This window comes from Lissotriton vulgaris, chromosome 5 (genome assembly GCF_964263255.1).
Source record: "Lissotriton vulgaris chromosome 5, aLisVul1.2, whole genome shotgun sequence".
In the NCBI taxonomy this organism is placed as follows: Eukaryota; Metazoa; Chordata; class Amphibia; order Caudata; family Salamandridae; genus Lissotriton; species Lissotriton vulgaris.
Window position 1 is genome coordinate 961746774 of NC_141693.1, and position 144179 is coordinate 961890952.

A 144179-nucleotide genomic window follows, 5' to 3' on the forward strand; every position below is an offset into this window, starting at 1 on the left:
CTTGACTTCATTTTGCACCACAAGTAGAATATACAGGTTAGCATGAAATCCAGCCAATATGATGACTGAGTATGACAGTCTACTAGTATGCAGACGCGCAGGAGATAAGTCGTTAGCATCTGCCACTTTTTCCTTTGATTGCATGCTGATTCATCATGGTGGCCTTTGGGACACAGATGCACTCACCGGTTCTGGTACTTTTTAGAGACTAGTGAAGATTGACCAGCTAGAACTTGTTGTGGGCCCCTTTACTGGTGTTTATTTGGTATATTTCTCTCTAATTCTTGTGAAATAAAGGATTATATCGCAGGAAGCTGGTTTTCCGGACATTGTAACATTTGTTTTGGTTGGTGCTTACCACATTGGCTATGCATGTACACGCACAAGTCTTACCCTGTAAAGGATGACGAGTTACGCATTTTGGTGGTATTGCCTTTGGTGGCATTGGACACAGTGTAAGTGATCATTGACCTTATCGATGGGCATCCATGTACACATAGAACAGTTAGCAAGTTAATTCTGTGGATTGTGGCACATCTATAAAATCTGAAGTCTTGCTGCAATATATTGCATGCAAATTGATAACTCCTAATGGAATATACAGTGTTGGACTTGGCCCTTTTGGCAGGTTCACCCCTATATGGCTGAGATACCCGCCACCCCCTCTCAACACAATCCCCAAGAATGGGAAACCGGAAACGGTTCTGAACTTTTGGAAGGCGGGAGGGAGTGACCCTCCCGGCCGTATTTATTAAAATATGAAACAAAATTAAAACATTAAAATAACAGTTTCATATTAATGTACAATTTCATTTCCACATTGCGATGTTTGGCTAACCTTAACATATTCTCTAATACAAAGGTTCTCCTAGCCGAACTAACATCCTACAAAACGTTTAACTTGAAATTGTACATCCTAACGTTTAAGGGCCAACGGCAAGGTCGTAACCGGTGTCAAGATCCCTAAACCAGACATATCCCCCTCACTTGTGAGGGGCGACCGCACAGAGGTGTACCTCAAGTGCATTTACCAATTTCCCTTTGACTTGACGGGGGCCCCAATAAACTCGATGCCATTTAAAGGTCGTCCGAGGACTCGTGTGAGGTATCTAGAAGGTAGCGTAGACCCCCTCCCAAACCCCACACAACTTACCACATCTGCCGTCGCAGACGTCCAGGCCCCGGGAAATTCCCCAGGAGGGGGCTGTAGCCCCTCCTACCCAGGAAGGGGCCTTGACCGCCTTTCCTTTCCTTTCGGCGGCCCATCCTTAGAAGGGACCGCCTCCCCGTTGAGGGGCCAATGGCCACCTCCCTCGAGCGCTCCCATCCGTAATGGGTGACGCCCACCCCTAGGGATCTTCCAATTACTGCTCACCGATCATGACCTTACCGCCCGACCAAAATAAATACGACAATTCTAACTAAATTACTAAATGACTAAATTACTAAAAGACAGTAACAATTTAAAACTTTATTAAAAGGCATGATTACTGATCAACACTAGTGCATAATTACTTTATTTGCAAAACATATTATAATTCGACCATTCCTTATTGCATATTCAAAGTTATCACAATAGTCATCACAACCTGCAAAAATTAGTGTTACCACATCAAACTTTATTCAAACCACTTGCTGTCCTCAGGGGCTGGTGGGTGGGTCAAAATTGGCTCTTCGTTCCGTCTCGAGCTCACGTGTAGCGAGGAGGTGCAGCTTCAGAGCACAGGAACAAGAGGATGCTTTCTTGGCTTGTTGCTCCTTTTATCCGTCTTCAGGGCGGGCGTCAACCCGCCCCTGCCTGCCTTAAAGGGCGTGGCCGGCCGCGTCAGTGTCTAGGCCAGCCCACTCCAGGGCGGGAAAAAGCGCGCCCCGGCTACGCTGCTTCGGGCATACCAGCCGAGACTCACCTCCCGCCCAAGATGGCTTCCCGGGGGGATCGTGGTACTCCGCCATACGTTCGGGGGGACCGAATGGTCGCCCCTTTCCAAACTTCTTGCTTTTAATTGTGACCTGATGTTAGTTATTTTTGGCTTCTGCGCACTTTAGCACTGTGTCCTAGTGTAAAGTGCATGCGCAATCTGAGTGCGTGTGGTGAGATTGGCCTGCCCGCCCATCGGAATGCATGCAGGATATGAGTGTCCATGGTAATTCCTGGTGTGAGAGGAGTGCAGGGGCGAGTTTGATATGTGTGAACTCGTGAGAATAAATGCTGCGCAATGGTGTGCTCAGATTTATTGTGTCTAGTGGACAAGTGACACTTTTAGAAGTTGGCCTTTCTGTGTGCTATGAGATGTGAATTGCCTGTCTGGCTTGTGAGTGACAGGGGCTGGCTGGTGTGGTTGGCTCCAGGAGCCAGGATGAGTCTGCCGGGTGGTAAATAGGGAGATCTGCATGAAGGTGGGAGGGAGGAGTTGCACCTGGGGCCTGAATAGGGCTGTGCCTTCCCTCCACAATGCTGGCTCCACCTCCTGTGGTGCGTCTGATGTCCCTGGCCTGTCCTGTGAATAGGGAGAGGGGCTGAGCAAAACAAAGCGGTAACTGGTTCTCCCTTTGCCCTACAGTTTTAGACAAAGGAAATCTGTGTTTAAGAAGGGGCTGTGACCCCATGTAAAATTTTCTCTTGTTCCTGACTTGAGGGGGCCTGCTGCTGCTGCTGCTGGGCGCCAGGAGGAACCACCACTGGGGACTGCCTCCCTGCTAGAGGGCCCTGTGAGCTGGCCTTTCCCCCCCTTCCTTCAGTCCAAGACTTTCTTTGGGACATTGCGCCAAGTGCCTGGGAGGCACTATATCTGGATTGCCTGAGGAGCGCGTTATTTTTGATTCCTGATGATCGCTTTGCTGTCCTGATGGGCAACACTTTTAATTCCCACAGCAGCACGAAGCTGCGATCATCTGGGTAAGGGAATACGCAGCGTGGAGATTCGCCCGCAATCCCCCTTATTTTCGGCGCGGGAGCCCACCCCGCATATCTGCAGTTTGTAGATACCCCTAGCGGGTGCCCACTCCGCCAGTGGATTTGTGTGCTTTTAACTACCCCTAGCCGGTGCCCACCCCACCAGGGACTTTGTGCTTTAAAGTGGGAGCCTACCCGCATTGCCCCGATCGAACACCAAGCTCCCCACCAATACCCAGAAGACACAGGAAGCCAGGCAACCTGTGTGGTGATGTGGGCGGGCCACAAGAGAAAAGGAAACCAGGAAGCGGACCGGAGCCTACCTCGCGCTCCTGCACCACCGAGAGTGAGGGAGAGCCCCGGACCACCTGCTTGCCAGGGCGAGATTGACCTGGAGCCTCGGAGGTCCACCGGAGAAGCGCCGCCATCCAGAGGAAGGGGAGGGGGCATGAGGCACATTGCTGGTGCCTGCCCCCTCCACGGCTAGACGAGACGAACCACAGCTGCCGCAGGAGAGCCCCGCAGTCAGCTGCAGAATAGCCTGGTAAGTCGAGAAGGGCTGTGGGGCTCAATGCGTGCTGGATTGCTGTTGGTCCCGGCAGAGGGACCCTGCCTATCCCTTGAGTGCGCCCGCCATTGCAGGCCACTCCAACGTGGGGGCAACTATTGATTTAATAAACCCCAGTGTGCGGTCCAGAGACAGAGCGGCCCGTCTGCCAGTGGGCCGCTTCTACAAAGCCATAATTGTGTAGAGGGCAAGAGGGGCCCATGTCCTCACCCCGGGTTGTGCCCCACAGTGCTTAGGGGCCCTAGTTATCTGCTGAACCCGGGTAGCTCCCACAGTTGGTACATTTGGTTTGAGGGCCACCGGGAACCCGGGCCTCCCTTAAGCATCTCCAGCTGCCCAGTAAGTAGGGGGCAGCTGCACCCTGTAGGCGCACCGTTCTTTGGGGGGCAAGATTGAAGGTAGGAGTGAGTCACACTCCTTCTCCCCATCCATCCCCAGCTGCCCAGCAATTAGTGGGAAGTTGCCACATTTAGGCCTAACACTCTTGCGCCCTCTTCTTTTGCTGCAGGCGCAGCCAGCCCTGACTTTTGGGACAAAGGGCATTTGAGCCCCATGGAAGGCCAGTTGGCCTGGGGTCAGTGCTTACTGTGATTCTTGTACAAGGTGATTGGTGATTTGTGATTATGATGGTAATTACATGATGCCTAATGCGATGTATGTGTAATGTATTTCTGCACCCTGTTTTATACCTCTACCAGTGTTTTATAATTAGGAGGTTGTTTTGCCTAGTATTTTTTATGCTAGTAAGTTTATGTTTCACTGCGATACATGCCTAAGGTGATTAGTATTGCGTAGTGTGTTCCTACCTTTTACCAGTAGTTACTGGTTGTGCCCTACAATTAGTATTTTGAGCTTCAGTTATTCTATGTCCTACATCTACTATTTCTACTAAGTGCTGATTCAGACAGTGGTCCATGTGGCCCTGTCATGTGTTTATAATCCACTGTAAATACTGCCCAGTGCCAGTTGGCACAGTGTATATGTGTGATTATATTCTAATGGGTTTATGGTAATACAAAGGATATTTTTATATATAACCTTGTGTGGAGTTCCTTTTGTGGTGTGCCTAGTGTGTTGCTGCCGTGTGTGTGTGTTGCGCAAACGCTTTACACATTGCCTCCGGGATAAGCCTGACTGCTCATGCCAAGCTACCAAGGGGGTGACCAGGGGTTATCTTGGCGTGTAACCCTCAAGCCCTGACTAGAGTGGCGGTCTCTGCCTGGCTTTGGCGCAAGCCTTAGCCAACCAGAGATCCCATTTCTAACATACAGATTTCACATGCCAGGTGGAGGATTTGGTAACACAGGACTGGAAATTAGTCACACAATCAGTTTTTTTAAGTATTATGGAGACTTATGGCTCATTTTACTTGGTGAAAGGAAATGGTACTGTTTGGTTACATATTGTAATGCTTGGTATCTCTATATAATTAAAGGCCAAGTATTGATTACTTAGCATGTGATGCAGACTATGGAACTCAAATCTATACTCACATATGGGTGAGTGGGCAGAATTAGTTGTGGTTCTCCTTCATGAGAAATAATTAACTAATATGAGAAGATTGATTTAAGCCTAAGTTCTTTTTTTCAGCACAGATTTTTTGCATGGTGCAGAGTCCCACAAGTGTAAACTGAGAGTATCAATCTTTAATTAGATTTTGAAAAAGAATTTAGAGTCCTTACAAATGCCCAGCAGATTAGTTCTTCTGCAATACATAGACAATCTCCTTGTACCATCTGAAAAAAGGGGCTTGTAAACAAGATTCTATTGCTGAGTTGAATCACTTGGCCAAAAGTGAACATAAAGTGTCACCAGGTGAACTGCAGTACTGTCAGAAAGAAGTTCAAAACCTGGGACACATAGCTGAGAAGGGAGCTAGAAAGGTGTCACCAAAGAGAGTGGAAGCAATTCTTCAGATGAATTCACCTCAGACATAAGAAGATTCAGAATGTATATGGGAATGGTTGGTGAATGTAAACACTGGATACCAAACTTTTGCCTAGTGGCAAAGCCTTCACTGAGGCTGATACACAAAGATGTGTCTGATCCGCTTCTTTGGGACAACAAGTGATTGAAGACTTCCTATAGCAGAAAGAAAAACTTTGTCATGCCCCAGCACTAGAAATGCCAGATTACAGTAAAGATTTGACCTTATATTTCAGTGAAATGAAGGCTGCACTCTCTTAGTGCTGCCTCAAATACTTGATGATGCCCGGAAGCCTGTGGCGTACTTCTTGACTACCCTTGACCCTGTTGCTGCAGGTCTGCCCAGCTGCCTTAAAACAATTGCTGTGGTGAGCACCAGTCAGCAAAAGAGTGAGAGCATAGTGATGCCATATCATTTAACTGTCATGGTCCCACACTCTGTGGAGCTTCTATTGGCACAAACGAAAATCTAATGCATGACACATAATAGGCTCACTATGCAATGTAGATTTGAAACATTGTCAAATTGTAACTCCCTCAACTTAATTGCCAAAACATTATACTGTTTTTGATGAAATTGAACATCATTGCCCAAATGTCACGGATTTATACACCAAGCTTCAACCTGATATTAAGGAATAACCCTTGATTGAACCTGACCATTTAACATTTGTTGATGGCTCATGTATGAGAAATAATGAAAGCACCTTAAGTGCAGCTTAAGCTGTGTGTACAATAAATGATGTTATTGAAGCTTTCTGGCTTCAAGGGGTTAACTCAGCAGAAGTTGCTGAATTTATTGCCCTTACAGAAGCATGCAGTTTGATTGCTCAAATGAGAGTGACTATACTTACAGATAGTTAGTACAGCTTTAGTGTTGTCCATAATTTTGGGCCTTTATGGTTACAAAGAGGTTTTGTTGCCTCTTCATGTAACCCTATTTGGATATTATACAAGTGAGGGCCTTATTGGAAACCTTACAGTTGCCTTTAGAAATTGCTATTGTTAAATGTGCAGTTCATCAACATGGGAATTATTAGATTGTCATGGAAAAAAGGTATGTAGATTTGGTAGCACAATATTGTGCTTTGTTGGCCTGTACACTTAATGGAAATTTCACATGTGAATCTGAGGGGAGCACTTTATTATCAATTTTGATGAAAGTGACCAATACTTGGGATGAACTAAAGAGATTACAAGAACATTTTTCTGAAGAGGAACTACAGAGTTGGATTAGAGCAGGTTGTGAGAAAAATGCCAATGACATATGGACGTCTGCTGGTGGGAGACCCATGCAGCCTGATAGTTTGTTAATTACAATGACACAATACTTTCACACATTTATGAAGAGATCCAATGGTGAAGCTCTTCTCGCAGAACTGGTTTAATTGCAGGTTCAGGATGCTTGCAAAATAAGTTTTTCATCGGTGTATGACATGTCAACAAATGAATGCAGAGAAATGAACACGTTACACCGAGTGACACAGTGAGACCAGGTGGTATGTGTCATCTTGAGATGGGTAGATACCTGTTCAACCAGAAGAAATTACAGTCTCACAGTAACAAAACTGTTATTAGGACAACTTATTCCCAGGAACAGAATGCCAGTTTCACTGGAATCAGATAGATGGACCCACTTTAACAATGAGGTCTTAAAGATGATTTGCACAGCATTGTGAACAGAGTAAAGACTAAATTGCAGCTATCAACCTGAGGCTTCAGGTATTTTAGAACAGATGAACGGGACTATCAAGTCTCAACTAGCAAATGTTTGTGCTTCAACATCACTGAAATTGTCAGATGCTCTACCTTTGGTGCTGATGAGTATTTGATGTACTCCTAATAGGAAGACTGGGTTATCACCCCATGAGATTCTGATGGGCCGTGCAATGAGGCTTCCTGCTGTACCTGCAAAGGCACTCTTGCATATCACAGATGATAATATATTTGATTACTGCAAAGGATTGGATGATGGCCCATTCTCTTTCTTACTAGGTTGAAGCTGCTACTAAATATCCGAGTCAAGTACAGTGCCACAACCTCAATCCGTGTGATTGGGTCGTGATCAAGAAGCACTTCCAGGCATGATCGGGGGCCGCGTTGTGGGTTGTGGTGCGGATTGGTCGTTTGTTGGGGTTTTCCTCGGTGGTCTGTGGTTCTGGAGGTGCCTCACGGTTGTTGTTTGAAGCCCTTTTTTTGGCTTTTTGCACGGTGTGTTTGGGGTGGTTTCTGGGGAGGAGTTTGTCGCTCGGGTCTTTGGCCTGCCCGTTGGGGTCTCTTTTTTCGGGGCTGTTCCGTCTGGGGCGCGGGGGTTGCCTGGGGGGTGGATTCTCCCTTGGTTGTCTCGGGTGGAGGCTTTCAAGTCTGGGGGGACGGTTCCTGGCTGTGGGTTTGGAGTGTGTGGCTCTGGTGGGTCTGCCTTCCTGTGCTTGTGTGTTGGGGTCTGGGGGCACCGGGTTGGATCTGCTCATTGGTAGTGTGGGTTTCGGGAGGGGGTCTTGTGGGTTGGGCCATTGTGGGGGCGTGGCTCCGTTCTCGTAGCCCTCCCGGATCGGTGGTGCATCGTCTGTGTGTCGTTTCCGTGGTTGGGCGTGGTTCGGGTGGGGGTTGTTGGAGTGTGGGATCTTATGTCTCTCTAGGTGGTAGACGTACAGTCCCGCTATGCTCAGCGCGAAAGTACTTTCCATGCTCGTCCCATGCTCCTGGCAGTACAGGCTGCTTTGAAATTGGAAAAGGGATTCTGTTGGTGCGGGGCGGTGACATTCGAGAGCCACATGTCTGGGGGTGTTGTATTCCCATGCTTCCTCAAAGAGGACTTCTTCCAAGATTTCTATTGTCTCTTTGTGCGGAGGACTCGTGTGGCTCTCGGGTGTTGTCGCCTTGCATTGACAGAGATTTTTTTTAGGACCTTGCATTCTGGCGGCCCCCGCCTGGGCCGTGTCCGGCTGTGGGGGCGATGCATGGATGGCGTGCTGTTGGTCTGGGGGGGGTGGTGGGGATGGGGTCGTGCTTTTCCTGCAGTGGCTGGATTAGCGGGACCCTTTATTGAGGTTCACGTCGTCGGTGGGCGGATCCGGCCTGGTGTTTTTGGACCTTGGTGTACAGGCGCGGGGGGGCGGACTTTGCACGGCCGCGCATTTTGGACCCGCGGCTGGGGGCTGTCTTCTCGGGTTCGGCGGTTTCCGCCCGGGACGGTTGGGGGGGAGTTTGCCCTTCAGGCGGTTCTTGCGTCTTGGATGGAGCTGTTCTGGGGGGGGGGATTTTGGTGCCCAGGCCGGGGACCTGGGCGGCGGGCTCCTCCTCGGGGTTGCCCCAGGCATGTTGTGCGGCAGGCTGGGGGGGGCTTCTGATGGTGGCCGTGGGCGCTTTTGGAGCCGGAGACCGTTGGGGAGGATGCTGGCGGGCGGCCAATCTGCATCGCGGCTTGCGGTTTGGCCTCTGGTCATGTGGAGAAGATGGTGGAGGAATGCTGGGGAGACCTTGGCAGTGGGGACTTGACTTTTGGGGGGCCGGTGTTCGGCCATCGTGGGGGCAAGGGTTTGAGAGGTTTTGTGGTCAGCACGTGGGCGGGGGGGCCACGGGGTTCTGTGGTTGCGGTGCGCCTTTTGCACCCCCTCCCTGCGGGCCGTTGCCCCTGCGCGGGCTGCGGTGTCTGCCGCCTGGTGGCGGCGGCGGGGTGGGTCCGCTGCGGTGGTGGCTTGGCGTGGGACCTTGGGTCTTTTCTGGTTGCGGCGCGGCGGGGGTGGTCTGCATGGTCGCCTGCACTTGCGGCTTGCACTGTGTGGGTGTGGCTGCTGGGGGGTCGGCGCGCACGTTGCGGGGCACCAGAGTGGTGTCGGGTGCGGAAGTGCTGGTGCCGGGGTGGCGACGCATTTCCTGGGGAGACTGCAAGCGCCAGGTGGTGTGGGGTGGGTGGTCTTGGGGGTCGTGCGGGGCCAGGCAAGTGTGGGTGGAGGGCTCCTTGAGGGGGAGCAGCGCTGGGTCTTTGGGCTGCACTCGGATGCACAAATAAAAAATAAAAAAAAGAAGCACTTCCAGAAGACTTGTCTGGTACCTAGATGGAAAGGCCCCTTCCAGGTTCTTTTAGTTACAAACCCTGCTACTAAATGCGCCGGAGTTCCTAATTGGATGCATGTATCCCAAAAAAAGGAGTTGAGAAATCCCAAAAAATAAATTGTTCTCTATCATCCCGCTGAGAGACTCCAAAGAGCAGTGTTACAGAAATCACAACAGGAACAAGGAGAAACAAGCATTAGAAATACAATCGGGCTCGGATTTATTTGAGTTTGAGCTAATGGCATTGTAAATGCCAATGTATTGTTGCTATGTGTTATGGAGTGTGTTCATGTGGTGTGTACTGCCAGTGATCTCCTTGTGAGTGTCCGAATATTGCACCACTTGCCTGTGATGTCCTTCTTGTGAGTGTGAGAAGATTGCACCTCAGCTGGCTGTGGTCTCCTTGTGAGTGTATGCACTGTCATCGCTAGCCTGTACATATGCACTGTCATCGCTAGCCTGTAGATATGCATTGGCTTCACTAGCCTGTAGATATGCACCGTCATCGCTAGCCTGTAGATATGCACTGTCATCGCTAGCCTGTATATATGCGCTGTCATTGCTATCCTGTAGATATGCGCTGTCGTCGCTAGCCTGTAGATATGCATTATCATCGCTAGCCTGTAGATATGCACTGTCATCGCTAGCCTGTAGATATGCTCTGTCATCGCTAGCCTGTAGATATGCACTGTCATCGCTAGCCTGTAGATATGCATTGGCTTCACTAGCCTGTAGATATGCACTGTCATCGCTAGCCTGTAGATATGCATTGGCTTCACTAGCCTGTAGATATGCGCTGTCATTGCTATCCTGTAGATATGCACTGTCATCGCTAGCCTGTAGATATGCTCTGTCATCGCTAGCCGGTAGATATGCACTGTCATCGCTAGCCTGTAGATATGCATTGGCTTCACTAGCCTGTAGATATGCACTGTCATCGCTAGCCTGTAGATATGCTCTGTCATCGCTAGCCTGTAGATATGCGCTGTCATTGCTATCCTGAAGATATGCGCTGTCGTCGCTAGCCTGTAGATATGCATTATCATCGCTAGCCTGTAGATATGCTCTGTCATCGCTAGCCTGTAGATATGCACTGTCATCGCTAGCCTGTAGATATGCATTGGCTTCACTAGACTGTAGATATGCACTGTCATTGCTAGCCTGTAGATATGCATTGTCATCGCAAGCCTGTAGATATGCACTGTCATCGCTAGCCTGTAGATATGCACTGTCATCGCTAGCCTGTAGATATGCTCTGTCATCACTAGCCTGTAGATATGCACTGTCATCGCTAGCCTGTAGATATGCATTGGCTTCACTAGCCTGTAGATATGCACTGTCATCTCTAGCCTGTAGATATGCTCTGTCATCGCTAGCCTGTAGATATGCGCTGTCATTGCTATCCTGTAGATATGCGCTGTCGTCGCTAGCCTGTAGATATGCATTATCATCGCTAGCCTGTAGATATGCACTGTCATCGCTAGCCTGTAGATATGCACTGTCATCGCTAGCCTGTAGATATGCATTGGCTTCACTAGCCTGTAGATATGCATTGGCTTCACTAGCCTGTAGATATGCATTGGCTTCACTAGCCTGTAGATATGCACCATCATCGCTAGCCTGTAGATATGCACTATTATCGCTAAACTGTAGATATGCACTGTCATTGCTATGGCTTCACTAGCCTGTAGATATGCATTGGCTTCACTAGCCTGTAGATATGCACTGTCATCGCTAGCCTGTAGATATGCTCTGTCATCGCTAGCCTGTAGATATGCACTGTCATCGCTAGCCTGTAGATATGCATTGGCTTCACTAGCCTGTAGATATGCACCGTCATCGCTAGCCTGTAGATATGCACTGTCATCGCTAGCCTGTAGATATGCGCTGTCATTGCTATCCTGTAGATATGCGCTGTCGTCGCTAGCCTGTAGATATGCATTATCATCGCTAGCCTGTAGATATGCACTGTCATCGCTAGCCTGTAGATATGCTCTGTCATCCCTAGCCTGTAGATATGCACTGTCATCGCTAGCCTGTAGATATGCATTGGCTTCACTAGCCTGTAGATATGCACTGTCATCGCTAGCCTGTAGATATGCATTGGCTTCACTAGCCTGTAGATATGCGCTGTCATTGCTATCCTGTAGATATGCACTGTCATCGCTAGCCTGTAGATATGCTCTGTCATCGCTAGCCTGTAGATATGCACTGTCATCGCTAGCCTGTAGATATGCATTGGCTTCACTAGCCTGTAGATATGCACTGTCATCGCTACCCTGTAGATATGCATTGGCTTCACTAGACTGTAGATATGCACTGTCATCGCTAGCCTGTAGATATGCATTGTCATTGCAAGCCTGTAGATATGCACTGTCATCGCTAGCCTGTAGATATGCTCTGTCATCACTAGCCTGTAGATATGCACTGTCATCGCTAGCCTGTAGATATGCATTGGCTTCACTAGCCTGTAGATATGCACTGTCATCGCTAGCCTGTAGATATGCTCTGTCATCGCTAGCCTGTAGATATGCACTGTCATCGCTAGCCTGTAGATATGCATTGGCTTCACTAGCCTGTAGATATGCACTGTCATCGCTAGCCTGTAGATATGCATTGGCTTCACTAGACTGTAGATATGCACTGTCATCGCTAGCCTGTAGATATGCATTGTCATTGCAAGCCTGTAGATATGCACTGTCATCGCTAGCCTGTAGATATGCACTGTCATCGCTAGCCTGTAGATATGCTCTGTCATCACTAGCCTGTAGATATGCACTGTCATCGCTAGCCTGTAGATATGCATTGGCTTCACTAGCCTGTAGATATGCACTGTCATCGCTAGCCTGTAGATATGCTCTGTCATCGCTAGCCTGTAGATATGCGCTGCCATTGCTATCCTGTGGATATGCGCTGTCGTCGCTAGCCTGTAGATATGCATTATCATCGCTAGCCTGTAGATATGCACTGTCATCGCTAGCCTGTAGATATGCACTGTCATCGCTAGCCTGTAGATATGCATTGGCTTCACTAGTCTAGATATGCATTGGCTTTACTAGCCTGTAGATATGCACTGTCATCGCTAGCCTGTAGATATGCATTGGCTTCACTAGACTGTAGATATGCACTGTCATCGCTAGCCTGTAGATATGCATTGTCATCGCAAGCCTGTAGATATGCACTGTCATCGCTAGCCTGTAGATATGCACTGTCATCGCTAGCCTGTAGATATGCACTGTCATTGCTATGGCTTCACTAGCCTGTAGATATGCATTGGCTTCACTAGCCTGTAGATATGCACTGTCATCGCTAGCCTGTAGATATGCTCTGTCATCCCTAGCCTGTAGATATGCACTGTCATCGCTAGCCTGTAGATATGCATTGGCTTCACTAGCCTGTAGATATGCACTGTCATCGCTAGCCTGTAGATATGCATTGGCTTCACTAGCCTGTAGATATGCGCTGTCATTGCTATCCTGTAGATATGCACTGTCATCGCTAGCCTGTAGATATGCTCTGTCATCGCTAGCCTGTAGATATGCACTGTCATCGCTAGCCTGTAGATATGCATTGGCTTCACTAGCCTGTAGATATGCACTGTCATCGCTAGCCTGTAGATATGCTCTGTCATCGCTAGCCTGTAGATATGCTCTGTCATTGCTATCCTGTAGATATACGCTGTCGTCGCTAGTCTGTAGATATGCATTAGCTGGTGGTAGTACTGGTAGTGGTGGTACTAGTGGTGGTGGTACTGGTAGTGGTAGTACTGGTGGTGGTACCGGTAGTGGTACTGCTAGTGGTGGTGGTACTGCTGCCCGTAGTACTGGTAGTGGTAGTACTGGTGGTGGTGGTACTGGTGATGGTAGTACTGGTGGTGGTAGTGGTACTGGTATTGGTAGTACTGGTAGTGGTAGTACTGGTGGCCGTGGTAGTGGTAGTACTGGTGGTGGTGGTAGTGGTAGTACTGGTGGCTGTAGTAGTGGTAGTACTGGTGGCTGTAGTAGTGGTAGTAATGGTAGTACTGATGGTGGTAGTATTGGAAGTACTGGTGGTGGTGGTGGTACTGGTAGTGGTAGTAGTGGTAGTACTGGAGGTGGTGGTACAGGTAGTGGTAGTACTGTTGGTGGTAGTACTGCTGGTGGTAGTACTGGTAGTGGTGGTACTGGAGGTGGTGGTACTGGTAGTGGTAGTACTGTTGGTGGTAGTACTGCTGGTGGTAGTACTGGTAGTGGTGGTACTGGTGGTGGTGGTACTGGTGGTGGTGGTGGTACTGGTAGTACTGCTGGTGGTGGTAGTGGTACTGGTATTGGTAGTACTGGTAGTGGTAGTACTGGTGGTCGTGGTACTGTTAGTACTGGTGGTGGTGGTAGTTGTAGTACTGGTGGCTGTAGTACTGGTAGTACTGGGGGTGGTGGTAGTACTGGTGGTGGTGGTACTGGTGGTGGTGGTAGTGGTAATGGTAATGGTAGTACTGGTAGTGGTAGTACTGGTGGTGGTGGTACTGGTAGTACTGGTGGTGGTGTTAGTGGTAGTACTGGTGGTCGTGGTACTGTTACTACTGGTGGTGGTGGTAGTGGTAGTACTGGTGGCTGTAGTACTGGTAGTACTGGGGGTGGTGGTAGTACTGGTGGTGGTGGTACTGGTGGTGGTGGTAGTGGTAATGGTAATGGTAGTACTGGTAGTGGTAGAACTGGTGGTGGTGGTACTGGTAGTACTGGTGGTGGTGTTAGTGGTAGTACTGGTGGTCGTGGTACTGTTAGTACTGGTGGTGGTGGTAGTGGTAGTACTGGTGGCTGTAGTACTGGTAGTACTGCTGGTGGTGGTGCATGTATCAATGAGTCTAATTTTTCCTAATGAAATAGCCATTGGCATTACGTGAGACACACAACACATTTGTGAATTCCCATTGTAACAGCGGGAAGGCTGTTTTCCATGATTATTGCGTATTCACGTTTTTTCCTCAAACTTTACAATAATGATGACTGCATGTTCACTCTGCGAGTCAGGCTCGACAGCACGTGTCACGAAGGTCACTTTTAACCCTCATCATTTATTCAACCAGTAGTCTGCATGTCAGCACTTATTAAAATTCGGAAAACAAAGCTTACAGAACCAGAATCCAAATGTTTTATAATAAAACGCCTTTAAACCCCGTTTTTTAAACCACATACAAAAAAAGTCCAGCGCAGCGTGTGAGGAAAAGAAGGAAATGGCGCCCTTTTGAAATGAGAGTATTCAGGAAACACAAGAACTACAGTGTGGACGAGCATGTATGAGTCATCTTCTGTGAGCCTCGCCTGCTGCCTCTCGTCATTTTAGATTGAACGCACTCACCGCTGTGAACGCGCTCGCATCATCTGGATTGCATTACACAGGCACTGTGACAGCTCCTAATTAAGATTAATCACTCTCTAAGCTCGTTCGCGCACAGAATATGCCATGAAACTAACATCAATGAGGGACGAAAAGTCAATATAGCCTATCACGTCAAGGCTACTAAATAGACAGCACAGCGAAGACGAATCACTAGGCAGATGCCATAAAACACTAAGGAATGTAAGGAATTTGTCTGGCCAGAGCCCTAGATATCCTTTTTTTTTCTTTAACATTAGGATCTCGGAAGCTCCGCCTCCACTTCGTGGACGCCGAGGCCCGAGCCCTAAAAAGGGGTGAAGATTTGCAGATTGCAATACAAATCTAAATACTGGTTGTTTCACAGAGTGGCATTGAAGTCCCTAATGAAGGAGAAACAGAGATGACGCTCAGCTTTGAAAGCTTACTGATACAACATCAGGATCGTTGGAAGAGCTGAGTGAAGGAACAAGTACTGAAACAAGTAGAATCACCCATAGAGTTGAATGGCCTCAGACTGTAGTCAAGGAAGACTGAAAAAGAGCATATCAGCTGACCGGATTCCAAAAACTGTTCCTGATGAGACAGAGTCAAGTGATGAAAGTGTGACAGAGGGAGATCAAAAAGAGCAAGCCTGCTGGGGGAGGTATTCAGCACCTGAGTGGTCTTACTACGAGGATCAAGTAATGAATGTCACAATAGATGATTTGTATGATGTGAGGTTCAAACTGTTTGAGCCTCCATGATTTCAATACAATAACCATTGTTCACTACAATTAGCGTGGTTTGGATGAACAGATACTTGACAAAGACAAATTGTACTATCATGAAGTCATCAAAACAAAAAAGCAAGTCTGAAAGTGATAAGGAGACTGACATCGATTAACTAATTTTTTATTTTTAAGAAGAGTACCTAGGTCCAAATCTGCTGTAGAAGAGTAGGGATAACAATTTAGAAAAACACAGAGTAGAGTTAATGATTGTTTATCAGAAGATTACTTTGCTGAAAGTTACTTACCTTAACAAAGCTACCTACAAATTTTGCATCAAACGTTTGAACGTGGCTGCATCTAGTCTTCTTTTAGTGAAACATGTGTAGTCTTGAAAATAAATGTAAATATTTTATTTGCTCAGTGTTCTTAATAACAGTAATAATGATTACAATAGTGCTAGTAGGATTTTACTTAACATCAGAAAAAAAGATTTAGAAATGCAAAGAAAACAAAAACACATACATACCTGAAGGACGAACAACAATTGAAAGCTTCATTTGATGCTTACAATAGAGTGGATTACTCCACTTATCTTTCATTTAGATTGGTACCTTTATACACACATGCCATAGGATCAAAAGACTGTTATGTGTGCATTAATTTACCGTCATTAACGTAAGAAGAAGTCACATTTTGTCAAATGCTGTGTAGTATACTGCGTACGCTTGGATATAGATTAACTTTTTTTTTACTATGATTTAGGGGCTAATTATGAGTCTAGTGGTCCGACTGCCAAATCACCATTGCAGCGGTCGGGAGAATGCCTCCCAGCCAAAAGCATCCCGGCTGCCGCATTATGAATTAACTTTCAGGCCAGCAGTGTACCGGCAGTGGTCTTGAGGTGGTGGCTTGCTTTGGCTTGCAGAATGAGCCTGAAGCCAATGCTGCTGCACTGCAATGCCTACACTGTTGTGCACACACTGTTGCCAGGCACCATGTCGTGCATGGCACATAGGGCGAGCACAACAGTGTAGACACAGAGGGCCACCAGCCACAAGGCCCAATGGGCAAAGTACCTGTGGACCCTGTTTGTGGCCCCTCTCCTGGCTTTCTGCATATTTCAACTTGTAAGTAGCACATTGGTGCCAGCATTGGCACCACCTCAAATCCCCCTACCTTCCCCACCACCATTGGCACAGGATCCAGGTTCCTGGCAATGGTCTTGTGGTGGTATGACTACCATGCTCATAATCAGGCGTTTGGATTGTCTACTCAGCGGTGGTATTCCGGCAGCTGTTGCCAAGGTGGTCCCCGGCCTGCTGAACTCATAATCAGCCCCTTAATTCTTTCTGGAGTGCCTTTGTAGCAAACATGAATTTACACCCGCAAGCAAAAGAAATGGACACATCTTGGTCGTATTTTAAACCGGACAAATCTATAGATAGTGTTAAGGCTCATCAAACCCATTTAATCTGCTTGATATACCTACTGCAGAAAATGTTCATTATGACTTTAGAGAAAAGAAATATTAACCTGACAAGTGGTAAAGATAAACACAATGATGTTTTGAAAAATATTTGGAAGAAAGAAGAAGGCGAGTTTAGAAACAAAATGGTTTACCCAAAATTAAGATTAGACAGTCAACATAAAGGGAAAATCTTCATTTATAGAAGAAGGACACCTAAACGAACAAGACGAAAGGATTGGTAGTTGTGAACACACATTTGAAATAATGGGAAGAACAGGGCAAATTTTACAGGGAGAGGAATCTGCAATTTCAGGAGCTTATTTTGTTTGTGTACATAATGCTTACTTTCATCTGCCTGCTGACTGGGAGGGTATATGCTACATAGCTGTGCTACTTCTTAAAATGTATCATGTAAGTAGTATAGATGCATTAGCAATGACTCCAGCACACAGACACATTCGTAGTATAGAGAGTGGAGTTGAATTAGTGGGAGATATATTTGGTGCAAACAATCCACCTGTGGGAGTCACAGTAAATGATGAAAAGATAAGAGAACTGTCAACTGTTGTCAACAAGCTGACAACAAGTACTTCTGGAACTTTATTAGTAGTAACCATTGAGCTTGTAGCAATATGATCAATGGTCCTGCAAGATTAGCTAGCATTAGATATTTTACTTACAGAGAAACACAGAATCTGCAAGATACTTACATTAACTGATTTGTTAGTCATACATACCTGATGAAAGTAAGGAAATAAAGGAAATTGCAAAGAACATTTCTAACTTACAACCTGAAATAGAAGATATGAAAACACCCAGTGTTTTAGAACATTTTGGAAAGGGATTATAACAGCAGGAGGAGGTATTTTGAAACCTATAATTAACCCAATACTAGTATTAAGCCTTTGCTTGTTATTCGTGTTTGCTATATTTCAAGACTGCTAACTTTACTTATTCGAGAGAAAGAACAAAGAAAGAAAGAAAAGATTGGAAAAAGATTTAGACCTAAGTGACCTTATCAATAATGGCCATGAAAAGTCATTAAAATTCCAAAGTTTGAAATGAAAATGAAAGGATTCAATGGATGATAAAATTGCCCTTTGAGCAGAACTCACATGTGAAAATAAATTAGTGTGATGGTTAAGTTAACTATCAGATGGGGGACTGATAGGATGGACAAATTAAAATACAAAAAAAAAGCTGAAATGACATGCATTTGAAATGTGCAAACTGCAGTAGGAAGTCATAGCTATGCATATGGGCCATAGAAATACTAAGAAACACACGCTTCATTTAACTAGAAGTGAACCTAATATTGCTGAATAATGCACATTGTGACATGCTGTGAAACATTCATCATAATTGCAGAATGTTCCATTTTTAATTAAATGCAATATTGTGCTCAGCAACATATTCTTTTTAGTGATTAAAACTTCAAATTCACACCCATTTCACATAATGCCTGAATAGAACAGTTGCACATTCAAAACAATATTTCTTGTTTGTAATAATGAAATGCATCTCTAAACAGTATTTTTTCAAAGATAGTGTTTTTTTTTCTTGTGCATAGTTCATTGTGTATGCAGCAAAATAATTATTTTAGAAGGCTAACTAGTGATCATTGCTTAGGGAAACTGAGGCTTATATTTCCAGGACTTAACTATGCAAGAATGTCTGTACACAACTTGTGACAAAACTTCACAATCTCCATGTATTTTCATGGGAAAGGAAGAACTGAACTTTCTCACCGATGAGTGGTGGCCATTGATTGATCCACAGAGCAGGAAGCCTGCCACAATGTCTGCCTTATGCATTCATGTCTTTTATATTAATGTGTGTTCTTAGTTAGTTGCAATGCTTCTCTGGATGCTTCCCCCACTCTGTTCCTTTGTAAAAGGCTTATTGTTGTGGCTACTGCTGCTTCTGTTCATCTACTTTACTTTTGAGTCTTCATTTTCATAGATTGCTACTGCGACTGTGGGATCACTTTCTTTCCTACTGAGACTCAGCTGAGTTTCATGAGCGGCCTACCTCTGGGCAGTGAACTCCGCTACGTTCGCGGAGTTTCCCTTACTCCGCGTTATGCAGAGTTCACGGAGTTCCGAAAAACTCAGCTTCGCACAGCAGAGCAGAGTTTTTTTCCTTGCTCGCGTTCACCAAGTCAATTTGGCAAGCGCAAGCGTGGAAAATCCACCTCCCGGCTAGATTTTTCCTCATTTGGGAGCGCTAGCATGGAAAATAAATCTCCTGGCAAGATTTCTCAACGCGGAGGTGTCAGGTTTCTGATTGCGAGGGGTCGCGTACGCTCACGACCGCTCATGTTGAGAAACTGCCTGTTCGCGTTGAGAAAGCTGCAGCTCAAGTAAAAATATACTAGAGTGGCAGAAAAGGTAACTTTGCGATATGCATGGTGCTGTTTGCAATGATTGCACAGTGCTGACAAGCATCCGGCACTGTGCAATTATCGCAAACAGCTTTTTTCTACTGTACTCCACCACTCGCGGAGCTCCGCATAGTGCGCCAGATTTTTTTTTGCACTTTGCTTAGCTAAGCGTAGTGCAACTCCGCGAACTCCGCCCAGGGTTAGATTTGCCCTTTATGGAATATACTGTTGCTTGAAATTGGCTTTGAGCTTTATGCTCTTTAATCTCACTCTTCTTCTTTGAACTTGAACTCTTCATGGGTTCTACTAACTCTTTAAATTCTGGTCTGAAAATTTAGAATAGGGTTTATGGAACATTCTTGATACATTATTTTGCCTATTTGATTCTAACCAAAACCTTTAATGAGAATTCTGTAAACTCACAAAAGATTTCTTGACTAATACGAATTAAGAAAAAGAATGAAAGACAATTTAAATGGTGAACCATATTTCATTTTGGCCCGACTCCGCACTTTCAAAAGCATACTTGTCTGCCCAACTATAATTGCCAGTTTTTTCCGGGTGCGGCAATATTGGACCAACATTTGATGACTGTGCCACTTTACTTTGGGGTTAGTTCTGCAAGCACAGTAAGGCCCTGATGCCCAGCCCACCATAGCCACTACATTCTCATCCTGTCAGGCCATGACATTCCCTTCTCATCTACTACCTTCCCATTACCACTTTGTTTCAATTCCGGTACTGCACCAGTCACAAGACTCTCTTTTAATACCTGCTTCATGCAGATCATAGTGATAATACCCACAGAACTGTGGATTCTGACACGAAAAAAATAAGTCCTAGTGGTTATTTCATTTTCCTTGGGTATTAATTTAAAATGGTGCAGCAATGGGAGCGTGTTACCTCGTGGCATTAGTGTTTATGGGCTTAGCATTTTTCCCTGCTAGCAACATGCAACTTGCATTTGGGTCTTATATGTATACACCATATTATTGTTTGTTTGTTTGTTCTAAAGAATTTTATTGGTTTTTGCAGAATGCTATATCTTTGTTTTCAAAATCAAATGTTTTTAGCTTACTTTCATTCTAAAAATAAATGACACCATGCTCCTATTCCTACTGCTGCAGGTGTATCCTCCTCCTTCTGCAAGTGTATCCTCCTCCTCCTGTGAAGGAGCTCAGCAAATTAGAAATGATCAATACTTAACTCACAGACATTCACAAAGTTCCAAGGACACTGTGGATTTTACACTGCCATTTGAGTCTTTATTGTGCTGTAAAAACAGCTAATGAAAATATTGAAACAAAAATACACCTTTTGAGAGTTTATAACTATTTGTGATTCTGTACGTTGCGAAGTGTTTACTGTTTGCCCTTAGGTCGGTCATGCAATTGGCGCTCAAACTGTCAATAGTGATTCTTAAATTCTTAACCAAAACTGGGAATAAGTAATATAAATACAACTGTAAAGTTGTCAACTATAAAACTCATTATTTAGGTACACTTACATAATGTGCAACTGAGAATGCTCTGTGGAGTGTAGGCATTCACTGTGCATCTATCTATGCAACATAATCAGGAGCATAGCTTCAGCGGACGTGTTTGGGGTGATACACCCCTCCCTATTAAATATATTTTGTGATAATTGGGATAAATAGTTGGATACAGGTGCTTCTATTCAGGTATGGTGAGATGTCTGTCGGATTTGACCAGGACTTTTTGACACACACTGGCTAAAACTGCACACACACAGTCATCCTCTCTCTGTTTAGAAAGATAATTAAAAAAAAGCTTATTTCAGAAAATAATGTGTTTTCTCACTTAGTACCCCTACCAGTTTGCATTACTCTTCCTTTCCACTGCCCATTAGGCCCCTCTCGTGCCTCCTGCTTGTCATATAATGCATTTTGACATAATGGGGAATGTTTACTAAGAGGTTCTACTATTTGTGATGCAAATTAAACACTTAGGGCCAGATGTAGCTCGCCAATTACTGGTCGATAACGGCCGAATTCGGCCGTTACCGACCGGTAATTGGATTTTGAGATGTAGGGCCCTTTATTTTACAGATTCGGTAAATTTACCGAATCGGTAAATTTACCGATTCTGTAAAATACCGAATCGGTAATTTGACCAATTCGGTAAATTCCAGATGTAGGTAGCACTGTTTACAGGTATTTACCGAATCAGTAAATACCGAATCATACAGATTGGGTAATTCTAAAATTAGAATTACCTACATCTGCCCCCTTCCGATTTACCGACTCTTAAATACCGAATCGGTATGATTCGGTATTTAAGAGTTGGTAAATCGGAAATTACCTACATCTGGCCCAAAATCCTTTTTTCCTTATTTACTTTCCAGTGCAAAACTTTTGCACTGGAATTCCTTTGAAAGAACACAAAGCAGCACCTTCTGTTACTTAGCGCCAAGCGGGCATTTCATGAGTGGTGCATGGGCGTTCCCATGCAACCATCCACAGTTTTTAATACAGAACCCTATTTACTAAAATGAATAGACAGAGTTTTGCATCAAAAAGTAGCACCCATTTCAAATAGGCACTATCACAGAGAAATGCTTTTATTTCTCCTTTCTTTTCTAACTTTGCATGTGTACTGCACTGCACAGTACACAAGCAAAGTGGAAAAAGTTTTAAAGTTAGTCTAAGCATTGTATTTAGTACCGGAAGGGCAAACCTATGCAAGACTTACGCACAATGGTGCAAATGTGTGCAAGTGGCACTCAGAAGCAAAATTCTGCTCTGGCGTTAGGGAGAGGGGATGCGAAAGCCATATCTCCGTAGCATTTTTGGCTGCTGCGCTGCATAAGAATGTGGTAAATAGAACCCAGTGTGTCAGTGTGCAAGCTAAGCCCCTGAGCATAATCTTTTAACAAACCGTGTGTGAACCCCAAATTAAGAATTTTCTGTAAATATAATTGTGCTATGTTCACATACTGAGCATAAATTATAGTCCATGTTAAAGCTACACAGAAATCAAAATCTTGCTCATAATTCATTTCACACCAAAAATATAGCTTCGCAAATTGCGCTATTAATAATTTGCCATACATGATACAGATGTTGCTTCACTGAAGGGAGCTTAGGGCATATCTTGACTTGGGGGCTTGTGAGATGGCTTGCGCGGCCCCAGATCTGTCTGCAGCCTGCCTGCCGCGTGAAAGAAATGAAAGCAGGTCGACACTCTCTTCAGCATCACACTCAGCTTGCAGAGTCAATATTTCTGACGTTTCCCTTTTCCTCTTCCTTGTTCCCTCACTTAGCCCTCATCTGGCTACAATGAAAAATGACGTGATGCGATTTTGTATTCAATACCTGACACACTTCTAGAGAGCAATGTGGCTTATTGATTCCAAGCGCTGCAGAGGTCACGGCACCAGAAACAAAGATATTTTGGAAGCAGCCCAGGAAAAATGTTATACTTGGACCGAGCACGGCCAGGAAAAACAAAACAGTTAATTGGTACTTCTTTTGCTCTTTCTCTTAAAATTCTTGTGTAAACTGAACATATGTTCCATAATCACGTAGGTTTATATTAAAGCATTGCTGAGACACGAGGTAAAACTAGTACCCACGGAACAGCTGAAAAGAGAACGTAGGTTTAAATTCTGACGGCAAACAGCTGTAGGATTCATAACAGGTAATTCTCATAATTAAAACCATACATTCTGATTTAGTTTTATGTTTTCTAAGCAAAAGGATAGGCAAAACAATAAGCTTATTTTTGCTGGCTCGATTTAACCATAATAGGCATTAGCCGCCGAGTCAGGCAAAACAAACTGTTTTGAGGCAGGCTCAGCAAACTAGAGTTTTAGCCGTAAAGAAAATTTTAAATCGAAATCACAACATGTTGACCTATAGTTTATCACTTAATTTCTTCATTTCTAAAAGTACAGACCCGATAACACAATGTAAAATACATTTAACGATGTTATCAGGATGTTCATTATCAGTGCACTTTGGCAATTTTCATGGCACTTTCCTTGTATTTGTAGCTCTGACACCCCCTCACAGGTGTTTATTTCCATCCCCGGTGTAGCAAGAGCGAAAGTGTTGCATGGCAAGTGACATTCACTTGGTAATTGCTAAGCTTAAGGGAGAAACATAGGAAAACCCCATTGACAGCTACCTTCTAAAAGAAAGAATCAGACCAACTTCACTAAAAGTTAGGCATTGATAGTTGTGTTACATCAAGAAATGGCCCTGCATTTTGCTCCTTTTTTCACGTGGTATACGGTCAATTTTCTATGCGTGGGGCAACAACGCAACTCTCTGTGTGGTAGTATCATGCAACTCGCCGTTGTATGACACTACGTCCTTGAATTGCATTATACTTGAAAAAGTGATGCAACTCCAATGCAAGCTTTCTGGAATGTTCCCATTAACAAGATAGCATGCTAGGGAGAGGCTAGCAGTCAGGAGAGGATGCAGCAATAAAGAGAGGGTTCTCAGGAGACTACCAGGAACATAATGTGTAACTTTGCCCAGGAGGAAGGATAACATGTCTGTCACCTACAAATTTCCACTAGCCAAGAAGGCAGGTTTATGGAGAGCAATAGTTGACAAATTCAATTCAGTTTGCACCAACATGCAGCACTGTTGAGAAATGCAAAAGAAGATAGTATGATTACAAATACTGAAGTAAGGAAAAGTTGGCAAGGAACCTGAAGGCTGCAATTGGCAACGAGTGGAGGCTCAGGATATATGGCAATGTTATGCCCATGGAGGAGTAGGGTGCAGCAGTCACAGGTCCTGAGATGGCTGTGGAATTGAGGGCACCAACACTGCCAACCTTAGGGTAAAACATGAAAAAAATCCTATATACCGTTGTTTCATAACAGAACGTTTATCCTTTACATTTAAAGTTTTATTTATAATACTCTTATTTCTTGTTTGTCATGCTGAGATTCTTGTTCATCTATATTAGAGTGGAAATGTCTCCTGCACTGTGTATAGTCATGCTCCTTACCCTGAGTACCCAACAGTGATTTATGCTATTTTCTTTTTTTTTTTGCTACAACCTCTTGCCTTAACATCATGTGTCCATTAAGTCCTAGGCCTGTTCCCTCATGTGAGTAATGTTTGGAAATTGCCCTGGAGGTGTGCCCAAATTGCACTCTCTCCTGCAGCAGTGTAGTACTGTCCCTAACATCAGTTGGTATGTAGAGTGACAGTAGCATCATATTCTGTATTTTTCAATCAGTACTCTTGAACACAATTTGTGATGTGTAATGGGAGTGAGAGCCTAATGGCTCCATTGAGTACGGCTCCACTGTTACTGTACAACCTGGATCCTAGTTGTAACATCCCCATGCAATACATACATCCCACACATTTATGCTTATGTGTATACATGTGTGAGCTGTGAATCATATACATGAAAATTGTGTCAGATAACCAGATTGAAGAAAGCCTGTATGTTCCATATTGAAATCCCTTGGCCTGTTTATATGCGAATGATAGAGGTGAGTTTGTTTCACATACATTGGAATCATATTACTGACATTCCTACGACTGAAGAGAGGGTACCTACATATTGAGTTGGTTAAAGGGGAGATAAGGCTGTCCATACTTAAATTTTTTGATAGATGTCTTTGGTAAAAGATGGGGTCTGCAGTCTCAGTTGTTCATAATGTTAATGGCCCTTTAAAGGAGGGCATCCTTCTGCTTCCTGATCACTGTCAGTGTGGCTGTTGATACCACATTAATATCATTTTTTATATATAGTTCAGTCAATGGACTTGAGGAAAAAGGCACTCCTTTCTAACAATCATAAACGTCTTAAATATAAACCTTATCTCTGTTATGTCATCTCAATGGAACTTTTCCAGGAATATTACTGCAGCCTTCAGTAGACTCATCGATGTCTTAGAGGGCAACGCCTACACCATCAACCTCCAGTGTCTCCTATAGGCAGACAGTACATCTGATCTGAAACATCAAAGCTCATCAATCTGCAATAGGACGCAACAGAGGAAAATGATGGTGAGGAAATCAATATTGTATGCCTTCACGTCCGAAAATTGAGGATATTTTGCTGAGATTCTCTCCACTCCTGTGCTTGCAATCTTGTTATTGTTTCCTTATCCAAAATCAGTCCTGTGATTGTGTTTTATTCTCTTATAAGCTCATCAATATATTGTTTACTGCCCTTTTGTGTAGCAGGAGCTTATTTTTTGGACTGATTATTTGTGCCATTAACATTGGCTTGAGAGAATAATCTCAGTCAAATAAAAATAATAAATACATTTATAAACGTTTCATGGAAACGGAAATATTATATATTGGAACTAACTTAAATAATTCACAGTTTTTTAAAGTTATGCATTAATATTAAATATACTTATTATTATTAAAGGGGCTTGTAAAGCGCCTGGTGACGCCTCCCGGCGTGTCCCCGCGCTGTGGAGAGAGAGTCTTAGGAGGGTGGAGACAGAAAACAGGCAACTAGAGAGTGAAGAGATAGGTTTTCAACAATTTTCTGAAGGAGGCCTCATTTTTATCTTGTCTGATGTTCATGGGGAGGGTATTCCACTTTTTAGCTGATAATGATATTTATAGTTTTTATACATAAAATAAAAAAACTAGAATTAATACCCAATATTACCATTTGAGCATATCATTTCCGATGTTGAACATATTAAAATAAGATATGTATTTTCAAAAAATAAATTATAAAAAACACATTTTTTCAACTTAAAGACTATTTACATAAAGGCCATTCTCAAACTGATGATTAACTATTGAGTGCTGAAATACATAATAATGTTGGGCACACTATGGACATTTTGCAATAATGTTGGTGAAACAGTAATTTGTCAAGTCAAAATACATTTATTCAATTTTTGAATCATAAAAGATCACCTTACATTATAAAAATACATTACACAAATATTACAACTTAAAAGCATTGATACGTACTTCATTTAAAACATAGTTCCATACATTATGGCCTGCTGCAATAATTAGCGTTAACTTAGTGATGAACGGCCACCACTGCCATTACCACTCTATCTATTTTCTACTTATTTCAGATATTTTTAGGAAACAGCAAACACTGGAACAGACATCATGACTGCCTAATATCTGAAGATAGGTTAAAGCATCCCTACATTTCTTGAGGGTAAGTGGTTTCGGAAAATGCTTAAACAGTAATGGAAAAAAAACAATGGAAAATTTGCAAAAATTATAAAATGCAGCAAGGATTCCTCAGACTACCCATCACAAGGACATGTGGTATACTACTGTCCCAAGCTTTTGCCCTATCAGAAGAGCACATAATACGCCACTCAGTGACCGCCTTAAATTTGAAGAGAAGAGAGCTCTGAGGGTTTCAAAATTAAATTAAATGCTAGCTCAAAACCTCCTCCAATCTTTGGGAGAGTCTGAACTCTTCATGGCGGGAAATACCAGTATCTTACTTATAGTGGCCGGGCGGTAAACATTTTGGGGAAGACAATATCAGTGAAAGACTTAATGACATATTTCATCCAGGGGATTAAGAGACCCTTAACTACACTAAACAGTCTAAAATAACTTGTCTGTTAAAACTTGCTACAGTATTAAACCACACACTCACCCAAAGCAGGAGCGGGCAACCTTAATTCTATCTGACTCATATTCCAGGTTAAGTTCAGAGTGTAAAATAAAGTGGGAGCTTGTTGGAGGAAGATTCAAAAGCTGTCTACAGATCCTGTTTTTGTCCACCTGAATGGGGGAAACATTATGGTACCCCAATACACCCGCTCCATATGTAGCTGTGGGAATGCACTGCAAGCTATAAATCTTAATATAAGGGGCAATAAGGCCCCTGCCTTCCCTCCAGATGAGTTTGAATAGGGACTTAGCTGCCCTACCTAGTTTCAAGCATGCTGTGTTAACCTGGAGTTGCCAAGAATTGCAGGAATCAAAGGTAACACGCAGGTACTACTACAATTCTGCACAGAGCTCAAAGGATGATCTTGCAACTTTAAGGTTGATAGATTTCCCCTGCCTGGCCCACAGATTCCCTATAGTTAGTTACCTAATCTAAACTACCCATCCGAGGAGCTTTTTCTCAGTAGAAAATGGGCGCTTAGTGGAGAGGAAGCACCTTAAATCCTAGTTTAATAAAGTCTGCAGGGACACCAAGTCCACTGTTTAGCCTTGTGATCAGGCATAGTAACAGACCGTTGATTAAGGCCACCAGATGGAGTTACAAGTTAGCGCTATCGAGGGCCATAAAAGAACGGAAGCAGGTACATGGGAGGCCCTCCTAGATGCTGCCAAATTGTAAGATCACATTTTTTTCTGGATATATTTTATTATATTGCAAAATTCATATTATACATTTTCAACTGTTTTTATGTTGTTTTTATCTTTTGTACTTTTATGGCTTAGAGACGAAATATTGTTTTATTGATTTATGGATTGAAAATACCCATAAATGAGACAAAGGACTATACAGGGTACGTAAGGCACTAGGCATCCTTGCCACTAAAATGGCACTGTCTGCATACAATAAAGCTGGGATGAGTTTGGTACTTTTCTGGTGGAAGTAGACAACTACTTAATTCATTAATATAGATGATGAATAGCAGAGGTGTCAGAATGTGCCCCTGAAGCATCCTACTAGCTAGAGGGAAACATCAGAGTTTTCTCCTGATTGGCCACATCGCACCTCGGCCCCTAAATTCTGATATCATGAGAACAAAAACTTTACCTGGGGAACTTCCCAAATCCTTGAAAATCCTCCATAGATTGGCCCTATTCACATGATCAAATGCAGAACATAAATCCATAAAGGGCAGGTAAAGCGGACAGTGCTTAGCAATGGTATATATGCCCACAATCAAGTGCAGGTTCAGGTACTCCTCCATTCTACCTAGCCTTGTGCGAAAGTTGTACTGACATGGGGCAAGAGGTTGTTGTAACTGGCCCAAATCTGTAGACAACTAAAAATTGTCCTGTCTAGGATCTTCTCTCCGCTGTCAATAAGGGATATGGGCCTGGAACATTTGTAGGACCCTTTTTGTAAAATAAGGGAAAATATTGAAAGTACCCAGAAAATGAGGACAATGCTACACAAATATTTATTAAACAGATTATTGAGCAGGTGACCCCAGACATATAAATTACGCTCAAGTAATGACATGGGGATCCCATTCAGCCCCGGGGCTCTATCGCTTGAGTTCTGTCTGATGGCTTCAGACAATTCCTGAAAGAAAACCTGGAAAGGGGAATAATTGTACCAATGGGCAAGTAATCTATCATAACACAGCTTGTCCACAGGCAATTGGGAAATAGAAGTTAAACTTTTAACCCACTCCGAACCAGATATGTTGCAGACTAGGAGTTGGTTGGGAGGAGCAGCCCGCTTTCAAAACCTGTTGACAATATCCCAGAAGAATGTACTGTTATTTTGGGCAGCTGCTAATTCCAAATGTTCCCTATCCCTTTTATTCAGGGAGTACTTCCTGTTCTTAAAAGATAATTTATAGTACCTTCTAGCCTCCCAAATCGCCCCAAAATATCTTGGTGCACCCGGACAAACCTTCCTCAAATAGCGGTTGGCCGATGAACAGTTCTTCCCAAACCAGCGTGAGTGGTCTAGGTCAGTACAGTGGGGTTTCAGCAAGTGATTCTTAATGCAAGAGCATAGGAGTTGGTAAAAAGTAGATTAGGCTTCCCCGGAATCCTCTGTTAAGCACCCCATAAACACCGACATGGGTTTTAAGAAGCAAACCAAGCATAGAGGTAGGATCTTTCAGAAACCAAACCATTCTACGCCCATCTCTTGAATGCTGGCACATTTAGCTACATGCTGTGAGGGGTTTGTCCCAGCCCAAGGAGAAAACCCCTTCCATTGACAATGAATTTTGATCTCCCCATTGGGTCTCAATTATGAAACTATTAAAGCACCACTGCAGCAAATGCCTGTGAGCAAATATGTAATTATAAACAGATGCTCCCCCTCATAAGTGGGTTTACTTGGCCCTTTGGTGGAAGAAACTGATTACATATACAAGATCATATGAGACTACAAATTTCCTCAGCTCTCTCCCTCTAATGTCCAATGGTACTGCTTCCACTACTGAACCCGTGAAACTCAACTCTTCAGACGGATCCCTGCATTTGGCACTAAAATCCCCACATAAGAGAAATCAAGGTCGGAGTGTAGTACCAGACCCGATAGGTTTCAGGTTCTTTATAAAACAAAACAACTCCTCAAATAATAGGTTATAAGAACCAGTGAAACCATTATATAAAAAGAACCCTGGCTGCCCTTGATAAGCAGAGCTGTCTAAGTCAATAATTGATACGTCTACCATAAGTTTTTATTTTACCCATATTAAGAGGCCTCTCGAGCTCTCTCAAGAGAAGAGGGTATAGCAGAGGAAGAGTAAGAGGAAAATCCCCTGCTTGAATTCAATGTATTAACTGGGAGCTCGTGTTCCCCTTAACAACTGGCTGTAATAGGCTCCTTTGGGGAAATGGGCTGTGTGTGGAAAACCCTGCACTCTACGGTGCCTGCCACACAATGCAGGGTTTTACAGGGGGGCCCTTAGGTACTCCTTCGGCCATCAACCTTACAAAGTCACTTTCTGACAGTCTTTTCGTGTCGGACAGGATGATGTAGAAAGGCTGTTGGAAATCGACATCATAATCCCGAGGGCGGAAACCCTGTCCATAGTGGTGTATGATGCAGTTCTGACCGACAGGAATACTCAGCGAATCGGTCGGAACCAATTTGGAATGTCTGCGCGGTTTCTGTTCCGACCACAAACATCGTAATCCAGCGGTTGGAATGTAAACAGACCGAGTCAGTTGAAAAGGCTCCAACATGGTCGAGGAGATTCCAAATGTCGGGAGGAGGCTTTCAGCCAACATCGTAATGAGCTCCCAAATTGTGTATCAACTATTCTCACTCCAATATAATCATTTTGGAGAAAGTATTGAATACTAGAAGGGTCACATTTATGATTTCCACTCTCATTTAAACCATTTTGAGCAGGGGCTGGGCACTAAAGTAAACACATTTACTATTTTCACTAAAATCTAAACCATTTTGGGATAGGTGTTGGACACTGAAGGGGTCAAGTGTACTATTCCCACTCCAATATAAACAATTTTGGAGAAGGTGTTGGACACTAAAGCAGTCGTATTTACTATTCCCACTACAATGCAAACCATTTCAGGGAAGTTATTGAAACCAGAGGGGTCCCATTTATTATTCCAACCCCATTCTAAACTAATTTAGGGAAGGTGTTGGACACTAAAGTGGGCACATTTACCATTCCCTCTACAATATATACCATTTTGTGGGATGTGTTGAACACTAAAAGGGCTGCATTTACTATTCATACCCCAGTGTAAATCAATTAGGGCAAGATCTTTGACACTAAGGGCCTTACTATGAGTTTGACGGCGGCAGCAGTGGTTGTACTCCGTATGCTGCAAGCTCGGTGATCCGACATTCATATTATGAGATATACGTTACGTATTTGGAAAGACTACGGGTGAACGGCCTGCACTGCGCAGACCATTGGGGTCAGGAAAAAGCAGCTGCCATAGGGCCCCTTCCTGTATTACAAGTTGGCTTTTCCATGTGCTGACCGCAGAAGGGAGACTACCAGCTTCAGGTCAATTGAAGCAAAGGATTTGGGGTGCATACTCACCTCTCTTATGTTCTTTCGGTCATAATTCAACATGGATCCCTTCACAGCAGCATTTTCACCCCAAGGATTATGACCCTGTTTGTGGCGATGTGCAGGTGAGTCATTTTTGTACCATGTATACATTGCATGGACTGCCCGCATATTGGTTTGACTCCAGCAATGGGTAGGTTGTAATTTTCCACATGTATCATTCATATGTGTGCATCTGACACTTATCCAGTCAACATGTTCCCACAGGCATCGATACATATGGAACAGTATTCACCACTGGTGCAAAATCTCCACAGGGACTCCACAGGGACACCAGGGGCACTGGGGTACAGCAGTCGGAAGGCCCCCAGCACTGTGGTCTCCTGACAGCCGCGGTGTTCAAGCTGTCAGACTGCCAAACTCGTAATCAGGCCTTACATATATAAAGATGTATATTTACCACAAATTGATAAAAAAATTCCATTCAATTATTAAAGAAATAAACATATTTATATTACTGGAAAATGCATATTTTATATAATAAAATATGAATACAATTAAACAACATCACTAACAAAAATACATTACTAATGTATAATATATTAATAATAAAGAAAAAATAATAAATCTAAATTAAAATCAATCATACTCACAACATTTAATACATTAAATATATAACAGTAAGACATAAATCATTATTTATTAAACTACAACCAACAAAGCCAAAAATAAAAGCACTTCTAAAGTAATAAAAACATAGTAACTTGCTCATTATTCAAAGCAAATAATATGAAATAACACCATCACAATTGATCAGTAAAAAATATATGTATTAATGTTTTTAATATTAAATAATACGTGACCAAAACAAATAAAAAAATACATACAAGTACACAAATACAACAATAAATATATTAATTAGAATACAAATTGTCATAACTTTACATAAACAAATGTAATAAATAATTACTAAATATTATTGAAAATATTAATCAGATCTAACACAATGCTAAAACAATTCATGTCATAATTAATCATTAGGTATTAATTCCCAGAATCTCAAACCTTACACCATATAAACACAGATATAAACCTTTCTATATAATTCTTTAACACAATTTACAATAACAATCTACCACATAAAACTAACTTTATATAGATTTTAGAAATCTACATTTATATAAAACATTGGAATGTATTTATAAACACATAACTGAATATATAACAACTAGAACAATTTCATTGAAACATTTTAATTACAAAAACAAAATTAGAACAAGTTAAAATCAATTTTTATACAATTTAATATAAGATAATACATGAAAAATGGCACAACTATAACATCACATTCATTTTTTACAATATTCACATAAAAACAAAATTGCTAAAAATATTTTTTAAACATATTTCACAACATCCTACACCAAACACTTTTAAACAGTTAAAATTAAAAAAAAATATTTTAACAAGTTTACAAAAAAATAAAACTGAATGGTTACATTTCTAAAACAAATAAAATAAAAAAATTACATTACAAATTGAGATAAAACACATGATAAATACAACACAACAACCACAGCAAGTTAAGCATAAAAACAATGTTATGTACAATAATATTTTTGCTAAGTTTCCAAGACATTTTAAAGCAAATGGATCATTCGGAAAGCCAAATCAAATGGCAAGTGATTGAACAAGTCTGCAGGGCTGAAAAAGTACTGAACATCTCTCAGACATTGACACTCTTGGATTGTAAATAGATGTTCATCTAAACTCTGCCAACACAGGTTTGAATATAAATGGCGAGAACACCTTATATTGAAAACTTACCAGGGTGTGACATTCAAAAGGTGCTGTAAATAAGTCTATTAACTGTTTAGTTGCTTGTATGATGTTGTGACCTCTCTTTTCCTTTATTCTTTTGAACTACATTAGCTGTTTATACCTTCTTAACCCCTTCGCAGCTGGGCAAATTCCCATGCTGTGCTGGGGGGCGGCGCGCACAGCGCCCCTGTGCTCATGACGAGGTCAGCTCATCATAAGCCACGGTGTTCGTGTGCTCAAGACGAGCTGAGCTCGTCATGACCACACCCGTTTCTTTAGAACGTTAGCACAGCAGGGGAATTAGTCCAGCGTGCGAGCGTTCTAAAGGTCATGACGAGCTCAGCTCGTCATAAGCACACGAGCACCGTGGCTCATGACGAGCTGAGCTCGTCATGAGATTCGAAGGGGTTAACTCTTTATCCGTTTTTTTGGGAGACCTGGGCTGCGTCTTTTCTGGCATGAGCCTATGGCTTTTATCATGGCTTATCCTATTTGTTTTTCTGTGTTGCCAAATGGTTTTGACTTCAACTTTCTTTCACAGCTTTTCTGTTGGATGCAGTACTCTTGAATCTGATGATTTTTTATGGCTCTGTGTTAGGTTGTACTGGTTCATTTGCTATGTGTGAGCAATATGAGACTGAGCTATTCGGAACAGTAATTTAGCCACTCTCCATTTTGCCTTCTCTGATTCCTGCAAGAGAAACTAGTTTCTCTCCTGACTTTGGCTCCTTTGTCTCTCCTTTCATTTTGACATTTTGGGACAACTTGTGAAGGCTTGTAGAGTAAACTTAATTCTAAGTTGACACCTCTGGGCCCTGTATTTGATTGATGTGTTTTAGTGCACTTCCTACCCTTGTTTCTTTCCTTTGTCTTGATTGTATGATATTGGTGAATGACATCGGATAACAGTAATAATGTAGACACATCATTCCTTCTGGTGTCTCTGATCCTCTGCCGAAGCGTAACCTAATCGAGTTATCTCAATTTAACTTTAAGGTGTGTCCTTTTCTCTGCCGTCTTTGATTATTTATATTGGGTCTTTTCATTTCTGTCTCCCTGACTTAGGAAGTGATTACAATGGTGGACGGACTTCAGTCCATTCGCCATCTTCTCTGGGATTGTGAATACCTGCCTACAAGGCGGTAGTCCCACAGGGGGTATTAGGATGTGTATCACTCAATCAAAGAGGGATGTAAGGGGGAAGAAAAGGCTATATAGGGCAGCCCCCCACTCAACGAATATGAAACAGAAAGCCCTATTCAGCCTGCATGGTTTGAATCTCAAACTCTGTAACCAATGGGGCCACACCTCATATTGGCTCACCAAGAAAAAGTTATATTTCACCAGTGCTGTGTTACAGGTCCGGACATGCCTTAAGATATAACAATATAGATGTGTACAGGATCACCCACATAAAGAAAATGAAAAAATGTGAGAAAGCAAGGAAAGTGCCTCACGGACGTAACACCCGAGGGAGTTCCCGGTTTGTTTAATCACCGGTATACCCACTTCTCATCATCGGTTACTTTACTTGCTGGGAGGATGAAACAAGTGCAGAAAGAATATGCACAGGAAAGAATAGAGAAAGAAACAGACAAGGAGTGTACAAATACACTGCCTGGTAGGACAGAGAAAAGTGCTCAAAATAATAGCATATACCTACACCCAACAACCAACAGATATAAAAATGTGAGGCTTGGCTGGCTGAATCGGTTTTATTCTGGTGCTGCCAAACTTCACCATTAAAAAATGGTTAAATTGTTACCATTTATTTCGTGACTGGACCGACATGTTTCATTGCCTTGTCATTGGCAATTTCGTCAGGGCAAATAGTTGGGTCTCTATTCATAATCCTCCATTTTTCATATGAGGACCTGTACACATACACACATTAAAAAACAGAGCACATCGAGGACGAGGAGGCATCAGACTGTCCCACTACATCTACTGGTAACCGGGTTAATTTTGTGACAGGTGGTAAACCTGAAGACGATCTCGGAACACTGCTGCGAGCTTTTTTAGGTCAGGGCTCGGGAGGCCAAAGAGGGGGAGGCGGTCAGGCTCAGAGAGGCCGAGGCAGGGGCAAAGCACCACCGACATGGCAGACCTTTTCACCCAGTGTGACACGGAGCAGGGGCCGCACATTTCAGAAGTGACAGAACCGGACACTTCCATTCTAGTCCCGGATAATGATATTGTAGTTAATCTTTCAAGCTACACGCTCACTACCACAGAGAAAGGAGTATTAAACAAAGAACTGGGATTTGTACCCACGCCCCAGCATGATTCCGTCCTTTGTAGAACTGAGTTGTCTGAGATGATGCGCAAAATCAGGCTGCACACATTTTTCCATGACAAGGAAAAGACTCCTCTATCACTGTTTGATACGAATCTACACTGTCCCTCCACATTTTGCCCCCCGGTATCAGTTTTGGGTCCGGAAGTTGCAGTCTTTGAGCAACGAGTATTACATGAAGTGGAGGTCCTTGAACAACAAACGCATTCCCATCAGGGACATAATATGACTAGAGAGGACTGGCAAACAGTTAAAGCATTGCAACAAAATTACGCAATCACCATCAAGCCGGCGGACAAGGGTGGGGCCGTGGTCGTGCTTAACACCACCGACTACGAGACGGAGGTGTTGAGACTTTTATCTGTGCGCACCAATTATAGCCCCATAATGCGTGACCCCACCCAGGTACTCGCCAACACCATCAAAAATCTAGTGGCAGATGCTGTATCGAAGAAATGGGTAACCACCAAGGAGGCTGATTTCATTATTAATGCGAACCCCCGCGCACCGGCATTTTACACCTTGCCTAAGATTCACAAGCCACAATGGCCGCCGCCAGGACGTCCAATCGTCTCCGGAATCCAATCAATCCTTGAACCCCTGTCCCAATTTTCCGACTTTTTTCTGAGAGAAGCAGTCATCACACAGAAATCGTATGTGCAGGACACCACAGATATTTTAAACATCTTGAAGGACATGGCGTTTGATCCAACCAACCAGTTACTGGTCACTATCGACATCGAATCATTATACACCAGCATCCCCCACAGCGCTACGCTGGTGGCAGCAGCTAGAGCCCTGGGTGCGATGCAGTGGTTCTATGACACACCTATGTCATTTGTCCTCCAATGTATTGAGCTGGCACTCACGAGAAATTTCTTTGAGTACAAAGGACAACTGCACTTACAGACGTCTGGGACATCTATGGGGGCTACATTTGCCCCCAGCCTGGCCTGCATTTATGTGGGCCAGTTTGAGGAGAATGTGATTTACCATCCCTCCAATCCTTTCCTGAGTAACATCCAGGAATGGAGACGTTACATAGATGACGTCCTCTGTATCTGGACAGGTACAGAGGACCGGTTACATCTATTTCTTGACTGGCTTAATCAAGCTGATGATAGTCTGCGCTTTACCTGGTCTATTAGCAATAGCAAGGCAGTCTATCTGGATGTGGACATATTAGTGGAGGAGAATAAGTTAGTCACCATGGTCCATCATAAAGATACTGATAGAAACTCCCTCCTACATTTTCACTCGTTCCATCCACGATCCCTTAGAGACAACCTGCCGGTAGGCCAGTTCCTTCGATATCGCAGGAACTGCTCTACAACTGAAGCATACGTGGATCAGTCCGTTGGACTGGTCACCAAATTAAAACAGAGACAGTACCCGACCAGAGTAATTAATCATGCACGCAAGAGGGCTCTCAATACCCCACGTGATGCTCTGCTTGAACGTAATGTGAAAACTAATCACCCGTGTCTACCGGTTGTGACCACTTTTGATCCATTGTCTACAAAAATAAGACAGATTATCTGCAAACACTGGACATTATTGGATACTCCAAATGACAAAATGCCAATTCCACGCTTTGCATTTAAGAGGGCAGCCAACTTGCGTGACAAGCTGGTACATACCAGGAATGCGGTAACCAGCTCTGAAGTCAACACTATCCCGGCAGGCCACTACCCTTGTGGCGGATGCTCTGTGTGCCCGCTAACCATTGCCACTAAAGAAATCACCTTACACAATGGCAAGACCTGGTACCTGACTAAATTTAGTAATTGCAATACTACACACGTCATCTACAGGATTACCTGCAGTTGCGGGTTACATTAAATAGGTCTTACCACACGTAAAGTGAAAGTCCGCATCCAGGAACATCTTAGTACGATTCGGGCTAAGAAACTTACCACGCGCTTGGTGCAGCACTTTAACGAAAAAAATCATGGCCAAGGCGATCTAAGGTGGACAGTACTGGAGAAAGTGGTGGGCAACACACACAACCTAGACACAATATTGGCTAGGAAAGAAGCCAGGTGGATTTATTCAGAGAAGGCAGAGAAAGAGGGTCTTAATGATTCCATTGAATGGAATAAAGTGAGCCGACGATAGGTCCTGTGGGTGTACCCTTTGAATCACTGATGCAACACAGATGTAGGCATTGATCCCGCTTCTGATAACGTTGCTACTTGTGATTGATCTGAGTATGTTCAATGTATTATACACCCTGGTTAGGTACTTTTCCCTGGGTTTGAGGATGCACCTGGACACCAGACATTTTTGATACCAACGCATAACTATCTTTCTAGGCTTTATCTCCACACTACACTTCTTCGCATACTGCCCCTCTGGATTTCTCTTTTCTGAACTAGGCAATCGAGAATCAGTGCCTGACTGTGTCGCGCTCTTGAAGTGTTTATATCTAATATTACAACGGGCCCCTTTATAAGTTTTATAACTTTGATTTTCATTACATTATGGATATGCCCTTATTACTTTTTATATATTGCTTAAAAAGTTCGGCGATTGCAATCGCCTTTAACGCGACCTCTTTACTTAACCGACATGGCCACCACGCTGCGTGATGGGCGGAGCCATGTCCGGCTTACTTCCGCGTCTCAATCCAGCCTTGGATTGCGAGACGTCGGAAGCGCCGGAGGAACTCGGCAGCGGTATGTGCAAGCTGGGAGCGGGGGCACTCGATCTTGGCCCGAACCCTTTCAAGCCATGTCAGCACCGGTAGGACCCCTCCGCTCTGGTGCACGTTACGAGCGGTGGGCGCATACTTATAATAATATTGCAGGTGAGCCGGCAGCCTACGAGGCGACATGGTTTGGTCCGGGCAACCATGCTATCGCTTTGAAGTTGCTGGCAAGTTAGCATCCTGCATTTTTTACGCTGCACATTTTGTAATATTGGCAGTCAGAATACTTTTCCGCCTTTAAAAAGCTGTGGCGGCTGTTGTCACCATTGTGCAAATCAGTGGCAGAGGGCACATATGGGTGACAGCAACATAGGGAGTATTCTTCCATCCCCCCACTTCACTAGCACACCCGGACAACACCAGAATTTACCTTGAATATATCATCATGTATGAAATGGCAATGTTGTATGTTTTCTGTACAGGTTACTCACACCTAGGAGTTTTTGTGACGGCTCGTGATCTTTGACACGCCGTCTTCTGATGCTCGACGGTACGATTACCATTCTCGAGCATAAGGTAACTAGAGTGACTTGCAGCCACCGGCGATGGGGTGGTTTGTTGTGTGCTAGAGCCTCTTTCATTGACTCACCAATTGACCATCGCTGTGCTCTGTTTTTTAATGTGTGTATGTGTACAGGTCCTCATATGAAAAATGGAGGATTATGAATAGAGACCCAACTATTTGCACTGACGAAATTGCCAATGACAAGGCAATGAAACATGTCGGTCCAGTCACGAAATAAATGGTAACAATTTAACCATTTTTTAATGGTGAAGTTTGGCAGCACCAGAATAAAACCGATTCAGCCAGCCAAACCTCACATTTTTATATCTGTTGGTTGTTGGGTGTAGGTATATGCTATTCTTTTGAGCACTTTTCTCTGTCCTACCAGGCAGTGTATTTGTACACTCCTTGTCTGTTTCTTTCTCTATTCTTCCCTGTGCATATTCTTTCTGCACTTGTTTCATCCTCCCAGCAAGGAAAGTAACAGATGATGAGAAGTGGGTATACCGGTGATTAAACAAACCGGGAACCCCCTCGGGTGTTACGTCCGTGAGGCACTTTCCTTGCTTTCTCACATTTTTTCTTTTTCTTTATGTTGGTGATCCTGTACACATCTATATTGTTATATCTTAAGGCATGTCCGGACCTGTAACACTACCGTTTGCAGCCCAGAACCCCAGAGGTTGGACAACAGACGGCGCGCTTTAACGCGTGCAAGAACTGAGAACAGCAGGACGTATGCCTGAAGAAACTTAACAATTCCTGTAAGGAACAGTTTCCAAATTCTCTAGGAGCACTACTCGGCCCATCCCTTGACGGCACAGATTTCTACAGTCTTCCGATGCTCTCATATCACACAGTCCTGATGAAGACCCCAACATGAGGCAGCAATTACCCTTTCAGCGTATTTCGGGGGTCGAAACGTAGACTACGCCACCCAAGCACATCATAGGATATAAAGAAATTGATTAATTTAAACCTATGTTAGATGCATTTCTGGAACCATGTACATACTGATTGTAAAGGCATCTTGATTTTAACGTGATGTTCCTAACCAGTCACACCACCTTTACCCGGTCCCTCACAACCTGCACACTTTCCCTTCCCTTTCTTCTGAGAGCACATTGAAATGTAATGATTATACAATTGCATTCTAATATTTATGTGTTATTCACTATATTTGATACAAGCTAAAAGCTCACAAAAATACTATTGCGTCAATATGGATTATGCATTAATAAATGCATAAAAAAACGTTTACTTGGTTTAATTTGTATATATTAATGTGATTTGACATATGGTAAATGACTTTGCGGTGAGTGCTAATTTGATGTGATAGACACTTGTCACAGCACATGAGTCATATTTGAACCAGGACCATTGTTTTGTGTATTGACATTTGGACCCCGGTCCTGTAGTTCTAAGGGTTTACCCCTTTACTACTCCTACGGACCTGTAACACAGCACTGGTTAAATTGAACTTTTTCTTGGTGAGCCAATATGAGGTGTGGCCCCATTGGTTACAGAGTTTGAGATTCAAACCATGCAGGCTGAATAGGTATTAGGATGTGACCACCACTGTGGCGATCGCACTCCCCATACTTTACATCGCGGCGGGTGCTGCTGGCTGCAACTCCCACTGTAATGCAAAAAAGGCACAGTTTTCATTTCCCTGCACTACTTGGCAGGCACCATGTGGTGCCTGCCACATGGTCACATGGTGCCGGGAAATGAAGGTGTCTATGGTGCCCCTCAAACCCAAAATCAAACTGCCTGGGGGAAAGGGGGGCCCGCTACAGGCCCCCAAAGCCCATCCCCACCAGCCTTTCCATGGCGGGTGAACCACCATGGAAAGGCTGGTGGGGAGGCAGATCATAACCCCAAGGCAGTGCCTGGTAGGCACTACCACTATTTATGGGATGGGAAGGCCTCCGCCACACCAGCGGGCTCAAGGAGCCCGTCAGATGCATGATGATTGTATTTTCCGACTGCCATGGACCCACCCGCCATTATATTATGGCGGGTGGGAAATGGCCTCATGATGGCAGTGGAACAGCCACCAACAGCATGTCAGTGGTGGGTTTACTGCCACCATATTGAACCCCTTGGTTCTTTGGGGGGTTTGATCCCCCAAGAACTGTTTCCTTGCTTTCAAATTCGGGCTTTGTGCAATACTCCTCCTGCTGTTTTCCTTTTTTTTAAATGGGGGGCTAAAATTTTCCACAATCAACTGGGTCTACAGGTAGGCTCTGCTGATTGGTTAAGCTGCCACCATTCTACATGCCTGCTTTTATTTAAATGCTGTACCTTTCTGGGCTTACTCTGTTTGAATGGCAACCTGCTCACTTGACATCAACCTCAGGGTATGCATTTTGTGCTCCCCTGATCAGATGCGCTACAAGTATGTGTCTGCTGTAGATTCCAGACTTCATACATGTTTAATTTCCCTCAGTCAGTAGCCCCTATACTTACACTATTAAACCATCCTGTTTCCAAATAGGATTCAAAAGGGTCTGAATACACTTGCCCGGAAGCTTTCCATTGTCGAAATCATCAAATGCCTTTTTGCATTCATACATTTTAATGTCATTTGGTCTCCTCGATTGTGGGACCAGTGTCTTTATGATTTGAAGAAAGTCAAAATTATATGTAAAGGAATATAGAGTGCTTTCTTTGTTCTGTAGTTTAATTTAATGCCACACATTTAGAATTGTTTACATGACCATTGTTCAATAGAGTATTTCAATGGTACATTTAAGATACAGTTTTGACTGCCTGACCCGAAGTACATTGGTCTGGCCTCATTCAGCGCTAAGTAAGCTTTTAGTATGCAGCTACTTGTTTTATGTGATCTCCATACATTCTAATGCATGTGTACCCAATCTGTGTTCTGTCTAATTGATTGCTGGTCACAGTTGCTTTACAACACGATTTGGAATGTCCACACATATCACGTGGGCTTTTGACCTACCTAAATTGTGACTTTGCACTAAGGCTCTCCTCCAAGTCATGGACATTATTTGTCTTTTGCCTTATCTAATTTGTTTCTGGGATCTCTCTTTTGGTTGAGACCATTATTTGATTCACTTTTTATGTGTTTCCTTTTAATCCCCACTTAGTAAGCCTACTCATTTGGTGGTGGTAATTCTCACATCACTTGATTGTTCTCACACAAGTGTGTATGTATGTACGATGCAACAATTATAATGAATTGCATTAATTGTTGTCTTTTCTCCCTTAGTTTGCTTAGGACCTCAATTGTTTTAATACTTCTTTTTTTGTGACACATTGTCCTGATGATGGCCCAGGTCAAGTTTACCTTTGGACAGAAACATTGACCTGTACTTACGTAATATGGACATCTGATTGTTTTTGTTTTATTGTTAGACTCAATGTATGGTGTTCCTTTGTTCATTTGTTGAATTAACAGCAGCCTATTACTCTGTATAGTCCATATCAGCAGTATTTTTGTTGTGTTAAATTGTTTGTTTGATAAAAATTATTTTTTTGACCACTTTAAATTATTCAAGGTGTTATGTTTCAATTTTTTAATGGTTATATTTAGTGACTAAGGGCCTCATTATGATGGTGGTTGGACTTTCGTCCAACCGCCATCCTTTCATCAATGGGACCACCCACTGGCTGTTGGCCGTCCCATCATAGGTATTAGGATGCAACTGCCACCATGGCAGTCACAATGCCTATAATTTGTATTGCCACAAAGAATGCCAGTACTGATATACAATCACTCATACTTTCATTCAAAAATCACATAACTAATTACTAGTTCTGAAAAACATGATTTAATTTCTTTATTTTGATTTTTTGTTTGTTTAGATTCAAGTCCTTTATGAAATGTTGTTATGGTACATACAAAGCTTTTTAAATGATTGAACATACACTAAAATCACAACAAATAATAATAGACATACATATTCCATAATAAATTTTCAATGCAGAAATACATCACATTGAAGAAATGACATACAACACATATATTGCTCAGGTTCTGTATAAATTTTACAACTACAATAGTAACACAAATACCTCTGACTAGTGTCTCACTCGGTTTTGATTCCAAATATTTTCAGAGGTAGTGGCCAAATAGTGACCCAACTATGCTCACTCTAATATTTCATAAAAAGAAAAAAAAATTGTGAGCGAAAGTGGTAGTACATCAATATGAATACCTATTCGGCCAATGCAAAAACTGTTGATGTGTTTCAACCCCAAATAAGTTTCTAGAAGGGTTCTCTTCAGGACACAGAACACTTGGAGAGTTTTACTACCACTGTCTTTAGTGGGTACTTCAATATCATTGTTTATGAAAGCCACAGTTCACAGTCTAGTAATAATTGGCACCAGTGGCACCACTTTTTATGAATAAATTCAACCACTTCACTCACATCCCTTCCGTTTTGGAAAATTAGCGATTTGATAAGATTTGGAAAATTTGGTGCGGTCCATCACAGCGGGGTGTCTATGTTGCCCAGGTTGCGAGTGCGAGAAATTAAATCATGTTTTTCAGATCATAGTAATGAGTTTATGTGATCTTTGAATGAAAGTATGAGTGATTGTATATCAGTACTGGCAATCTTTGTGGTGTTTTCTAGTATGAGGCCCGGCCTTACTGATTAATGGCCAAACCATTTTTTGATTAGTATATTTTGTATTGCAGAGGGTGCTGCGGACTGCAGCACACACAACAGTATACAAAGTGGTCATTACACGTATCCCTGCACTACGAGGCAGGCACCATGCAGTGCCTGCCACATGGTGCAGGGATATGTAGGGCCCATAGCTGAGGGCTGGGGGGAGGGTGGCCCGCTACATGCCCCCAATATCCCTTTCTGCCTGTCTTTTCATAGCGGGTTAATCGCCAATGAACGGCAGACAGGAAAGGACATTGTAATCCTACGGAGGTGTCAGGTAGGCACCTCCACTGTTGTAGGGAATACAAGTCCCTCTGGATCTGTGGCAGTCGGTCTCTCCAACGTCCACCCAGCTGCCTGCCATCCTAATGTGTTACAAAAGGGGGTGGTGATGGACGGAGCATCTGAACCAATCAAACACTCACACCCAAACAAAAGATCTGAGTTTAATCCATCACCGTTCTTTAGCCCACTCTGCCACCTCAGTTCAGACATGGCCATATGCAAATCAGTATGACACTGTGCATCATTGGAACAGTCCAGCCCGAACTGCCAAGCCATGCCATCCATGGACCGGATTCAAGCTTCCTAGGACCGGTTTCTGGCATTGAAGCTGTCTTCAGCCAGGCTTGCTTGAATCCAGAGACAAAGTGAGCAACGGACTCACGTCTGAGCATACCCTGCCAACTTATGGCGAACAAAGCGGTACAAAAGGGGGTGGTGATGGACGGAGCATCTGAACCAATCAAGCACTCACACCCAAACAACAGATCTGGGTTTAATCCATCACCGTTCTTTAGCCCACTCTGCCACCTCAGTTCAGACATTGCCATAAGCAAATCAGTTTGACCCTGTGCCTCATTGGAACAGTCCAGCCTGAACTGCCAAGCCATGCCTTCCCTGAACAGGATTCAAGCTTCCTAGGACCGGTTTCTGGCATTTCAGCCATCTTCAGCCAGGCTTGCTTGAATCCAGTGGCAAAGTGAGCAAGGGACTCACGTCTGAGTATACCCTGCCAACTTATGGTGAACAAAGCGTTACAAAAGGGGGTGGTGATGGACGGAGCATCTGAACCAAACAAACACTCACACCCAGTCAACAGATCTGGGTGAAATCCATCACCGTTCTTTATCCCACTCTGCCACCCAATTTCAGACATGGCCATATGCAAATCAGTCTGACCCTGCGCCTCATGGGAACAGTCCAGCCCAAACTGCCACGCCATGTCTTCCCTGGACGGGATTCAAGCTTCCTAGAACCGGATTCTGGCATTGCAGCCGTCTTCAGCTAGGCTTGCTTGAATCCAGTGGCAAAGTGAGCAAGGGACTCACGTCTGAGCATACCCTTCCAACTTACGGCGAACAAAGCGGTACAAAAGGGGGTGGTGATGGACGGAGCATCTGAACCAATCAAACACTCACACCCAGTCAACAGATTTGGGTTTAATCCATCACTGTTCTTTAGCCCACTCTGCCACCCCACTTCAGACATGGCCATAATCAAATCAGTTTGACCCTGTGCCTCATGGGAACAGGGCAGCCCGAACTGCCAAGCCATGCCTTCCCTGGACCGGATTCAAGCTTCCTAGGACCGGTTTCTGGCATTGCAGCCGTCTTCAGCCAGGCTTCCTTGAATCCAGTGGCAAAGTGAACAAGGGACTCACGTCTGAGCATTCCTGCCAACTTATGGCAAACAAAGCGGTACAAAAGTGGGTGGTGATGGATGGAGCATCTGAACCAATCAAACACTCACACCCAGTCGACAGATCTGGGTTTAAACCATCACCGTTTTTTAGCCCACTCTGCCACCCCAGTTCAGACATGGCCATATGCAAATCAGTCTGACCCTGTGCCTCATGGGAACAGTCTAGTCCGAACTGCCAAGCCATGCCTTCCCTGGACCGGATTCAAGCTTCCTAGGACCGGTTTCTGGCATTGCAGCCGTCTTCAGGCAGGCTTGCTTGAATCCAGTGGCAAAGTGAGCAAGGGACTCACGTCTGAGCATACCCTGCCAACCTATGGTGAACAAAGCGTTACAAAAGGGGGTGGTGATGGACAGAGCATCTGAACCAATCAAACACTCACACCCAGTCAACAGATCTGGGTTTAATCCATCACCATTCTTTAGCCCACTCTCCCACCCCAGTTCAGACATGGCCATATGCAAATCAGTCTGACCCTATGCCTCATGGGACCAGCCAGCCCGAACTGCCAAGCCATACCTTCCCTGGACCGGATTCAAGCTTCCTAGGACCGGTTTCTGGCATTGCAGCCGTCTTCAGCCAGGCTTGCTTGAATCCAGTGGCAAAGTGAGCAAGGGACTCAGGTCTGAGCATACCCTGCCAACTTAGGGCGAACAAAGCGGTACAAAAGGGGGTGGCAGGAATCTTCCTTACGATGGCGGTGGGACCGCCACAGACGGGCTGTCCATGGCAGTCCCAATGCCATCGTAATCAGGCCCTCAGGGAGTATTTAGGTATCTTCTCCCTTTCTTTGTTTAGTGTTCAGGCACATCATGTTTTTGGTTACTTGTATCTTTGGCTTACTCATCTTTTTTATCAATATGTTTTCACCCATGTTTATAGCCTCATTCTTTGTCAGTCTGTGAGAATATATACATTTAGGAGAGTGCTATTCTCCAAAGAGGAATCCCCCAACAACTTGTTTTTTCCCCGGAATTCTGTAGGAATTGAACACACTCAAGTAATAATTTGATTTGCATCATATTGATGTAAAAGTGTGAATGCTATGTGCTTAAATATTACAAATTAAATAATGATTCCTTTGGATGACTAGTATTAATTATATTATATCTGTAAAATCAAGAATTGAATAAGAGAAACTATATGGAGGAAAGTCTTGATTCTTCTGTGACAGAAATGCCTGATGAGCTGTCCACACTTAGATTTGCATTATCTTGCTATATAGGTCTATCTCAATTCTGTAACTAATCAATTGCCTGATTGTGGCACAAAGGCTGAGCTCTCCCGTACACATTCTGCTGGACCTGGCGGGGACATTGTGCCCCTTGAAGCTGATGCATTTCTATTGGTCTGGTTTCTTAAGAGAGTCCCATGTGTGTGATACCTCCAGTTATCTGGGATTGCTAAAATCCTTAGTGGAATGGGTTCTTTCACGTAAGGTGAACTGCATCAGAGGGACTGGGATCTTAGTAATGAAAACTATGGTGTCGATTATGCTGCCGTACAGATAGGCTCCGAACAAGATTCGGATTCTGCGAATCGGATTCAGAATCGATGATTCCGACTAAATCAGACACCTTTCCGGATGATGACTATGATGCAAGGAAACCGTTTTGACTGTCGAATCGGTTCAGAACTGCATTCGGATAGGCAGTGTTGTTTGGAGTCGATTCTTACAGCTTTTTGGGCATGGTTTCCAAACAAGCGATTACGAGGCACGAATCAGACAGCCGTTCCCATTCAGTTTGCCTGACATGAAACAGCAGTTGGAATCTGACTTTGGGGCCCCGTAGCAAGCCTCCCTTCACCTGAGGGCTTCTGAATGGTGCATGTGGGTTTACCCAAGGGACACCTCTTTGCAACCATGCACAGTGTAGCAGGCACCATGGGGTGCCCGTCACAGGGTGCATGGTTTTCTCCAACAGCCCCTTTTAGGTCTCGGCCTGCGTAGGCAGCGCTTGTGCAATCTCTCTGGTGAGATTTTATGTCTTAGAGTAGGGGGCTTAAACCCGCCCCTCTTCTCCATTGGCTGGCTTCCTAAACGGAGGCCAACCATTGGAGAAAACAGGCGTCTTTCCATTTAAGCCCCGTCTTTTTCGGATTGAGGGGTGTGTTTTAAAGTTTCTTTCTCTCCTCTTCCCATTGGCTGAAATTTTACATTCTAGCCAATGGGAAGAGGAGAGAAAGAAAAACACGGCCCCCAAGCCGAAAATTACGCTGCGTTTCTCCGAGGAATTCCTGCTCAGAAACATGGTGGGAAATGAAGGGGGCTCTCGTGGCCCCGGGATCCGCATTGTGCCCAAGGCCTGGCCCAGCGTGGCACTGTGCACGAGATACCTGCATGCACAAGGCTTCTGAAGGTAAGGGGGTGGTGAGCCCTCTAGCGTGGCTGGCGGACTCCTTACGAGTCCCTGATGCTCTCTGCAGGCTCACTAGCGCGGCTGGCGGGCTCCTTACGAGTTCCCGAGGCTCTATGCAGGTTCAGTGCACACAGCCAACTGCAAGAAGCAAGAGCTTGAAGAGGGACCCGCCAAAGCTGCAGAGCGCACGTAGTTACTCAAAGTGGCGGATGACTGACATACTCGGATCGGAGCATTAAATCAGCAGTGCATTCCTGTCCTCACAAAAAGGCAGCTATGGGTAGGAGAGAGAACCCCTGAAGCTGGCGCAGGTGAGTGGCCCCAGAGAACAGTGGAACAGGTGCGCTACTGTGGCGCAACATAAGGGGAGCAGCACAGATTAAATCTATAGCTCAGTGAGTTAACACAGCACCTGGGAGAGCTGGCACAGTGCCTCCCATGACGAGATTACCTAGCGAAGATGAGGGCACCCGCAAGCAGATGCCCCGCAGGCAGCGTCGTGCAACTGGTGAGTGGCGATCCAATGGATATACGCCCTGCTGACTGTTAAGCGCAGCACCCCATAGGACTAAGCCTGCATCAGCTCTAAAAGTCCTGAGGCCACTGCATCAAATGCCGAGTGCACCCCTGCAGAGCGCCTAAATAAGTTGCGGCACCGTCTCCCACACTGCTGAGCAGACCGCCGCTGGTAACTCTTTTCCTAGCACGTGCACTTTAGCACTTACCGCTGGGAGCGGCCACTCTCTTTTGCCGTTGTCCCCGGGCTGGCCTCTCCGCTGCCATGCCACTCTGCTCTTCTGAGACTCTTGAGCTCACTTTGCCGGTCGGCTCCAGTCTCACTCCGGCACTCGATGTTGTGAGGCCGTGTACCCCTGCCGCAGCTCCTGGCTCAGCTCAGCTCGTCATTTGGGCCACTTATTCATGCTGCGAGGTCCCCAGGTAGTTCCTTTCAATTTCCACAGCTGCCCCAGCACCCCGCCACTTCTGAAGAGGTAGCCGACCAGTGAGGAAGGGAGACCGGCCACGCAACAGACAGAGACTCCCCCCTGAGCCGGTAAGTTTTCTTGCCTCTGTTCCCTGTTTGTGCTCATCTTTTCTTGTCTGCCCTCTGTTCCCTCATTGTGATAGTTTTTTACTGGTGTCTGTTCCCTCGTTGTGTTTGTTTTTCTGCCCTCTGTTCCCTTGTTGTGATTGCTTTTCTAGTGTCTGTTCTCTCATAGTGATTGCTTTTCGGCCCTCTGTTCCCTCGTTGTGATTGTTTTTCTGGCATCTGTTCCATCGTTGTGATTGCTTTTCTGCCCTCTGTTCCCTTGTTGTGCTTGCTTTTCTGCCCTCTGTTCCCTCGTTGTGCTTGCTTTTCTGCCCGCTGTTCCCTCGTTGTGCTTGCTTTTCTGCCCCCTGTTCCCTCATTGTGCTTGCTTTTCTTCCCCCTGTTCCCTCATTGTGCTTGCTTTTCTGCCCCCTGTTCGTTCATTGTGCTTGCTTTTCTGCCCTCTGTTCCCTCGTTGTGCTTGCTTTTCTGCCCCCTGTCTCCTCATTGTGCTTGCTTTTCTGCCCCCTGTTCCCTCGTTGTGCTTGCTTTTCTGCCCCTGTTCCCTCGTTGTGTTGGTTTTCTGCCCCCTGTTCCCTCGTTGTGATAGTTTTTTCTGGCCTCTGTTCCCTGTGTGTGAAACTGTGTATCTGTGTGTGTGTGTGTGTGTGGCTCTGTGTGTGTGGCTCTGTGTGTGTGTGCTCTGTGTGTGTGTGTGTGTGTGTGTGTGTGTGTGTGGCTCTGTGTGTGTGTGTGTGGCTCTGTATGTGTGTGTGTGTGTGTGTGTGTGTGTGTGTGTGTGTGTGTGCGTGTGTGGCTCTGTGTGTGTGTGAGTGTGGCTTTCTGTTTGTGTGTGTGGCTCTGTGTCCACTAATACTCTCTACTACTCTCTAATGCTCACCTATTGCCATTGTAAATGGCAATACCTTTTCTTTATGTTTTTAAAAAAACAAAAAATGAAAAAAATGCAATTTCTAATGCCAATAGCTCTAACTTTAACAAAGCCAAGGCCATTGCATTGTAAATGCTTGTTTCAATGGGAGCTTTTGTTCTCGTTCGGAACACATGCTACAATTGAAGTCAATGGGAGTGTGACCGAATCGTATCCGGAAGCATCCGGATGCATCCTAGTTGGTCGGTCGGACTTGCGAAACCCAAATCATTTTGAAACGATTCCGAAACCGATTCAGTCAGAAGAGTTTCCTAATGAGATCGTAAATGGCCCCTATGTTTTGAAAGTGGGTAGGCTATCCCACACATTTGTCTTTGAGATGGCCCAGCTGAAGATACTCAGAGTCTGTAAAATTTAGTTGGTGTTTACAAGACCAACCACATGCACTGGTGGGTCTGTCTAGTATTTAAATTATATCACATACAGAATTTGAATGGAGCATTTTTTTGGGCCAAATCCTCAGTCTAAAATCACCTGGAACCTATAGATAATGGTAATCATACTCGGGCATACTTAAGAGCATCCTGGCTATTAATAGCTAAATAGTTCTCAATACTTGCACATTGTGAGTAATATTGATAAAATTGTAGCTGTTCTATCCTTGACATTTTCTGGACTTTGTGTTGATTTTCTAGGTATTTCTGGTATATTAGTGGCTCGCCCTTGATATATTTGGACATTGTAGGGAATGAAACATCCTCTCATTCCCTTGGATAATATTGCTAATACTTGTCATAATGTGACACATTTTTACAATGATTTTGTTATACATACCTATAGCAGTGGCCCAATTGTAGCCATTCTTAGAGCTTTTTGGTTTCCTGTGGTTAATAGTTATTTATCCTTGACAAAATATGGGCTTTTTTCGAAACATTTTATTTATCCCTTAATATTGCAACATCCTTGACTTATTGTGGTTATTCTTGATACTGTTCTTGCAATCCTTGGAATATTGGTACCCATCTCTGCCATTATTGGGGCTATTCATTGCATGATGGTGACCCTGCCACAATAGTAATCATCCTTGATTTATTGTGGCTATTCCTGATGTATTTCTGTATAGTCCTGGATTAATGGTGATGGAAATCCTTTACCATATGATGAATATCCCCCATGTTGATGAAGATGATGACAAACTGGCATGAAAGGCAGAATTTCCCATATGAGACAGGGGCACACTTGATTGCCGAATGTAAATTGCAGTCTGATGTTTGGAAATTAATTACATAATCACTAAATTGAAATGCTGGTATAAAAAACATATTTTCCATAAAATTGACAAGATTGTTTTGTCTAAATTGATATTTTTGGGAGTCACTATATTTTCTCTGGCTCATTATGATATCTGTTCTGGTTAAATATGTGGTCACTCAATTTCCATGTGGGACAAGGTTTAATGTTACAACTTTTTCTAAGTTTACAGAGATCTGATGAATGTGAATGTTTTGGGTCTGCTTCTTTATCAAAGGCTATTGGTACATCACAATTGCTTACTTCCCTACCATTAGTACATTTGTATAGGCTGCTATATTTTTGAATAGCCTCTCAATAACTTCCATGTGCTACAATATTTACAGTAAAAGGTTCCAATTGACATAATCATAAACCCCCATTTTAGTTTACTTTTGCATAAACAATAATCAAAATCATTCTGAATTAATAACACCCACTACAAACATTAGCAAAGAATGACCATTACTTTCTATTTAGATTTAAGGTCAGCCTGGGATGTTTTGCTTGTTTCTCCCCTTTTGGCATTACTGTTATGATTTATAAATTCATACATATTGTTAAATTGCTTATTCTTAGAAGGTCATTAAATAGTTGTCTGAGAGAAGGAGCCAAGTGTAGTCATCAGCGATGAAGCCTTCTGCTCCAGGAAACCTCCCTATTTAAGCTTCATTTTGATCAGTCTACATCTTTTAAAGTAATATTGACCATCCTGGGGATTGTTTGAAGTTTGAGTTCCTTCATATATCATAAATCTTAGTTTGCTTAATTTCATGAAAGTGTTTGCAGAAACCCCAAAACATCACATTAATAATTATAGATGTTAGCTGTATGATGTCTTTGTTTCACAATAATGTTATATTTTAATCTACTAATTTTAGTTTTTACATCTCACAGTGTATATGTGAATCAAATATTGACCTTCACGGTGGGGGGGGTATTCATGGCAAATAGATATTTATTGTTTCTCAAATCAGTTTTGCTCTTTTAAACCTACAATCATGAAATCAAATAAAGATCATAGAAATGAATGCCTTAATTCACAGGGCCACCAGACCTGGCAGAAACAGCATCATGAATTCATAACAGCTTACTATATTTATCTGCTTTCAATCAAAATGCTTGTTGTAAATTAAAAAAGTTGAAATGTATTAAGGATAAGTTAAAATCGGTTAATAATTCTTATGTATGAAAATCTGTTAATATATTTTATGTCTTTCAGTCAAATGAATGGGTTGGACAGTTCTTAATCCCTCAATTTGATGTCCTTCGTCGAGGACCATGTTAGGAATGTTCTCTTACATTATGCTTTTATTGCATTGTTTGAAATAGGGGTCTCTAGTTGGCAATGGTTTGCACCATTGTACAAGTAGGGACCCTTCTTCCGAGTCAGGATAAGAGGAGTACACTACTAAAATAACTAAGCCTGGGCGGTAACTTCCGTTCCGCTGGTGCAATTTGCCGAATTTGGGTAATTTTGTGTTCCGCGGAGAACGCCTAATTGCCTGAAATTCTGCGTTCCGCGACTTTGCGAAATTTGCTTGTTTGCGTTCTCAAAATGCGTGTTCACGAGATATTTCCCCCCGTGCATGCAAACAGCACTTGTGACCAGGAAAAAAGCATTGTGAACAAGCAATTCCGCATGTTCGTGGAATTTCTGCGTGTTCGCTGAGATTTTTGTACCGTTTCTTAGAGATTTGCATAACGCGATTACGCAAATTCTGCCCTCCCCAAACATAACCCCTGCTCACGCCCTTGGTAGCTTGGCATGAGCAGCAAGCAACAATCGGTGTACAGAGTTCCCCAAGGAGAGCTAGAAACTTTTAGCTCAACCAGTATTCTCTCTCGCTTAATTAGACAAGGGGTGGTGTGAGGGTCTAGAGTGCATGATGTAGACCCTTTTTCCAGAATGTAAGGATACCTCACACAAGCTACCGGCAGGACCACAACTGTAGTCCCAGCCGATGACCGTCCAGCGTCATCATCGGTATCCTGCTCCTTCGGCAGGCTGGCGGTGCAATGCCCGTCGGGCAGCGAAGGAAGCTGCACTTTGGCGGAGATCTTCTATTCTGGGCCAACGGGTGTGTGTGTGTGAGGGGCCTAAGGGAGTGCAATCGTGAGCATGGTGGTGAAGTTAAAAAAAGTCAGTAGAGTCCTGTTGATGATTATTTTAATAGTCAGGCTCACTGCTTTGATTAAAAGTTACAGGGGTATTAAGGGGTGGTGAGCAATGAGACCAACCCTTATTCAACCCTTATAGTGAGAAAACGGTCGACATGTTTCACGCCCTAAGGGCGATTCATCAGGACCTTTGTGCTCATAAAATTGCTCGGATCCTCTAAGTTAGGAGGACACCAGTATACGACCTGTGAAAGTGTCGTTCAGAAATGGTTCCACGCAAGGGACTTCCTGGGAACTGAAAGGAAATGAAAAAAACAACAAAACAGACACAAATGATGGCACCGTTAATCTGACTTTAGATACATCTTATTCGTGCCTATGTTCAGAGTGTCAGAACATGCGTGCCCAGTGGGTGAACCTGTCTCAGAAGTGACAGCGTCAGGTGCTATTGTGAGAGAGAGAGGATAAAATTTCAATCGATTAAGTGCGTGTAAGCGACTCGCACTGTGTTATGCTGCCATGCTGGCTCGCTATAGCATGCATACCAGGCAATGTGCCGTTATCTCGGCTATGCAGCATGCATGGTGGATTAGGTCATCACGTTGCAAGATCAGTGTCAATCATACACCTCAGGGTAATCAAGCAGCGTGTGACACCAGTTTTCAAAAATAGTGGTCTCAAGTTTTAAGCCATAAACAATAAAGCGCCACACAGATAAAACCAAAAATCGTGGTTTGACACTCTGTTTAAAAGTAACTTCGTACGCTGGTGGAGTGTTCGTATAAACCAGCGCGCGTGGGGGAGTGTGTGTGTCCGACTCTGACAGCGAGGGAGGCGAGGAAAACGAGAAACAAGTGCCCTTTAAAACCGGGTTGCGTGAGCGGGGTAATTCTACAACTCGGCGGTGCACTTACCCTTGCTAATTCCTCATGGAAGCCTCACGAGCTGTCCAGGTGGGGCCAGCAGCGAGTGAGGAGGTCCTGCGGGGAAAGGAGAGCAGCCCGCGGGATATTTAGGGGAAAGTAAAGCCATCCGGTCAACCGCGATCAGGGTTTGAGGAAAACTGCGTGTAATGGCAGATAGCGAGCGGTATTAAGGCCCAACACCTTACCTCAAAGGTCGCTGCAGGCAAGCTTCTCTGCACCTACCCCTCCCACAGGAAATCAGATAACTGGACAGCCGGCACGGTAGTCAGGCAATGTCCGGATTAGATAAGGGAAAGACGCACGCGCAACGAGGGGTGTGTCCCTCAAGTTGCTAGGTGACGGCACGCAAAGGTAAACAGAAAAGAGGGGTTTGCTTAGAGACAGCGTAGGCCGGGCATAGTAAAGCGGGCGCCATCTTGGAATGGACTGAGATGTCTAGTAAGGCATACACAGGCATGTGGAAGTGGACAACAGGTCCAGAATCGTGACTATCTGGCGAGTGTCGTCCAGGGCACCCCATCATTTAATCCCAATGTTTCGCACTGCAATCGGTGTATCCATCTCTGTTCATGTTTGAAGAGAGCTTGTTGGTTGAGATGTGGTAGGGACTCAATAACAGTCCATCGAATGCTTTCCGGAGAGTGGTTCTTATCCTTGCAATGGTCATAGAGTTTAGTGTGTGTTTTGCGACATCGAATGTTGCTGTTATGCTCCATAATCCTTTGCTTAATGGGACGCATGGTCATCCCGATGTATAACAATTCACAAGGGCAGATCAAGACATAAATACACCTGGAGCTGTTGCAGTTCGTATGTTTGTTAAAGGTCCACGTGAAATTGTTATTAAGTACAATGGTCTTGCCCTGGATGGTCTGTGGGCATACGACGCAAGTACCACAGCGATAATGTCCAGTTACTGGAGGCAGGTCCCAGAGTGTATTGACAGCTTGGATGCAGGTTTTCTTGGGACGGGTATGGATAAGGGTGTCTTTGAGATTTGCCGTCCTCTCAAAAGCAAAACGTGGGCGTGGTAACTCCATCCCTGCGGAGTTGAGAATGCCCCAGTGTGTGTTGACAGCTTTTTTGATAAATGAAGAGTTTCTGGTAAACGAGGTAACACAGGTAATCTTGTCGTCTGGTACCTTGGGATGCACCTCAAGCAAGGCCTCTCTGTTATTATTGAGGGCTCTTTTGGTGGAATCTTTCAAAAGGCGCGTGGGATACCCCCGATCCAGGAGTTTGGTTTGTAGGGAGCGTGCTTGTCGTTTGAAGTCATTGATTGAACTGCAATTTCTCCGAAGGCGGAGAAATTGACCGAATGGTAGATTGTCCCTCAGGGATCTCGTATGATGGCTATTGTAAGGCAACAGACTGTTCCTGTCAGTCTCCTTTTTATAGAGAGTGGTGCTGATCGTGGTGGGTTCCAGTACTATGGTGAGGTCCAAATAAGGTATGGATTCACTGGAAATGGTGCCCGTGAACTTAAGAAACGGGTCTTGTTGGTTTATCCAAGTACAGAACGCCTCACAGGTCATCCGGTCCCCCTTCCAAAACACCAAAATATCGTCAATGTATCGACGCCAGCACGTGAGGTTCTCACGGAAAGGATTGTGTTCTGGGGGGTAGATGCATCTTTCCTCAAACGATGCCATGTAGATGCAGGCCAGGCTCGGCGCGAAGGTCGAGCCCATAGATGTCCCGCGAATCTGGTGATACAAGTTGGACTCGTATTTGAAAAAATTTTCGGTAAGCGCGATATGTGCCAATTCCATAATGAAGGAAACTGGAGTGGGGGACAACCACTCCTCTTGTCGGAGGAGAGATTCCACCGATTCGAGCGTTGCCTGTAGGGGTATATTCGTGTACAACGCTTCCACGTCGAGTGTTAGGAGAAAATCGATGTCCTCTCTGCCGTCCATGTCGTTGATAAGACGAAGCACATCTCTAGTGTCCTGTAGGTAAGACGGGATGAGTTTGACCAGAGGTTGCAGGAAAGCATCACAGAATTGAGAGAGGGGTTCTAAAATAGAACCGATGCCAGACACGATGGGTCTTCCTGGGACTGGGGTGATGCCCTTGTGTATTTTGGGCAAAATGTAGAAGTACGGTATGACAGGGTCCGTGGTTACCAGAAATTCTGCCTCTTTTTTGCTCAGCCATCCATTGGTCTCTGCTTCAATAACCAGGGACATCACGGTAGTCGTCAGTCGGTTGGTTGGATCCTCTGTCAGTAGTCTGTAATGGTTTGAATTTGACAGTTGACGTCTGCATTCCAGATCATAATCGTCATAGTCAAGTATGACAGTGGCACCCCCCTTGTCAGCTTGCTTGATGACAATAGAGGTGTCCTTACCAAGGGAGGAAGCTGCCTGTCTCTCAGCATTGGATAAATTGTTAAACGGTTTAGTTGAGGGTACGTCCCTCATGGTTCTCAGAACTGCTCTTTCGAATGTCAGGACCTCTGGGGGGACCATCCCATCAGTAGGAGTGAACGTGGATGGTTTCCTGAGGCCCGTGTCTTCACAAGGGCTTGGGTTTGTCCCCACACCGACCCCCGACTCATTTCAGGAAATGATAGAGCTGAAGCAATTTTTCAGGAAGGTACGTCTCCGGGCATTTTTTAACAATCGGCCAGACATCCCCTGTGAAGACACGGGCCTCAGGAAACCATCCACGTTCACTCCTACTGATGGGATGGTCCCCCCAGAGGTCCTGACATTCGAAAGAGCAGTTCTGAGAACCATGAGGGACGTACCCTCAACTAAACCGTTTAACAATTTATCCAATGCTGAGAGACAGGCAGCTTCCTCCCTTGGTAAGGACACCTCTATTGTCATCAAGCAAGCTGACAAGGGGGGTGCCACTGTCATACTTGACTATGACGATTATGATCTGGAATGCAGACGTCAACTGTCAAATTCAAACCATTACAGACTACTGACAGAGGATCCAACCAACCGACTGACGACTACCGTGATGTCCCTGGTTATTGAAGCAGAGACCAATGGATGGCTGAGCAAAAAAGAGGCAGAATTTCTGGTAACCACGGACCCTGTCATACCGTACTTCTACATTTTGCCCAAAATACACAAGGGCATCACCCCAGTCCCAGGAAGACCCATCGTGTCTGGCATCGGTTCTATTTTAGAACCCCTCTCTCAATTCTGTGATGCTTTCCTGCAACCTCTGGTCAAACTCATCCCGTCTTACCTACAGGACACTAGAGATGTGCTTCGTCTTATCAACGACATGGACGGCAGAGAGGACATTGATTTTCTCCTAACACTCGACGTGGAAGCGTTGTACACGAATATACCCCAACAGGCAACGCTCGAATCGGTGGAATCTCTCCTCCGACAAGAGGAGTGGTTGTCCCCCACTCCAGTTTCCTTCATTATGGAATTGGCACATATCGCGCTTACCGAAAATTTTTTCAAATACGAGTCCAACTTGTATCACCAGATTCGCGGGACATCTATGGGCTCGACCTTCGCGCCGAGCCTGGCCTGCATTTACATGGCATCGTTTGAGGAAAGATGCATCTACCCCCCAGAACACAATCCTTTCCGTGAGAACCTCACGTGCTGGCGTCGATACATTGACGATATTTTGGTATTTTGGAAGGGGGACCGGATGACCTGTGAGGCGTTCTGTACTTGGATAAACCAACAAGACCCGTTTCTTAAGTTCACGGGCACCATTTCCAGTGAATCCATACCTTATTTGGACCTCACCATAGTACTGGAACCCACCACGATCAGCACCACTCTCTATAAAAAGGAGACTGACAGGAACAGTCTGTTGCCTTACAATAGCCATCATACGAGATCCCTGAGGGACAATCTACCATTCGGTCAATTTCTCCGCCTTCGGAGAAATTGCAGTTCAATCAATGACTTCAAACGACAAGCACGCTCCCTACAAACCAAACTCCTGGATCGGGGGTATCCCACGCGCCTTTTGAAAGATTCCACCAAAAGAGCCCTCAATAATAACAGAGAGGCCTTGCTTGAGGTGCATCCCAAGGTACCAGACGACAAGATTACCTGTGTTACCTCGTTTACCAGAAACTCTTCATTTATCAAAAAAGCTGTCAACACACACTGGGGCATTCTCAACTCCGCAGGGATGGAGTTACCACGCCCACGTTTTGCTTTTAAGAGGACGGCAAATCTCAAAGACACCCTTATCCATACCCGTCCCAAGAAAACCTGCATCCAAGCTGTCAATACACTCTGGGACCTGCCTCCAGTAACTGGACATTATCGCTGTGGTACTTGCGTCGTATGCCCACAGACCATCCAGGGCAAGACCATTGTACTTAATAACAATTTCACGTGGACCTTTAACAAACATACGAACTGCAACAGCTCCAGGTGTATTTATGTCTTGATCTGCCCTTGTGAATTGTTATACATCGGGATGACCATGCGTCCCGTTAAGCAAAGGATTATGGAGCATAACAGCAACATTCGATGTCGCAAAACACACACTAAACTCTATGACCATTGCAAGGATAAGAACCACTCTCCGGAAAGCATTCGATGGACTGTTATTGAGTCCCTACCACATCTCAACCAACAAGCTCTCTTCAAACATGAACAGAGATGGATACACCGATTGCAGTGCGAAACATTGGGATTAAATGATGGGGTGCCCTGGACGACACTCGCCAGATAGTCACGATTCTGGACCTGTTGTCCACTTCCACATGCCTGTGTATGCCTTACTAGACATCTCAGCCCATTCCAAGATGGTGCCCGCTTTACTATGCCCGGCCTACGCTGTCTCTAAGCAAACCCCTCTTTTCTGTTTACCTTTGCGTGCCGTCACCTAGCAACTTGAGGGACACACCCCTCGTTGCGCGCGCGTCTTTCCCTTATCTAATCCGGACATTGCCTGACTACCGTGCCGGCTGTCCAGTTATCTGATTTCCTGTGGGAGGGGTAGGTGCAGAGAAGCTTGCCTGCAGCGACCTTTGAGGTAAGGTGTTGGGCCTTAATACCGCTCGCTATCTGCCATTACACGCAGTTTTCCTCAAACCCTGATCGCGGTTGACCGGATGGCTTTACTTTCCCCTAAATATCCCGCGGGCTGCTCTCCTTTCCCCGCAGGACCTCCTCACTCGCTGCTGGCCCCACCTGGACAGCTCGTGAGGCTTCCATGAGGAATTAGCAAGGGTAAGTGCACCGCCGAGTTGTAGAATTACCCCGCTCACGCAACCCGGTTTTAAAGGGCACTTGTTTCTCGTTTTCCTTGCCTCCCTCGCTGTCAGAGTCGGACACACACACTCCCCCACGCGTGCTGGTTTATACGAACACTCCACCAGCGTACGAAGTTACTTTTAAACAGAGTGTCAAACCACGATTTTTGATTTTATCTGTGTGGCGCTTTATTGTTTATGGCTTAAAACTTGAGACCACTATTTTTGAAAACTGGTGTCACACGCTGCTTGATTACCCTGAGGTGTATGATTGACACTGATCTTGCAACGTGATGACCTAATCCACCATGCATGCTGCATAGCCGAGATAACGGCACATTGCCTGGTATGCATGCTATAGCGAGCCAGCATGGCAGCATAACACAGTGCGAGTCGCTTACACGCACTTAATCGATTGAAATTTTATCCTCTCTCTCTCACAATAGCACCTGACGCTGTCACTTCTGAGACAGGTTCACCCACTGGGCACGCATGTTCTGACACTCTGAACATAGGCACGAATAAGATGTATCTAAAGTCAGATTAACGGTGCCATCATTTGTGTCTGTTTTGTTGTTTTTTTCATTTCCTTTCAGTTCCCAGGAAGTCCCTTGCGTGGAACCATTTCTGAACGACACTTTCACAGGTCGTATACTGGTGTCCTCCTAACTTAGAGGATCCGAGCAATTTTATGAGCACAAAGGTCCTGATGAATCGCCCTTAGCGCGTGAAACATGTCGACCGTTTTCTCACTATAAGGGTTGAATAAGGGTTGGTCTCATTGCTCACCACCCCTTAATACCCCTGTAACTTTTAATCAAAGCAGTGAGCCTGACTATTAAAATAATCATCAACAGGACTCTACTGACTTTTTTTAACTTCACCACCATGCTCACGATTGCACTCCCTTAGGCCCCTCACACACACACACCCGTTGGCCCAGAATAGAAGATCTCCGCCAAAGTGCAGCTTCCTTCGCTGCCCGACGGGCATTGCACCGCCAGCCTGCCGAAGGAGCAGGATACCGATGATGACGCTGGACGGTCATCGGCTGGGACTACAGTTGTGGTCCTGCCGGTAGCTTGTGTGAGGTATCCTTACATTCTGGAAAAAGGGTCTACATCATGCACTCTAGACCCTCACACCACCCCTTGTCTAATTAAGCGAGAGAGAATACTGGTTGAGCTAAAAGTTTCTAGCTCTCCTTGGGGAACTCTGTACACCGATTGTTGCTTGCTGCTTCCTAGGACAAGTACATTGGACCCCACTAAAAATCGTCCTCCCTTATTCCCCCTTTTTTGATATCAGCTTGGCATGAGCAGACAGGTATATCTCAGAGGTAGTGTGCAAAGCATTTGTGCATGCATACAGTAACACAGTGAAAACACTACAAATGGACACCACACCAGCTTATAAAAATAAGTAAGATTTTATCTAAACCACACAAGACCAAAAATAAAAAAAATACAACATACTATACTGTAAAAATAGATACTGTGCAAAAGAACCTTTAAATTGCAGAAATACTGTGAAAACTCAGTTCCTCTGAATCAGTAACTCCCTTCGGGATACTGAACGACAGAGCCTAACAATTCCAGACCACCGCATTGGTAGGGCTCAGCTAAAGCATCGACAGACTAGGAGACAGTAACATCCTTGTTGCAGCCAACGTGCCAATGCGAGTCGTTCGGGGCAACCGTCGCGATGTGAGATGAAGCGTTGCAGTGTGCAGTGTCCTCACGGCTTGGTGCAAGCAGCGGCTTGTTGACGGAATCAGTGAGACCAAGGCTTGCATCGGAGGGTGAAACAGTGCTTGATGCAGTGCTGGCCGGTCACAGTGTGGCGATGGAGCCGGTTGATGTTTGAGTCGGTCAGGGACAGAGTCGGTGACGTCTGTGCAGCATGTAGTGAAGTGGAGCATAGTGGGGTGCCCACAGGATGTGGTGCAAGCAGTGGCTCCTTGACGAGTCAGTGAGACTAGTGTTTCATTGCGAAGCGAGGCTGTGCTCTCTGCCGTGCCTTCAGGATCCTGTGACAGACTCATTGACAGAATTGGTTGCCCCTTTTCTTCTGGAGTGACTGAAACCAGAGGTTCCAGAGACGGTGCTCAGAAGGATGATGAGGTCTTTGCTGTTCCTGAAACCTCTTGAACAGGGGGCAAGCTACACCTCAAGCTCTTGGAGACAATTCGCAAGCAGGATACAAACACAGTTCCTCTCCTTAGTAGAAACAGCCACTGCAGGTAAACCCCAGATAGCACACATCAAAGGGGAAGTACTCCTCCTTCAGTTTCTTCCAGCTCTTCTCCTGGGCAGAGGTTCCTCTTGACTTCCAAAAGTAGTCTAACGTTCTTGGGTCTCTGCCCCAATATTTATACAGCAACATCCTTTGTTCTCTTGTGGTAGAGAAGCCCTATGACCAGCCAAAACCAGTACCGTTCTCTTTGGTGCAGCTTCCTGGCAGGAGGTGGACACAGCATTGTCCTTAGCAGACTAGGCCCATTCATGGGGGGAAATAAAAATCCTCCCCCTACTCTGAATGCAGCCCAGGTCTATTTAGCCCCACCCTGACTCACCCTGGAAAGGTAGGACACACCTCAACCCCCAAGTGGCAGTCTGAACAGTATGCACATCCCCAGCCCCTGTCATTCCAAGGCCAGACAGTCAATGCACAACCTAGCAGAGCCACATTTTATGGCTAAGAATACTTACTTTCAAAAGTGGTATTTTGAAACCCAGAATGTAAAAATCTCCCTCACTAAAAGATGCATCTTAACATTCTTAGTTCAAGCATAAAAACTTTATTTTCACATCTTGTTCCCAAGGGCAGTTATACTTATTAAATGTTATAAGCAAACTCCCCATTCCATCCTATGGGGACAGATAGCCTTACAATAGTGAAAAACGAATTTGGCAGTATTTCACTATCAAGACATGCCAGACACACCAGGGCATATCTTTCCTTTCACAAACACTGTACCCTGCCCACAGGGGTACCTTGGCCTACCTTAGGGGTGACCAATATGTATGGGATAGTACTATCCATTAGGATTTAAAACAAGCTGTAAAGAATGCCTGCAGACCCCACTGAGGGCCAAAATACTTTCAAAAACGGACTACATATCCCAACATGCACAAACGACAAAGCACTGAGCAACGCCCATTGGGGGCGGTTAAAATATAAGCATGCCTAATTGAAAGCCTGCTGCAATGGCACTCGTTAAGCCGCCCATGAGGAAGAGGTGTATACCTCGAAACTTGTCGGGCACAAGACTTTTGAAAGAGCTGGAATGATTCTGTTGGTCTGCCGTAAAAATAAACCGGATGGTTTCCAACAGCTGTGTGTGCATTCAGAAATGCTTTGGGGCGTTTTGTGTTGTAATACTTACGCGGCTGCCCTTGCCGCACTGGATGGCACGATCCCATACTTGAAGAAGTGGCTGCGTGGTGGGAACTATTCCACACCCGATGTGCAGTACAGCTGCTGTGGCACAAAGGGACCAACGTCTCGTCTGGAGTCCTATTTAGGTATTAAAACAAGCTGAGGTGTCATTTAACTAAAATTAATTTTGGCAAGTTTGCATTATTTTTTTTATATGTCACATTTTCAAGCCTCTATCTTGCCATACAATGCCCTAGAGGGGATTTCACTATTGTATACATTGCATAACTTAGTAGCAACAATTGAAGCAATATCAGGCAAAACCTGGAGCACTCTTTTAAACCATATTAAGCAACTAGGGGCCCGATGTAGGTAATTCAGATTTACCTACTCTTAAATACCGAATCATACCGATTTGGGGCCCGATGTAGGAGCCTTAATACCGGTCGGAAACGGCCGATTTCGGCCGTTTCCGACCGGTATTAGGCTTTTGAGATGTAGGGGACCTCTTTTGTAAGAATCAGTAATTTTACCGATTCGGTAAATTTACCGATTCGGTAAAATACCGAATCGGTAATGTTACCGAATCAGTAAGTTCCACATGTAGGTGGCACTGAAAACAGTGCCACAGGCCTTTAGGAGTTGGTATTTTACCACCCAATGCAATTTGGTGGTAAAATACCGAATCCAGGTGTGCATGCACATCTGTGCATGCACACCTGTGCCATGTGACACACAGACATGCCCTTAGGGCATGTATGTGTGCCACATGGCACACATGCCTCTAATTATGGTGCCAGAGGGTGTCAAAGTGACACCTCCTGCACCCTTGCAAAATTCGGTATTTACCGATTTGGTAAATACCGATTCGGTAATGCCCATTGATTCCTATGGGCTTCAATGCCCATAGGAATCAATGGGCATTGCCGATTCGGTATTTACCGAATCGGTAAATACCGATTCCTTCCGATTCGGTAATTATTATAATATAAATACCTACATCTGCCCTCCTCTTTTTTACCACTTCTTAAATACCGATTCGGTATGAATCGGTATTTAAGAAGTGGTGAAAAAGTTTTACCTACATCGGGCCCTTGGTATTTAAGAGTAGGTAAATTGGAAGTAGGCAGATGTAGTTAATTTTTCTTTTACAATTACCGATTCTGTAAGATTCGGTATTTACCGATTCCGTAAATACCGAATCGGTATTTTCCTTTGATTCCTAAGGGCCTTGAAGCCCATAGGAATCAATGGGAAATGTCGAATCGGTAAATACCGAATCCTGGCAGGGGGAACGGGGTGTCACTTTGACACCCTGTAGCACCCCAATTGCAGGCTTGTGTGCCATGTGGCACACATACATGCCCTAAGGGCATGTCTGTGTGTCACATGGCATAGGTGTACATGCACAGATGTGCATGTACACTGGAATTCAGTATTTTACCACCCAATAGGATTGGGTGGTAAATACCGACTCCTAAAGGGCCCGTGGCACTCTTTGAAGTGTCAGCTACATCTGGATTTACCGAATCTGTAAATATACCGATTCGGTATTTTACCGATTCGGTAAATTACCGAATCGGTAAAAATTAGGCCCCCTACATTAGAAAACCCTAATACCGGTTGGTAACGGCCAAATTCGGCCGTTACCGACCGGTATTAGGGCTCCTGCATCTAGCCCCAAATGCTAAATGAAAGCATCAACAGGTGCAGATGCACAAGGAGATGCTAAGGACTACTCAGTGTCCTTCGAAGTCCATTAAAACATATGAATTTTAAAAAAACATAGAAATCTGAATGTGTGCAGGAGGGAGTATCCTCAGGCTAGACCAGCTAGTGTAAATACTTTGTAGACACCGATTCACCGCGCCACTTTCATGCACATAGCATCAGAATCATGATGGCAATCAGTTTGAGTGATTCTCGACAACTCCCAGTGAGATGGTTCATTATTCATTCTAAAATCTATTTGAACAGAATAAGTGCAAACGTGTGACAGTCACATTGTTTGAAAAGCTCAGTAGACTTATTTGACTTTTTGTGTGTCTTGCAACTGTGTCACCTATTGGGAAAACATAAATGGCAACATTTGTATTGATCATCCTTCAAAGAACCTCGGGTGGCACCCAATTCACTGGGTAGAAGTCTGTAACGATCATTCATGCTGTCTCCACGTGCACTGCTTTCAGCAGTGGCTTCTTCAATCTTTGCTTATTAAGTATCTATGTCCAAATAACAGACATAGCACAGAAATACCTGAGTTTGCCAGATCTGTTGTGGCTTTGTATCGCTTTGCATGGCTTACTAAATATAAAGTAACACAAAGCAGCATATAGCTCTGCTGTGCTTTACTTAGCGTCGGCTAGGACATACAAGGGTAGAGCATAGGTGTTTTCCGTGCATTCACCCATGTTTATAAATGCACACAGCACAAATTTGCATTACTTTGGGGTACTTTCCTACAAAAATCCTGGTATTTCTTTGGCTAGTGAATCACACCTCAACTCTAAGGGCATTATTACAATGCCTGTCAGATGAGCGAACGCCTGGCATCGTTTCGGAAAAGGAGTCGGTGATCCTGCTTCCCTAATAATGATGCGACCGCCTTTATGATGGTCGGAAAGTGCACCTTTCCTATTGCTGCTTATGCTGCGGACCGCAGGACTAGCCACAATAGGAAATATGCACTTTTTAAACATCCCTGCACCTTGGTGTAGGCACCATGCAGTGCCTGTTACACAATGCAAGGATGTTTAGGGGGCACAAGTCCTATAGCAGAGGCCTAGGGGGGTGAGAGGCCTGCTAGGGCCCCACAAAGTCCCTTTCCATCTGTTTTTTTATGGCAGTTGGACCACCATAGACAGGCATATGAACAGAGACATTGTAATCCCGACAGTGGTGCCTGAGCAGGCAACGCACCTATTGTAGGGATTACTGTCCGTCTGACGGTCCGACTGGCTCCTTGAGCCCATCGGAATGTGTTGCACTGTCCCTCCTCCTGCTGCGCCATGATCTATTTCATATCATGTCTGATTCCTACAGTCAGTGTCAGATTTTTTGCAGTAAAACATTTTTCAAGCAATCATTTTCATGCCTATACTTACAAATTCCAAAATGCAAAGCTCTATTGACTTATAAAGTTAGAATTTATTGACATTGCCACACAGCACTACATGAACCTCTTAGTACCTAATCACATGGTTGGATGGGAAAAAAACATATTTTTCCTCTTAATAACAACGGGGCAGATGCATCAAAGGGTTTTGCCTGTTCTGTGTCTATGGGAAAATGTGTTCATGCATGTGACCCAACGTGACTTGTTTTTTGTAGTTAGATTTATTAGCAAATAAAATATAAAAAAAGTAATTCTGCAGCAAGATATGGATTCATAAACATTAACAATCTATGTGAAAAAGAAATAAGAAAAACAGTCCTTTAAAATAAAAAGGGATAGTAATACTTCAGAATTGCTCTACAGTTGTTGAAATTAAATAGACAAGTTTTAAAGCTTCCCTAATCCTATTATGATTTGTCAAACCTTCCCTAGCATGTAACACACAGTCATCCAGTGTTTGCTCCTCACTAAATACCCTCCACAGCTCCCAAAACGGAAGCATCTTTGTTCTTCCAAACATTTGCTTTTAAATTCCCAGCTAGTATTACTGCATAGGGTATGGTAGGATGTGGTTTGTTCCCAAAAACAATCTTGCATGGATCTGCACAGTGGAATGCAAATTTTCCAAATAATTATGTAGGAAAGTCCAAAATGTATTAAAGACACTGAGGTGAGTATTATGTTTTTCTTTTGTACATTTAATTCAGTCGCAGCCAGGTAGCTAAACAGTAGCAGATAGCAAAGAAAAACTGCCTAACCCAGCAAACCTAGATGATGAACTACAGATTCAAAACCACACATGTTTTAAATTAGAGTCCTTATAAATAGCCTCCTCAGCTGTTGTCCTCCTCTTTCAGGTTGCGTGAGGGAGATAAACAAGGCACCACAGGAAAGATGATGAAGAAGATGCAGATAAGCATAACAAAAATGACTATCATCTGTTCCTGATGGTTCAAATCTTTAATATTTTTTTTTTAAATTAGCTTTATTCAAGATATACTCATAAAAGCATAAAGAAACATTCCGCAATATTAAAAATGTGTCTACAATGGAAGTTTATCAATTATATACATATAAATGATCCTAACGAAACAATTAAAAACTATTAAAAAGATAAAATTCATCTCAAGGGCTATATAGAAAAAGGCTATTGTAGCAGATTACTTATTACATGATCATGCTGAGTAATTTCTCTTGAAAACAGAACAGGCAAATGTTCGATAATCACGGCCTAAGATTTGTGTCTTAGCACCCACGCCCATCCCAAATATTTAGCAGTTGATAATGAAATGACTGGTAAAGTGCTAGTACATATAAGTCTTAGTGCTTCGGCACTACTGTTTGTGCCCAGTAACTTGCACATTGGGGTTAACCACGCACGCCTTGGGATTACATATACCGGACAGACAAAGAGAAAATGAGCAATGGTTTCCTTGTCACACCCACAGGCAGGGCAGATGTCACTACTACTTGCCCCAGCCAACCTGCCAATTAGTGACTTAAGGGGCAAGGATCCTGCTCTGAGCTGGAAATAGAGCTTCCTATCCCCAGGTTCAGTGATGGTATCCCAATATGGCTCAAACCTGGGGATAAGCTTTGCCTCAAGAAATCCCCCAGCCATAGTGGATGAACCAGAACCACTCCAGTTGCGGAATGAAACCTGTTCCCAATAGATCTCCTTTAGGGCACTTTTAGATGGAAAAGATTCTGTCGTAGGATTTTCCCACAGCATTTCCATTCCCAGGTCCACCAGACAATTTCTGAGCTCCCTTAGCCATCTGATCTTGTGGAAGTCATCTGATTTTATAACATCCATGAACCCTTCAGCAAAATGGGAGAGCTCAGGTGTAGTCCAAAGCCGACGTCAATATAGAATAGGGCGAAGCTTTGCTCCATCCGCAATGGCCTTTCTACCAAGATCATATCGAAGTGGCTGTAACGGGGTGTTCTGGCGAAAGACCAGTGATGCTGCGAAAGAACTTGTTTTCTGAGAGTGGTAATGGCCTTAGTTCCTCGTACCCCCATAGCTCTGCGCCGTAAATCGCAGAACTGAGAGCTTTACTTTCATAGACTTGGAGTACAGACTTTATCAGTTTTGTCAATGATTTTTTGTGCTCCAAGTTTAGAGCCCCCCTATATTGCCGGTGTCTAAGCGCAGCTATATCAATATGTTGGTCCCATTTAGTATCTTTTGCTATGTGGATCCCTAAGTAAGTAAAAGCCTTGACCATTTCCAATGATTGCCCATTCATAAAACATTTTCCACTAAAACTATGATGCGGATTAAAAGCCATGAGTTTGGTTTTTGCCACGTTAACTTCCAAACCATGGTCAGAGCAGAACTCCTCGAAAATTGCTAAGGCACGCTGCAGGCCACTCGGGGTTTTGGATAAAATCAGCGTGTCATCAGCAAACATTAAAATCGGGATCTTTACGCCAGTTAGAGTGGGAGCCTCTGTATTTACTGATGACATGCGGGCAACTACTCCCTAAATATACAATGCAAAAAGCGTGGGGGCCATTGAGCAACCTTGGCGCACACCACGCTCCACCGGGAAGTCAGGGGTTACTCTTTCCTGTCCTCCCCACTGTATCTTGGCATAATTGGCCGCATGTAGCCTCATAACCAGAGTTAAAATATCATCAGATAGACCTAGTTTTTTTAAACTGCCCATAGTTGAGATTGGGGGACAAGGTCGAAAGCTGCACGTAAATTGACAAAGGCAGCATAAATGCTGCCCTTGCCCAGTACCACAGTCTTCCAATGAAGTAGGGAAAAGCGGAATACCTGGTTGGTTGTACTTGTGAATTTACGTAATGCCGCTTGGAATGGTGACAATACATTATTTTCCTCGACCCAATCAAGCAGCTTATTCAAGATCATCCTCCTGATTACCTTTTGAATAGTGTCAATAAGGTTGATAGGCCTATAATTTACTGGCTGCGTTTTGTCGCCCTTCTTATAAAATGGGATTATCACCGCCCCCTTCCACGATACCAGGACCAGAGCACCCTGGGCCACGGCGTTAGCCAATAGAGTAATGTACTTGCCCCAGCGTAATTGGTCATGGAGAAAAACATCCGCTGGGACCCCATCTGGTCCCGGCGCTCTATCATTAGCCACTGCGTTAAGAGCCACTAGGGCATTGTTACAATTAAAAGGTTCATGTTTGTATAAAACAAGCCTAAAATCATCCATCGCATTGTCTGAAGGATTACATGCATATTGTGGCCTAAAGTGATTTACCCATCCTTTCCTGTGTGACATGGTTTTCGGGCGGGTCGGACTGGCCCCCTCTCCCCCACTAGACAATATTCCAAAAGAGCCTAAAATCCTTGCCATCGCTTGCCTCTTTTAGGTCCTGCCAATGAAGCTCATCCCACAGTTTCTTGGCCTTACATATGCACTTTTTGTACTCTTGTCTGGCTAGACGAAGAGCATCTAAGTCCCCCCCTGATAGCAGTGCCTAGTGCAATTCTGGCACGCCTGCAGTCATTATTGTACCACTTAAGCGGTTTGGGGATGGTGGCTTCATTGCTTTTAGCTGGTATAAGAAAGTGGTCCCTAATACCCACAAAGAGACTATCATGCAATTTAGTTACATCATCCAGGTCTTTACCGGATCTAATTGCTTGATCGAGCTCCAATATAGCTTTATCAACCTCTTTGCTGATGTTATCCATGGCCTTATGGTTGGTCATGACATTCGACCATTTAAGCCGGCGCATGTCATTTGTGGGGACATTAGCAGGGAGACAATGTTCAACCAAGTCTAACCCTTGTTGATCTTGCGCTCACCATTGGTGCCTTACACATAAGGGATTATGGTCACTTTCTATTCGCACCTTGACCACCATATCCAGTATAGTGTGCCAAAGCTTCAGGCTACAAAGTACATAATCAATCCTGCTTTTATGGCGACCGTTGTCAAATGTATTTGCCCCTGTCATATCACTCAAAGTTCTCCCATTTAGGGCCCTTAATCCCCTTTCAAAACAGATCGCATTAATCTGAATGATAGCCTCTGTCCACCATGCTACGGGTTTAAGATCCAGTTTTGGCACCCCCCATTGTCTATCCTCCTCATCCCCAAGGTGCCAATCATGAGCAACAAGGGGTTCGAAGGTTAGGTTTAGATCTCCTGCAATAACTACACTGTTCGTTGCTGAATGATGTTCCAGGAGGGAGTTCAAGGTTACTATAGTATGGGACTTCCCTCCCCTAGTCCCCCTAACATATATGTTGTAAATGTCCAAACAACCCAGGGGGCCCAGGTCTAGTCTAATGAGCTGAATATCATTATTTATTTATTTTATTTATTTTTAAAATTTCTAAAGCGCGCAAATGCCTTACGGCGTCTCGGCGCTAATATAGCATATTTCAGATTGCGAGGGTTATAAGATGTTACTGGTTAAAGAGCCAGGTTTTAAGATGTTTTCGAAAGGAAAACAGCGAAGTGTGTTCCTTAATCTGAGAGGGAACCTGATTCCATAATTTGGATGCAGCCACTACAAAACGTCTGTCTCCCCATGTCACCTTTTTTGTTGGGGGGATTTGGAGCTGTTGGGCCGTAGATGACCGCAGTGTTCGGCTGGGTTTGTAGATTTTAAAAGCGTTTTTAAAGAAGTCAGGCCCATTATTTTTCAGCGCCTTGTAAGTGATACACATGGCCTTAAACTTTATCCTGCTTCTTATAGGCAGCCAGTGAAGCTCTCGAATTGTGGGAGAGATAGAGGCATATTTTGGAATCCCCATGAGGATCCTTGCAGCGGCATTTTGGACAAGCTGTAGCTTGTTCACCACTTGTTCCTGTGCATTGAGCAGAAGGCCATTGCAGTAATCCACCTTGGATAGTACCAAGGAGGACATTAAGGTTTTGCCAGCAGTAGGAGGAAGAAAAGGGAGCAGTTTCTTCACCATTCTCAAAGTGTAAAAAGAGGCCGAAACCACGGCATTGGCGTGACTAAGGAATGTAAGCTTGCTGTCAAAAAGCACGCCCAAGTTTTTCACCTTGGCTACTGGCAGTGGAGGTATACCCAGTTCCGAAGGCCACCAGACTGGAGACCAAGACGGGGTTAGTTCGCCAAAAACCAGTACCTCCGTCTTGTCGGAATTTAGCTTTAAGCAATTCTGGTTCATCCAGGTACTGATGGCCTTCATGCCTGCCTGAAAATTCGCTGCCACAGCTTCTCCGTTTTTGTGTATTTCCAGGACCAATTGTGTGTCATCGGCGTACGATGTTAGCCCTATGCCAAATGACTTAATTACCCTCGCCAAGTCCGACACGTAGATATTGAAGAGTGTCGGACTTAGCGAGGAGCCCTGGGGAACACCGCACGGGAGAGAGAAATCGGGGGAGCTGAAATTTCCCATCTTTACGGACTGTATCCTGTTGGCCAGAAAGGATGCTAACGTTGCTCTGGCCCTGCCCTGAATGCCGAGGGTGGCGACACGGTCGATCAGAATAGAATGATCGACCGTGTCGAAGGCCGCGGATAGGTCCAGGAGTATCAGGACAGCGGCGCCGCCCCTGTCCATGATAATCCTGACCTCTTCTGACGCTTTTATTAGAGCTGTCTCTGTCCCGTGGCCCTTCCTAAACCCGAACTGCGTGTTGTCAAGCAGATCGTTCTGGTCGATAAAGGTCGACAGCTGTTGGTTTATTACCTTTTCGATTATTTTTGAGGGGTAGGGAAGGGAGGCGATTGGACGGTAGTTTTTGGGCTCTAAAGGGTTTAATGCAGGTTTTTTCAGGAGTGGTGTTACAATTGCCCTTTTCCAAATAGCGGGAAATACACCTGTCTGAAATATAGCTTGGCAGATATTGGTAAGTACTGGGGCGATTACGTCAGAAACTGATTTAATGATACGTGGGGGGCAGGGGTCCAGTGGGGATCCTGACTTAACAGTATTTATGAATTCCATCATAGATGCAGGTGGCGTAAACGCCTCTAAGATTGGTTTTAAAGGCCGAGGAAGAGTCACCAAAGAGACTCCGTCTGCCATCGGTATTGTGGTGAATTTATCGAAAATATCGTTAACCTTGGCCTGAAAGAAGTCTGCCACCTTATTGCAAAATGATTGGGATGGTTCGATGGAAGGAGGAGCTGGGGGATTGGCTAGATCTTTTACTACCTTGTAGAGCTGTCTGTTAGAGTTGAGAGCATTTTCTATTTGTGTACTGTAAAAGGTGCATTTTTCGGCAGTGATCAGCTTTCTGTAGCTACTCTCAGTGACTAGCTCCTTAATGGTAAAGAATAGATTTTGGCGGACCCAGTTGGCTAAATCACCCATCGGACGCCCTTTGCCCCCTTTGGTTGCCGGAACGTCAAAATTCAGATAGACCTGGGCGAAGTGTGGTTCGCATGCCCAGGTCTCCTGGAAGACACATAGATCGAAATCATTGATGAACATGAGCCATTCCAGAGATTGTAATCTGGGGCCAAAACCTGCTACATTCCACAAGATTATATTGCCCCCCCCCCCCCAAAGCATCTGTCTCCTCGCATTCTTTAACAAGGGAATCAATACGATCAAGAACGCAATTAGAAGCGGCATGTCTAGGTGTCTTTTTAGCTTTCTTCCCCTTCCTCTGTTTGGATGGTTGAGATGACTCTGCTCCCCCCGCCCCCTTCCATAGACTTGCGTGTACCCATAACTGTGAGACTCCTCACTTGCCAATACTAGAGGACATCACGTAATAGGAGTCAACACAATTTGTCCTCTAGTAGTCAATGGTGGGTGATCGGGGTATTTACAAGGCAGACAGTACCTTTACTCAGATTTCTCCTCTGATCAGCCCGCACTTTCTTTAGGAACTCCTTAAATGCTGGTGTATCAGATTTTGGGGGTAGCCCTGCTCTGGCTCTTACTGGCACTGACGTGCAAGGACGGACCCGCCCTTGGCCCGGGCTTCTCCCGCGCGCGCCCCGCGCTGCGGGAGCCCTGATGTAAGTGTAAGCGCATCCTGGCGCACACAGATGGCGGCAAACTCTGGTGCCTCTGGGGGACTCTGGGAGTTGAAGTCCCCTGGCACAGTTGTAGGTGCTGGTGTGGTCCCGCGGGCTGGCTTGGCAGGCAGCAGGAAGAGGAGCGTTGCAGGGCAGCTACTCTTTAATTCAATTGTGCAACCGTTGATTGAGGAACTGCAATGTTAGAAATAAGAAAGTGATATTTCTAGAAGTGGGTGGATGAATATGAAATCATCATAATAACAGTAAAGGGATATTAATCAACTTCTTATCTTTAATAGAAGACTGTTATTCATTGTTATTTGGAAAGTACGCCGCATTTTTTGTCAAGACTAGAGGCTCATATTATCCTTATATTAAACTGAATCAACCACTGCAAAAGTAGCATGTGTAACTGTCTTGCAAGAATATGTTCTAACAGTAGAATCAGAAAACAAGTCCACCGCTCTCAGAATAGCCACCAGTGACACTCCCAAAGAAACTTTAGAAGCCATGGCACCCTGAGAAGAAATGAGGACCAAAAATGACCCACTTCATCCATCTGACTAGAGTGGCGGAGGTCACAGGAGAATTACGTTTAATGATGGAAATGAGTAATTGACTGGAAGAAGTCCTGAGAGAAGCTGTTCTCAATTTGTATTCCTTAAGACATGAACAAAGCAAAGATTTAAAAACTGCGGGAAAGCAGGGTATTCCACCAAAGATATCAAAGTTTTAGTACTTCGAGAGATAGCAAAGTACACTCCCAAAGGAGTAAACTCCCTACCCCAAAGACCCAAAGCCCATACCCCAGAAATATATTTAAACAAATTGAGACAACAACATCACTAACTTTGCACACAACGCTTTAAGAGGTAAATTCAAATTATGGGGTAAATTTCTTTTTTAGTTCAAAAACGTTTATTAAGCATAATAAAAGGTAATAATACAAAATACAGTAAGATAATCATGAGGGAGAGATGTGGGAGGGGAGGGATGAAGGGGGAAGGAAATAAGGAAGATCAATATGCAATAGTAGGATAAAGAATAAACAATGAACTCATTCTATATATTGAGAGAAGTAATAAGAAGGGTACAATCAGAAAAAATAAACAACATATGCAAATAAGGTTATGCAAGTAAGTATGTTAACATAAAGATTGGAATGAAAAGGGGGAATTCAAGGGAGTTTAGAAACCTCCTGTTGGGCAGGTCGTGGACGAAAAGAACGGGTTGTACAATTATCTAAATACATTGTATTAGGAAGCCATAAATCTGCATGTTTAGCTACCATCTGGGCAGGGAATACTAAAGCAGTATCAAGCCTATGATTATGACATACATTATACCACCATGCTTGGAAAGTAATAGTTGAAGAAGGCTTCCAATTAATAGTAATCTGTTGAAAAGCTACTGCTAATAATAAATCAACAATACGAACAGTAGAGTCAATAAGATCCCAGCAAGGTGAAAGACTTCCCAAGAAGACATGGGTGGGGGAAAAAGGAATACATGTGTGAAAAATAACATGGATTTGTGCCCAAACCTGTAACCAAAAAGCATGAACATTCTTGCAAAGAAATAACATATGAAACAGGTTAGCATTGGGTAAAGCGCAAGACCAACAGGAATCTGGAGTGACAGGAAATCGCTTGTGAAGAGTAGCAGGTGTATGAAGCAATCTGTTGTAAATGAAAAATACAGATTGTGTCAAGGACGCTGCTCTTGAAGTCTTACGAATTTTTATCCATATCTTATCCCATAGAGATATCGGCCATGACGTAGAAAAATCATTCTCCCATTGTTCCTCTACTTTGGATTTGGGTCTGGGGAGTGTGTGCGTATGAAGGTGTTTGTAGATAGCAGAAGCTTTAGGAGTAGCTTGTAGAATAGAGTGAAGATGAAGGGCAGGGTTAGGTGGAGTAGGGGAAGAGGACGTCTGCAAGAGCTTCGTATAGACCTCCATAACCGTTGCTTTGAGAAGAGGATACTTGGACGCAAATGAAGAAGGTAAATCAAAAGTGGAACTTAGGGTAGAATAAGGTAACAATATGGAATGGGAGAAAAGCTGTGATATCCAGAGTAATCCCTTGGACCTCCAAGATTTCCAATAAAAGGGTTTACCTTTAAGTAGAAGAGATTTATTGTGCCAAATGGGTGAGGAAAGAAAATCAGCAATTGTTGCAGAGTTAGGGGGAGTAGAAGATAGGAGGAGTTTAACAGTGTAACTGTGAATGAGAGTAGGAATCAAGGAGGGCTTATGAGAAAAAGAGAGATATTCAGCAAAAGAGTAAGGGGAAAGAAAAAGACACTCAATCTTGGTCCACAAAGGGCAAGGGGAGTCAGGGTCCTGTAGCCAAAAGGAAGCTTGTCGTAACAGAAAGGCTTTATGATATGTTGAAAAATCGGGAAAATTAACACCACCTTCAGAAGCTGGGCATATAAGTCTAGCTAGGGACATTCTTGATTTTTTGTTGTGCCATAGGAAGGAGGATAAAATTGAATTAATTTTCTTTAAGAACTTTGCCGGAACAGAAACCGGGATATTGGAGAGTGTGTACAAAACAATGGGGGATAACATCATCTTGATAGTGTCCAAACGACCCCACCAAGATAAATAGAGGGGGTGCCACCTGGCTGTAAGGTCGGACAATTTCTGAGTGCACTTAGAGAGACACAAGGAAATAGTATCAGGAATGGAAGGGGTAATAGGTAAACCCAAATATTTAATGTGGGAAGGGCTCCAAGTAAAATTAGAGGCACAGGTTTAAAAGTAAATTTTGTTAGCGGGAGGATCTCGCATGGATCATTATTAAGTTTGTAACCAGAAATTAAGGAATATTGCCGAACTTCCTCCAGGAAAGCAGGAATGGAAACTGTTGGGTTTGAGATGAAGAGTAAAATATCATCTGCATAAGCGGCAAGCTTGATGGAGGTTTCCGCGGCCTGAAAGCCGTGGATGTCAGGGTTTTGACGTAACTTGGATAAGAAAGGTTCTAAGGCAAGGTTACAAAGAAAAGAGGAGAGAGGACAACCCTGGCGAACACCTCTGGTAAGGTCGAAGTAGGTGGAGATCTGAGCATTAGCATAAACTGCAGCTCTTGGGTGAGAATAAAGTAGTGAAATTAGAGAGATGAAGTTAGGGCCAAACCCGAACCATCCAAGAGTATGAAATAGGTAAGGCCATTCAACCCTATCAAAGGCCTTGTCGGCATCTAGGGCAATTGCTGCAAGGGAGTGTTGGAGGTGGGAAGATTTTGATAAAATATTAAATAAAAGCCTGGTATTATCAGTGATGTAACGACCTTTAACAAAGCCAGACTGCTCCTAACCCAAGAGGTCAGGGAGTAGATGATCTAATCTTATTGCCAAAGATTTAGCGAAAATTTTATAATCAATATTAACAAGAGATATAGGTCTGTAATTTTTACAATATTGCACATCTTTCCCAGGTTTAGGTATTTAACAAATATGTGCATCTGAAAATGTCCCTGAGGAGGAACCTGACTGAGCAAAGGAGTGAAAAAGAGAATATAGCTTTGGAATTAGTATTTTGGAGAAATGAAGATAAAATTCAACGGTAAAACCATCTGGGCCAGGAGCTTTGTTGAGTTTAAGACATTGAAGTGCAGTGAGCAACTCCTTTTGTGAAATATCAATCTCTAAAGAGGAATGGTCGAGAGGAAAATGTGCTGGTTTCTGAATAGTTGAGAAGAAATGTGTAAGAGAATGGAGAGAGGGTTGGGTATCAGATTTGTATAAGGTCACATAAAAGCGGGAAAAGGTGGCAAGAATGTCGGCATCTTTGTGTTGCAAATGTGCATTAGTGTCATAAACAGACTCAATATTCATTTTGTTATGTTTAACCTTCAGGTAATTAGCAAGGATTTTCCCGGCTTTATTCCTACCCTCATAAAATTTAGCACTTGACTTAAGTAAGTATAAGGAGGCATCCTCAGTAGATTTTTCATTAAACTTGAGTTTGGCAGCGACCAAAGTTGTCAAACTATTCTTGGATTGTGAGGTGTAATAGGCGTGTTCCAATCGTTTGATGTCAAGAAGGAGGTTTTTAGTAGAGTGGCGAGCAGTTCTGTGCTTCTTAGCAACATAGTTGATAATGAAGTCACGTGCAGCTGCTTTAAAGGTATCCCAAACAATATGTTTAGAGACAGGCGGAGTATCGTTCAGTAGAAAAAATTTGTCAAAGAATGCGCTGAAAGAAGTAGAAAATTTGGGATCTAAAAGGAGGGTGTTGTTAAAACGCCACCTTCTGGGTCCATTAAGTTTAGGGAGCACATCAAGACTAATCATAACAGGGGCATGATCCGAAAGCAGAATCGGACCAATATCCGCCAAGTGAAGCGTCTGAGCGAGGTCATGGGAAACAAAAAAATAGTCAATCCGTGACTGTGAACGATGGTATGGTAAATAAAAGGTAAACTCCTGCAAAGTCGGGTTACAAAGTCTCCAGAAGTCGACAAGCTTATGCTGAGAAATAGCTTGGGCAAAAAGTTTGTGTGACTTAGTAGGGATATAGGTGGCATCAGATTTCCTATCAACAAATGGATCCAGGGGTTGGTTACAATCCCCTGCAAGGATGAAATTATCATCCATAAATTGAGTAATGCATGGTGAAAATTCTGCCCAAAAAAGGGGTTCACCCGTGGTCGGACCGTAAACATTAAGAAGAGAGATTGGAACGCCTCTAAGCGATAGTTTGACATGTGTCCATCTGCCATTGGTATCAGATTCTTGGGAGATAACGGTAAAAGGGAGAGACCTACGACATAAAATAGCAACACCGTTGCGTTTGCTATCACCTTGCGAGTAAAAGACTTCACCTACCCAACCTCTTTTAAGCTTGACAGATTCTATGTCAGAAAGGTGAGTTTCTTGAAGAAATGCAATGTCAACGTTTAATTTGGCTAGGTGTGATAAGATACGTTCCATGAAGTTATATTCAATGACATAACATGTACATTAAAATAGCGAGTTCATAACAATTACAAGAATATTGTATAAAAAATAGATTGTAAAATATAACGTATATCAAAGCGAGACAAAAGTCCATGGAGGAGAAAAGGGAAAAGGGAGGAAAAGAAAGAGTGAAGAATAGGAAAGAAAAAGGAAAGAGAAAATGAGCAAGATCAAAAGAACATAATATAAACAAATATGCAGAAAGTACATCACATGGAGAAATGGGGTAACAGTGTAAGAATAGTGACGTGAAAAACAATAAGAAGCTAAAGAGAAGAAATGAAAGTAAAGGGGTATTTTGAAGAGAATTGCAACCTGTAAAAGAAGAAGTAATAACCTCCACATGAACAAGAGAACTTAGACAGAAAGGGAACGGTAAGGAGAGAAGGGAACAAAAGAACAAATAGGAAAAAGGGGAGAACATACCTACAAAAGGAGAAGACAAGAATGAAGCCGGGGGGGGGGAGCCGCCGAGGCAAGGCAGCAACATCGCGCACAGCCAAGCAGAGAGCCAGGGAGACATCATCAAACGGGGAAGAAAACCTGTGGAAGCAAAATGAGGAAATACAAACAATTAAACATGAGGAATATAGGAGAAAGAAATAACTAACAACAATATGAAAAATAGAAGACAATCAACCGGGGAACAAACGAAGAAGAGAGGCAAACATGGTCAAAACAAGAGCATCAACATAGCAAAAGCCATCAGAGAAGTAAATCAGCCAGGATGAGATGAAGAAGGCCCAGAAGAGTCCATAGCAGTGGTTTTGTTAGCATTGATGAAACTTTGTAGCTGCACCGGGTCTTCGTAAGCAGTCGTCTTATTATTATAGGTGACTTTGAACAAGCAAGGATGATACAATCCATATCTGGCACCCATGGAACGAAGGACATCTCTCATGCCTAGGAAAGCCTTCTGTCGATTTGCAGTTGCTTTAGCATAGTCTTGAGCAAAGAACAGAGTAGAACCAGACCATGTCAGTTTTGGTGAAGCCTTAGCCGCCATGAGGACTTTCAGGAGATCAGTATATTCCAAAAAATAAAGGATGACGCCTCTTGGGCGTTGCGACATTGAGGCAGTTGTCGGCAAACGACCCAACCGATGAGCTCGCTGAATGTTAAGAGATGTCCCTTCTGGTAAATGAAGCAATTTCGGGAGAAAGGAGCTGAAGAAAGCTATTGAGTCTGAACCCTCAAGACCCTCCACTAGGCCGTAAATGCGTAGGTTATTTCGCCTATTCCTGTTTTCCAGTTACTCCACCTGCTTCTGGAGGGCACCAACCTGTGAAGTTAAGTGAGAAACTGTGGTACGGGTTTCCTGAAAAGAAGCAACAGACTGCTCGACTGAAGAAACTCTGGTTTCAATTTGTGACCAATTGTCCGTAAGAGTCTGAAGCTTAACATTAGTTTCCTCCATAAAGGGACGTAAGGTTCCGATTTCCTCCAGAAAAGGGCGGAAGGATCTTATTTCCTCCAGCAAAAGCTCCATGGAAACAGGCGTAGACGATTTGAGTGGTGAGGGAGGATCTTTTTTTAGTCTCTTGGTGGTAGCCTTTCCTGATGCTGACTGAGGAGGATCCATGACAGTGTCAGAGCTGGATGAGGTAAGAGAATCTTCTAATTTGGAAAACTCTGAGAACACTTTGGAGTTTTTCACAAAGGCCACCTTGGTTTTGGTTTTAGAGGGTAAACGGGACATGGATTTCAGTCGTCCCATAAAAAGGTAGGTGAAAATATTTCAAATTATGAAATGCGTGCTGCCGTTATACTAGGTTTAAACCTAGGACCAAGAGGCACAGAAGAGCACATGGTAAGAACAGTCCAAAAAGGCAAATCCGGAGGAAGTGAAATTATGCAGCAGGTCACAATTGAGAACTCAGCACATCATCTGTGACATCATAAAAATCCTTGTAAAATGGTAGGCAGAAAGGAGGTAACCAACATGGAATGCACGGCCATGAATTAAAATTGGTGTAAACAGAGTCAAGAGTCCGTAGAATTGATTGGAGTACTAGCTATGATGTGGTGAATAGCTTTATGAAGGAAAATTGCTTGAGTATTATCACCATGAAGCTAGTAGGAAGGCAGAAGGATATGCACATATTAGACAGAGGAGATGCCCTTGTAAATATGGTAAATCATCCCAATGTTAAAACTGTGAACCAGGCATGGAGTACAAGTCCAAGAGAGAAGGGAAATGGATATTCCATCTAGTAACATCTGCGTAAGTAATAGGATAGTTAAATGGTGAGTATAACAGTAATAGCCAGCTAACACAGCAACGATGTCTGGGTAGTAAATCACCTAGATATCTGAGGGTGGGAGGTTAGCATGCCATTTAATCATCAACGAGACGATAACACCATTTGTTCCAGTATTACTAAACCACGATATCTTGAGAGAGTGAGAATACGAAGAGATTCACTCAAAATGGCGAACATTCGATGTCATGTTATGAATGTCAGGCTGGTGTAACATCAAAAACAAGGCGAGGAAAGAAAGCACAGTTTTAAATTCTAATCTGAAGGGTTCTGGCGAAATATGGAGATTGCACTTCAATTAGGGTGAAAATGATGAAGGACGCATCCTGAGCCGGAATCAGAGCACTGAGGAAGCGTCAGCATAAAATGGCGGCCGGACTGTACCTGAGGCGGCGAAAGTCGTAAGAGTGAAGTTTGACTCGTCAGGGCATTATTTAATGTCAAAAACTGTCGCGCCAGCCTCCAGGGATGTTCCGACGACAGGAAATGTCTTACAACAGGAGAGGAACGATATTTCAGAGCGCGAAGCTCCCAAGCCTCTCCAGAGCCTCACGCCAGCGCCACCAGCTCCATCGGGCGCTAAGCCACGCCCCCATGGGGTAAATTTCTGAACATATTCGACACAACATCCCAAAAAAAGGTGTAATCAGGAGACGTGGAATTCTTAGCCTAATTTCTCTGAGAAATTTGCAAATGAGTAGATATCCTCCTACAGACTTACCTGCAATATAGTCACATTGTAAGGCATTTGCCAACTTATGGGTATAGACAGTTTTGTAAGATTTGCCTGAAGCTCTTAATCTATCAAGGTAATTAGCTATGTAGGATGAATAGGAATCTGAATGTGAACCCATACACTAGCGAGATCAAAAGTTCTAGTCTGCATTAAACACCCTAGAATTTCCTGGAGCCTAGGTCTTTGCAATGAAACTGATAGTGTCTGATGAAAGGTGTAGGCAGAGCAGGTTGGTCTGATGCCTTTCATACCATTAACTGTCGCTGACCTGAAACTACTAGGTTGTGAACATTCCCTTTGGAACTGAGCAGGAGATTGGGCACAAATGGAATTGAGTTGGAATCATTGTTGACATTTGCATGATATCCAGATACCAGATCTGAGAGGGCGAAACCTTAGAAATTATGACTGTTCTCTGCATGAATTTCAACAGACACCCCTGAAATCATCCAGAAAGGGGGAAATGCCTAAGGAAGACCTTTGTTCCACAACTGGAGAAATGCTTCAGATGCCACAGCCATCGGGTCCGGTCTCCAACTGAAGAATTCTAGGAGTGGAGGATTAAGTCTGGTGTCAAACAGATCAATTGCAAAGGTACCCCCATAGTACCAGGAGTTTCTAAAAAAGTGGAATGTTTAATTGCCAATGGTCGTAGTCTCTCAGGTGATGGGGAAACCAATATACATCTGTGTTGAGATAAAGGGAATGTAATCTGCCTTGCCTGATGTGTGATGAAGGACAGTACTCCCAGAAATGTTTCACCAGATTTGACACAATACTGGAGCGAGCACCTCCAAGATGATTGATATATCTTACCACTGATATATTGTCCATCCTTAGAAGGATGGAACACTGTTCTCGGTCTTTTGTGAAACACTAGACGGCAAAGGAGCCTGCAAGGAGCTCTAAATAGTTGATCTGCTTTGAGGACTCTTTCCCTGATCATTCCGTTCTAGCCGAGCATGGACCACAGTGGGTGCCCCACCCTGATGAATTTGCAGTGGATTCTAAAAGAAAGTGTGATGTTATATTGAAGAATGGTCTGCCATTCCAAGCTTGTATTTTTTCTAACTACCATGTGACTTCTTCCTTGGTCTCTTGATCCAAAGTGATATATTCTACATATGAGTGAACTCTTCTCAGGTGATGGATTTTCATCCTTTGTAATGTGTGATGGTGTAATCGACCCGGGAATATAGCTTGAATAGACAAAACTAGGAGACCAACCATACAAGTTAATTTTTGTAAAATAGTGTGAAGAGTTAAGACAATTCCTTTGATATTACCTCCCATTTGGCTGGAGGAAACTGGAGGCTAGCTTATACCAAATTCACCAAGAAATGCCAGAAACGCCAAAGACTGAACAGACAAGAGAAAATATTTTTCCTGGTTTATTTGGAACCCATCTCTTCAACAGGGTAATAGTGGATTGTAAGGGAGGCAAGAGGGTGTCTTTCTTTCTGGGACATTATCAGAATATCATCTAAGTAAACAAAGAGTTGTATGCCTTTTGATCAGAGATGTGCAATAACTAGCATGAGTAGCTGGGGGAAATACCAAGGCACAGAGGAAAGTCCAAAAGAAAGGGCAGTGGATTAGCAAAGGTACTCTCCACATTAGAACTGGATGTATTTCTTATGTGGAGGAAAAATCTGAAAGGTAGGTGCATGTTAGACCTGGCAGGTGGTCCTTATGTATTGCCCCCAGACTGTGAGACAAAGGTAAGATAAGTGTTGGCAGGTTGGGCCACTCTAACTTAACCATCGGGTCAAGCTGTCACCCACCACACTTGCACATCATCAAGGCCCTGCCTGAACACACTCACACAGGGTGTGTCACTAATATTTTGTGTACTCCAAAAGCTTGGGACAGGGCACAGAAGAAAAGGATGCCTGACACATTAGGGGGTGGAAACACCAGAACCTTCTTCTTCTATATATACATAATGGGCCCTCTGACCTACCACTTCAGTACAAATCTGGACCTGTGGAAGACTCAGAAGACTATCAGCTTCCACTTAGTAAACCTGACAGTAGACTAATAAAATTCAAAGATGGCTGATACTGCAGGGTTCATTTCTATATGGCAATTCATAATGTTCCACGCTTTCAGAGCATCCCACAAAAAACTCTAGATCTTTTGAATGCCCTATTGGGCCATTGCATAACCAATTTAAGGATGTTCTCTTGCATTTTCTTCCTTAACATAGTATACAAATATGTTATAACTAATAGCATTTGTTAATAAAATTAGCTCAGAGATGGGATTTACATAACATAGCTTGCTTTTGGCTTCAAGAACACTTACTAAAATGATCTCTCATCTGCAAATATTTGATAAAGGCTCGTAGAGATTGCCTATTGATTTAATCAAATGATTTTAAATCACATCCTGGAACAAATGCTGTATAGTATGGACTGGTACCTCCTGTCAGGTATAACAAAATTGTTCTCTGATGTCATGGCATGACCCACAGATTATTCATCGCATGCAGGGTCAATATTTTCAAATACCTCTTGATGTAAACCCATAATGGAAAACTATAGGTAGACCCAAAGTTCTAAAGTTTTTGTAAAATTGGGCATTCAAAAATGCCAAATTTTACAACAAACAGCTAACAAAATATGAGTACAGTTTTGAGAAAGTAAGAGTAACATCTTCTATATGGCTGTTCAATAATACAGCTGCCCGTCGTGGATTGCCAAGCGTCCTCTTCATATTAAATACTTGACTCAAACTATGTGACTTTTCTGGATATTTGAAGTTCTAATGAAACTTTTTTATGGTACTAAAGAATTGTGATAGAAATAATAGAGGTTTACTTTCTAATGCTGAGCTGAAAATAATACTAAACCAACACAGGAGTACTGTTGGTGAGGGATCAAGAAAAAAATATATTAAATGTGTTTCAGGTGCCCCTGTTACCATTCATCTACTAATCTAAGTCTGTACATCATATCTTTGAGTGTCGCTTTGGCCTAGTACTTTTCATTCTCTCTGTATGCATTGCATTGGTAGTGTTTAACTTTATGTCAAAAATACAATTTAAATCAACTGTAATCACATATTGGTGAAATAGAATTAGAGACATCAGCTTTCTGGGTATTACCTGATTCTCAGACACATACCGTTAGACCATGCACTCGCTTAGATGCAGTCAGAGCTAGAAAAGGCATCCTTTAACATTGGTTGTGACTTAAAGTGTATCTAACAGTATGAAGAAAAACTAAAGGGGATGATGGACGGAGCGTTGACAATACAAACACTCACCCCCAGTCAACTGATCTGGGTTTAATCCATCACCGTTCTTTAGCTCACTCTGCCACCCAAGTTCAAACATGGCCATATGTAAATCAGTCTGACCCTGTGCCACATGGGAACAGTCCAGCCCGAACTGCCAAGCCATGTCTTCCCTGGACCGGAATCAAGCTTCCCAGGACCGGTTTCTGGCATTACAGCCGTCTTCAGCCGGGCTTGCTTGAATCCAGTGGCAAAGTGAGCAAGGGACTCACGTCTGAGCATACTCTGCCAACTTAGGCCGAACAAAGAAAAACCAAAGGGGATGATGGACGGAGCGTTGACAATACAAACACTCACCCCTAGTCAACTGATCTGGGTTTAATCCATCACCGTTCTTTAGCTCACTCCGCCACCACAGTTCAGACTTGGCCATATGCAAATCAGTCTGACCCTGTGCCTCTTGGGAACAGTCCAGCACGAACTGCCAAGCCATGTCTTCCCTGAGCCGGAATCAAGCTTCCCACGGCTGGTTTCTGGCATTACAGCCGTCTTCAGCCGGGCTTGCTTGAATCCAGTGACAAAGTGAGCAAGGGACTCACGTCTGAGCATACCCTGCCAACTTAGGGCAAACAAAGAAAACCAAAGGGGATGATGGACGGAGCGTTGACAATTCAAACACTCACCCCCAGTCAACTGATCTAGGTTTAATCCATCACCGTTCATTAGCTCACTCCACCACCCCAGTTCAGACATGGCCATATGCAAATAAGTCTGACCCTGTACCTCATGGGAACAGTCCAGCCCGACCTGCCAAGCCATGTCTTCCCTGGACCGGAATCAAGCTTCCCAGGACCGGTGTCTGGCATTACAGCCGTCTTCAGCCGGGCTTGCTTGAATCCAGTGGCGAAGTGAGCAAGGGTCTCACATCTGAGCATACCCTGCCAACTTAGGGCGAACAAAGAAAAACCAAAGGGGATGATGGACGGAGCGTTGACAATACAAACACTCATCCCCAGTCAACTGATCTGGGTTTAATCCATCACTGTTCTTTAGCTCACTCCGCCACCCAAGTTCAGACATGGCCATTTGCAAATCAGTCTGACCCTGTGCCTCATGGGAACAGTCCAGCCCGAACTGCCAAGCCATGTCTTCCCTGGACCGGAATCAAGCTTCCCAGGACCAGTTTCTGGCATTACAGCCATCTTCAGTCGGGCTTGCTTGAATCTAGTGGCAAAGTGAGCAAGGGACTCACGTCTGAGCATACCCTGCCAACTTAGGGCGAACAAAGAAAATCCAAAGGGGATGATGGACCAAGCATGACAATACAAACACTCACCCCCAGTCAACAGATTTGGGTTTAATCCATCACCGTTCTTTAGCTCACTCCGCCACCCCAGTTCAGACATGGGCATATGCAAATCAGTCTGACCCTGTGCTTCATGGGAACAGTCCAGCCCGAACTGCCAAGCCATGTCTTCCCTGGACCGGAATCAAGCTTCCCACGGCCGATTTCTGGCATTACAGCCGTCTTCAGCTGGGCTTTCTTGAATCCAGTGGCAAAGTGAGCAAGAGACTCACGTCTGAGCATACCCTGCCAAATTAGGGCGAACAAAGAAAAACCAAAGGGGATGATGGACGGAGCGTTGACAATTCAAACACTCACCCCCAGTCAACTGATCTGGGTTTAATCCATCACCGTTCATTAGCTCACTCCGCCACCCCAGTTCAGTCGTGGCCATATGCAAATCAGTCTTACCCTGTGCCTCATGGGAACAGTCCAGCCCGAACTGCCAAGCCATGTCTTCCCTGGACCGGAATCAAGCTTCCCAGGACCGGTTTCTGGCATTACAGCCATCTTCAGCCGGGCTTGCTTTAATCCAGTGGCAAAGTGAGCAAGGGACTCACGTCTGAGCATACCCTGCCAACTTAGGGCGAACAAAGAAAAACCAAAGGGGATGATGGACGGAGCGATGAGAATACAAACACTCACCCCAGTCAACTGATCTGGGTTTAATCCATCACCGTTCTTTAGCTCACTCGGCCACCCCAGTTCAGACATGGCCATATGCAAATCAGTCTGACCCTGTGCCTCATAGGAACAGTCCAGACCGAACTGCCAAGCCATGTCTTCCCTGGACCGGAATCAAGCTTCTAAAGACCGGTTTCTGGCATTACAGCCGTCTTCAGCTGGGCTTGCTTGAATCCAGTGGCAATGTCTGAACTGGGGTGACAGAGTGGGCTAATGAGCGGTGATGGATTAAACCCAGATTAGTTGACTGGGGGGTGAGTGTTTGTATTGTCAACACTCCGTCCATCATTTCCTTTGGTTTTTCTAACAGTAGAACCATCTACATTGTATTACTCTAACACTGCCACTCACCCAGTCGCTCGCAATCAGTCAGAGAGCAGTGTTATAAAAAGGAAGGCTGGAACAATTTTAGTTTTTTATTCTTGCTCCCACTGCTTCTGAGAAAAAGACTCTTTTAATGGGAAGTTGGTAGACACTCTCTTAATGCCTTCAGTAGCATTACAATTTATCAAGTAGTCTCGGCAAAATATACCATAGCATCTACCAAAGACACAAAACACCACATTCCCAGGGAAGTCAACGAATCCATAAAGTCCAGATTAGCCAGGTCTGCCATTATGCTTCAGCTGTTCAGGTAAGCACTGCAGGTTGGAAGCAACTCACTATTCCAGTAGACAGCCTCAGGGACCTCTCAAGATTCAGCTAGCTCAGACCAGATTGGGACCGCTAAGAAGGCATTTAGTGACTACTTTTTTTCTCTACCCTGCCCCTGAATTTTCCTAGATTAGGACTGCACAGTAGCCATTTTTTCTCTTTCCTGCCCCAGAATCCTCCAAATCTAGAAAGAGAGCACTGCATTATGGATATTGAAGCTCAGTCATTATTCACCCATCTCAAAACCTGCCTCTCAGCACATGGGGAGGATATGAAGTGGATGCCAGCTCTGTAAAAGGATCACACCAAGAGCACAGTGCTTAAGCAGTTGTCAACCTCCCCCACTGTCGTGTTCCTCTTCGTCATCGCTCCAAAAAGCGCACTTTTTCTCCTGCTTTTTAAAAATTGTTTCTGTTTAATAGGTATGCTGCTTTTTTTTACTAATACTGCATTTAAGTAATGCGTTCCATATTTTCATTCATAGGTTTTTTTAAAACGTTTCCTAGACAGTGCTTACATTTTAATCCATTTGCAAAAACAACAGTTGATGGACATAATGCAGAACAATGTCATACATTCACCCCAGTTCAGAGATCTGGTGCTAAATTCATCATTTTTTGCTCGCCATTCCAGTTTGAACCTAGCCATATGCAAATCAGTCTTGACTATGTGCTCCATGGGTACAGTCCAGCCCGAACTGCCAAGCCAGGTCCTCCCCGGACTGGAAACAAGCATCCTAGGACAGGATTCGGCCTTTCAGCCCTCATCCGTCAGATAGCTTGATTCCAGTGGAATGGAGAGCACGGGACTCACGTCAGAGCATACCCGTCCCACTCGGGGTGACAAATGCAAAAACAACAGTTGATGGACAGAATGCAGAACAATGTCATACATTCACCCCAGTACAGAGATCTGGGCCTAAATCCATCGTTGTTTTACTCACCATGCCATTCCAGTATGAACCTAGCTATATGCAAATCAGTCTTGACCCTGTGCCCCATGGGAACATATCCAACCCGAACTGCAGAAGCCAGGTCCTCCTTTGACTGGAAACAAGCATCCTATGACCGGGTTTGGGCTTTCAGCCCTCATCAGCAAGGATAGCTTGATTTCAGGGCATGGAGAGCACCGGACTCACGTCTGAGCATACCGGTCCCACTCGTGGTGACAAAGGCAAAAACAACAGTTGATGGACAGAATGCAAAACAATGTCATATGTTCACCCCAGTACAGAGAGAACAGTCCAGCCGGAACTGCCAAGCCAGGTCCTCCCTGGACTGGAAACAAGCATCGTAGGACTGGGTTTGGATTTTCAGCCCTCATCGCCCAAGATAGCTTGATTTCAGGTGCATAGAGAGCTGTAACCCTTTTGCCCTAAGTGGGATGGGTATGCCCAGACATGGGTCCCTTGCTCACTGTGCCACTGGATTCAAGCTAGCCTGGCTGAAGAAGGGTGACATACCCTGAAACCGGTCCGAGGAGGCTTGTTTCTGGTCCAGGGAGGACCTGGCCTGGCAGTTCAGTCTGGAGTGTTCCCATGGGGCACAGGGTCAAGACTGATTTGCATAGGGCTGGGTCCAACTGGGGTGGCATAGTGGGCAAAAGAACATTGGATTTAACCCAGATCCTTTGACTGGGGGAGAATGTTTGTATTGTTAGCATTCCGTCCATCATTTGTTTGCTGTAACACATTTTAATCCAGACACAATGGTGATCAGGCAATAAATTGTATTAACATAGTGTGCCAAAGGCTGAGTGAAACTTGCAGTTAGTCAATGAAGTGTTCTTTCTATTCAAATGATTCCTGTCAAAAACTATTGTATTTTATTCAGGGCTAAAGAAGCGAAACAGCACATGTTTTAGTAAGTGTGGATTCAACATTTAAAATTCCAATCCTGAAACATTCAAGAGGCAACTCAAAAATTGTGATGTCAAGAATTCCACTTCTGACATCTCCAGCCATTATATATTCACTAAGCATATCTATGATGCTGCATTAATGACGACAAACATAATGTCACTTCATCGGAGCCGCGTTGAGGGAAGGCAGGCGATTAGCAGTTGCTGTAACCATTGTTTCTGAGCAGAAAGGAAGGATCCCCAAAATACGCTTAGGCTCATGAGGTCTAATAGTTGAGAACTCTAAGTTCTATCGCCAACTGGGCGCAACTGCATTTCACTAATATATAAACATTGTTAGGAATATTACACATTGTGGTAAATATTTTTTAAACACTTTTACATTTCGCATGTGAGTAAGGGAGGGTAAGTGCATAACCCTTGTCCTGAAGAAGGGGGCTGTGACCTCCGAAACATGTTGACACTTTAAAACAGTGGTTTTGATACCCTAACTCGTATCTATTTAACCACGCCCTGCACTTATTTTTAACAATACCAGCCGGGGATTTAATTAAAATATTTTTTCTCCCACGTGCCAGGTATTTTTTAATCATTCACTTTTTTCACCTCACCTCACTCACACCTTGGTTATACACACAAACCCCCACACATAGTTCACTTCCAAGTGCTCCTGCGTATCCGCGAGTCGCAGCACGCCGCATCCCGTAGAGGGGTGCGAAGGCCCCGATGATGAAGCATGACACCAAGGGGCCTGTTGGTGTGTGAGGGGCATTTAAAAAACACTGTGTGTTCCCCATCACTCTAGGGATCACTATCACTTTGAGTGGATTCCACTTTGTTTATTCGTATCCGTGACTTGAGCACTGGTTATTGCACTGCAAGAAAGTATCAGAGACGACATCACAAAAGACACAATGAATGAAATCATGCACACACACCTACACATTCATATGTTTTATATCCTTGTAATTGCATGCTTTCCCACTTAAAAAAAACAGTAGATGTTTTACTCCATACAATGGTTAAATGTGTGCACATTTGCAACACCTTTATTTATCTGGAAAACCATTCACAACCAATGCTTCAAAAAGATACGACCAGAATACAAAGAGAGTGGTTTGTCGGCCAGCCACTTGCAACCATTGGTACCCATGTGCATTTCATGGTTTTTCATTGCTTGGATATGCTGTCCATATTGGCCATGATGCTTCACAGATGTTTAAAACGTCCTGTTTTAGCCCATTGCATGATGGCGATTGGAAATCGAACAATCCATTTGTTAGGCTGGAAATGTGACATGACAATTCACCACTAGTGCTTGGTCTTTGATGTATCTACCGTGCTGTCATAATATTTTAATTGTTTATTCATGGTTCTTGGCTTATAACATGTGTGCTGGTTGGATGCCTTACCTGTTATGAAGACAGTGTGTTATTCTCAAACCAGTCGTGTTGTTTCTTTTGTTTTACTTGACTGTCATGACAACATGATGGAGTTCTGTCCATCTTATTCATAAACTAAGGGCATGTGCATTAGCCATATATATGTACCTACAGCTTGGTTTTAATAAAAATGCAATAACAAACTTGTTTCTGTCTACGGTCAACTGCTGTTGTCATATTGTTATTAAATGGCCCATACATGTTTCTATATCACAAAAAAATATTAAATATTATAGCAACACTCCAACCTAAAAAAATTGTTTTGCGTACACCATTAACTTCACTAACACTACCATGTAAGAAACCTTTAAACACCAATTTTCTTTCTTAATTATTTCGCTCAAACTCTATCACTATAAAATATTAATATCCTTAAGAAACTGTTACTTTTTTCACCACTATGTCATACATACTCACTACATCTGGCTTTCAAATTGTAAAACACTCCTCTTTATTTACAAATACACACTCATATTTGCATGGTGCATTACATTACTAATATAACCACCCCTTCCGAGTCACGGTTGTTAGCTACCATATACTGTTTAATCAGCAATACAATATTACTTTTATCACAGGTACCTAACAACCCGGAACGGGTGGTTATTTTAGTAACTTACATTTTCTCATGTGGGGGTCAACTTGGGTGACAGTTTGAGGATAAGTATCTATCATTTTTCTGTGCCAGCATTTTAAGGTCAACACTTAAAATGCAAACATAATCTCCTGATTCCTTTTCATAGCACTCTTCTGTGAGGGTACAGCTTACTTATTGCAGTCTGTTCAGAAAATAGGCCATAGTGCTAGCTAACATGCAGTCATATCCGAGCTATTCCTTCATTAATACGTTTGTTTGCAAGATAGTTTATGAAATTAAAATACGTCAAACAAATGCCCTACAAATGCCACCCCCTCCCCTCCGTTCCGTGAGTCTATTTAATAGCTTGTGTTCCTACAGCAGGAATCAGAGAGGCAACAATGCCTCAATTAAGGCATTTATTTTGACCGTTTCTTATGCATTATTACCCTGTGACTGAGCTGGTTACTCTAATTGTCCGCTGCCAGTAACTCCTCAGCTGGACTGCATTTCTCTTAGCTCAGTGCACAGAGTAGGATGAGGAATTACCTCCTTCAGTGATTCTTCAAATATGTTTTTAAAGAAAATGATAAAATCGCCACGGAGAGATTTTACAATAAAACATCTCATTGCTGGTAGTAGGGATTGTTGCTGTAGGAGATAGTGTCCGTGTCGATTATCCCTAATTTATTTCCTGTCTTAAAAATATTACATACATGTCTGCAGGTGTTGTGTGCTGTACTTTGGTGATATTAGACCATGGACGTGTGGGTTAGTGCATGTGTGTTGTGGTATTTGACGTGCTGTAAAATGGATGAGTTTTGTTTTATTATGTACCTTGGTGTAGCTACCTCGCCTTGAGGCATAGAAACAATGGATAGTTTTTTGTTTTTTTATTATCTCACTACTTTCAGTAGATTTGACCGCATGTTTTATGTTTTAAATACATTCATCATACTGGCAATTACACCCATGCCATAATCGCATTAGAGGTTTGCCAATACAAACATGTCTGCAAAGTTCTTCCAGCTCAACAATGAGGACAATAAATCTAACAATAATTCCTCTAAGCCTTGAATTGAAAATAGATTGCTGGTCACCAGTCGTTGGTCATATACCATAAGGAGAAGATTTCATTTTAGTTCACAATAGCTTGTGGTCCTGGTGTGAAAGGTTACCACACACACTTGGCTGCTTTCAAAGGCTGGACTCTGAAGGGCAATCTGTCTAGAAGCTTAAACTGTGGAACACGGCGCTGTAATCTGTCAACTCCCCGGGACACTGGCAACAGCTTCTGCGAGATCTCAAGGAAAAGACATTGAGAACATACCAGGAAACTGGTCATGCGACTGAAGAGGTAAAGAATGTAATTACTACCCTTCACTCCAGCCATGCAACTAATAGCTGTAATGTTCTCGGCGCAGGGCACTGGAAGTAAGAGATGCAGACTGATACCTCGGGCAACGCATTGTTTGGAGTGAAACGGGGGAGATTGACAGTCAGACCAGAGAACACACAGAAGCATTCGGCGTTTACAGTCAGGGAGCAAACCATCTCGGCTTCCGTAAAAAAAAAAAAAAAAAAAAAACTTGACACAATCTCACAGTAAAGTGACCGGATGGTTTAACAATCGGTGCAACCGATAGAAACTATCCACACTCCAAGAATGACCTTTTGCAATCGATCGGCAGGTCTGTTTATGACAGCAGCTTGGTGTTTTTTGCTTTTGATGCATAAACCGGAGGGAATGCACAATGCAAATGAATTTAGAATGTCGCTGCTAAATCAGCTTTTGTTTGCTTAACTTTGACAACACCTATGTTGTACTGAGTGACGTGTCCATTTTACTCTCAATATTTGTCTGCCATCTTTCCTCTATAAACATAGTAAAACAAATTGTATTGACTCCCTATGTTTAAAGGAAATGTGATATTGCATTTTAGTAAGGGTTTTGTATTGTATACATGCACCCAGGGTCGGACTGCACTATCAGGCAATCAGGCAGTGTTCCATGGGCTGGTCTGATATATCAGTGTGTGGGCCGATGTTTCAGCATTTTATGGGTCTGTTTTATGGTCAGGTGGGCAGGGGTTTACTGTTGATTTCTTAAACGTTGCCACACATTGCCTGAAGCAAATACAAACGCATGCGGCATGCAGACTCACAAAAGTTGCAAAATACCAGCTTATCTTGTCTTTATAAGTTCAAATCTGCCACGATTTGCAAATGTGGGGCACATTTTTAGTTCTCCGGTTTGCTAATGGGAGGCACTATTATTTTGGTGCCCAGGTCTATTTATTGTCAAAGTCTGGCCCTGCAATGTCTTTTAAACTCTTGAATTGCAGGTCGCGTGTAATGTCAAAATGCTCCCCCTTGTCTTTCATCTGTGAATATGAGAGGACATGGTGGTTGGGGCCCAGAAAATATGTGTGCGATATGGAAGGAAAAAGAGACATGGACTCTCCACCTGCTCTTATCTCACACCAAGCAATCAGCAACCATCCAGGATGTGCACACTGAGAGGTTATCCTCTGTACATGGGGGTTTAGAATCCATACCCGTGGAAGATTGAGAGCAGGGTCTGGCTGTAAACCAGGCCAGCTGTGTGCAACAGGGGTTTTGGCTGCCCATGATGGTTTGGGAATGTCTCTTGAGGACTACTCAGGCATCAATGTAGGACCACAAAATGATATATATGCCTGGGAGTGAAATTCCACTCTGCTCACAGAGTTTGGGGATTTTTTCCACTCCACACTCCAAGAAGCGCACAGAGTTAGAAAGACCTCTGCTTTGTGTAGCGGAGTGGAGTTTTACCCTCGCTCGCAAGGAAAATCTTACTCCAGATCACCTCCCAGCAAGATTTCTCAATGTAGGCAGTTATGGGTGACAAACATATGAGGAGTCTTATTAATTTGAATTTTGTCTTAGAGTAAGGGCGCATATAGACTAATGAGAAAAGAGGTTTGATACCTCAGGCGCGCAGGGGACGTCCTTAGAGTGTATTGCTCAGAGTAAGGAGTGTACATTTATTTAGGTCATAATTAGGGTCATTATATATGGTGTATATATTGTGTGTATGTATTGTATTATATATGTGACTGTGATGTATATGTGACTTTTAGTATTTGTTTATGTCCGGTATATATTACGTTTGATGTATGAGTATTTGTTTTTTTGTACTCAGCACCGTCATCTGACACATGCATTTGATAGAATCATGTATATTTAGATGTTCAAAATACTAAAAACGTCAGGGCAGTTGTTGGTGCCTTGCACGAAAATAAATGACTGATTGGTCCCTCCGTACTATTTTTCTTTGCTATACATCTTTGATGTTTTATGCCCAGGTATAGGATGGTGATTTGGGCATACCCCCTTTATTGTTATTTATTGGCAGTTACGGATGGCCATGACTGCTCGCCTGAGAAACCTTTACATTCACATTGAGGAAGCTGTTTCTCGAGTAGACAATCTACTCGAGTGGCAACAAGAAGCAGGGGGATAAAGGAGAGGATGTGGCCTAATGGCTAAAGCAGTCGACCATCAGAGCCTGGGAACTGGGTTCAAATCTCGCCAGGGATGCTCAACATTTTGTACTTCTGGGCAAATCACCTAATCTTCCGGAGCCTAGCAAGAAAATGAATGTGTCTATCTGTAAAGCAACTGGTGCTCATGTAAAGCGCTCTGATACCTTCAGGTCTAGTTTGTGCTAAATAAAACACCCACCCCCCAAAAAAGCAGCGCCTTCTTGCGATGTGCATTGTGCCATGTGCACTGATTTTCCAGAGCAGGACAAATGCCTGATGCTAACAATCAGCACAAATTGTATGCCCAAATGCACTCCACTGCTTTCGGAACTCCGGGTAGTGCGGCAGAGTTTTTTGGTCACATCACGGAGTTCTGTGTTGCAGAACCCCTGCAAACTCTGCCCAGGCCTAATTATATAACAATAAAAACTGTATGCCACATGGGACAATCCTGAATTTTAGACCCACACTGTGGAACTGCTGGTGGGATTCTTTTTGAGGTGAGTGTCCTTGTAACTGTGAAGAACAATTTTTTGAAAAGTTCCCAAACTTTTTATGGTGCCCCAACAACCACAGAGGTACACTTCTAAGTGCCCCAGGATTTCAATGGAAGCACTTAGAGACTTTCAGGGCAATAGGCATCAACCAACATCAAAGTTCAATCCAGGTGTCCCGGATCATCTGGGAGGCTTCACAGAAACTTGCTCTTTAGCTTTTATATGCTCCTGTATCCACCCAGCAGATCAGCTCTATGATACATATATATGTTTGTGTCTTTGGATTTCAATTGAAAGGGGGTCCAAATTCCTCAAGTCCTTCTCAAAGTCACAGGTGCCAAGTGCATCAGATGCAGTCCAGTCTGGTATACTTTTACAAGTCCAGCAGTGCTCTTGTGAAGGGGCCGTCAGGTACTAAATGTATGATTGGCACAAGTTAGTGGGCGGGGGTAACTCCTGGGAGCTCCCTAACCAATGAGGTAAATGTTTCTGGGGGCAACCCTGCTTCTCAGTCGCTCCTGTTTGTCTTAGTGCAAACAGGCCCAAAATGCCATGAACCAGAGAATTTTCAGGATGATGAAAGAGCCATGCTAAACTTGGGCTCTGAGGGCTGGGTGTATGTGCTGGTATGTCACAGTGAAATCAACAGTGCCCTCCTACATCAAACACTAAAATCTAGTTTAAAGCAACCAAATTACACAGAAAAACCCCAGAGATAGAAGTCTAGAAAGACAAAAGCAGGGTCCTTAACACAATCGCTGCTGATGGTATCCCTCTCCTGTGCTGGGCCCTAATAAAAACGGGTGCAGCCGTGACGAGCTCAGCTCGTCATGAGCACAGGAGCACTGTGCCTCATGACGAGCTGAGCATTGAAGGTGTTAAGCAACCAGACAAGAAATACACAAGAATTGTCTAGGCCTCCTGTTCTCTTCCTTTCCAGTGTGCTCAAGTGTTACATATGTCAACAGGCCTGTCAAGCAGAATTTTACAAAGTGGTACCCTGAGGATGCCCACTGCTTCCCATTGTGAATAATCTATGAAGCCCAGAGGAGTCATCTCTAAACATTCCAGTCAGCCTACAGTTTTCTTCTTGGAGATATTTTACACTTCTTTCACAACTATACCTGGTTTTGAGAACAGTCCGCGAGCAGCTGGCAGAGGCTTACGCTAATTAGCTTTCTGACAGTTTGGGCAAGTAAAGGGTACATTTCTAAAAGTTACTTTTCCTTAATATTTATTGAAAACACAACATCAGCATTGAATTGGATTTTTAGTAACAATTAAAATAAGTAGTTTAACAATTTTCCAGGGTGTTCCATTCCCGAGAGAGGAGTTTTAAAATTGTAATCTCTACTACGATATTCTACATTGAACCGCTTGGGCTGCCTCAGTGAAAACTGCTTTTCAAGCCTTTTCAATGTAGGTACATGGTAACAATATTTAATCACATATTGCGCTTTTAATTACTATGCACCCAACCTGCTGTGTGAGGCACTCACCTGAACTCCAGATGGTTCCAATGGGGCAACAATAGGCCCTAAATCCCCCTGAAGACTTACTGTGGTAGCATTTCAGACTGACACCGCACCAACAGTAGTCCCCAAAGAGAGGGGTGTTGGGAATAGAGATAGAAAGAATACCAGGTGCTTCTATGGATCTGCTCTGCACCACACAGAGCCAGAATTCCCATTATTGAATCCATCTTCTCTTTCTTTTTTTCATTTGCAGGAAACATTAGAGCCTTGAAGTGCAGACTATTGTAGTGTAGTTCCTATTTTCCCAATAGGCTCTGCGCATTGGAATAACATAAACAGCAGTGTAGACGTGGGACTGAGGTCATCTAGGTCTCTACTGACTATGTTAGATTAATTCTGGTTTGCGCCAGCTAGCTCAGAGGTCACTAGAAACTTTCTTGAATGAATAGGGAGGGGTGAACTTCCCTGACTCAGACAAGAAGGGATTCAGTTTCTGACAACCGCATAAACATGACAACTTTGCTCCCTCAGAATAAGAGTGTATCTCTAGAGTCGTGTGAACACAATAGGCAGCTATTTCACTCAGTCAATCGTGCATACTTAGTTTCACCAGGGTGCAGAGAAATAGAGAGACAGGCGTTTTCAATAAAAAGGTGTTATTAATTGAGCAGTCTTCTTTCTCATGCAAGAGAAATGAATTGCCACAATTGCAATACTTATCATAAAGTAAAGTGTGTACAGTAAAAGTAGTATTACGAAATAATACTGTAAAAGCATTGATATGGTTTCTTAGCCATATGGTACTTTAAAATGGATAAAATATATACATACATAAAAAACATTGACTAACGTACTCAACTGGTGCTTCTAACTACGCCTACCCCGGTGTACCCGACCTAAGCCTAATACTTGGGAAGGAGTAAGTAAGTAGCAGTTTAAGTTAAGTTGGTTAAGATAGTTTTGCCAAGAATCTGCATCAAGAATTCTCTTAAGGGTTTAGTCAGCTCAGTACCTTGGTAATACAATGTGGGAGGTCTGGTATCTCTTTCCTCAGGACTCGATATCCAAGCCACCCGCAAGAGTAGGCTGGAAACATCGGAGCTGGATTTTCTCGACTGGAGAAAAAGGCAGCGTCTCTCCCAGTGCGTCAAACGGGAGGGGCGGCTTTCCGTGGGTTCTCGCATCAGCTGGGCTCTCGGGCAAGTAGATGGCCGCTCTGCTCCGAACCACCGTGTGTTTGCTTAAGGCAACCGTTAGTATATTTATACCTGAAAGGTGCCGGGTTTGATGTAAGGTTGGACATAAGACATCACTAAGAACTAACAGTTCTTTCTGAACTTCAGGAGTTCTTGCTCAAATCAAAACAAAAGCAGGGGGGGGATTTCCCGGGCTGCTGGAGACTTGGTTTGTTTAAAGAACGCGTTGTGCTATCTAGGAGTTGATGGGAGTAGCTGTGCTGTGCTTTGGACTGCATGGGCTATTACTGAATATTGATCTGATTCTTATGCCTTTATCAGGATATTATTGATTATAACCTCATAAGGGCATGAATCGGGAATATCGTATTAGGGTCCTAGATATAAACATAACACTATATCCAGTGGAAAAGGAGCGAAGAACTGGAACAGGGGACAGGACTCGCCAAACCTTAGGAGCCAGGGAAGTGTTGATCTCCAAGAAGGCTAAGCAAGAGGCTCATTTAGGGAGCAGTTTAAATACCTGCCTGATGTGCAAGTGTTGCAGGTACATGTATTGCTGTAACAGTTTTTCAGCAGGGAGCCGAACTCGCACATGGAGCAAACTGAGTGGTTTGCATGTGTTGTTAGTGTATATTGTTTTGACATGAGCTCCCCAATGCCACCAAGGAAAGAGTGTGTCTATAATTTGTCCAATACAGTTTTCCAGTCCGAAAGCCTGCCACTGCTACCAGAGAACAGTGAAGCATGTTATTCAACAATACAATGGAGCAATGCCTACTACTGCCACCCGGTAACAGTGAAATCATGTGGTCAAAATAGATTGGGTTTGAATGGAGGACAGGAAGAATTGGCGCTCAAGCATGTACGATTATAGGTTAAATGGATAAATACAAAGAAGTAGTGGTGCAAGCAGGTAGGGGAACAAATCCAGACAAAACAGCCCCTGAATAGGCAAGGGTACAAGTCCCTCACCCCAATAATATCAACAAAAGTCCTGTGCACTCATGTAGGGTAGTTGGTTCTAATCTAAAAACCAGACAGTTAGATACAATTCGTTCGAGGTGCATAATAAAAAGTCGTAATCCAGCGGTGCATGAAGGGTGATTTCTAATTCAGTCTTGATCAGTACATTCAAAATAAAGCAAGCCGATACGTGTTTCATCACATCGTGTGCAGATATGACTCTTCAGGGCTGGGGTAATCTCTGTCGAGATGTAGGGACGTAGCTAGGCGGGGATATGGCCAGGTTGCGGTATGCAGTAAGTGCGTAGGCACGAAGAAAAAAAATCCTGTAAGGCGGTAGTATCAAAAGACTAAGCCTGGGGACGGGTGCATCCAAGGTCCATGATCTGAAGGTCGTGACTGTAGTGGTAGTCGGTCTGGAACTGTTCTTACAGAACCGGGTGCTTTATTTTGAATGTACTGATCAAGACTGAACTATAAATCACCCTTCATGCACCGCTGCATTACGACTTTTTATTACGCACCTCGAACGAATTACCCTACATGAGTGCACAGGACTTTTGTTGATAACAGTGAAATCATGTGCGAACATACACTGGAGCAATACAATTAAGCACATTATCAGGATACCATCACAAAGGTAAGGGGGCCACTACTAAAGAGCACAAGCACTAAAGAGCATAAGCACACAGTAGTGCCAGCAGGCCTCATGTTTCATGACACCTGCAGAGCTGTAAGGCTTACATTTGTGTAGATATACTAATATTGATAAAGGGAGGTATTTACCTGTTAAAAGGGTTCTTTTAACAAGTCAAACTACAGGTCTTACACTGCAGCAGTGAAGCTACAAGAGTAGGCTTGAAGTCATGTTTTCCTTTGTCACAGTAGTAGATAGCACAATACGTGCTGCAGTCTGCAGGAGACATTTAACTTTTCATGCCAAGGGTGTTTTCCTGAACCATATTCTATGGCCTTATAGAAATGTTAAATAAGCAAATCAGGGATTAGCCAATTTCTACATGTTTTAGGGTCCAGAACACATACACTTGGAACTGAACAATGGGGCCCCAGAGTGTAGAAACTGAATACCAGCAATAAAAGTCAGCAAAAAATAGGGATGAACAGGTAAAAAAGTGTTTTTTTTGTCACAATAGCCTAGGGGCTTTATAACCATGTCAGGTTCGGCACAGGTCTTGGTCAATGACCACCAATTGTGGGCTGAGCACAGGGCATAACTGTTACCAGCCAACAATATATACAAGGATCAGTAATATCAATAGTACCATTTGAGGTGTCATCAATGATGTAATCAATGATGTTATTGAACATGCCATTAGTGATATAAAAAATATGAGGTCTGAGGAAATATAATTTTTGATCGAGTAGTGTTCCCCAGCGAGTACCCCACCGTCTCCATGTACTAGCTTGCAGTGCATGTGATTTCCCTCCTGTGTCTGCTACGAAGACGCAAATACATTTGCGTCCATCTTTAACATGTCCTCTTTCAGATCCGCCATGAACGGATTGTATATTCAGTTCCTATGTATGCTGTGCCACCGTCTTTTTGTGGTACACTTTACACGTTTTTCAGCTCTGGCGAAGTAGGCCCAGATCATGCCATCGAGCTTTTTCGAGCCTTTCTCCTGCTTCCTGACTCCGAGGGCCTCAGCCCAAGCTACCTCTGTGCCAGTGGACCCCACCTTACTCCTTGCGCGGCTCCGGCGCATAGCCTAACCTCTGCCTGCCAAGACTGTATTCAACCTTCGAATTATCTGCTCCACTCCTCGAAAACACATTCCTGTCTCGTAGCTCAAGTAAACATCCTCCCAGCTGCAGGAGCAGAGGGCCCGGTTCTTCTGTCTCCGTGCAAGTAATTCATAGACTCCGTTGCCATGGTAGGCCCATGCCCCCTCACCCCGCATGCCGACACGTAGTCGCATATACATGCAGACAGTATAGAGTAGTCTCTGCCCGAGAGTCCTTCCTTCCAGACACTACAGTTCTTAAATCATACGATATTAGATACGATATTGGGATCAGGTTGATCTGACATCTCAGACTTATGTCTACACTTGTAGTGCTAAGTGTCAAGTCCCCTTCACCCTCCAGTTACACGTCAGATTCACGTCAATCTGCTGCGCGCGCATCTCTGCCATGAATTTCTGCTGACATTGCAAGATTCTCTTACGTATCCACCCATTTTGTGACCTCATGATTAATGACGTTTCTAGTACACGCCTTCATGCACGCCTATTGTAACGCCTATTATATGACGTTTCCATGTTTTATCTCTTCTTTTTCCAGCTGTTACGCCTACTGCATGCTCATACATTGTAATGCATTGACTATATATATGTACTTCTGTAAACAATATGTTGTCTGTCTGCCCTTCCTGAACCTGTGTGGTGATGGAATGGTTATGCCACCTTGGCTCGAGCCAATAACCCAATTCCTTTTACAGGAATAAAACCCTTTTGAGTTAACCTCAATATCCCGGATTTTGCCTCTTATTTTTCTGAGTTATTCTTATTGATTATTGATAACAAATTAAGTATAGGTAATCGATTTTACCACAGTTCTGGCGCCCGAACAGGGACCCCTCCCCCACCCCACGCGCCGGAGGTGCGTTGCAGGCCTAGCCCCCTGCCACAGCCGGACGGACAACTACGCGTACCCGCAGGATTTCCTGTATCTCCCTCAGGCCAACGGAGGTGACTGAGGCTGCGATCGACACCCAGACGAGGCGGTGAGGAGTGCGGAGGATCCCGACCTGAGCCTAGCTGAGAGAGCAAGATCCGAGGTATACAGAGGCCCACCAGATTCCGAAGTTCCGAAGTATCTACGTCGCGAGTCGAGTCCGAATCCAGTCCGAGCCCAGTCCAGTCCAGGGTTTCCGAGGCCTTCTGTTTCCGTGCTTCCTGGTGAGTACCGTTGCTAGGGACGCATCCTGACGTGCGCATTAGTTTGTGCCGGTCAAGACGGGTTCGGGTACACGAGCCTGTTCTGCACTGTTTAGCAGTGTATCTGTACTGTATAAGCAGTATATCTAGTTTGCACCCGCACAAGGTGTATCTGTGCCGTTTAGCGGTACATCCTGTTACATGTCATTGTACTCAATTAATGTGGTTCGTTCTTGAAATGTTTTAATGTGTCATTCAAATGTTGTGGTATGAGTGAATGTCCGATCTTCATTATTGTGCTTATATGTGTTTTATGTGTAGTGTGTTCATATCTAAGTAAGAACCAAGTAGCCAGATTTCAGAATGCCGTTGTTTTCCAAACTAAGACAAATAAAAACCCGTAAAGGGGTTCTAGAAGAAGCTGTTCCCGTTCCACCTAGGGACACTCCAGGGTACTTTATGTACCATAAGCACGGCCTAGATGCTGTTTTATTTCTTGACTTATGGGTGGATTATACTAAAGAACTGTCAGAGAATCAGAGATGGCCCGCTGCTGGGACATGGGATGCGGATTGCATCATGAGAGTAGAAGAAGCATTATGGAAAAAGAAAGCCAGACAGTCACAGAAAGATGCCATCGAGTTATGGCGTAAAGAGTCGCATAGACGCACAGAAAAAGCACACAGACTAGAAGAAAAGAGTAAGGAGGAGTCTGACAAGGCCCGAGAAGACGCATTAGTTGAGGAAGGTATCAGAGTAAAATTAGAACAAGTAGACAGACAGCGAAATACACTTATGAATGGCATGTTCCCCATCCTGTCAAAAGGCCTGCCAAAGGCCTCTCCAGAAGTACCGAAGGACCTACCACCCCCATTGCTCCCGATTAAAACACACCAGAAGACAGCAAAGGACGTTTTCCTTTCTTCTTATTTAGATGATGTAGCTCCCACATATGTTAATACCGCATTGCCAGTGCCAGTGCCAGTGCCTGCGCCAAATGGTCAGAATCCTTATGCTCTTCCTCCCCGACAAGCTACTCCTCCCCGGATTCCTCCTGATCTTCCTCCACCCCCTACTTCCCTTGACACGAACCCGACTAACCCTTTCGGAGCCGGCGCCTCCGGAGGTGCGTCCGGAGGGATAGGTTACCAGACTCCGCCACAACTCCATCGCTTGAGTTTTAGAGAAATAGCGCAACAGCGTACACCTAGAACAGATCTTGCAATTCTTGGAGATCGCCTTGCAGACTGCAGATATGATCCTGTACCCGGTAGAAAGAATGACGAGAGAATGTTACTCGCGTCAATACGTTTACGGCGAGTCACGAACTTCCTAATGATGTTACCTGGAATGACGGAGCATCTAGATAGAATATATCAGTTTGTTCAGACAGGAGTAGGGCCTGACAGTATCAAAGAGGCCATGGCCTACCAGAAAGTGGATACTAAAGCCAAGATATTGCGGTTTCTTATAAACTGCTTCATTAGAGAAGTAGATAGGCCGGGTATGAACCCGGAAGATGTAAAAGCACTCCATAGATGGGGTCAGAATATAACAGATGGACAGCATGACAAAGAGGCCTGTATAGATAATATGTACCGAAGAATCAGAACAGCAATTAATAAGATGCATGAGAGAAGACAGCCCGTACCGGAAGTTGATTCCGACAAACATGAATCCACAGAGGAGGAGGCAGAGGAAGAAGCCGAGACACCAGAACAAATGCAGTTGCCAGCTAGAGAAATGATAGCGTATGTAGGTAAAGGAAGACCGTTTAATAATTCAATGCGCCCAGTGCGCCCAGAATGTAAAAGAATATATCAGGAAGCCATGTGTAATCCTAGAACTCCTGAACACTTATTCCAAGCCACTGACAGAGTACTTCAAGAGCGCATGGGGTATCATGTACTCGATTCTATGGATGAACAAGAATTAGCCAGGTCAGCCGTGCAATGGGCTGACAGCTCTGAGAAATATGGTGATGATGCGTTAGCACATACGTTCTTGAACTTGACACCAAGTGAACAGCGCTTAGCTGGTATGTACATGATACAACATCTGCTCTTATTGTATAAAGGCCAACGTTCTGATCCAGGTCCTCTGCCTGACATACTAATAGAACTGGTCACGAACAGATGGAAAGGTCTAAGTACTGATCTAATTAAAGTAATTCTAGAACACCGTCACAAGTATAGTACATTCCTATGTCCGCAGATCAATTCAGCACCCGTTATGGAGCGAAAAACCATGTATTATATGGATAGACAGAATCCGTTGCGAGAAGTGCACCCCGTACAGAATGCAGACCACACGCTTAGACGCGTATTCGTGTATACACCTGTAACTAAAATTGAATTGTTGGAAATGAAGAAATTAGTACCCAGTCACGATAAAGACCCTGCAGGTTTTCACCGCGAAATAAAAGATATGTTATTAATGGGCGATTACACTTATCCTGACCTTATGAAAATACTGAAAGTACTACTACCTCCAGGCATATACGAGAAACTCAAGGAAAAAGAGTGGGAGGTGGGAGACGCAAAGATTGATTGGGCTGCATTGCAAGATGAAGAGAATACCCGAGTGCCAGGCCTAGGGCTTGGAGACAAAGTTAAAGCGTTACCAGGTTTATTAGTACAAGTGTTGCCACGTTTATTGAGTACGAAAAAGGAAGATTGGGGTGCTATTTCAGCATGCAAACAGAAACCTGATGAAGACACTAGTGATTTCTATACACGATTCGAGAAATGTTTTGGTATTAATAGCGGTCTGAAAGCAAGTAGCGAGTCATATCCACATCTTTTTGTTACGAAATTAGTCGAGAATTCCTTACCCCAGGTCAAGAATAGAGTACTGAAAGTAGAAAGTACTTGGCAAGCTAATACTCCTTCACAAATGTTACAAATGTTACAGTATCACCAGAATAGACTTAGAGAAGAACAAGAACATGAACAAAGACGTATGAAGGATACAAAAATGAAAATGTTAGTTGCTCAGTCAGCTCCCGCCGATGGTCAGAAGAAGGGTGCGAACCAACCCAGCAATTCAACGGTTCCTGTAAAGGGTGTATGTAATTATTGCAAACAGCCAGGTCATTATATAAACGATTGTGCAGTTCTGAAACACAATATCGCCACGGGTAAGACTAAAGAGAGACCGCGTCCTCCTAGACAAGATCAGACCTCACAACAAGTACCCCAGAATATACAACATATTGCACCCATGCCAGCATCTATACAGACCGTAGCGATACCCCAACAACAACCCGTTACTGCAACACAAACCACGACACAGCAAATGTATCAGTATGCACAGAACGATTACCCTGATTACCAGCGATACACATGAAACAGCCTAGAGAGGGAATTCCGCTTGCCTCTTATTGAAGTTCCTGTAGATCAAAATGGTCCTTATGTACATAGTCAAGTATTAGGGAAAGACAGAAAGTTTCTCATTGACACAGGGGCAAGCAGAACCACGATAAGCCACAATGAAGTACCAGGGGCACCCCTCTCAGGCTCACAGAACGTGTCCCTTGGGTTTTCAGGAAAACCCATTATTAATGAAGTATCACAACCCCTCCCTCTTGCAGTAGGTCCTCTGACACGGACTACAGATTTATTGCTCACGAAGTCATGTCCAGAAAACCTGTTAGGTATAAAAACACTGAAGGCTCTAGGAGCTATTATATGTTGTTCTCCTGAGGGAGTACGATTGTTTTTGCGAGATTTCAAAGGCCATTATGTATCAAGAGATATGGATCCCCGGCTACAGAACGTCCCTGCACACTTGTGGGCACAGGGCCCCACTGATGTAGGTTGCATGCACATTACCCCATATCGAGTCACACTCAAGGCAGGAGTGGTATTACCACGAATCCGACAATACAAGTTACCCCCAGATGCTGTAGTGGCTTTACTGAGAATAATTGACGAGCTCATTGCACAAGGAGTGGTTGTGGAGACTGACTCCAATGTGTGTAATTCTCCTATCATTCCTGTTCTTAAACGTACTGACCCAAATGCTCCACCTGTTTATCGATTAATTATTGATCTGCGCGAATTGAATAAATGTATCGTACCGCAGTACCCTGTGGTCCCAGATATCTCTTCATTGCTGACTGCTATTGATTCAGAAGCGACGTTCTTTACTGTAATAGACCTCAAGAACGCCTTCTTCAGTGTCCCTATTAATCCAGAGAGCCAATATTTGGTCGGATTCAGTTTAAATGGACGATCTTTCAAATTTGCCCGTGCACCTCAAGGATTCACAGAAAGCCCCAGCATCTATAGTCAAGCATTGAAAAAGCAACTTGATTGTATCCACATGCCAGTTCACACTGCCCTGCTTCAATATGTCGATGATCTGCTGATCACCGCTCGAAGCGAGCCCGAATGTGAGAGTGCATCACTGATTGTTTTGAACTTCCTGGCCGACAAGGGACACAAGGTGTCTCCTTCGAAGCTACAATTCTGTGTTCAGCAAGTTGTGTACCTGGGTCACTTGCTGTCCAAAGTGGGGAGACAGCTCACACCTGATCGCATTCAGTTAATTGCAAACATGTCACCACCCAGAACGCAAAAGGAAGTGCGGGCTTTCATAGGCCTTACCTCATACTGCAGACAATGGATTCCCCAATATGCATTTCTAGCGAAACCACTCATTCAGTTAACGACACAGGAGGCAGCGACTTCGTCTGTCCTCCCTTGGACTCAGGAACATACACAAGCTTTTGAAGACTTAAAGAAAGCCTTATGTCAAGCACCTGTCTTAGCAACACCATGTTACAGTAAGCCTTTTACACTTTTTGTCACAGAACGTGAGGGTACTGCCTTGTCAGTCCTCACTCAGGAACAAGCAGGTTCACACAAGCCTTGTGCTTACTTTTCTAGCACATTAGACCCAGTAGCCCAGGCCCTTCCGGCATGTTTGAAATCAGTTGCAGCAACAGCTTTAGCAATCAGACAGAGTGATGCTATTGTGTTAGGACATCCATTGACAGTACAGGTTCCACATTCTGTGGAAGTTCTTTTAAATCGAACTCAGACCCAACACCTGACTATAGCAAGATTGACAGGTTACGAACTGACATTGTTTCAACCACACATCGAAATCAGACGCTGCAGCACATTAAATCCTGCCACGTTATTGCCAGTAAATGGAGTAGATCCATTGGCACATGATTGTATTGAAGTTATTACTATCACAACAAAACCCAGACAAGACTTGACAGATGTTCCGTTACCAGATCCAGACCTGACACTTTATGTGGATGGTTCATGTATGAGAACAAAGACAGGTGAATTAGTGGCAGCCTATGCTGTCACGACAGATACTGAAGTTATTGAAACCAATTGCATTGACACTTTGTCAGCCCAAGCCGCAGAGCTTATTGCTCTGACACAAGCATGTATTCAAGCCAGAAATAAGAAAGTCAACATATATACTGATTCACGTTATGCATTCGGAGTCGTTCACGACTTTGGAGTCCTCTGGCGAGAGAGAGGTTACTTAACTTCTCATGGGGCCAATATCCAGCACGGTCCCCTCATTCAAGCTCTGTTAGATGCAATACATCTACCTACTGCAATCTCTATCATGAAATGTAAGGCACATACCAAGGTTACTGATGTCATTTCCCAGGGTAACGACCTGGCAGACCGAACAGCAAAGCAAACTGCTCAGAATCGAACTCATGTAACTGACCAGACACAAATAGCGGTACCACCACACTGCATGTCAGTTAGGGATCCCGCACATGATGTAATTGACATACAATCACATGCAACACCAGATGAAATTAAGGAATGGACTAAACTAGGAGGGGTCCAAACAGACCAGGGATGGATGACGAAGGGGAAATCTACATGGTTTCTCCCCGATTCTATGGTACAAGTCATCATTAACACAATACATAGTCCCGCACACCTCGGAGAGAAGGCAATGCTAGACAGTATTCAACACATATGGTCCAATAAAAACTTACGGGCAGCAGCCAAACAGAAAGTGCGTACTTGCATGATTTGTGGTCAGTTCAATCCAGGTAAAAGCATCCCCGTAGAGCAAGGTGGATTTCAGCCTCCCGACCACCCTTTTGAAGTCCTCCAGATGGATTATATCCAGATGGAACGGTGTCGAGGATTCAAGTATGTTCTCGTAGTCGTGTGTGCTCTTTCCCGATGGATAGAGGCATACCCAGTTCCCGATTACACTGCTCCGACCACTGCCAAGCAGCTGGTTCGTGAATACTTCCCACGGTATGGTTTGCCCCGTATCGTGTACTCAGATAACGGTCAGCCATTCTCATCCGAACTTGTGAAACATATTACACTTCTGTTAGGTTATCAGTGGAAGTTCCATTGTGTCCGGCATCCCGAGGCAGCAGGTCTCGTGGAGCGCCATAATCAGACACTGAAAATCCGACTTTCCAAGATCTGTAGAGATAAAGGTATAGACTGGATAGTTGCCTTGCCGGTCGCCCTCTTCTATATGAGGATGGTGGCCCATTCCCGTTCTGGGCTATCCCCGTATGAAGTGGTCTTTGGTAGGCCACCGAATATGTGGGGGACGCCTATTCCACGTAAAATAACTGATGTTGATTGTCTTATGCTGACAGATTACCTTGCCTCCTTGATGTCTGCACTACAATCTTGTCGTTCACAGGTAGCTGCAGCTTTTCCCGACAACACCGAGACGAAGCCCCATGAGGTGGTTCCTGGTGATTACGTTTACGTCAGGAATTTTGATCGGAAGAGCCCACTGGAGCCCCGCTGGCAATCGCCGAAGTTGGTTCTGCTCACGACGAGGACAGCTGTTAAGATAGAGGGCAGGAAGGGATGGCTGCATTCCAGTCATATTAAAAAATTCTTTGGACTTCCTTCGGACTTGGACACTAAGCCCTGCCCTCCTCCACAAACTGATACGAAACTCCCTTTGGTTGAGAAAACTGCTTCAGAAAATTACAGACAAAAGTTACGATCTAGCAAGTCAGACAGTTTAATTGTTTAAGTCCTCCCCTAGGTGAATCGGTTAAATTAGTTTCTGACATGTATCCCCTAGATCGAGATAGAGAGAGAGATAGACAAAGACAACATAAAAAGAACGCATATTGCAAATCACTGCGTAGTCGCTGTATAGTGACACTACTTGTTATGTTTTTTCTATGTTTGCTGGTTATCACTGCTAGTATTCTACTACATATATACTATCCGATGTTCAAGCGTGCACAATCTACTTATAATGCTACTGCTGAACATTCTTTTAGTGAATTACCGCCTCATGAGTTATCATATAGACTTGCGCTGCGCAACAACACTTTCATTAGTATGTTACACCACTCCCATCAGGTTACCAATGCTACAAACTGTTGGATATGTGGTCGACTCCCTCCCTACCAAGAAAACAAGGGAGTTCTTCCCCTTTTTCCGTACCCGTTCACTCACAATGGCACATGTGGCGCATGGTTTAAAATGCTCAATGCCCTAGTTTCTGATGCTGCTATTTACGAAGGTAACTGGGTTTGGGGAAACCTGAACTCAGCCTTGCTTAAAGTATGTTACCCTGACAAGGAGGGACTCCCCGTTGGTACTGGAACCGATCTAGAAAATGAAGTATATGGATTAGATAATTACACAGTTACATTCATGATCTTATCTGTCGAATCCGAAGCTGCTCCTGTTCTACCTGCTATGGCAGTATTGCCAGTTACTGGTGAACTATGTGTTCGCAAGAATGGTTCCATACACTTGGGTCATAGTAAATGTACTACTGTAGTCGAATTCACTGATCATGGTAGATCTACGTTTAGGGCTTTACGTCATTCCTATTTTGTTTGCGGCCATACTGCATATGTCCGTTTGCCTCTAGATTGGGATGGTACCTGTTACATTGCATTCCTTCTGCCACCTGTTTTCCTAGCCCCTCCTGACTATCATAGAAACACTAACCTGATTAAGCATCGATATCAACGAGATCTCCCACTTGTCGATTATACTGAAACCACATGGGAACAATACACTGATTTCAATAAAGGTTTTTTCCCCTACTTAGGTACTGTTTCCAATAGTAAGCTAATCCGTAGATTAACCAGAACCCTCGAAGCAGTGGTGCTTGAGACCACTTCAGCCTTAGGTAACTTAACGGAAGAGCAGTCCGCTATGCGGGTTGTTGTTCTTCAAAATCGTCTTGTTATTGACGTCATCTTGGCAGATAGGGGTGGAGCTTGTAAGGTCATCGGGTCAAGCTGCTGTGTTTTCATCCCAAATAATGCGCCAACCGTGTACAAAGCTATTACTCGTCTCCATAAAATTGCAAGTTTAATTCATCAGACTCCAGGCACCTGGACTTGGTCCGGTTGGTTCTGGACAACGCTATCGGCCTGGGGGTGGAAGATCCTATCCCTCCTAGGTATTGGCTTTCTCGTAGTACTCAGTTGTTGCCTGTGTCTCCAATGTGGACCGGCGATTTGCGGCCTGTGTGCCACTTCATGTATTCCACGTCCCAGTTCAAAACACGAGAAGCAAGAAGAGCAATTGATGTTAAGTGAACAGATTGATCAATTGATGAGAATTGATGTATCATGAAGGGTCCGTGGGGAACAAGGAGGGAATGAGGAAATATAATTTTTGATCGAGTAGTGTTCCCCAGCGAGTACCCCACCGTCTCCATGTACTAGCTTGCAGTGCATGTGATTTCCCTCCTGTGTCTGCTACGAAGACGCAAATACATTTGCGTCCATCTTTAACATGTCCTCTTTCAGATCCGCCATGAACGGATTGTATATTCAGTTCCTATGTATGCTGTGCCACCGTCTTTTTGTGGTACACTTTACACGTTTTTCAGCTCTGGCGAAGTAGGCCCAGATCATGCCATCGAGCTTTTTCGAGCCTTTCTCCTGCTTCCTGACTCCGAGGGCCTCAGCCCAAGCTACCTCTGTGCCAGTGGCCCCCACCTTACTCCTTGCGCGGCTCCGGCGCATAGCCTAACCTCTGCCTGCCAAGACTGTATTCAACCTTCGAATTATCTGCTCCACTCCTCGAAAACACATTCCTGTCTCGTAGCTCAAGTAAACATCCTCCCAGCTGCAGGAGCAGAGGGCCCGGTTCTTCTGTCTCCGTGCAAGTAATTCATAGACTCCGTTGCCATGGTAGGCCCATGCCCCCTCACCCCGCATGCCGACACGTAGTCGCATATACATGCAGACAGTATAGAGTAGTCTCTGCCCGAGAGTCCTTCCTTCCAGACACTACAGTTCTTAAAACATACGATATTAGATACGATATTGGGATCAGGTTGATCTGACATCTCAGACTTATGTCTACACTTGTAGTGCTAAGTGTCAAGTCCCCTTCACCCTCCAGTTACACGTCAGATTCACGTCAATCTGCTGCGCGCGCATCTCTGCCATGAATTTCTGCTGACATTGCAAGATTCTCTTACGTATCCACCCATTTTGTGACCTCATGATTAATGACGTTTCTAGTACACGCCTTCATGCACGCCTATTGTAACGCCTATTATATGACGTTTCCATGTTTTATCTCTTCTTTTTCCAGCTGTTACGCCTACTGCATGCTCATACATTGTAATGCATTGACTATATATATGTACTTCTGTAAACAATATGTTGTCTGTCTGCCCTTCCTGAACCTGTGTGGTGATGGAATGGTTATGCCACCTTGGCTCGAGCCAATAACCCAATTCCTTTTACAGGAATAAAACCCTTTTGAGTTAACCTCAATATCCCGGATTTTGCCTCTTATTTTTCTGAGTTATTCTTATTGATTATTGATAACAAATTAAGTATAGGTAATCGATTTTACCACAGTTCCTCAGCCTTGCCTGGCATGGGTGCTAGTTATAGTTACCTCAATAAACTATAATTGGTGATTGCCACTGGTTTTTCGGTTTATATTATTGCAAGTCCTAAATATAATGTCACTTTAACCATTGTTTTTTTCAGTAATTTTCTAGTTTTTTTTAAACATATACTAAGATCTTATTGACATGCCTGACTATAACATCACTTTAACTTTCATTTTTTTTGTGAATTTCTACTTTTTTATAAAGTAAGATAATATTACCATATCTAACTATAATATGACTATAACATTTGATTTTGTCAGTAAATTTATGGGATTTGCTGATCATTATAACTCAATGTCCTCAATAATCATATTTTTAGGATGTGCGAAGTAGGGCGGTGGAACCAACCCCTCACCGTGCATGGCCTCCACCATGAGCAGTCAATCCCTACCTTCGCACAGCCTACTATGGGCAGCCAAGCCCGCATGGACCACCACCCCAATGTTTATTTATAATTTTTTTTTTACTGCGAGGTGTGCTGCACATTTTTTCTTGTTTTCCCAGGGGGTCCCAGAGGAACACCCCTTCAACAAGGGCTATGATTTGTAGGCACCAGGGCTGGGTGTAAATTACGCTACGCAAAGTTCAGCGAAAAGGTAAAAAATCTCCACATGCATGCAAAAGTTATGCAAACATGGGGAATTGCTTATTCCGCCCGTTCACGATGCTTTTTTCCTGCTTTGAGGGATAAAAGATAGATTTCCCATACATAAGGAGTATCGGACCATATTATGTTAGCATCATGCATCTATATGTGCCCTCTTTGCTTGATATATATATGTATCCATCTATATTGCTTTTGCAGGGAGAACAGCATTTATTCACTCCTTGCGTTAACCCTGCTAAGAGAGTAGGTCGAGAACCATACAGATGCCATTTTCTGAACCTATGCTCGAACACGGGCTGTGATCACGTGTTAGTCTCCGGCAGTTGTCAAGCCCCAGTTCATCTGAATTACTGGGAGCAGCTGAACGTAGGCTGTTTACTCTACTGTCCTGAGACTTAAGGTCGCATCTGGCTTTGGGTGCGATTAGCACATTCCTGGAAGCGCCGTGCCTACACTCCCGCTACCCACTTCTTCCCCTCTTAATTCGTTGGAGCAGTGAATCTGATTTCACCAGCCAGAGCCACCACTCTCGTACCTGAGCACTCACCTGTGCTAACGACTCACATCCAGGAGTGTGGCGAGATCGAGATCATCTCTGGAGGGATTTGTCCTCAGGAGACCCTTGAGCTGTTGCGTTGGCCTCCTGATACTCTGTCATGGCTTCAGGTCCCAGAGTTCACTCTCCTGCAATCATGTTTTTTAGTGTCCCATGCTCACCTCCGAAACTCAACGCGCTATTTTCTTTTCTCACTTCTCTAGGTGCCACCTCCTCCTCTTCTAGTCTTTCGCCTCCTTCTATGTTGGCTCACTTTGCTTTTTGAAGACTAAGTTCTTTCTTTGTTTTTATGTATCTTGGTGCCTCTCGTTTTTGTCCTTTCTAAATTTTAACTGTGTATTACTTCTTTCAGGTGTTGGTGACAGCATTGTGGACAGAGGAATCTCTGTTCAGTCTACCTACTGCACTCCTGGATGCTCTGTTCCTTATCACATATGACCATATATAATAAGAAATATAAGAAATTGAGTACCCGCTGCCATACATTTTAAGGATATCACTTCAGAGTTCCATAAATGTATAATGAACTTAGTCTCTGTATAGTCATAACTGGTACTTCATGATGGTGTGCAAACTAATGATGACACTAGGGTGGCGTGGGACATTACCAATGGCTGAGATATCAAAGCATTCAATCCATGCCTTTTTTTAATACATTTTACTTTTATAAAGTTGCCATTTTATGTTCCTAAACATTTGGTGCCTGCTGCCTGTGTACTAGGCCACATGACTGAATAGCTTGGCAGTTGATGTTTGTGTATTCCTCACAGCCATTGAGACAAAGGGGGACTAGATCTTGACAGGATGGGTCATCCGGCCAGGATAGTTGGAGTGAAGTTGTTCTCTGCCCCAATTATGTTTCAAATGGATGCCTCCAGCACACACACAAAGGAACCTGACACCACTCTTTTTTCACCCCAGACCTCTTGGAGCCTTGGCACGGGAGAGGAAGAAACTTCCAGGATCAGGTGTGGGGATAGCTAGGATGTCCCACTTAAAGCTACGCACCAGGTAAAAATATTATACCTCCTGCACTACCTCTTCAGTAAACTCCTGGACCTGTGGACAACTTCAGAAGAACTGCCTTGTACTCCAGAAAACTGCCCTGCTGCTTGAGGCCTGCCAGGGTCTCCCCTGCTGCCAGCAGAAAACTGATGTGCTGCTCGAGGCCTGTCTTGTTCTTCAGAGCATTGCCCTGCTTCTTGAGGCCTGCCTTGCTGAATAAAGGATAGAGGATAATCTACCTGAATCCAGGGCTACCATAGTGAAGCCAAGGGCTAGTTGACTGGCCACCTGTGTGAGATACAGGGATATCAGCACCTGTCCTCTGTTGGAGAGAGTTTTAACCCCCCCAAGTGGTGAACAATACTTCCTGTTCCTTTGGAAGTATTGTTAGAGGCTTTGCTTCTGCCTAGCCATAAAAGTTGGGATTTAAAAAAAAAACAATCACCGAAAAGTGCCGCAGAACTGACAGATAACTGGTAACTACTGGTAAACTGACTTTACTGTAGTTCCTGATCGTTCTTCTCCATAGAAGCGAATCCTGTTCAGTGGTACATCTGAGTTACAGTATCTATCCTTGTGCAGCCCTCTGCTGATATAGCTTGCAGCTTTGTCCTGCTGGATATTTTCAGCTTCTAAATCGTTGTCTAATTCCGAAAGTAAAAATCTTCACCGTACTCAAAGGTGACAGGGTCCCCATCCATGATCATGAGCTCCTTGGCATGGAAATCCATCTTTCCCCACTCTGAGCTTTTGAGTGCCCCCGACAATGATGCCTTCTCCATGGACACAACCTGATGCTGTGCCTCATTGAGCTCGACATTTTTCTGGATATTTTTTCTCAGAATTTCTCCTTAGCCTGAAGGTAAGGCGAGAAGGGCCCAATCCATCTCATGTAGCAGAACCAAACTCCATCGCTGTTGTCCTTAACTTTTGACTTTGCCTTGTCACCTGAGACTTAGGCCCCGATGTAGGTAGCCCTTTACCGATCCGAAACGGCCGAAAATACCGATTTTCGGCCGTTTCCGATCGGTAAAGGGCTACCGAGATGTAGGGGCACATTTTCGGTAATTTTACCGAATCGGTATCATTACCGAATCGGTAAATTTACCGCTTCGGTAATATGTACCGAATCGGTAAAATAATTACCGATTCGGTAATATTTACCGATTCGGTAAAATTACCGAAAATACTATGTAGGTAGGCAATGTACCTTCTGCACATGGCTTACAGAATCGGTATTTTACCATGGAATACAAATCCATGGTAAAATACCGATTCCGGTGTGCATGCACATGTGTGCATGCACACCTATGTCATGTGACAGGCAGACCTGCCCTTAGGGCAGGTCTGCCTGCCACATGGCACCTGTGCCTGTTTTGGGGGTGCCAGAGGGTGTCAAAGTGACACCCCCTGCACCCTTGTGAATTCTTTAATTACCGATTCGGTAAATACCGAATCGGTAATGCCTAATCATTCCTATGGGCTTCAAAGCCCATAGGAATGAATGGTCATTACCGATTCGGTATTCACCGAATCGGTAATTAAAGAATTGCTAAGGATTCGGTAACGAATCCAGATGTTGGGACCTACATACCATTTACCGATTTTGAAATACCGAATCGGTAGGATTCGGTATTTCAAAATCGGTAAATGGAATTTACCTACATCGGGCCCTAGATTCCTGTGGTTGATGCTATGATCATTTAGGGGCTCTTTTTCAATAAAACTGTACAAATGTATTATTCTGGTGGTACTGATTGGATTTCATTTGTTTTTTGTGTCACTTGATTTCTTAAAATGTTATCTATTTTTCTCAGTTGGGTGTGGCATTTTTCCAATGTTCTTTTCCTTTTATTGCTGTTTGGGTGCTGTGCAAATACTTAACACAGTGCTTCTAACTTAAGCCTGACTGCTTTTGTGCCAAGTGACCAGAAGTTTGAATAAGTGACCTTTGTGGTTCACCCTGACAAGAATCGTGGTTATTGCCTGAAAAGAGGTTACACCTCTCTCCATCAAAACCCATTTTTTCACCTCTCCTAGCCAACTATCCCAGTGGTTTATCATTAATGTTCTACAGACCGTTTCCACCACAGATACAATAGGGGGCTTTTTAGCTGTTCTTTTCTCATCAAGTCTTGAATAAGATGAAAAAGAATGTGCTGTAGAAATCCAAGAAACAGCTAGACTTAAATCTGGATAAACCAATGCTAAAATATTTCCTCCAATAAAACCTACCTGTGCTTTAGAGACATCTAAATCACATGTAGGATTGTTCACTGAGGGAAGCATACCATGATGATAGATGGGTGTTCCCACGCAATCACACATTGATTTTAGAGTAAATCCCTATCTGCTAACATTGGTAGACAGTCATTTGCACCAAAAACAGGCAAGGAAACAGTGGAGTAAGTTATAAACGTTTCCGCAGTTTTCTAACTTTGCTATTAGCCTATAGTGAAAGGGCGCAAGGGTAGAGGACATGAGGCTCCCCGGAGTGATAGTTGCGCTCCATAAATGTTTTAATTAATTAATTAATACATTCATTCATGCATTCATTCATTCATTCATTCATTCTGGACAACAGCCACTTATTGTATTGTGCTGGTCTGCTTTCTCCTTTTTGCTCTTTATCTCTATTTAACACCACGCAGCACTGCAACCTTGGTTTCTGCACTGCATTGCATGTACAGGTAGAAATTATGCCCATAAATATCTGTGAGAGCTGCAGAGGGGGCTACACGATGGGTGTTTAGAAACCCCAGGCATTAGGAGGTACTATGTGACAGCACAGTTGACCACAGTTAACACATGGGTATACACTGACAGAGATGAATCGTCAGGCAATGGATGAGCAGGGCTACTCAGCGACGCTCTCCGCAGGAAGGGAATGCGAATGATGCCACTGCACACCCAGACAGAGATACAGATATGTCATGAGGTCCACCACTTTTTGAAGTGCGCGGGCAAATTGATAGAGAAAACCCCCCTTTGGGAGAGTGATCTACTAAGAGAGGTGGGAAACTTAGAGGGATTCCGCAAATGGGAACTCCTGGGATAGACACACTGGGATCCATTTGAAGAAACCAGGCCCTGATCACTTTTGAGGATTTGCAAGCTGAATACAGTATAGTGGGCACAGAAAGATTCCACTTTTTGAAATTGGGTCACGCACTAAAGAGACATATCACAGAGGGGAAACAACTATTGGGGTTCCTCCCGCTGGAGGATAGGCCTCTGCTAGACCCTATGGTATCTAAGGCCATCTCGCTTACATATAAGATCATAAAAAACTCACTGGATCCTTTGGGGGCACTGAGGAATACCAGGGAGATGAACATTGGACTGCTGGAGCAAGAGGACTGGGTAAAGGCGCTCCAGAGTCCAAGGGAGGTGGCCATTGGGTCTTGCTTCCATCTAGTGCAATAATACACAGTTCATACTCCTCTACGTCATCTATGTACAAACTGGGACAAAGTGACACCTGAAAATGTGCGAAGGGCTGCAGGATTGTGGGATCATTCTTCCATATATTGTGGGAGTGTCTGCCTATTCAGGGGCATTGGGGTGGGGTCATAAGGGTTATGTCTGATGTCACAGGCCTAGACACCTCATTAGAAGACTGAAGGCATGTCCTGTATTAACGGGGGAAGAGGCCTAGCCCAAGTAGCAGAAGAAGTGGCTCATGATGTTGGCTATGGTGGCAAAAAAGAATATAGCCAAGGCCTGGGGAGAGGGCCTCCTGCCAAGTCTGACAGCCTGTAAACAAGACTTGGACTTGGGTAGTCAGGATGAGAAAGTTGTATATCAAAGCAGAGGCTATCCCAGGAATTGGGGAAAAGTATGGAGCATGTCGGAGACATACAGAGGATATTAGCGTGCCGCCCGGATGACGAGAGTGACCCTATTACCCACTGATATCATATCACGCACAGATCCCAATGAGGTATCCATCTGGTGGGATCAGCCTTTTGGAACAGTGTGCAAAGTCCAACAAATGTTAGAGTGTCTAGACCTGTGTTCATGCAAGAATGGTGAATATGTGTATTGTACCTGAGCAAAATGTTGAATAAACAGAATGTTTAAAAAAAAATTGAATATCTGCAAGACATGAGGATCATTGCCACTCACGAAACTCTGACTTACAAACTGAGAGATCTGGAAAATTTAAGGAGGGGAACTGAACCTTTTCTACAAATGTAGCCCTTTAGTGGCATACAACAAAGTGAGTCTGCTGAATGCATCACTTTACATGAATGTATCACTTGCTCTAACATTAACACACCATACCAGTGCTATATGTCAGTTGAGCAAAATATTCCAAAATCACTGGACTTCGTTTCACTGACTAAGACAACATTCCTGTGTAGAAACTATGTATTTAAATATTTATTGTGTTTTTTAATAATACTAAAGTTCCTTACATGATGAACAGCTGTTTGAGAGCACAAGTATGATAGTCGCACATCAATCACCTTCATACAAGAGGAGGCCTAAAGCACTGTAGAGTGCAATATGACACCTATGCCTGTCTCTCACAGCAGCGGCTCCTCCATAATGTCTGAGGAGCACCACCCCATTGGCTCAGAGCAAGCAGCTGAAAAATAAAATTATATTTTATTATTCTATTTTTCTGCTTTTGGCTGAGCCAACGGTGCAGGGAGGGGCACAGCTAGGGCATGGGAGGGTAGAGGAGTGGTAGGTGTGCACTTGTAAGTGCACATGTCAGTTTCGAAAGCCTTTTCAGGCTGGCCAAATTAACATGTGCATTTAGGTTTCACCAACCTTTCTGTATTCGACAGCTGGGTTGGAGAAACAGCACAGATTCCCTATGCCTGAGCGAATGTTAATCAATTTGCTCAGGTCAATCCCCACGCTGCTCTCATGCTTTAGAGTACCATGGGGATTGGCTGGGGAGTCAGTGATGCTGTCCCGGGCACTGCGGGGACCAGGGACAGAGGATCATGAGGCTGCTGGCCGCACCAGAGAAGTATTTTACTTATTTAATTAATTTTAACCCCGCCACACGCTCATCCCTCGGCACCACTCACTATCTGTGACGGTCACCACTGGTCTGTCTTACCTAATTTATAGGTAATTTACCATTACCACCAATACACCTGCCATAACTCTCATTTCCCAAAACCCACCCACTGCCAATGTTCTGAAATGCCAGCTGTGGCTCCATTTCCTGCCACCAATGACTCCCCTCAAGCCACTGCACACTATATGTTGCAGTACTGCTTTTGGTCGCTGTGTCAAGACCCCCAAAGGCTCCTTGAAACAGGAACATCCTATCCTAAACTTCAGGTTGTTAGACTAGTTCCAACTCTTACCTGGTAAGACGATCTTTTGCTACATGCTGCGGCTTGAGATTTCTATTGATGTACATAGTTTGCATCAGTGGCGGCCGGCATGGCTCGCGGTTGGCGGTGTGGGCAGGTGGGTTGCGGGGGGGTCACGTGGGGGGAGAATACATTTTTAAAAACATACCCTGAGGCTGGGTCCCCCCATCTCTGGTCCTGCTCCTGCTCTCCTGCCTCCGACTCTAAGAACTGGAAGCAGGCAGCCCCGCTCCCTCCCCTAATTCAATCACAACGTTGCAATTCAGTATTGTGATTGGTCTCAGCACAATGACACAGCGCTCAGCTAGGGGCTGAAGGTGTGGGCATGTTCTCCATGCAGGGTGTAAGGCACCCTGCATGGAGAATGTGGAAAGTGCGCATGACTAGTTTGGGCAGCCCAAGAGGGCTGACCAAACACTTATTGTGCACTTAGAAGTGGGCAAACCACTCCTCCCCTGCTCCGAGAGCAGAGCAGCCCCACCCTCAAAGCAGTAGGACAAGATGCATCAAATGATAATAATTTTAAGTTATTATCATTTTATGTTTCTACTTGGCACTGCTTAAACAACAGTGGGGCGACGCTCCTCCACCATAGCTGATGAGCCGCCACTGGGTTGCATATTGTATCGAATAAAGTACTTCAAATTGAAGATAATGCTGTTAACGTTTATAAAAACAGAGCAGGTTATACAATGCATGTGCTGATGATGACTATTTTTACATGCTCAACTGCAGCCTTTAATTTCTGTGACGGACATGGTCAGGTGAATGTTTTATGCATGCTGAAAGGAAGGCTCTTGTTTTAGCTGACCAAGGCGTTACTAAGCACATTCTACCTTGTTCTCTTTTCGTGACCGCTGAATAAGAATCTGGATGGAAGATTCTTTCTTAGAGCTTTATTGGAATTTAGTCTTTGTCAAACTGACACCTGATACCTTTCTTTTTGAGATTTTTGATGTTATAATTTGTCCTTATTTTGTGACTTAGCCAGTGATTGTATTCTAAATAGGGTTGTGCGTCTCAACCTTTGCCATTTCATCTTCTTTGTTGAGTTAAAATATGCTGCCTCAAATGTAAATGTTTAAGATATGGATGTGATGTCCCAGTGAAACGGAGTTTAAATATGGTTCTTCATGTCATTAGCATCATGTGCCATAAATGTAAACAGACATTTGACAGACGTAGAAAGTACTACAATTTTTAAAAAAAGCAATGCGAGGCACACACAGCGGATGCATTTAATATGAGACTAGTTTCTACTAATTAGATAATTAACATACTACCATACTATATTTTGTTTATGCAGAATACAAAATAATTCTGCAGTGTTGGTAGATTATTCCCAAGGAAGAAGCTTTTAGAATTCTTAACAAATTAGATGCTATAAGAGGCATATTTGTATAATGTTGAATGAATAGTTAGCTTTATGTTTGGCAGACTCACTTCCCATTTCTTGTTTTCAAACAGACAGCTTTACCATCGGGACAAGAAACATAAATATTTAATTACGCAAGTGTATTATTCCAATAACAAGATAATGTACAACAATAAAATGGTACACATTATATGCTTGTACTTAAAGAAACAGTATGAAAAATAAAAGGTTAAGAAAGGCGTGAAGTGCATTGTGCACTGTGGAAGCTATGAAAATAATAACTCTGCTTTTCCAAAGTATGCTTTCTATATCTACCACTTGTTTAGGTTAATGGTTATGGTCAGATTCGTTGGCATGAGGTTAGTTAATTAGGGCAACATGTTTAAATAGATTAACGAATTCTAGAGACTGAACAAAAGACTGGGGAGTAATGCCCTTATGTAGAGGTGAGGAAAATGCTGGCTCTGTGAATGTGAAACTGTCATGAAAAACGTCCACATGACATCTAAGATAGTGGCATTCCCCAGACAACATAGCATCAAAAGCTCACTTTACTTCTGACGTTGTGATGCCGAAGTCACTACGGTTTTTTTCCTGGGACCACCAATCACAGACACCCCAGTTAGGAAAAAACGTTTAATTTCCTGAGTAAATATTTTCACTTAATATGTTTCAAAAGCATCCCTTTGTGGATTTGTCTTTGAAAAATGGAGAAACGCATAACCAGTCTTCAAAATTGCTATGGCATGATCTGCCAGCAGGAATTATATCGTTTGTACAGGTACTTATACCACAAAAAGTAGTCAAAATGGGGGGCGTGGCTAGCAGCCGATGATGGCGGCAGCAACCTAGAGAGGCTCCCGTAGCGCGACGGCTTCCCGCATCAATCCGCATGCCTATCCGCTCAATAATTAACCCAGAAGGGGTGTCCCGGGTCCGGTGACCGAACGCTGCAGGAGAAATTTGGGAGCGTTTTCGCCCCGGGAAGAGAAAGAAGGAACTACTTCGGCTAATCTCAGAAGTGCGGCCTGGTGGCACGAGTGCAGCCGCGGTGACTGAGTTGAGTTCTATCCGGGCGGAAGTGGACCTTCACCGGCGCGGCCTGACGGAAGTGCCCACAGCGACCGCAGATCGACACAGGCGGACCCTCGGACTGGCGGGTCCTTCTTGGTCACTCAACTTCTGGCTCTAACTCTCCGGTGTCACTGCGGAGCAGTGGATTACGGCGGCAATTACCACAACTGAAGTTCGAAAGTCACTGCGTGGTCGCCGCCATTTTGCACCTCGTCTGCCAGTGCTGATGCAGACTCACTGCCGAAGGGTCTAAAACGCCATTAGTGACTTGCAAACTGTACCTGGCGTGTCTCTCTGCCAAGACGCCTTGGCACCACTGGACAAAGGAGGCCTGCTTACCCATCTCCTGAGAGTGTTCCGACGTCGAGCCACAATGGCGGGGAAGGGACCCCGACAAACCGCCGCTCAGGCGAAGCTCGACAAATTCGCCTACGACAAACAGACACTTTCCCAGTCGGAGCAGCGCAAATCTCTGGGCAAAGGCGCGGACAATGATGGGGCTAAGAAGGCTACCCTGGAAGATGTCCTACTCGCCCTGGCGCAGGTTCAGGCGACGGTGGGCGCAACTGCTACCGAGGTGACCCTGATACGAGCGGACCTCCAGAAGATGAGTGAAAGAGTTAAACAGGTGGAGGTGGTAGCCAAATCGCTGGTGGAAGATGTCTCTGACCTACAGGTAGCTATGGAAAAGTTGCAGGCTGATAATAAACTCCTGAAAGACAAACTGGATGATCATGAGGGGCGCTCCAGGCGGAACAACGTCCGCATTTTGGGGGTCCCGGAATCTGAAACTAAAGGGGCCATGGACTTATACGTGGAGGATTTGATCAAAAATCAGCTAGCCCCCAAGGGACTCTCCAACATCTTCACAGTAGAACGAGCCCATAGGGTACCCGGAGGAACACCTAAGCAGGGGGCCCTCCCGCGTCCGATCATGGCAAGACTTTTCAACTTCAGGGATCGTGATACGATCCTACAGGCGGCCAGGGTGGCACCACCTATCCAGATCCAAAACTCGCGCATATCCTTTTTTCCGGATTACAAAGCGGAGGTCACGAGAAAGAGGAGAACATTTCTGGAGGTGAAGAAGACGCTCCGTGAACAGGAATTGCCGTACTCAATGCTGTACCCGGCCCGGCTACGAGTGGTGGCCGACAAGAAGGTCTGGTTTTTTGACTCTCCTGAGGTGGCGAGGAACTGGCTGGAGGGATGGCGCACAGTGGATCGCACGTCTGGCCGACAACGCAGCAGGCCCCAGAACGACAGCCGGCCCGGCTCACAGACGTCGGCTAGAAGGAGTGCGAGTGCATCGCCAACGCAAGACCTATCCGGGCCTGCCGGGGGCAGCTGAGATCAACAGGCCGCAAACTGTTTTAGACTTTGACTTCCTCACGCATTGGTTGCACAACTACGTCGTTTCTGGACGCCGGCCTGGACATCCCGAGGGCAGCAAGGGGGCCGCCTGCTTTGGGGGACACTCTCCCCCGACATGCAAGTACTCTGTTTGTGGGATGGATTAAGCGCTCTGCTAAGTTGGGGTGGCGGGCAGTTGTAGGTCCGTTAAGCAGGGAGGCAGGGTGGGAAGGGGTGGGGGGGAGTTGGTTCGTTTTCATGGGAAATTCACTAAGTCGATCAAGAACTGTGAAGTGTGTTACTATTGGAAGTGTGTTATTGCAGGTGCGATTGATTCCTTCTGGACGTTTCGTGTGTTGTGTGATTAAAGATGGCGGATGAACGACTCAATGCCGTGGGGCTGGATGGGGCGCAGACTAGTGGCTCCACCCTTCGAATACTTTCCTGGAACGTACGGGGCCTAGGGGACAAGGTGAAACGTGGCCTGGTTCTATCTGAGCTGAAGCGACATAAATCAGAAATAGCACTCTTGCAAGAAACTTATTTGGTGGGAGGGGCTACCAAGGCCTTAGACAGGAGAGGGTATAGGATGATTGTACACTCAGAATTTTCATCTGGTTCACGGGGCACGGGTGTCCTGATTAAAAAATCCTCACACTTCATTACACTGAGTACGAAAGCCGATAATCAGGGATGCTTTGCGGCGGTAGTGGGGCAGTGGGACGGTCGTCCGTTGACAGTGGTTTCGGTGTATGTTCCGCCGTCCCTACATTCAGTGATGCTCCCAGCCCTGGGTGACTTCTTGTTATCTCTCCCAGACGGTGATGTGATCTTGGGAAGGGACTTCAATGCAGCTGCGGACCCGCAGCTTGACAGGTTTCCGGTAGCTGCTTTGCCAGGGGGACCCTCCCGGTTTCAGCGATTCCTAGAGGCACTGGGATTGATAGATATTTGGCGACATGTTCACCCTCTGGTCAGACAATACACATTCCACTCCACAGTCCATAACAGTCTCTCCCGCATTGATTATTTTTTGGCGTTGGGGGAGGGGATACAGCGAGTAGACACAATAGACATACACCCCCGAGGCATTTCAGATCACTCTCCGTTAACTCTCACCATTTCCACCCAGACAAAGTCACGTCGCCGCATATACCCTATTCAGGCCTCTTACCTTAAAGTCCCGAAAATCAGGAGGGTTCTTCAAAGGGCCACGGAGCAATACTTTGTTGAGAACGAATCGACTGTGGCGTCCGCCGAGGTTCTCTGGGAGGCCTATAAAACAGTGTTGAGGGGACAGGCTATAAGCTCCATAACGGCGCATAGGAAGGAACAAGCAGCTGAGCAATCTACACTCGAGCTCCAATTGCGCGCAGCTACAACCACGCACGAGGCTGACCCCACAGAGGACACAGCACATACTCTTGCGCTCCAGCAGCGACTATACACAGACCATGCACGTCTCACAGTACAGGGACATATCACTGAGACACAGAATCGGGTGCACGATGCAGGTGACAAGGCGGGAAAGATGTTAGCCTGGCTTGATAAGAGAGGGGGTAGCTCCAAAGGATTCAGCAGGTGAAAGATGGGAATGGTGCGATGCTGACTGACCCCGAACAGGTAGTGGAGGCACTGGCGGCCCACTTCAAACAGGTGTATACTCCCGAAAGGGAGGTGACCGCGATTATGGCCCAATGTGCGCTGAGCGACATAGACATCCCGAAACTGCAACCGGAGGCTATGGCCGACCTAGATGCGGCATTAACCGCCGACAAACTGCGGATAGCCATAGGGGCGCTCAAACCCGGAAAAGCACTCGGTCCGAACGGCATTCCGGTCGAATGGTACCAGGCGCGCTCTGAGGACCTTTGTCCTTATCTAATTAAAATGTATGAAGAATGCCGCGAGAGGGGGCAGCTCCCACTGGACCAATGAACAGCCACGATCGTGGCTATACCAAAGCCCGGCAAGCCTCGGGAGGAATGCTCATCCTACCGCCCTATCTCCCTACTGAACGCAGAGAGTAAACTCTTGGCGAAGCTCCTGGCCAACCGACTGCTGGCTCACCTGCCTGATCTTATCCACCCAGATCAATCGGGGTTCATGCCTCATAGAAACACTACGCTCAATCTTCGTAGGGTTCATGGGGTGTTGGCGAGGGCGGACCAAATTAGTGATAATGCAGTTATATTGGCCCTGGACGCGAAGATGGCTTTCGACCTGGTGGAGTGGGTCTACCTTTTCGAGGTATTGTCTCACATGGGCTTTGGCCCGAACTTCATATCTTGGATAAAGCTACTCTACGCGGCACCTGTGGCACATGTGGTTGCAAATGGCCACATTTCACGCACGTTTCCACTTGGGAGGGTCACCCGGCTGGGTTGCCCTCTGTCTCCCCTGCTCTTCGCGCTAACCCTGGAACCTCTGGCTAATCGCATAAGACAAACTCCCTTGCTTAAGGGAATACAATGGAAGGAGGGATGGGAAGACCGCTTGTCCCTCTATGCGGACGACATGCTGGTGTATCTGACGGATCCCGAGCGTGGAGTTCCGGCCCTTCTGAACTTGTGCGACGAGCATGGCCAGGTTTCTGGTTACACCATAAATTGGAGCAAGTCGGAGATGTACGTGTTGGTTGGCGGGTCAGACCCCGATACTCGGACCAGACTGCCCCCTGAGATTGGCTGGTTCCTCCTTTAAATATTTGGGCATCCATATCACGGGGGACCCACTTGAATACAAGAGATGGAACTTGATACCACCGCTGGAGCGTCTCAAGCAGGACGCCAGCTTCTGGGCAGGGTTGCCATTAACTATGCTGGGAAAAGCAGCGTTGTACAAAATGAAATCGCTGCCCCGCTTTCTGTACATCCTAGATAACACACCATTCCCGGTGGCAGCGGGATATTTCAGGAAGGTTGCAGTGGTAGTTTCGGGGCTATTGTGGGGCAATCGGCCGGCGCGCATAGCTCAAGCTAAACTCTACAGAGGCTGGTATGATGGGGGCATTGCACTTCCGAACTTACACTTGTACTACTGGGCAGCACAACTTAGGCCCATTAATCAGTGGCTACACGCCCCACAGTCTGACCCGGCATTCCAAGTAGACAGGGCGCAGTTAGGCCTCAATAACATACTTGCCCCACTTTATGATCGGAGAAAGTTGAGACTGCTCACAGGACCCACTAAACTCACTGTGGAAACCTGGCACGCGGCGACAGTTGCGCTAGGATGGAAGGGGAAGATCACCAAACTCACCCCGCTCTGGGACGCACGTGCCTTGGGCAATTTGAGAATTAGCAAGGGATTTTCCCTCTGGGACTCCATCGGCACCTCCACGGTGGGGGACATGTGGGAGCGGGGAGATGTTATTTCATTCACCCGCCTGAGAGAGATATATGACCTGGGGCCGCACGAATCATACCTATACGTGCAGATTCGCCATGCACTGCTCTCGGCCATCCCCTCCGGATCGACTCTCCCTGAGTCCTCCCCACTGGAGGATCGCCTCCTGACCGACTACATGGTGGAGAGAGCGACTTCCTTGACGTACCGTAAGCTCCTAAACAATTCGCCGGATCCTCTGGCTCCCCTGAAGGAAAGGTGGGAACAGGAGGTAGGCGCCCTAGATGAGCACGAGTGGAACGAGGCTCTGGCTTCACCAAAAGAGGTGGGCATCTCGGCTAGGATGAGACTAGTCCAGCTTAAGGTCCTTCACAGGGTATACTACACGAGGACACTGCTACACCGCATCCACAGAACACCACACCCATTTTGTTTGCGTGGCTGCGGGGAAGAGGGCACCTTCTTCCAGACGTTTTGGGACTGCCCACGCATACAAAATTATTGGCGACAAATACTGCGTACAGTGTCCCAGGTGCTAGAGATCTCGGTTCTCCCGGAGCCAAGGCGGTGTCTCCTCAACGTATGGGACCCGACGGATCTGTCCCGGCATGGTCGACTCTGGGTGACACTGGGAATGATTGTAGCGAAACGGGACATTGCACAGCGTTGGGGGGCGGCAGATCTTCCAACAACGTCACAATGGTGCATGAATATGGACAGGACAATGGTAACTGAAAGGGCGGTGTACTTAAGTCGGGCTTGTCCAGGCAAGTGGAATAAGGTATGGTCCCCATGGAATGCGTATCGAGGCGACATTTGCGATCCACTACCAGAAGACGATCCGCTGGAATCAGATGATGAGGGGGGGATGGAGTGAGGGGGAGCGGTTGAGGTAGAGGGACCTTTCGGGAGGGAAGTGGGGGGGTGGCAGTTTCTCCACATTCTACACTAAATCCTAGATAGTACACAGCACCTTTTCCTGTCCTGGGGATTCTTCCTACAACTAACCTGCAATGTTATTTATCACTGATCGCACTGTGATTTCCTGTTGTTCTTCTGGTTCCTTTTTTATTTTTCTTCGAAAAACAAAAACGAAAACCTCACTTAATTTGTATGAAACGTGTGCTAATGACCTTCCTTTATTTCTGTGGCGAGCCTTTCATTTCAGTGGCTTCTATACCACATGGACACTATTTCTGCAAGGCTGTCATCGCTATTTCCTCTCGTTTAGCGGCCGGCCCCTTGGGGTTGTAGGCGTCTTGCTGTGTAACTGTAAGATGGTACAATAAAGGTTTAAAAAAAAAAAGTAGTCAAAATGGTAGAAAGCCCTAATATAGCAGACAGGCTTCAGCTGGGGAGGTGAAAGCAGTAACTTAACTGCCCCAGTCACCAAAGACTAAATGAAGGCCTATGTTTCTTTTAGCACTACTGTTACATCATGGGATTAATTTTAGAAAAATATTTGCATATAACCGGCACTTGAGTGACATTGGTAGTGTAGGCACTAATATGTTTATTAATATGACCCCTGAGCAACCTATTGTCCAATAATGTCAGTACATAAGTACAGTAGTGTTTCTTTGTCTTTTTATTTACTTTTCTTCACATGAGATTAGGGGCCAGATGCATCAAAGGGTTTTGCCCGTTCATGTCTATGGGAAAATGTGTTTATGCATATGGCCCTAGATGATTTCAATACATTCCGTAGTCACTTTGGGCAATCCAGTAGTCAACATGTGTTTCACCATTAGGTTCATAAACCTCTGACTTCTTCAGGGCTAAAAAAATAAAACATAAACTCAAATTACAATTCAAAAGATCACTGCACACAACATAGTTCCCAGTTGCCAATTTATTCGATACGTTTATAGGAATCCTCCAGGATTTTATAACGTACTGCCCAAACTCAAGACCTCAGGTGGATTAATCAGTAAGATAGTGTACTCTTCCTTTCCTTATGTTACCATATATGTACTCCTGAAGGCATTTGCACTTTAGATAGAATTAGAAGCAAAGGAACACACACCCATCATTTGTCGGTAGACAAGCTGTACTATGGTTAGTACATTATCCTAATTTAATCCAAATAAATCCAACACCAGTAAAATAAGCGCTCACCACACCAGATTTTGGGCAGTATATTATAGAATCCTAGAGGATTCCTACATTCATATCAGATAAATTGGCAACTAGGACCTATATTGTGCCCAGTTATCTTTTGAATTGTAATTCGAGTTCATGGTTTATTTTTGTACCCCTGATGAAGTCAGAGGTTTATGTACCTAATGGCAAAAACATGTGTTGGCTACTAGATTGACCAAAGTGCTTTCGGAATGTATTGAAATCTTCTAATCTCATGTGAAGAAGAGGAGATAAAAAGACAAAGAAACACTTCTGTACTACTGCACTGACATTAATGGACATTGGGTTGCTCAGGGGTCATATTAATTTATTCAAATTGGGGATTTCGTCCTTATCTAAGATGGGGGTGTTGGCCGCCACTCTTTTCCCTTGGAGCACCAGAGGATCATTTGAGATTGACATGGGAATACTTTAGGTTTGCGCAATTAATAACCTTGCCACATGGACTGTTTACTTATATGTTTATGCCCATGTTCAAATGGTGAGTCTGCATGATTGTGTAGAGGACATATATAAGGTGAGTAGGGAGAGAAGATACTTCATGGATGTCAGTAATCCCAGACAAAGTTTTGGGTTATGTTTCACCTTTTAATTCTATGAGCCTGATCTAGAGTTAGATGAATGTGTCATAGCGGTCAAAAATCTTGGTTATGCCTACCACACTATTTAGAGGGTAATGATATCTAAGCACTTTAAATAGGTCACATAGGACATCTACTACCTTTTTGACAGACTTGCTGCATCTTCCAAACTCTAAATCAATCATTATTTCTATATGCTCTGTGGCATTTGAGGGGCTCTACGGTGGGTATCCGAGAAGGCCAAAATCAGGCTAATGTAAATTTCTTAGTGTTACTATGGAGAAGATTTTAGGATTGGTAAATATTTTGTGGCCTCTTTATTCTACATGTACCAAATTTGAAGCTTATCATTTGGATCCTGAGTGAATATATACATGTATGTATGAGAGTGGTCTGAGTAACTGAATGAGGATTATGTTTTTTCCCCTAAGGTCTGTCCAAAACAGTGCTTTGGCTCCCATGTCGTGGCTCTAGGAATCAATTATTTTGACGTATTCCTAAAACAGAAGTGATAGTGACTGTCAAAATGAACACTAACCCTTCATATTAGTAGAATGAAGGCACCAATCTTCTTTGTAATGATGGCGAGTTTCAGGGGGAGAATGGCTTTACTGTACCAATAGACTTTACAATTTCCTTGAAACATATGGAAAGGGTTACTATTTGTTCTTGACTACTCAGTCCTGCGGGAGGCAATAGATATTAATGTTAATACACAAAAAAACTGGAAGGCTGATGGAAAGAAAAATTCAATAGCCTGCTCAAAGTCAGCATAGTAATTTGAATTTTTAGAAATGGCACGGCCTGACAATAAGCCTTACATTTTACTTGGCAAGGCAGCATGGGAGAAAATAGGTTACTAATAGGATACAAAGTTAGGCCATAGACATCAAATAGCAGCTGCTCTTTGCCCTAAAGTAATCTTGGGGTGGCTGGAACTATCCGCATATTTATGTTTCATTTTGTTTTATTTTTGCTGTTCGAACAAGGCAAACCTCACAATAGCTGTAGGAGCGTCAACATTCAGCCCCGTTCAGCACAACGATTTTTATAGAAAATAATAGAAGAAATAAAAAAAAGGAAAAATGAACTAAAGATAGTGATAACCACCACTCCTCCCTCCCTCCCCTTCCCTAGGATGCCAGTGCTAACAAAGTGAGGAGATAGAGTTACTCACTAGTGTCTCATTGAGGCTGGGGGCCAGTGTTGTGCTCTGTCAGTGTTGTCAATCTTAAAAGTTTCAAGTACCTCGGGCAAGTTACTTCTGTGAACTTGTTTGACAGCAAGGCAATGAATGGCTTCCAGATCGCGCTGTGGGTATTGCTTTGTTGTGTAAGTATGAAAAATAGCCTTTCCATCCCAAAAGGTGCCACAAACGGTGCAACCAGTGTAGCCGGGTAGGGACCCTGTCTGAGCCCCAACAAGGCAATATAGATTGTTGTTCTGCCCCTAGTACTAATGCCATTTGCCGGCCTTTCCTGGATTTGAGAGGGAATGTCTGTTGGTTAGAAAGACCCAAAATAGTGTATGTAGGAAACTTGGACAGTTGGGTCTCAAAATGGGTATCAATATCTATCAAAATATCTGCCCAAAACTGTGCTAGTTTAGGGCATGTCCACAGAATGTGTAGCAGTGTCCCAGTGGTATTGTATCCTCTCCAGCAGCTATCTGTCTTCTCTGGGTTCTCTCTATGGAGATGTTACGGGGTTAAGTACCCGTATGTGGCAATTATCGTTGCTGTTTCCATACTAGCCACGTTTGATGCTGTGTGCCTAGCTCTGTAATATAGAGCTCCCCACTACTCTGCAGTGAGCTGTCGGCCTATCTCTCTCTAATCATTTGTACAGGGTTGTCCAAATCGGGTTTTTCTTGAGAAAGCACTGTGTATAATTCTGAGACATGACGTTTATCTGATTCCATGGCCAGGAGCCATCTCTCGAATTTCGTGAGGCGTCGCTGTGTAGCCACGCTCACTGTTGGCTGCATCATCCAATGTCTTATCTGCATATATCTGAATCGCTCAGTCTCAGAAATCCCGTTCATAGGATAAGGCTGTCTTCATTGAAGAAGTGGCCTATAGAAATCTGTCCCTCTCTTTGACATTCTTTAAAGGTGGAGATGTCCAAACCTGGTCTGAAGTGCCAGTTCTCCAGCACTGGAGTTAGTGGGAAGGGGAATGTTGAGAGACCTTTACGGGACACCACCGCATCCCAGACACTCAGAGTGGGTGATGTGACTGCTGAGATGTAGAGGTTGCCAGGGCGATGTGTCATCTCTAAGAAGGGGGCCTTCAACAGGGAAGTTTTAGCAAGGGCCCTGTTCATAAAAAGCCATACCTTTTCCAATTCCGGGCTAGTCCACTCCACCATATATCTCAGTTGTGCAGCCTGGAAATAGTGGAGATTGCAAGTTACCCCCAAGTCGCCTTCCGATGGCAATCGCCAAGTTCAATCCCGTTTCATCCGGGAGCGTCGACCCGCCCAAACAAAACTCTGAACTAAGCTTTGAAGAGTCCGAAGTGTCCTGGGTGGGGCTCACAAGAGCAGCATATATAAGTATACAGGGGAGGACCGTCATCTTAAGAGCCGCTATTCAGCCCATCCATGAGAGTGGATACTGTTGCCATCAAGAGAGGTCTGACTTTACATGTATGACAAGACTCCAGTAATTAAGGGAGACCGCCTCTTCTATGGTTTGGGCCAGTTGGATACCCATGTATGAGACAGGACTCCCCCCCATTGATCAGAGAGAAGGCGGGTTAGATACTCCTGCATATCTCTGGAGACAGTCAAACTTAGCACCTGGGATTTGGCCAAGTTGATCTGAAACCCTAAAACATTCCCAAAAAGTCAAATTTCTGCTAAGAACCGGGGGAGGGATTATCTATGGTTTTTTGAGGGAGGCAATAACGTCATCTGCGTATAAAGTTATTAGTTAATCGAATCCCCGTAATCTCAGTGTTCTCCTGAGTTCTTTGAGCAAATGGCTCAATATTGAGCACAAACAATAGGGGGGATAATGGGCCCCCCTGTCGAGGCCGCGCCAAATGGGAAAGCGGGTGGAGGTCCTGTTGTTGACCCGTACTGAAGCCCATGGCTTATCATTACTACTGAACACCCAAGAACAAAACCGATGTCCCAGACCAAAGTGCTTCAGGCAGGCAGCCAAGTAAGGGCAATGGACTCGGTCAAATGCTTTTTCTGCATCTTCAGAGAAAAGGATAGATTCATGCGGGAAGCGGACAGCCTTGTCTATGAGGTGTAGTCTCTGCTTGGTGTTATCAAGGCAGTGACTGTTGGGGATAAAACCTGCCACCAGACCCGGCACATAAGAAGCCAGCCGAGCCACCAGAATCCCAGTGAAAAGCTTGGCTTCAATGTTTAAGAGTGATATAGGTCGGTAGGACCCACACTGTGTTTTATCCTTCCCTGATTTGGGTATAACTTCAACCAACGCATCTGCCATGGATGGAGAAGTGTTGACGGGTTCGAGCTAGATTTCAAGACTCGAGTAAGGACTGGAGCTGGTGCGTTGCAGAAGACTTTATAAAGAGATCCATAAATTTGTCCGGGCCGGCGATTTGCGGGGTTTCAGTCTTGCTATCGCAGAAATGACCTCGTCCATTCTAACGGGTTCATCCAAGCTCTTTGGCTGGTCCTCAGTCACCTTTCACCCCTGCAGGTATGTTTCAATGTCCTGATCTGGGAGGTCTTGTGCAGAGTATAACTTGCCATAAAAGTTCACAAAGTGCGATGCAATCGTACCATTCCCTTCAATCAGAGCGCCGCCATCTGATATAAGAGCCTCTATCATATTAGCTTGGCGCTGACCTCTAAGATTGTTTGCGAGCAGTCTACTGCATTTATTACTCCCAATGTAAAAAGCATGCTTAAGTCGGAGTATGGAGTACTCAGCATTGTCCCAGTCTAGCCCAGCCATCTGTTTCCTGGAAGCCTGCCGTGGTCTATTTGTTTAAGTTCTCCTACGTGTTGTTTGAGGTCAGTGCATTTCTCCCTTCTTAACTTCTTACCTGCTGCCAAGTATGCAAGAAACTCTCCCATTATCGTTGGCTTAAAGGCATCCCAAATTATAGCAATGGGTGTCTCAGCGTTATCGTTAGCCTCAGGGTAGTGTCTGATGGCTTTGTCCATCTGTGAGATAACTTCTGGTCTACAGAGCAGTGTCTCCCTCAGCTGCACGAATGAGGGACCTGGCTCCAATACGGAATAGCGAGGTCTAACAGAACAGCTGAATGATCGGAGAGAGAATGAGAATCTATCTCGATGGACTGGGTTGTACCGTCCACTTCCCAAGATACCTGGAAGAAGTTGAGGAAAGCATAAAACATATGGACGTGGGAGTAGAATGTGTATCCCCTAACCAGGGGGTGGGAAGCACTCCATAAATCCTTTGAACCCTGCTCCTGTAGCCATCTGGCCCACCCTGCCTGTGTTCTCCTGCTCCCCTATGTCACTCAGTTGAGCGATCTACTTTGTAGTGAAAGACAAGGTTGAGATCCCCCCTCCCCAGAACCACTCACCTATCCTGAGTGGACATGAAGTCAGACACCGCTCCCTGCAAAAATTGTTTCTGTCCCTCATTTTGTACATACACTGAATCCACGGTGAGAGAGAGGGGGCCTAGATGGATGCGATAATCCAAGAGATGGCCCCTGATATTGGCAACTTTAGTCCCTATTTTACCTTGAAGTTTACGTGAGAATAGAAGTGCCATCCCCGCCAATTTACGGGAATGTGATGAGAAAAACTGCTGGGGAAAGGATTGTGTGTACATTCTCGTCCAGTCTTACAAAGTAGGTGTGACATTTGTAACAAGCAGATATCAGCTGGAGAGTGTTCGAAATAAGACAATACTGCTTTCCTCTTTCCAGATTATTCAAACCTTTCACATTGAGGGTTAACACTCTCAGGGGCATAATTCCAGTCACTATACCCTCTCTACCTCCCCCACCCCGTCTGCCTCAAAAACCTGCTGTTCGGAAACCCCATGCTGGGAAATAAATTGATGCATCTGGACACAACCTGTTAAAGAACATGAATATTGTTTAGATTTCTGGCACCCCTTAAAAACCTGAAAACATCAATAAAAAACATCATGGAGTGGGAAAGAGACAACAAGTCTGGTCCCTTACCAGTGGTCAAGTCTTCGACTAGGACAGTGGCCAAGTCTGAAGGATCGATCTCCCCCACCCCGGCCGCCCAGCCCCCCCACAATCCTTCCGCTCATTAGCAGTCTCTCAGGCAGGGCCGTTACATGCAGTGCCTTCCACCAACGAATCCAGGAGGGCCTTCTTCTCTGAAGCCATAGTGGCTGGGTCTCGCCCTGTGGATCTGCAGCCATGCAGGGTTTGCTGCCATCTCAAATGGCCCTCTGCTCTGCGTGTGCTAGTTTGAGACGATGATTTGTCTTCCTCCTGGGGTTCTATTTGCTGCAGGTCACATGCCTCTTTCAAAGAGCGCACCTGAGAAAGCCTCTGTTGCCAGTGAACGATTAATCAGAAGGGATGGTCCCAAGAGTAAGTAACTATCTGGTCTCTTAGATAATTTGTGACTGGTCAGAAATCCTGTCACTTCTGCAGAGTAGAGGCCACCAGGTCTTGATACAGGTGGAGGGTGTATCCCGGAAGACCACTAGAGTTAAAGCACGCATTGCTCTGAGGATCCTTTATTTGAGAGGAGCACAGAGAGCGCCCGAGTTCCATCTGCCCACTCTATGTGCGTTCCAGGCGGATGTCCTGAGCCGGAGTGTCTCCTAAAATTTGTGCGAAAAGTTCCTGGACTATGCCCCTATATCATCTTCCTCTGCGACCCAGAGGGCACCCCGAATTCTGATGTTATTTTACCTTGTGCGATTCCCCAAATCTTCTGTGTGGGCTTAAAGATCCAGGTGCTGCTCAGTTAAGCGGATGATCTCTTGTTGCATCTGTTCAACCTCTTCGTCTCTTGAAGACTCTCAGCGTTTAAGGTCATCCACTATGGGTCTTCAATATCAGTTACCTCCTTCCAGCCTGCTTGGAGCTCTGATGTGAGGTCTTTCTTTACTGACATGAGATCATCTGTCAGGGTGGAGAAGATGGCCTCCAGGAACGGGCATGTGACTGGGGCCACAGTATATTTTTTTGTAGGCAATGTGAAACGACTTGTAGTACCTTTACTGTCTCCCTCAGGGAGGCGAGAGAACATGTCTTTAATCAAAACCTTCTCTCTTAGTTCTTCCAGATGCCATCTCTGCGGGTCTGTTAGTGTGATATGAGAGAGACAGTGCATGCCTCTTGTGGGAATCTGTATCCCTGCAGGATCTCACAGCCAAATAGTTGGTTAATTAGCTACTGTCTCTCTCTCTCTGGGTCTTGCCCTGGTCCTGCCAGCCGTGTCAGGAAGCTAGAAGGAACTGTATCAGCAACACTTCTTGGGCCCAGCTTGTGGCCCTCTCACGGGCAGTGAAACCCCTCAAGGCCGGCCTAACTATTGCTGATTCATAGGTTGAGGAAGGTGGTCGAATTTCGTTCTTAGGTCTAGAGAGAAGTAGTGGCAGTTCCGGACTTCCTCCCAGAGCGTAGACTATCATACAGACCTCAGATATCTGAATGTGGGGCTAACTACATCATCCTCTTTTGCTTCCTCTGATCCAGGCCCCACCACCCTTTGGTACCTCGAGTAGTATCTTGAGCTGGAATGCAGAATGTGGTTCTCTGTGCCCCGCAAGCACTTGCTTGTATATTCAAGTGCTGGGCAGTACGGCGATTGATGCATGCTCCCGCAGTATATTACTTTGCTAATAGGGCATATGCCTTGATTTTCTAGGCAGTAAAACTCAGTAATGTTGACCTCCCCGGGCAGTCCTGGCCACCGCATGACACTTGCAAGTGAATGTCTCTCACCTTGAGGGGCACGGGTAGCCTGCACTCACCAGCGATGGAGCAGGCAAGTGGGGTAAGCAACAGTGGCTTCTGCTGAGGCACAAGATCTCCATTCCGTTGTTGATACCCACCAGGGTAGTTATGTAGGCAAGCTTATAAGGCTGGAATCTAACTCTCCCCTCTGCGTCATAGTCACCAGGCCTCTGTATTGATATTGGGGCCTAGCTGCCAGGCCAACCTGCCCTGCGAGTCACAGCATCGTGGGATAGGCTTTCTCCAGTCAGGTAGCGGCTCCGCTGTTCGTCCAGTCGAGGGCCTGAAGCAGGGACGTGCGGCTGCGCCAACGTAGCGGGCTCCCAGGTGCCAAAGGCTACCAAACTCTTATGTGGCCCAGGTCCATGGCTCTGGAGGCTACGGGTAGGCCGCCCCTCAGTCAAAGGCCGCATCGCACTCCGCACAGCATCGGACCAGGAGGGACATCGATCCCCCCAAAGCGGTGTGGCTACAACACTCCGCTTTGTCCAGCCAGATGCCTCCAGGCCTCCATTAGGCTCAATGCAATGCGGGAGAGAAGCCTCCAGCCCAGACATTCTTGTTCTCTGCTGCTCTCTGCTTCTCACGAAGATGAAGCTCCGGTACCTCCCTCGGTTCAGCAGGACTCCACCGGGTCACCTCCGGAGATGAGGCAGAAGGCCAGGGTGTGAGCTTCGGGGCCTCCACAGGAGCCAGCCGCCGTCAATCACTCAATAACTTGTGCTACTTCTGGCGCCAAGAAGGCACCCCCCAGTTGCCCCGGCTTATTGATGGCCTTTAGGGCAGAGGATTACTGCTTTATTGGGGTTCGCGGGGGCCCAGCAGACAGAGGCGGGAGAGACTGAGAGATACGTCTCACACCACCGCGATCTTGGCATCGCCCTGCAAACATTCTTTTATCCACATCCTTAGAGTTAGAAGGCACCAGAAGTGGCTAAGGAAAACGTACCTCACAGAAGCCCTAGATGATGTTAGAGAGAGAAAAGAAATGTTTTATTCAGCAAGATGAAGGCAGTCTAGTAGATTGATGACTGAAGATAATGGTGAAGGATTTGTAGATTAGAAGGCCAATAATGAGGGTGTATGTGAACAGCTGTGACAAAGGTCCATAAGGAAGGGGCTTGCCCATATACTATTTTGATATCAGAGCAGTGGGTGGAACTCACCCTAACACACTGCAGATGTTTCTTTACCTTATCAAATCAGTTTGAATGATGTTTTTTGTTTAATAAGGTTTCATGACTGGGATATTCATTCTGGTTTTCTTTACATTAATTATTCATCCTTTGCTGGTATATGTGGACCATGACATTCTTGCCTGACTTATGTTGTTTTAATATAGATCATCTTTTCCCACCAAAGGTTTGATTTTTGAAAGATTTCTCATTGCTGACATTTGTTGTGTATTTATGACGATGAATGTCGATCTTTCAGTACTAATGATGGGCAGCCTGATTGTAACTGGAATTATTAGCTTTAGACTGCAAAGCAGACAGCTTCTAGTAAATGCTCCACAAAGCCCAGCCAACATAAAACAATTAACATCTTATCTTGACTTGATGTCTTAGGAGGGTTGTATGACAAAATACCTTGAACACCAATATAGAGTGACACAAATATCATGTAAAAATATTGTAGAAAATATAATTTTCCTATATATACTATGTAAATGGTAAAAATATAGTTTAAAAAATATAATTATTGTGGAACAAAATATTGACCAACAACAGGTAAGAATATTTTTTCATTAATAAATGTTAACTTTAAAGTGATTTATTTCACTTTGTAAATTAGTTAACCATAATTATATATAAATAAATAGTTTTAAGCAATACTGTAATTGTTTATATATGTATGCATATAGATCTGCATATATCTATACATGTATATATGTGTGTATATATATATATATAAAGGTAAATAATCATTAAAAAACATAAAAAATTCAACAAATAATATCAAACAATAATATTAAAAATAATTCATATGCATTCAGTCTAAGCAACAGTAGGGAATTGTTTTACTTTGGAGGGGTTGGATTTTCAATTGTCACTCCAGACTGGGTAACGTGTTATTTTTTGAAGGACCTACATTTACCTGTCCTATTCCAATCCAAGCAACAGTAAGCAAACTGTTGGCATTTGGAGGAGTTACGTGTGCTATTTCAACTCTTGCAACCATACATAAAGTGTTGGACTATCGATGCGTTAGATTTTCTATCGCCACTCAAATCTAAGCAACAGTAGCCAGAATGTTGTACTTGCAGGAGAATAGATTTACTATTTCCACTTCGTTCCAGAAACAGTAGGATAAAATGTTGGACTATATAGGGCATTATTTAGTTTTCCTTTAGTATTCCTACTCCATTGTATGCAACAGTAGGGAAAGTACTGGACTTGAAAGCGGGACCATTTACACTCCAGTCTTAGCAACAGTAGGGAGATTTTTAGACTTACTCCTAACAACACTGACCAATAAAGTAAAAAATTATTTAAAGAAAAGAACATGTTTCAAAGCAACTGAACAATTACAAAATAAACATAATTATCAATTTAAGATTTAAATAACATTATAAATTAATTAAAAACATATCACAACTTCAATAACTTTCTAACCTATCCCAGTAAATCAAAAACCTTTAGTAAAATTAAAATTGATTTAAAAAACATAAGAATAAAAATATACATTTCCACTTACAAATTAAATAAAATACAAATAAACAATGAAACAGTGCATGCAATTATTAATCAATTACATATTTAATGTGCAATAAAAATTAATCAGCAATTCAATTAAAATAAATAACATTTAATTAGCAACATCAACTAGGGGCGGCAGCTTCCCCGCAATGGCCGAGGAGTGTCACTCCACTAGCTCAAACCCTGAGGCTAAAAAAGAAAATTCTATTTTATTATTGTTTTATTTTTCTGCTGCTGGCTGAGCCAGTGTGTGCTGGGAGGGGTGGGCCAGGGCATGGGAGGGGGAGGAGGAGTGGTAGATCCACATCCGGCCATCCAAACTGGCATGCACACTTAGGTTTCTCTAACCCAGATGTATTCCACAGCCAGATTGGAGAAAGAGCACAGACTCCCTGTGCCTGAGCGCATGATAATCCAACCGACTCGGGCCAATCGCCAAGGACAAGACTAATTCCCATGCTGCTCTCATGCTTAAGAGCAGTGAAAGGATTGGATGGTGAGTCTGTGATGCTGTGCCAAGGACTACTGGGACTAGGACCAGAGGAGCGCAAGACGCCGGTAGCACAAGGTAAGTCTTTTATTTTTAAATGTATTTTAACCCCCTGCTGTGTGCTCCCTGTGCACTCCCCATCCCTCTTCACCCACTCTGCCACTCCTTATCTTTGTTAGCCACCACTGACACCAACAACCTCAATGCACAACTAAAATATAAATTACTTAGAACAATGTTAAGATTAAAACTTACCTAAAATTATATAAATTAAATAGTACATTTCTAATATTAAAATTAAACAATTAACATATATATTGAAAAATATAATATTTAATTTACAATAAAAAATATGAGTACAATAAAATGAATTATACATTAAATAGCGTTATATCATTCATATACAAACCCCACAACCTCCTATTACATTTTAATTTACAGTATTAAAAACCTACTTATGAAACTGTTCAAAGCAATTATATTATCTATGCTGACACTGAAACCTATTAAACTACTAACATAATGCATTAATTAAAAACAATATTCATTACAATTATATTAATGTAAATGACAATAAATACAAATGTCTTAATAAAAACGATATCATGAACAAAAAAATATATTCTTCCTTTGATATTCTGTTCCACTATATTTTTGTAATCACAATATTATTTTGCAAAGATTAAGGTAGAACAATATTTTTGCTCCATAATTTGTGTCATTCATCCTTAGGAAAGAGTGCTGAAATATGAAGGAAACCTAAATAATTGTTTTTAATTTTTTAAGATCAATTATGTATTGTTCTGGTCCATGATCTTGCCAAATCATGAATCATAAAGACAACATCTCCCCCAAAAATATCTGTAACCATTGTCTCCTAAATAATTTTAACGCTTTGGATAATCGGACAAGGTTGTTTCTATGAAACATTGTAAGGATTTAGAAACTTCACTTCTGGTTGTATGTTTTAAACTCATTCATTTTAACTAGAGAGAGCTGGAAGGCAGCGCACTGCTAGGAATGGCATTAAAGATAGGGGAGGAGTAAGAGTAATGAGAGACACTGTTCAGAACAGAGCATTAACACTTGGGGTTGCATGCGGAAAAAGGAGAGCCAACAGGAAGATTAACCAAATATGAAGAATTGTTTTGAATACAGTTCTTTGCTAATAGCATGTTAAGAATGAGATATTTTTATACATTATATAAAGGATTGAATACCCCTGCTGTAAACTATAAGGACTTTGAAAGTCACCGAAGGCCCAAATAGAAAAAAGTGGCCAAAGGCTGAGCTCCTTTATAATATCATGGAAGTCCAAGGTGACTTGCAATATCTTTCTCATGTACAACAGGGGGTACTTTAGCCAATGTAATGCTGTCACACTATAACCTTTCCCACAGACTGCTTAGAATATTGGTGCATAGCTCTTAATATGAAAGAGGGAGCATATTTTCAAACATTAAGAATGAAAATAAAACTCTAGTGAAATATTAAACACATCAAAAACCTTTTAGATATTTGACACAAACAGATATTAGAACCAGCTCAATACAAGTCAGGTGAAATAAAAAACTGCTGCAGCTCGGAATGTGTAGAAACATGCAGAGAGGTTCTAACTTTTTCTAAGGAGTTCAAAAAAGAATATATTCTCTTTGCTGGGTATTGTAAGTTATTAAAATAGACCAGGAGAAAGAAAAGTAAGGTTCTATTTTTGTTGCTTTAATCCTGCTGCTTCAATTATGCTCCATCACCTGATCTGCCTTTCATTGTGAAACCAGAACTCAACTGCAATAACTTATAATAGTTGAGTTCTGATGTCTTTTCTTTTCTTTATAATTGGTGACTGGTAAGCATGGGCGAATTTTGCGAATCTCGCGTTCGCGAATTTTGCGGATTTGCGAACTCGCAATCCGCAAAATCCGCGAATTCTTGCGAATTTGCGGATTTTTTTTTTTTGTGTTCGCAAGGATTTCTGCCAGTTCGCGAGGGTTTCGTACCAGTTCGCAATTGCGAACTTACATTTCGTCGCGCAACGGTCGCGAATTATATTGTTTCTACGTCTGGTTCATCATCACAGGTTCCCAGCACCCTCTGTTTCACCACTGCAACCCTCTGTTACATCAATGCCACCCTCTGGTTCATCATTACTGTAGATTATGGGGGGGAAAAGCAAGCACACCAGCCCTGCTTCAACTGAGATGAATTAATTTGGGGTTCGTTTATTAATGTGTCACTGTTTTAAAATTCCAGTCTGGCACCTGCTTCCTTATCTGTAATTTTGCTTTCTGTTGCAGTGCATTTTTTTTCCCCAGGAGTCAGGACCTTCTTTGTGGCCTACTTGTAGCTATTGTATGAGCCTGCTGTGAGGGTCAGAGCAGGGTCATACAATTGTTGCAACTAGCAACTGAATTCTGGAGGGGCCCCAGTCAGGAAGCACTACCGGGAATTGTTACTAATGATGAGTTTGAACTCTTGCCCCTGCCGAGTGCTTTCAGTTTTGAAAAACTTGTTTTTCTGCAATTTTGCGGGGTTCGCGGGGTGCGAACACGCGCGAGATCGGATTCGGACGCCGCAAATTCGTGCGAATATGCAATTTGTTTTTTTTGCGGCGTGTTAGTTGGCAAGGTTTTGTGCGTTTTTGCGAGCCGCTCGTAGCGCAAGACGCGAAGTTACCCTCGCGGTCGTTCAAGGGCGCAGCCATCTTGCTTGCCTGACGTATTTCCGTTTCCGGGCGCGACGTGTAATCTCGCAAAGTCCGCGGCTTGCCAGTACAGTCTCGCGCGTGTTCGCAAGGAAAATCTCGCGCGAACTTACCCGCGCGGTCGTGAACGGGCGCGGCCATCTTGTTTCTCATTCATTGCTATGGTTCTGGGCATGGTCTTTGTATCCTCTGTCAATCTCTGCCATCCTTTGCTTGTTTGAAGTTTTTTTTGATCTATTTTACTTATTATCTATCCCTCTATTTTTCTAGCCCTATATTTTTGTGTTTACTGCTACTTTTGGTTAATTTTAAACTACTTTTGTAAACTCTTTTCTTTTCTTCTCTTCCCTATTCTATTTTCTTTATTCCTTTCCGCCCAGACCATGGTGAAGGGAGCCGGGAAGCATCCCGAGAAGGGGAAGGGTCCCGCATCCCGTGTCCGGCTCCCGTGCGGGCGTTTGAGGGGGGAGCTAGTGATGCCACGGGAGATCTTTACCCCGGAGGAGGTGGCCCAACTCATTTTTTATGTTCAGCGCCGCCTCCCCAGGACCATCATGGGAGGCGGCAGGATCAGTGCCGGGTACGGGGCCCGGGAGCACCGGAAGCGGTGGGAGAAGGTGTGCCAGGCCATTTACCACTACTCTCGGGTCTGGCGCACCTACAACCAGGCCACCCACCGCTGGACGGATGTCCTGACCCGTGAGCGAGATCTGCTCGACCTCCTTGGCCTTGAGATCCCCGGGCTTGGTGAGTAGTAGTAGCTATGTCTTTACTACTATGTTTTCTCCTGCTGTGTTATTATATTGCAAATTTTTGTTTTTTACCAAGAGCAATAATGCTGCTCATTACATTGTAGGTAAATTTTATTTCAAAATCTTCTGTGCATTTCAGGTACACTGCTCTCCTTCTTCTCAGTAGTGTTGCTACTATGCTTATTTGTTTTAGATTTTGTGTTCATTTCATTGGCCTGTGAAATTATGTATGAGTGTAGTTGAAAGAACTGCGTAATGCTACACACTAAGGTTCAGATTTTTAATTACCGGCGCATCCCTGCAAAGTTGAAGGGATGCGCCAGTAATTGTGCGTCACGCCACCATCACCCATGGTGCGCCGTATTTACAATGCGGCGCGCCATGGGCCCAAAACGTCACCAAAGCGTTACGCATCTGTGCCGTAAAGGCGGCGCATTGCTGGAGTTGCGTCGCAACGATGGTGCAGCTCCATCAATGCTCTGGGGTGCCCTATCTCCCCAATGCTGCGTCAAGCCGTACGTCTGCTTCAAGCAGGCGCAGGGTTTGAGTCACGCATCATTGTCCTCAAAGTGACTGATTGAAATCTTGTAGATTTCCCTCAGCCACTTTTAGGATGCGTTCCTGCGCAGGAACGCCCTCCCTTGCGCCGGAACACCCCTATTGGCGCAGGGCTTTACAACGTGATGCATCTCCCAGATGCGTCACGTTTGGTAATATACGCCGCACCATTGCGCCTCTTTTGTGCTGTCGCTGCGTCACAAAAGTCACGCAACAATGGAGCAAAAGAGCCGCAAGTGCCTTCTAAATCAGCCCCTACAGACTCAAGTCCAGTCCTTCCTTTGTACACATGGCGATAAGAAGAAATAGTGGTGGTGGATTAATAGTTTGAGTATTTTAATGACTGGTGAATGTAGTAGGAAACTTTAGTGTTGTCGCTGATCTTCAATCACGATGGACTTTGGCTGTCACTTTGCGTGCTGCGGACTGCTGCCTGCCAATCCTAGGCAAACCTTTTTAGTACTTTGTTTAGTGCGTTACATAGGGTAGTTTCCAATTCGACGGTCCGCAAATCAAGCAATACTAAAGTAATGACGTAGTCGACCACATGAGATTGGTCAATAATATATCCCGTGGAGTCGTTCCCTATTTGCTATTTCGCAAAAATATTTTGTTACTTTGTTAGTTCTTTTTTAAATGTTTGATTTGGTTGAGAAATATCATCCATGTTTTCTGTTTTTCTTTCTTTCATGTTGTACATCTGCTTCCCCCAGGGGCAAGAGGAGGACACAGGAGGAGGAGGAGGAGGGTGCTGTTGTCGATGCAGGCCAGGACCGGGCAGTCGAGGCCTCCTTTGCTGGCCCCAGTAAGTTTTAATTTTAATATAGAGTACTTATTTTTTCCTAGCGTTCCTCATTCGATTTTTTCTAAATCGTCTTTGATCTTCTTGTAGACAGGATCTAAATTCTTATCCTGCCTCGACTATGACTCCGTGTGGTATTACTAGATTATTCTTATTAGTCTGTCTGTGTAGCTAACTAAGATTGCACATTTGGCATTTCCATTGGACTCCCATTCTAGTCAGCAATAGCTCTATGCACTGAGTGTAGTCCTCTGGGATTGTCCATAATGTCTTTTCAAGTATTCTAAATGTTTATGCTTTGACCATTGCCAACAATAAAAAGGTGAATGACCACCACCAAGAAATAATAAGATACTACTTTACTTTTGGTTTGGATAGGAGGACAATCCATTCTACTACTGTTGCAGGGACAAATCTGCACAAACAGAACTATGGACACTAAATAATGCATCGCTTAGCTTATCAATTATAATAGGTGCTGTAACTGTTAGACTTTCCACATACCTCAGTGATAACAGACTTTGTAGTTGAACCCCCAATCTCCTTACTGACTAGATAGTGTGGCAGAGTCATTTAGCTCCCAAAGTCACCGATGGCAGAGGCACGGACTCATGCTTGCAAAAATTCGAAAACCTTTAGCTCATCCACTCTAGTCTGGAGGACCACAAACCACAGAGTCTATTTAAGTTTAAAAGCTTTATTAAAAGTAAACACATTTATTAAATTCAAGTTTGTCATAAAAGTGAACGTGTAACTGAAAATGGAAAAGTGCTTAGTGCTGACGATTAATTGGACACATTTCTTGTGGTCGAGCCGAGCTCTCACCTGGTTTGAACTTGATCCTGCTCGTGTTCTTAGAAGTCAAGGTTCTGTCTGTTAGGATAAAAAGTGGTGCGTGTTAAAAAGTAACAAGCAAACATTCATCAGTTGTGCCAAAAAGTGCAGCAAGACAACAGCCTTCCCTGGAAAAAGGGACATTTTTACTCTAGAGTACACAGTCAAAAATTATTAAATTGTACACTTTTTTTTCACATTTCTTTCTTCCTCCTAGACCAAATATTATATAGTAGTGAGTGGTGTATTCTAACATTATTAAATGTACTTTGTAGGTGGAACATCTGGAGACGGGGCCAGCGCGGAGGTGGTGGTGGCATTGGACGAGGAGGACAACTCTGGGGAGGAGGCGGTGCAAGTGCCGGACAAGGACATGCCTGTGAGGGTTCACACGGTGGTGGCGGGCAGAGGTAAGCTATACATTCCTTAGTCATTGAGATTGAAGACTGCAGAGTGTGCTTTCTGCACGGGTGTATTATAAAAAAAGCAGGTAGTAGCCTCCTCCAAATGTACTTCGACTTAGCTGTGAAGTTTTTGGCGAGAAGAATCCCAATCAGATCTGAGGTGAACTTGATGGATGGGATGAACGAAAAGCGAAAGAAGGGTGTAAGTAAGTGTGGAAGCACGCGAAATGTAATGATGACTGGCAAAGAAGAATGATATGTGTTTGCTTGGTCCCCGAGGTGGCTGGGAAGGTAAGAAAATGGTATGGTGCATGGCTGGGTGAATGATGAAGCAAGGATGGGTGGAAGGAGAACAGCCTGGGTGGGTGAGACAGAAACTGTATGTGTGCAATATACTTTGAATGGATGGATGCCTGGATCATTCATGGTACTATCTGACTCTTAGATAGCATATGTGAATCTAGAGAGAGTAGACGGTCACT